Raw genomic sequence first — 129075 nt, 5'->3', positions numbered from 1 at the left:
CTAGTACTTCTTCTCTCAAGGTTGTTCCTCCTGTATTTATTGCCTTGGTAAACAGTGCCTCTATTTATGCAATCACCCTAACCAGAGACTAGAGTGGTATTTGTGTTATCGAACCTCATCCCCCAAATAGAATCAACCACTAAAACATTTTCTTTATCACTCTAAATGACTCTCAAATCCTTCTACCCTTCATCTTTTCCAGACATTTCTCTGGTCTACAAAAACATTTTATCTCTCCTAGATGACAACAATTTCTTTCTAATCTGGTTTCCAGAAATCATCCAGAGAGAAATGTTTAAAATGCAAAGCTCATCATTCATTCCCTTACTGAAATTCTTTAGTAGTTTCTCTCTGTTTTGAAAATAAAGTCTGAATTTCTTGACATGATACAGTAGGCAGAGTAACAACCCCCAAAGACATCTGTGTCTTAATCCCCAGAATCAGTGACTATGTTACTTCACAAAGATACTCTGAGCATGTGATTAAGAGGAGATTATTCTGTATTTAATCTGGATGAGCCCATTCCAATCATGTGAGCTCTTAAAAGCAGAAGAGTGGTTCAGAGGGATATGCAGTCTGAGTGGCAGGAAAAATTCAAAGCATGAAGAAGGACTCCACCCACTGTTGCTGGGTCTGAAGATAGGAGTTTCACCAAGGAATGCAGGCAGCCCCTGGAAGCTGGAAGATGCAGAAATGGATTCTCCCCTAGAGCCTCTAGAGAGGATTCTAGCCCCACCAGAGCCTTGATTTTAGCCCAGTGAGACCCGATTCAGACGTCTGACCTATACAACTGTAAGATAATAAATCTGTGTTGTTTTAGGCCACTAATATGTGTTCACTTACTATAATTGTGATAGGAAACTAAGACATGTAGTTTAGAGCACTCTACATGGCCCATCTTCTTTCTAATTCTTCAACTCCACTTTTCCCTCTAGCTACACTGTACTTGAAAGGCCCAAGATAAGCACATTTTCTCCCATCTTAGGCTTTTAAATCTACTGTTTCCTATTCACCACACTGATCTTATTTTTAACATAGATTTTTTCCTCAGAGAACTTCCCCTAACCCTTCATGTAATTTACTTTTCCATGTACATATTCTTATAGCATCTTATTCTTCCCTATATCATAAGTGCCTCTGCAATGATATATTTCATTTAATCAATTTATCTATTCACTTTTTTATTCATTCATCAACTATTTATTGTCAACTATTTTCTAGGCTTCAAGGATACAATGGTATGCAAAACAACCAAAAATAGAAACCATGATCTTCCGACTAACAGAACTTATGTCCTAGATAAAAACATCAGTGAGCTAAGGAAATTCTCAATCTTGCTCAGCTTGCATATCAAGTGTCTGGAACATAATAGGTACTCAGCAAATGTTTTATGAAGGAATAAATGAATAAGTACATGAAGAAGAAGAAAGTTCTTGATCTTTGGTCTAGGACAGACTCAGGTCTGTGTTTCTCTAGGCTCTGATCTGGTGAACCACTTATATTATATTCTTACAAGACTTGCTTGTCATTCAGCAACCTTCAGGACTGAAGATACCATTTTTGTAAGTCTGACCTTTGTCTATATCATTCAGAAAATCAGGACACTTGATAAACTTCAGTCTTCTAAAAGTACAGGTTAAAAACATTTAAGACAAGCTGCCAAAACTCCTTAAAGAACCTGATTTCATGGAAGTTTGAATATTTACATCTATTTAAGATCACATGGCTGAAAAATTCTCTTCGAGAACTTTTCCATTAACCTAAATCCTCGTCTGGAACTGACCAGCCCTAATCAAGAGGCAATGGTGGATGCACCTTTATGACCTAGAGAAACAGGAAGGTCTCACTACTGATTACATATCATAATCCTCCAATAGTGAAAATAGGAATTGTAAAGTTATAATCCCCCATTCCACACTAATTAAATCAAGCTTTCTAAGGATGGGCTTCAGGCACCAATGTTTTTTAAAGGTATCCCAGATTATTCTCACATTCACATGAAGTTGAGAAAAACAGCTTGGCACTATCTGGAGGATATCTATAAAATCTGGGGTGTAAGGGGGTGTCCATTACATTGCATAACCCAAGCTTGAGATCACCACTGACCTGAGTCACTGCACTGGTTTATCACTGGTTTTAGGAATCACTCTAGGCTTTACCTACTAATGTACTTACGGATCTTTGTAATCTACAAATCTAGCTTTTCTAGTATTAGTTAGGCCTGCTGCATTCAACTGGATTATTTGTTCCTGTCTTTTTTGTATTTATCACTTAGAATATCATGTTAGCATTTTGTTTCAGTGTCTTCCCCAAAGAGATTAATTCCTTGGTTTTAGAAATAACACCCTAAATATACCAGTGGTATGACACATTATGCACCCAATATGTCAGCAAATCTGGAAGACCCAGCAGTGGCCACAGTACTGGAAAAGGCCAATCCTCATCCCAGTTCCCAAGAAGGGTATTACTAAAGAAAGTTCTAACTGCAATTAGACAATTGCACTCATCTTCCATGCTAGTAAGGTCTTGCTTAAAATCTGGCATGCTAGGCTTCAGCATTATGTGAACCAAGAACTTCCAGATGTCCAAACTGGGTTTAGAAAAGGCAGAGGAACCAGAGATCAAGTTGCCAATATTCGCTGGATCATAGAGAAAGCAAGGGAATTCCAGAAAAACATCCACCTCTTTTTCATCCACTATGCTAAAGTTTTTGACTGTGTGGATCATAACAAATGGTGGAAAGCTCTTAAAGAGATGGGAATACCAGACTATCTTACCTGCCTCCTGAGAAACCTGTATGTGGGTCAAGAAGCAACAGTTAGAACCCTGTGTGGAACAACTGATTGGTTCAAGATTGTGAAAGGAGTACAACAGGGCTGTCTGCTGTCACCCTGTTTGTTTAACCTATATGTTGAGCACATCATGAGAAATGCCAGGCTGGATGAGTTACAAGCTGGAAACAAGATAGGCGGGAGAAACATCAACAATCTCAGATACGTGGATGGTACCACTCTAATGGCAGAAAGCGAAGAGGAACTAAAGAGCCTCTTGATGAGGCTGAAGGAGGAGAGTGAAAGTGTCAGCTTAAAACTAAATATCGAAAAAACTAAGATCATGGCATCCAGCCCTATTACTTCATGGCAAATAGAAGGGGAGAAGGTGGAATTTGTGACAAATTTCCTCCTCTTGGGCTCTAAAATCACTGCAGATGGTGACTGGAGCCATAAAATTAAAGGTTTGCTTCTTGACAGGAAAGCTATGACAAACCTAGACAGGGTGTTGAAAAGCTGAGACATTATTCTGCTGACAAAGGTCCATGTAGTCAAGGCTATGGTCTTCCCAGTGGTCACATACAGTGTGAGAGCTGTACTGTAAAGAAGACAGAGCGCCAAAGAATTGATGCCTTCAAACTGTGGTGCTGGAGAAGACTCCTGAAAGTCCCTTGGACAAAAAGGAGACCCAACAAGTCAATCGTCAGGGAAATCAACCCTGAATACTTGTTGGAAGGGCTGATGCTGAAGCTGAAGCTCCAGTATTTTGGTCATCTGATGTGAACAGCTGACTCATTGGAAAAGTCCCTGATGCTGGGAAAGATTGAGGGCAGGAGAAGAGGGCATCAGAGGATGAGATGGCTGGACGGCATCACAGATAAAATGGACACGAACTTGGGCAAACTTCAGGGGATGGTGAGGGACAGGGAGGCCTGGCGTGCTGCAATCCACGGGGCGCAAAGAGTTGGACACAACTGGGAGACCGAACAACATGACACCTTGATCTTTCTCACCTGCCATTGAGACCAGCTTCAGTGAATACCTAGTTCAGAGAGCATGGTACAGACTTGGGGATTATGAAGGGAAGGTAAAACTCCCTGCAAATACTGTCGAGTGACTTACAGTCCTTTGTGTGGCAAGCCTAGAGTGCAGTCAGTACTGGGGACCAACCAGAAAGACTGCTCATGATGTCACACATCAGTGACTAGGACCCTGCTCCCGTGATACTGGCATTGACTATAGAAGTTTCTTTAAAATCCTTCACATTAATAGTAGCCCCACATTAACAATGTGCACACTAATTGACTCACACTTTGGACTTAGAACAGAGCACCGGATCTTTGCCTTTGATCTTTTATTGCCCTCCTAGACCGTGATTTCAATTCATCCTCTGAATGATTCAACCTGGTCCCATGGGTAGGTCTTCACAGATCCCACTCTTGCCTCAGAAGGACTTACACCCCTCTAAATGTCAGGCTCAGCGTATTTTTTCATTTGCTAGGACTGCTGTAACAAAGTATGCAGGCTTAAACCTCAGAAATGTATAGGTGTCTGCAGTGTTGAAATCTTCTTCGGCCTCTCTCCTTGCTTTGTAGGTGAAGGTCTTCTTCCTGTGTCTTCATTTGATCTTTCCTTGGTACCTTTGTGTGATCACAGTCACTCTTCTTATAAGGACACCAATTATAATGGATTAGGGCCTGCCCTAACGACCCCCCAATACAGTCACATTCTGAGGTACTTGGAGTTAGAATTTCAACATATAAATTTTAGAGGGACACAATTCAGTCCATAACACTCAATAAAAGTTTTTTGATTAAGCAGTGTCTTATGTTTTCCACTACTTTTTCTAGACCATTTCCAAAGCTTATTTTCTCAAAAAACCTTTATTTTACCACTGAGGGTAAATTCTACAGGTGTTATCAGTTATATTTTACAGACAGGAACCTAAAAACAGAAAATTATTCTGCTTATTCAAAGTTTGACAGTTAATAGCAAAACTGGGTTAAGAATTTCTGTCTCGCCACTCTTTCTTGCTGCTATTTAATTGCTAAGTCATGTCCAGCTCTCTTGTGACCCCATGGACTATAGCTCCCCAGGCTCCTCTGTCTGTGAAATTCTCCAGGCAAGAATACTGGAGTGGGTTGCCATTTCCTTCTCCAGAGGATTTTTCCCACCCAGGGATCGAACCCTGGTCTCCTGCATTGGCAAGTGTATTCTTTGCCACTGAGCCAAAGCTACACTTTTGCTTCCTCTCTTATGCTATCTTTTCTCCCCACCTCAAATCCTCTTTGAAATAATCTAAAGATTCATAGCTTATTCCACAGTTTATGGATGTAATAGTCTGATGATCGTTAGACATTTAGAGACACATTAAGTTAATAAGGATATATTTATTTTTTAAATATAGCAGCTCCAGGTAAAGGTCAGCAATTAGGCAATCTAGTTCTTGCCTGGATGTATTTTTAAAGCTTATATTCAGGTTAGCCATGAAGTTCACACCCAAATGAACTTTTTGGCCAACCCAATATATAAATGTTGTCAAATTAAACAAAACTGAAAATTACTGAAAAGTGTGTGAACACCTAAATGTTTTGCCTTCACTGCACCAGATACCTGGATATTTAGAGGCAAAATAAAGGTAGGCTTGAGGGAATTATTAGGAGGAAATAACAGATTATGCAAGAGGAATGTGTTATTGAAATGAAAGCACTCCATAAATATTAAGAAAGAAGGTGAATAATCTTGGATAGCTCCTTTTGTGCCCAGTACCCCCTCCCCAGACCCTTTAATTCACTAGACAGACAATCTTTTGTAGCACAGAGACTGTGTCTGTACAAAGTCTACCACCTGCCTTTCACCCTGCTGAGCTATTAGGCTGAGTGGAGAAGTATTTATAATGCATTTTCTGGATTCTTAGATGAAATGTGTTTATCAAGTAAAGCCTACTTCCAAGTGTTTCAGTCTCAGCTTGAAAGTCATTTCCTAGATCAAAGAGATGTACATCAACTTGGCAGGGCGTCTAAATCTGGACCAGAAATGCAGTAAATGAAGAGCCACTGATGTACACCTGGTCTCATCTCCCTGCCATGAAGAGAGGTTTCCAGCTTCAGAAAACGAAAACCTCAGGAGAGTAGTTCACACCCAGGACACTTTGTGGTGGGCCCAGGCAAGAAAACACCTGCTGTAGCAAGGAATCCTTTTGTCAATAAATAAGACAATGTGGCTCCTTTGAGTGAAGAAATATAAACTAACAGGATTGCATTTTTAACCCATGGATCCTCCAGCTTGTTTAGTTCCTGCAGTTCATCAGGATGAAGAAAAAATATAATGGCTGTGGTCACTACTCGAAAATTTCAGATCATCTCCTGGTTCCCCAAGTCTTAGTTAAGAGCTTCTCTCATGTACTCCCAATGAGCCAACATTCAGTAATATTTATGGAGGATCTGCTCTGGGTCAGGAATTGTCCTGGTAACTGGGGCCACAAGATAATATCTTGACCATCATGGAGCCTATGTTCTAGTGGGTGAGATACAATAAAAGAGTATCCTAAAAATGCAATATGCAGTATCAGTTAAGAGATGCGAGCTGTGAAGGAAAATAAACCAGGGTAAGAGGACAAAAAGTGCCATAGGCTGGGGTGAAGGTGGGGTTTTTTGCAGAGGGTGGTGACTGAACCCTCTCAGAGAAGGGGTGTGTGTGTGCTCAGTCACTCAGTCATGTCTGACTCTTTGTGACCCCATGGACTGTAGCCTGCCAGGCTCCTCTGTCCATGGTCGTGCTTTACAAATGCGTTCACAAATTTTTTCATGTTAAGACCATCAAGATGGGATCTATGTGACCCCTTTTGAAGCTGGTGGTGTCTTTGTCAATGCCTTTGATGAGTAGAACACAGGGGAAGTGAGCCTGTATGACTTTTAAGGCTAGGTTAGAGAAGCCCATGCAAGGTCTGCTGGTTTATCTAAAGACACTGGCCTTGGGAGCCTTTTACCAATATGTATGAAGCCAGCTATCCTAAGCCCACCATGTGGAAAGTACACACACACACCCATACACACACACATACACAAGAGATTCCTAAGGAGAATCAATTGCTCCAGTCCCCCAGCTGCTTGTGTCTTCCCAGCTCAAGTGACAAACATGAGTGAAATTGTCATGATGACCCCAGCCCCAACCACATTTGTCTGCACCCATATGAGAGATCCACGACAACCACTCAACTGAGCCACGTCAATGCCGAATTCGAGTCAAAGAAATAATTGGTATTGTTTTAAGCTCCTGTTTTGTAATGATTTGTTACACAGTAAAGGAAAAAAAATGATGAGAACAGGGGCTGCTATTTGTTTCGATACGTGAATGAATTCAGAGAGAAGGTATGTGAGGGCCTGGAATAAGAGTGTTCTATGCTAAAGGAGTAAGTGCAAAGGGCCTGAGATGGCATGTTGGAGGTACAGCAAATGGAGCAGAGTGACCACAAAGGAGAGTGAGATGCATCTGGAGAAACAGGCAGGAGCAGCTCATGGCTTGTTGCCCATGACGAGGAGGTTGCATTTGATCCTAAGCTTGATGGGAATCCTTAGAGGAATATGAGAACAGTAGCAACACTCAGATTTGCGTTTTCAAAAGATTTCCCTGGTTGTTGGATGGGTAATTGACTACTGCAGAGTGGATGAGAGTGGATGCAGGGCAGAAAGGAGAGTGATTTGGGCTAATGTAGTCACAGTAGAGACAGTGAGAATTGGGCAGATTTGAGGCATATTTTAAAGGTAATACCAACCAGACATGCAGTTACATTGCATGTAGCAATAACACTAATAGAGGAATCAAATATGGTTCCCAGGTTTTGACTTAGTAACTCGGTAAGTAGGGCTTCCCTGGTGGCAGAGAGGTAAAGACTCTACTTGCCAATGCAGGAGACACAAGAGATGAAAGTTCGATCCCTGGGTTGGGAAGGTCCCTTAGAGTAGGAAATGGCAGCCCACTTCAATATTCTTGCCTGGAAAATTCCATGGACAGAGGAGCCTGGTGGGCTATATAGTCCGTGAGGTTGCAAAGAGTAGGGCATGATTGAGGGACTGAGCTCACACAACACAGACATCATGACTCCGTGACTAGTGCTGCAGACTGGGCGGGGATGGGTGGAGAAGTCAGTAAGTCTGTTCTGGACATGTTGGGTTTGGGATGCTTGTGATATTTTCAAGAAGAGATGTTGACTAAGTAATTGGAGATTGGGCTCAGGAAATAGATTCGTATCCTAGATATAAACCTGAGAATTGTCAGAATATAGGTTAGGTGACATTTCTCACCGTGAGGCTGGAAGTGAGTGGTGCGTCTGGAGTAAGGCTGAGGACTGAGACAACATTTAAAGGAAATGTTACAACATGTCTGAAAGCTGATGGGAACGATTTGGTACAAAGTGAGATACTGTTGATGTCAAAGAGGGGGCAGAATTAAAGGAGCAGTTTTTGGTGAGGCTGGAGCAGATGAAGCCAGTACCCAAGTGACTGGTTAGGCTCAGGGAACGTGTTGCCTTTAGCATTGTGGGCCTCAGAGAATTTGGCTGAATTGCTCTTGCCATTTACTTGTTGATATTCCTCACTAGACTGTAAGCTCACTGAGGGCAGAGACCTCAGTAACAGGCTCTGTATTACACTATATCTCCCGAAGCAACACCCGGCCCATGTTGCAAAGTCAAAAAATAACTCCTGTATTAAATGAGTGAATAAATAAAAGACCATACTTGGCCAAGAATAGTTCATAAATAAATATTTATTAACTTGTATTAAATGTGGATATTAAAAACACAGATGAATACAGCCAAACAAGGAGATTTTGGATATTATATATATATATGTATATATATATAAATTTTTTTTTTTTTTTTTTGGCTGTGCTGCATGGTCTATGGGATCTTAGTTTCCCAACCAGGGATTAACCCCACAGCCCCTGCAGTGAAAGCACAGAGTCCTACCCACTGGACTACAGGGGAATTCCCTGGATATTTTCAATTTAATAGTCAGGCCTAAATTTTCTATTAATGAGTGTTTGGGTATTTTTCCAGATTGCTGTTTAATTAAAATGAATTGAATGATAATTGCTAACTTTTGTGAGTGCTTAGTTTATGTCAGAATCTCTTCTAAGTTTTATATGCATTATCTCATTTAATTTTTACATCAGCCTTATGAGGTATCTTCTGGTAGTATCATCATACTTGAAAGATAATAAACTAAGCCACAGTAACAATGAGTCATTATTTGCAGGTTACATAGAAGCTTCTTGGTGGCAGAACTGGGATTCAAACCCAGGCAATTCATCTCCAGAACTGCCATATCCAACTACTCTCTAGATTTCTAACTCCAAGTCTAGAATTTCTTAACTGTTAGAAAAATGAAGAATAAAGTAAATATGACAACTAGAAACATGCCACATATACTGCCAAAAGATGAATGACAAAACTGAGAAAGATGTTTATTATTCATACCAGAAATAAAGGACGACTAATATATAAAGTCATCATAGAAATCTCAAAGGGACTCAATTGAAAAATGGGCAAAGAATACAGTTAATGAAAAACAAAACAATCCATACGTATAGCCTTTAAACATATGAAAAGATGTATAGCCTGATGAAGAGAAAGGCAAATTAATTCTATTCAAGATACTATTTTTTACCTATGAGTTCTGCAAATACAAAACTTGGCCTACAGAAGCAAAGCTTCAGAGAAACAAGCACTTTTATACTCGGCTGACAAAAGTGCAAAATAATACCCATCCATGGGACTGTGTGGCAATTTCAGCAAATCTTGAAGCAAAACCTTTTGACCCAGTGATATATTAATATCACTTCTGGGAATTAATCCTCAGGTACAATTATCCATTTTCAAAATGCTCTATGAATAAGGATATTCATTGCAACATGGCTTATATTAATAATACAATGTTGGAAACAACCCAAGTGTTGGTCAATAAAAGACAAGTTCGCTGAACGGTATATACATACAATGGAAAATTAATCATTTGTGAGAGGAGGAAGTTCCTTTCGACTGATGTAGAAAAGTCTCCAGGATATATTGCAAAATGTAAAAGAAGAAAAGCAAAGTACAAGATAGTGTATATGATATGATGCCTTTTATGACAGAAAGGGAGAGAGTAAGATTATAGTCGGCTCTATGCTTTAATCCACATAAAGACATACTGGCAGGACACTCAGGAAACTGAAAAGGTGGTTCCCTGTTGAGAAGGTGTGAGGTGAGGCAGGGTGTGTTCTAAGTACTTAATATGTAACACAAATCTCATGAAAAGTCAACACTTCTCAGTCTTTGTTATTTTTTTGATCTTTGAATCATGTAAATATTTTGTTATTTACAAATGGAAAGGAAGAAACTAACAATAGCTATACCCATAGCACACTCTCTGCTTGCTGGTCACTTTGCTAGGCACATTGGATTTGTTATCTCGGCTTTCTCACAGCAGGTCACGTTGTCATTTCCCTTGTGCAGGTGCTAGGAACAGGTTTAGAGAAGTGAAGGAATTTGCCGAGGGTCACATAGCTAGTAAACTGTAAACCTCAAACTCAAGCTGCCTGGCTCTGGAACCTACATTATGAGCTGTTATTCTACTTGTACAGTGTTTTTTGTTGTTTTGCTTTTTTTTAATATTTCTAGTCTACCTTGGGATTCACAAGAGATGATGTGCCATGAGCTAGTCTCATAGGCACGATTGTGTTTGCAAACAAATGATCATTGAAAATCCCCAATGGTTCACCAGTTGCAATAGCTATTGCTTCAGATAAAGTGTCTGCAGTGTCTCTCCCCTGAAGACTGGCGGTAAGTCCCTCCCTTCCTCTGCTAAACCAGAAAGCATATCAAAGTGAAAGGAATACCAAAGTTATTACTTGAAGGAACACTTCACATTTATTGAGTTCTTACAGCATGCTGGGCACAGATATTGTAAGTCAGTTACAGGTTTAGAGATTTAATGTCTATATCGAACCTTATTAGATAAGAACCATTATTTTCACTGGGGCTTCTCAGGTGGTGCTAGTGGTAAAGAACCTGCCTGCCAATGCAAGACACAAAAGAGATGCGAGTTCAGTCCCTGGGTCAGGAAGATCCCCTGGAGGACGGCATGGCAAGCCACTCCAATAGTCTTGCCTGGGAAATCCCCATGGACAGAGGATCCTGGCAGGCTACAGTCCATGGGGTTGCAAAGAGTCAGACATGACTGGACAACTAAGCACACACACACACCCCATCTTACAGATGAAGGAACCAAGGTACGGAGAGGTTGAGTAACAGTTCAGAAAGGTTGCCCAGAGTTATATTGTTAGTAAGTAAGTAATGGCACCTCAACTTGAGTTTGAAAAGTCTGGCTCCAGAGGACTGCTCTGTTCTTATCAAATTTGTATTTTAAAATTGTTTGCAAACACATTTATTTGGCTGAACTATGTGTCTCACCCCATGACTGGTCTGAACACTCTGTTTGGCTTCAACCCTGTATCAAAGGGCTGAGCATAGTGTTCGGAACAGGGCAACCTCCTGAGGGCATGGCAACCCATGCAGCCCAACCCCCGCCAGTGCAGCTGCTTAGAGCTGGGGGGCAGCCAAGGGACCTTTCTGGTCCTCTCTGAAACTGCAGGGCATGACCAGAACCTACGGGATCCAAACTTCAAAGCCATGGAAGCCTTCCCAACGGCCTCTCATTCTTGATCAGCAGGAGTCATGATCTAAGAATGTGGGTTGTTTAAATTATTTTTTAACTTAAGAAAGGGTCAGGGTAAGTACAAGAGGGCTAAAACAACTTTCAGTAACTGACTTCCTCAAACCCCTTTGTACCTGATGTCTAGTAAATGCAAATAATGTTTCTTAGATAATATGGGAAGAGGTAGTGATGGGATAAAGGAAAGCCTGGTGAAGCACTTCACTCAAGCCCGGGCTGGTCTGTGTAGCATATCTGTGTGTCCCCTCCTGGAAGATGCAGCCGTGTGAGCAAACTCTGCATGTCTGATGGGGCCCAAACAGAACTGTAGCTTCCACGGCAGCTGGGAGACAGGCAGTGATGTGCTTGAGATGGGCACCAGCACCCAGATTGGTGAACCTGAGAGTCAAATGGGCTTCCCAGGTGGCTCAGTGGTAAAGAATCCACTTGCCAATGCAGGGGACCTGAGTTCATTCCCTCCAGGGCCAGGAAGATCCCCTGGAGAAGGAACTGGCAACCCACTCCAGTATCCTTGCCTGGAGACTCCTATGGAGAGAGGAGTCTGGTGGGCTACAGTTCATGGGGTGGCAAAAAGTTGGACATGACTGAGTGACTGAGCACCACCACTGAGCCATATGACTGAAGGGAAATTGAAAACAGGTCACAGTCACATCGGGCAGAGGGACAATGTAGTTGATTTCCCCAGGCTGTATTGTCAAAGGGTGGGATATTTTAATACTGTCACCAGGTGGGATCATGCTGTATCAGATGACACAGGACTGTGTGTTCTCTAACCATTCTGAATTACAACATCGATGGTCAATAAGCACATCTTGTTCGGTTGGTTTATTTTCTGGATTGGCTTGGGATGGGCTTCCTGTTCCCAATTAGGATCAGAGCAAAAGAAGAGAAAGTCTTTGCTGGAAGCCTGGCTTATAGGTCTGCACCATGGTGATTCTTCCTGAATGGAAGAAAACAGTCCCCTAAACCTAAGGACAAAATGTGTGCCTCTGGATACCTCTTGGGATGTTAAGGAAGAGAAGGAAATTGGCCAACCTCTGCCTGGTGTGGAGGCAAAGGCAGGATGTAGCCAATTATTGAGAGTGTTAGACATGGAGGCTGGAGAAGGCAATGGCACCCCTCTCCAGTACTCTTGCCTGGAAAATCCCATGGATGGAGGAGCCTGGTAGGCTGTAGGCCATGGGGTCGCTAAGAGTCGGACACGACTGAGCGACTTCCCTTTCACTTTTCACTTTCATGCATTGGAGAAGGAAACGGCAACCCACTCCAGTATTCTTGCCTGGAGAATCCCAGGGATGGGGGAGCCTGGTGGGCTGCCGTCTATGGGGCCGCACAGAGTCGGACACAACTGAAGTGACTTAGCAGCAGCAGCAGCAGACATGGAGGCAGAGTGAGGGAGAGATTTATTTGCTTAAACTTCTCAGACCCTAGATACTGATGTGTGCATATGTGGTAGTCATTTGCGACCCAGTGGACTAGACCACCAGGCTCCTCTGTCCATGGAATTCTCCAGGCAAGGATACTGGAGTGGGTTGCCATGCCCTCCTCAAGGGGATTTTCCCAACCAAGGGATCAAACCCGAATTTCCTGCTTTGCAGGCGGATTCTTTACCGCTGAGCCACCAGGGAAGCCTCCTAGAAACTGATAAACCCAGGTTTATTATATCCTAGTAAAAACCAGCTTTGTTTCTTAAGTCCAGTATTTGAAGAATATCTCAGCCTTAACATTTAAATACCTTGTTTAAAAGAAATCCCTGGAAATGGCAGCAGGTTTCCTGGAAAAACTCTGAAAGACATACCTGAGCTTTTTCTCTTTCTTTTTCAAAGTTTAGATTCTCTGGTTCCATACCTTAATGTGAGTGAAAATTTTTACCTACTTCGCTGCTATAGAAGCAGACTCTGAAATGGCAAAGCCCGCAGGGAAATTCCAGAGACAGAGAGAAAAGTGACTCACCTGGGAGTGGGCCCTGCTCTCAGGAGACTTATTTCTAGAATGCATATTGCAAAGGCGAACCTCTGGCAGGCAGACATTTGCACTAGCGAGACAGCTCCCGGAGTGGAATGCCCAGACAGTTCCTGGAAGACACTAATTTGCAAAGGACTGGGGAACAATTATTGTTTGCTTTTGCCCAGGATTTCTTTAGAATTGGGCTTCCTGGATGCCAAAGTCCAATCAAAGGAGAGTCATTTCGTAACTTGGGGCCTACCGTTTTGGCCAAGAGTATATTTATCAATTGTATATTCAAGAGAGAAGCCCATGACTGCTAAATGGCTGAGATGTGTTGAAAACAAAAACCCAACAGACAACTCCAGTGGTTCGCATTTTCAGAGACTCTGGGAGGGATCATGGGGGACTGTAATTTGGAGGAAAAAGGTCTGTGGATAATTTTTACAGAGGCAGAAACTCAAAATTAGTAAAAGAATTGCACTGACTAGAAACAGTTACAGATATAGCTGTTGCCCTCTGAGGATGAACTGTATGGTATTTCCACATGGACAGATCGTAAAATGCATTTACAAACCGACATATTTTTATAAGTGAAGTCAGTCATTTTGAAGAATCCAGGTCCGTTCCCTAAGGCCTTTCCAGTGTCTTTCAGAAGGACATGGTGTCTTTATCTAAGAAGCACACCTGTCAGCAAGATAGATTCTAAGATGGAATTACTTGCTCCAACCCATCAGAAAGAATTTTTTCCCCTCATTTTCACATTCTTCAGAACTTGTGAAAAGAGCAGGCTATTTTGGAAGTACTGGAGAAGGGGGATATCACAGTTGCTTTTAAAACACTGGTTGCATAAGAGAATGACTTGGGGGACCTGTGAATAAACACTGATGGCAGCCCACTCCCACCTGATACTAATAATTGATCCAGGATGGGACCTGCATCGGTATTTTTTAAAATTTTATTTATTTTTGGCTGTGCTAGGTCTCTGTTGCTTTGCTTGGGCTTTCTCTAGTTGTGGCGAGAGGGGGCTACTCTTCATTCCGGTGCTCGGGCTTCTCTTGCCAAGAGCACAGGCTCTAGAGCACAGGCTCAGGAGTTGTGGCACGCAGGCTTAGTTGTTCCATGACATGTGGAATCTTCCTGGACCAGGGATTGAACCCATGTCCTCTGCATTGACAGGTGGATTCTTATCCACTGCACCACTGGGGTTGTCTTTCATCAGTATTTTTAAAATTTTGCTGGGTCATTCAAATGTGTGACCAGGGTTGAGATTTTGAATGATCACCTTGAGAAAAAACATAAGAGGTACAATATGTTATTGATGTTTAAAAATTTTGCTGACACTTAAGGGGACTTCATGGGTTTCCCTGGTAGCTCAGCTGATAAAGAATCCGCCTGCAATGCAGGAGACCCCAGTTTGACTCCTGGGTTGGGAAGATCCCCTGGAGGAGGGCATGGCAACCCACTCCAGTATTCTTATCTGGAGAACCTTCATGGACAGAGGAGCCTGGTGGGCTACAGTTCATGGGGTTACAAAGAGTCAGACATGACTGAGCAACTAAGCACAGCACAGAACAAGGGGACTTCATAAGTATTCATTAATTAAAAATAGGCAAATTTCAAACATTAGTACATACCAAGGCCGGCAAAACAGAGAGTAGAGTTGGGGAGCTGGTTTTCCAGTACTGCCTACCTTTTGCATCTTCTCTATTATCTTATCTAGAGTAAGAGTTAACTACTTTCATCACCATTTCCTGCCCCCTCTTTTAAAAATTTTATTTTCTTTTTTATACAGAGCAAGAGCTTTCTAATGGGATTAATTTCATCAGTTCCCGAGTCTGCTGTGTAGATAATTTACACGGTCAATATGTAGATCTTGTAGAATTGCCAAGTAATGAAGCAATTCGAACGTGTGTGATGATACTCGTAACTACATTGATGAATAAATTTTGCCCAAAGGACTCTGCTTGGGAATACTTGCTAATGACAAGTGGGCTGTATCTAGATATAGTGTAAATCTTTCAGATGTAATGGAGGAGTGCTGAGCCCCCCTGTCTTACATGGCCTCTCTGAACCCTCCCAGGATATTTGTGGAAAGGTCTTGGAAGCAGGCATGGTAGAATGATGCTTTATGCTAATTAGACTTAAAGCTAATTGATTAGACTTTGTGATAATTGACTCATCAATTAGATGTAACTGGAGATTGAAAGGGATTCCCAGGTGGTGCTATTGGTAAAGAATCCACCTGCCAATTCTTGAGACCTAAGAGACGCTGGTTCGATCCCTGGGTTGGGAAGATCCCCTGGAGGAGAGCATAGCAACCCACTCCAGTACTCCTGACTAAAGAATCCATGGACAGAGTAGCCTGGCAGGCTACAGTCCATAGGGTTGCACAGAGTCAGACATGACTGAAGTGACTAAGCAGCCGCAGGAGATTGAAAAGTCACCTCTCTCCTTGGAGACTGACTCACTGGAGGTGGAAATGGATAGGGGTATTTCTTAGCTGACTGGTTTAAATATTGAATTGCTCTGTAGAAGTTATTTTTTCCCCCATGGTTCAGGAAAAATGTATTGAAGCAAAGTAATGGGAGTGGCAAAGTATAATAATAATGTACTGTATTAATAATAATTATAAATATATAGTGTGTCTTATATTTCTGTAGCATTTTTAACTCTTCTTTGCCCTTAACAGCTATCATGTATCAGACATTTTTTGAAATGAGATTTGTGTTTCCATGTGTATCTCAAGGAAATGATGCATCGTGATGCATTGGACCAGAGAAATGAAAATGATAACATTTTAAATTTGGTAACACTTAGTGGCTTCCAAAGAACAGGATGAATAAATGTTTATGAAACTTCTCTAATGTGCCAGGTTGTATATGTGTCATCTCATGTAATCCTCAAGATAACCCATTTTACAGTTGAGGAAGCTGAGGTTCACTGAGATAATCTCATTTGTCCACATCACCCACCCTCAGTGCTGAGTAGCTGGAATTTGAACTTGGTGAATCTTAGGCTTTTCCTACCACATCATCAGTTCTGTTGGTACTATTCTAATTTGTCTGGTCTTGTGCTCAGTTGGGTCCAGCTCTTTGCAATTCCCTGGACTGTAGCCTGCCAAGATCTTCTTGGTCCTCAAGGTACATGAGATTTCCCAGGCAAGGATACTGGAGTGGGTTGCCATTTCCTCCTCCAGGAGATCTTTCCGACCCAGGGATTGAACCCGTGTCTTTTTACCACATGGTTTTCCTTTACCTTCAATTTGTTGCAGCCTGCCTTTTACTCCACCGAAGACCTCCATATTGCTGAATGTGAGGTACATATTGTTGGCCCTGTCTTTGTCTCATAGAAGCATTTGACCCTACTGGCTGCTCTTATGCCTGAAAGTTCTCTGTTTCTTTGGCTTTTATGATACAGCATTTCCTGTTCTTCCACTTTTCATTTGTTAACTCCTCTGCCTTGAAGGTCAGGGAAGTCTGGCGAGCTATGGTCCTTGGGGTCACAAAGAGTCAGACACGAATTAGTGACTGAACAGCAACTCCCTCGTCCATCAGACGCTACTATCAGATGCTCCTTGTCCATCCAGCAGATGCTACGATTCTCCTTCTTTCCTCAATCTCTACCTACTTTTCTTATCTACTTTTAAGGTTACACCCATCATTTAGAACCAGCAGTCTCCAGAGGTGGTCTGTTGGAACCAGAAGTCCCAAAAGGTGGTCTGTTGAAGCTCCTTTACCAAAATCTTCTGGGTTCTTGTTTTGAAAGTATAGATATCTGGAAGCGATCATTTTAAAAGATGTAAAATGTATTGTGTTACTTTCCAGCTTAACAATCTTCAAGTACTTCTAAGAAATGGATTTTAATTTGTGTTAAGTTGAACTTGTCATGTCTAAAGTCAAATGCATACTTCTTGCCCTGTCCCTGTCAAGGAAGTTCTTCTTATATTCCCTATTTCATTAATGAGTCACCATTCCCCTGCTTTTCTGTTTCTATATCTCAAAGTCATCTTTGTCTTTTATTGCATTACTATTCTGATAGTGTATGAAATGTTAAGCAGCTACTTCATAGTTATTTTATAGTTACTGAATGATCAGTTGATTTCATTTGTTTCAGGTATTTATATATTTGGCTTTGGAACTTGAGACTTTGACAAAAAGGAACTAGTATTTGAGGACCAAATTATATACAGACTCATTAGTTAACAGTATGTAAACCCAGGTAAATAGAATAAGGGATGATGCTTTGCAAATCTCTTTAATTTTATCTTTTAAAATTATGCTTTCTTGACACTTCACAATTTCAGGGCTGAACACTGAGGCATGCCCAGGGAGGATGGTGAAATACAGAAGCAATTGATTACGTGTGAATATCAAAGCACTGTGGACAGCACAGCTGATAGTACAGAGAATGCTGTTCCTTGGAGATTATAAGAAGGAAAGAACTAGAAGTGAGAGGAGCAGGCTTGGAGATGTGAGCTCTGAGTCACTATTTCAGGCCACAATGAGGCCAATATGTTAAGCAGGTTGAGGTCAAAGACAGATGCTTCAGTCCTTGCCATTTTGAACTCTGGAGAACAACTTCCAGACTTTCTCAGTTTGGGGAAAAAAGCTAACTTGAAATAAAAGTATTTGTGCTGTGTGTTTGAGCAGAGAAGGAGAGACTGATCTGGCTTCCTAAGTTTCTTTGACTGCCATGTGTCACAGTGGATATTTCTTCCCCTTTGTCCTGAGGAGGAGCCCCTGGAGGAGGGCATGGCAATCCACTCCAGTATTCTTGCCTGGAGAATCCCCATGGGCAGAGGAGCCTGGGGGGCTATAGTCAGTCCATAGGGTCACACAGAGTCGGACACGACTAAAGTGACTTCACATGCATGCGTGCATGTCCTGAGGAGGGATGAGGTGGGTAGTGTCAGGCTTGCTGTGTTAAGGACAGAGTGACTCTGGAGCTGAGAGAAGGGTTAGGAAGACATTTACAGTCAGATCTCAAGAGTCAGCATCAGTGAGGGCCAAGGTGAGGGTCCAGGCAGCAGGGTGGTCCACCAGGTCCTGTAGACTCCCCCAATTTCATAAAGAAGAACAGATCCGACATTCTTCAGTCAAAAATTCTAGCTACAGATACCAAGATGTTAGTGCCCAGATAGATGAGATAAATGCTGTAAATACTGGAAGGAGGATTGTTTAAGGACCTACCTGAGGGTCTAAACTTTTTTCTCAACACCTCCCTCCACACCTCCCAGAAAACTTAACAGCATCATGGAGAGGAGCAGGAAAGGGAAGAAATCTAAAACACTGTGTACGTATGAGAAAGAGATAGTGTTACCTAGCACAGAAACCCTAAGGACTGGATTGAGGTTCTAGGACCCGACTCTGCATCCGGGAGAGTGGAGACTTGTAAGGAAGACCAGATTCATAGGAATAAAGGAAGGAGGAAAGGAAGGGAGGGAAGGAGAAGGAAAGGAAGGAAAGAAGAGACAAAAGAATGTGGATACATTTTTCTTTCTGCACTTGAGTGTGAAAGTGTTAGTCCCTCAATCATGTCTGACTTTTTGCGACCCCATGCACTATAGCCCCCCAGGCTTCTCTGTCCATGGAATTTTCCAGGCAAGAATACTGGAGTGGGTTGCCTTTTCCTTCTCCAGGGGATCTTACCAATCCAGGGATCCCACCCAGGTTTCTGAATTGCATGCAGAGTCTTTACCATCTGAGCTACCAGGGAAGCACCTAAATATAGTGTAAGCAAAATTTTGTCTTCTCTAAACATGTTTTACTAATTCTTCTTCTCTAGGGATGGGGTTAGTCTGTAGCTATAGATGATTTAAGTCAGGAACTTCATTTTGTTTCTGGTCCAGCACTGTCTTCATTTTTTCGCTCTCTACTGACTTGAATTTTTCCTTGTCTTGGGGTTTTGTATGACTCGTTGATGGACTGTAAGAAATCTTCCTGCTTTGAGTTCACCTGGTCAGTTTCCATTCTCTATAAGTCTAGAGTTTGTGTTTATCAAATTAGAAGCTGAAGAAAGTCGCCACCACTGAAGAACTGAGGAGGCGAGAATAAGAAAGCACTGTAAAGAAAGAATAATTAAACCATCTGTCATCAACCCATAGCTTTGATCCACTTCACGAAGAACATGATACATTAACTGGACGTTGGGTTGTGAAACAATTGTGCAATTTTATAACGGTAGTCCTATTATAAAATGTGTGAACTTGTGTGAACAGCTTTCTTAACTGACTGTGAACCATGCACCTGGTCTGACTATGAGATGATGCAGGAGAGTTTGCTATTTACAATGTAGAAGAAATTGGAAGAATATTACTCATAACTCATCATTCACTGTGAGCAGTCTGATTAAAAATACTTCAACATGCTGATGGGAAATATCTGAATTAGAATAAACTGAGCATGAGGTTAAGATGGTTGTTGCATTTGTAACAGCCAGAAAATTTACACTTTGAAGTGATAATTTATTTTATCCCAAAAATGAGCTCTGAAAGAGCCAAAGGAAAAAATGGAATGAAAAAAAATTTTTTTTTCATTCAATTTTGTAAGCATCTTGGTTATAGGACATGGAAGAGAAGAGAAATACTGGAGAAAGAATACAGTCTGGGTAAACATAAGACACACCAGTCTAAAGACAATGACACCAGATTTTGGAGGGAGTGGAGTGGTTAACTCGAGGTTCAGTGCAAGGACACTCGGTCCGGGGTTGGGTTTCCACTTCAGCCACTTACCGGCTATGTGACTTTGGGCAATGACTCAAGTTCTTTGTGCCTCAGTATCCTTTTCTAGGAAATGTTCGCAGTCAGTAGCAGCAGCCCACGTCATAGAATTAATATGAAATTAAATTGTTTATTGTTATACTCTCAGAAGAGCTTCTGCCTGTGATAAATGCTGGGTAGGTGTTTGCTGTTATCATTCCATGACTTCTGTGGATCATCCCTGAATCCACTCCTCTTGCTTTTCAAGTCTGGCAGTGTTGTGCTTGCAGTGAAGTAAAATGAAGAATTGTAAAGCCGTTTAGAAAGTAATTACTCAGGAGTTTCACAGTCCTCCCCTCAGGATCCCTTCAACTGAAATGGCACATCCCTTTGAGTTCAAATTAGGTCTGTATTAGCATTAAAGCCTCCCATGCAGAGACTTGTAGTTCCCTGCCCCCTTCTATTTGATTCTGTTTGGTAACCTCCTGGTATGAACTCACAGAAACTAGTCCTCTGCATTCTTTAGCTTCTAGTTGCTAGTTAAAGTGCCTCACCATTAACTTTGCTGAATATGCTCTCCGAAAGTGCTTCTCTTCTGCCCTTAGGGTGTTGTGGAGTCAAAGACTGCCTCCACCTGCCTTGGGAGGTCAGCCAACTTGGGGTTAAACAATGACCCAGGCTTGTGGGAAGCACATTAGCTAATCCATCATCCATTTCTAAGCTCTCTGGCCAGGACTGGCTTCAAGACCATGTGAGCTAGCCCAGGGCTCAGCACTCAGGCAGGCCTCAGGCTTGGTTTAATGCTCCGGCGGCTGCCATCTTGAAATTCTGAATTTTATGTTGGGACTCTTGTTTTGAAAGTTAAGTTTGATGTAAAGTGGAACATGTGCACAAGCAGAAGAAATATGCACTGTGCGTGCCTCCTTCCATGGCACCCCATTTGCACAGTGTTTATGTTGCCCTGTGAGCATAGGATTCAAGGATTCAAGTGGATTTATGATGTGTGGAGTTCAGTGAATCAAAGTAAAAGTGAGTATAAGGTGAGACATAACACACATCATGTTTAAGACTGAGTAAGTGGGGGGTTAAGTGAGGGTGGGGGCTAGGTGACACTGACATCCTGAGAGGTCACACTCTGAACCACTTGCTTCCAACACACACCTGCATGCGTGTTCAGTCATGTCTGACTCTGCAACCCTATGGACTTCTCTGTCCATGGGATTTTCCACACACAAAACTCCACAAATGACCAGGAAACATCAATAAAGGAACACTTTATTACTAGTGTTCCTTCTATGCATTAGCATCCATGTAACGCTGCAAGTGATGGTTGGATGGCATCACTGACTCTATTGACAAGAGTTTGAGTAAGTTCCGGGAGTTGGTGGTGGACAGGGAAGCCTGGCATGCTGCAGACCATGAGGTCGCAAAGAGTCAGACACGACTGCATGACTGAACTGAACACTGAAAGCAACAACATGGAAGGAAAGAAAAAGATAGGGCAACACTTAGTTTCTTTTCTTCTATCTGTTTTACTCATAAGCGAGATATGCTGGTGAGATATACATGTATCAAGAAGTGAATTAAAAACAATCGAGCTAATTTTGTGCAGTGTTTCTAATGGTTCTGGTAGGAATGAAATGCATGCAAAAGAGGGCAGGAGGAGAAGGGGCGACAGAGGATGAGATGATTGGATGGCATCACTGACTCAATGGACATGAGTTTGAGCAAACTCCAGGAGATAGTGAAGGACAGGAAGCTGGGCGTGCTGCAGTCCACGGGGTCACAAAGAGTCGGACGTGACTGAGGGACTGAACAATAGCAACATGTGCATATATGACTTATGAAATACAAATTGTATAGTTTCAGTGATTCCACATATGAATTAAAGATTATAGGTAAAATTCATACTAATATTTTAACATTTTAATTTTTCTTTACTTAGAACAACATTAAATGGCAAACAAAATACATCATATTAAGGGAGAGATTTCATAAGAAAGGAGAGAGCTTTATATTTTACTGCTTTTAATAGCGCTTTTACCCTGCTTTGAACAATGGAGATTCCTTCATCTGTATTTTGCCCTGGGGCTCACGAACGAAACAGCCAGTGCTGCCTCTTCCTTAACTCCCTTTACCATGTTCTGCGCTCAGTTGTTCAGTCATATCTGACTCTTTGCAACCCCATGGACTGTAGCCCCCTCCAGGCTCCTCTGTCCATAAGATTCTCCAGGCAAGAATACTGGAGTGGTTTGCCGTTCTGGTAGAGCTAAAACCTTGGTTTCCCAGCCTCCCTTGCACCTCAGAGTGACCATGTGACCACATTCTGACCAATGAGCCATAGTTGCAGTCCACTAGAAAGCCTTGGGGAAAACCGAAATGCTTGGTATGAGGAGCAGATATTGACTGCACCACCTTTCCACTTCTGCTCTCCTTGAATGGTTAACATCCCACTCAAGAGCTACACAGCCATCTTGTGACCATTAAGAAACAAACTGAAGAACAGAAAGCCAAAGCTATAAAAGTTGGAGTGAAAAGTTAAGAGTCTGTGTCCTTAAGGGTCTTGTTGAGTTGCTGAGGCAGCATCAGCAGCCATCAATCTAGCCTTTTATAGGAAAAAAATAACCCCTATTAATTTTAGCCACTATGAGCCTTTCCATTACTGTTGTCTGTTCGTTATGAGTGGACATATGGGCCATAAACTGCCTGCCTTGCCCAAGGTCTTTCATCAGAAAGAGGCAGTTCCTCCTGTTTTTAGCCCTCTTGTTTCCACCATCAAGACCCAGTGAACCAGGTTCACTGGCCAGTGAGGGAGACAAGAAGGCACATGTCACACTGACCCTTCCTTCTCTTCCTCCTCCTTCTCTGCTAGCTCCTGTGCTCCAACACTCCTCTTAGCTGCCCTCAAACAACAGATTCTGTGATGATCCATCAGCATAAGTAAGTACCTGGTGGAGGCAGTCTCAGACATATTCCAGAAACATCCCAAATCCAGCCTCAGCCCAGTTGGTTGACCCTGTAACTTTTGGAACAGCAATTATTTTCCTTTCTTACGGATAAAGTAAGATAATAGGGACTGAAGTCAAGCATACACAAGAATACACAGAAGAACTATACAAAAAAGTATCCTAATGACTCAGATAACCACGGTGGTGTGATCACTCATCTAAAGCCAGACATCCTGGAATGCAAAGTCAAGTGGGCCTTAGCAAGCATCAGTGAGAACAAAGCTAGTGGAGGTGATGGAATTCCAGTTGAGCTATTTCAAATCCTAAAAGATGATGCTGTGAAAGTGCTGCACTCAATATGCCAGCAAATTTGGAAAACTCAGCAGTGGCCACAGGACTGGAAAAGGTCAGTTTTCATTCCAATCCCAAAGAAAGACAATGCTGAAGAATCCTCAACTGCTGCTGCTGCTGCTGCTGCTGCTATTAAGTTGCTTTAGTTGTGTCCGACTCTGTGTGACCCCAGAGATGGCAACCCACCAGATTCCCCCGTCCCTGGGATTCTCCAGGCAAGATCACTGGAGTGGGTTGCCATTTCCTTCCTTCATGCATTGCATGAAAGTGAAAAGTGAAAAGTGAAAGTGAAGTTGCTCAGTCACGTCCGACTCTTTGTGACCCCATGGACTGCAGTCTACCAGGCTCCTCCGCCCATGGGATTTTCCAGGCAAGAGTACTGGAGTCAGGTGCCATTGCCTTCTCTGAAGAATGCTCAAACTACCGCACAATTGTACTCATCTCACATGCTAGCAAAGTAATGCTCAAAATTCTCCAAGCCAGGCTTCAACAGTATGTAAACCATGAACTTCTAGATGTTCAAGCTGGATTTAGAAAAGGCAGAAGAATCAGAGATGAAATTGCAAACATCCACTGGATCATTGAAAAAGCAAGAGAGTTCCAGAAAAACATCTACTTCTGCTTTATTGACTATGCCAAAGACTTTGACTGTGTGGATCACAACAAACTGTGGAAAATTCTGAAAGAGATGGGAATACCAGACCACCTGACCTGTCTCCTGAGAAATCTGTATGCAGGTCAAGCAACAGTTAGAACTGAACATGGAACAACAGACTGGTTCCAAATCGGGAAAGGAGTACATCAAGGCTGTATATTGTCATCCTGCTTATTTGACTTATATGCAGAGTACATCATGAGAAATGCTGGACTGAATGAAGTGCAAGCTGGAATCAAGATTGCAGGGAGAAATATCAATAACCTCAGATATGCAGATGATACCACCCTTATGGCTGAAAGCAAAGAATAACTAAAGAGCCTCTTGATGAAAGTGAAAGAAGAGAGTGAAAAAGTTGGCTTAAAACTCAACATTCAGAAAACTAAGTTCATAGTATCTGGTTCCATCACTTCATGGCAAATAGATGAGGAAACAATGGAAACAGCGACAGACTTTATTTTTCTGGGCTCCAAAATCACTGCAGATGGTGATTGCAGCCATGAAATCAAAAGACGCTTGCTCCTTGAAAGAAAAGCTATGACCAACCTAGACAGCATATTAAAAAGCAGAGATATTACTTTGCCAACAAAGGTCCATCTAGTCAAAGCTATGGTTTTTGCAGTAGTCATGTATGGATGTGAGAGTTGGGCTATAAAGAAAGCTGAGCATGTAAAAACTGATGCCTTTGAACTGTGGTGTTGGAGAAGACTCTTGAGAATCCCTTGGACTGCAAGGAGATCCAACCAGTCCATCCTAACGGAAATCAGTCCTGAATATTTATTGGAAGGACTAATGCTGAAGCTGAAACTCCAGAACTTTGGCCACCTGATGGGAAGAACTGATTCATTGGAAAAGACCCTGATGCTGGGAAAGATTGAAGGCGGGAGGAGAAAGGGACGACAGAGGATGAGATGGTTGGATGAGATCACCGACTCAATGGACATGAGTTTGAGTAGGCTCTGGGAGTTGATGATGGACAGGGAAGCCTTGCGTGCTGCAGTCCATGGGGTTGCAAAGAGTTGGACATGACTGAGCGACTGCACTGAACTGAAGTCAAGCAAATAAAAATGAATTGACAGAAAACTCCACAACTAATGTTAGGGAAAACTCAGTCATGAAGATGTTCAGAGGTGAGTTTTTTTTTTTTTTTTCTTTTCTTGTATAACCACATCACCTTTGGTCATGACAGAAGCCCAGTTTCTTTGCCACTGAGTAGCCACCACGGTTGTCTCCCTGGAGACTGGCACTTGTATGATCTTCAGCACATGGTAGACGTCTAGTAATTAAGCACATTCAGAGAAGCAAGAGCAAATGAGGGGCCAAGTCCCTCATTGAGTGAGAGGATACAGGCTGAGCCTTGCTCATCAGCACCACTGTAATTAGGACCCATTAAGAGGCTGCTGCCAGCACAGCCTGTGTGTGTCCACATTTGGCATAACAGCTTAGAACACGAGACTTAGTTGTTTTTAACAGAAGGGAGTTTGTTAAAATATAACATTTCCCAGCAATAATCTAACGTTTTATTATTTAGCAATCTCCTGCAAAGGTTACAATAGCTTAAATATTTACCAAGGACTGTTGGGGAGCTCTTTTTTTTCACTAGGAGACTTCATATTGAACCCATTCCAGGAATACAGGTCAGAGTCCTTACTCGTCAGTTTATTGCAGGGTCAACCAAATGCCTGAGTTAGCTACATCCTCTATTCTTTCCCCTCCCTGCTATCAGCACAGGAAAGACACAGAATCACACTCTGGTTCTTGAAACACAGTGCTAATACTTTGCTAGAGGAATTTGAAACCACTGACTGAAAAGATCTCCCTACATAGCTGAATAAGACCTCAATAGCCAAAATATGGTCAGGTGACCACTGCTAGGAACAAGGGAAGCTGGGAGATCAAGCTTTCAGCTTTACCAACTTCTATAGTAAAGGCAGTTAAGACACAGTTTTACAGTAATATACCATGGAAACCACTCACTTAAAGAATTGAAGCAGATTGTAGCCATTTTAAAGCACCGTGCCATTCTCAGATGAGCTGGAACAGTAATAGATCCCATCTTGCTGAATTACAGTGGCAAGAGAATGAAGTCATATTGTGTAAATGGTAAAGTACTTCACACAAATGCAAGATTATTTTGAGAAAATTAATACCTTCTCTCTTTGTATCAGTTATGTGTGAGAGATTGGAAGGCACATTGGCTGTTAAAGTTCAGCTTTTAGCTTAGATTTATGTGATGCTTCAATGAAACCCTCTCCCAAGGATAATAGTTTTACCGTAAAAGCTGAATTCCAGGCTTCCAGGTGTAAACACCACTGCTACTGTGCTTTGCTGTGCTGTGCTTAGTCACTCCATCGTGTCTGACTCTTTGCAACCCCATGGACTGTAGCCCACCAGGCTGCTCTGTCCATGGGGATTCTCCAGACAAGAATACTAGAATGGGTTGCCAGTCCCTCCTCTAGGGCATCTTCCCAACACAGGGATTGAATCCAGGTCTCTGGCATTGCAGGCAGATTTTTTACCAACTGAGCTACCAAGGAAGCTACTGCTGCTACTAAGAGACTCTAAAGAGGTCTGTTTCCACTTCACAGGGACACTTCAGGAGGCACCTCCCTCTGCTTGGTTAACAGTAGTTCCTACTACACTGAAGTGAATGTCATCCCCTTGTACACATGAGCAAGGATTAAACCTCTGGCAAGAGCTTGCTTAAACCACATGAAAATATCACACAGGTTCAATGGGTTAGATAAACTGCAGAGCATTTGGATACGCTGTGTAATTTGTGCAACATATTCTTATCAGCAGCCCTTTCCAGCTCATCTGTGGTTTACTGGAAGCTGCTTACGTGTGGAGTCTGTTTCTCTATATTCTACTCAGAAACAGATCAAATGTTTCAGTTAAAAGGAAAGGTAAGGCCATACTATCAAATATCCCAGAACAGTAAATGCCAATCAATGACACTTATTCCATCAAGTTCATCTGATTACCTGAAGATGTCAAGTTTAACACCAAGACTTCTACACTCAAGCAGTGTCTGCTTTGGGGTCATCTGTTTTGTAGCTCTAGGTCTTGAAATGAATGAGAGCCTTGAATGCATTTTTTTTTTTTTTAATAAGGGAGAGTGTTTAAGAGTGTCCTAGTGCTAAAGACATTTGACCATCAGCTTGTCCACCTCACTTAGAAACTTAGAAGCTCTTCTGAGTAGCTTACAGAAGCTTGAACCAGTCCACAGAGCAGTGTTTTGATGAAGTCAAACATCAATGAATAAAAAACAGGGGAGGAAAGGGTAAAAGGCATGAACCAATAGTTCACTAATGAATGATTTTTATACTAGACATAATTGAGATTGTTCTGGCATAGGTCTTATCCACTGGACTCCCATTAAACTCCCAGGAAAGGAGAATGTATAGGTCTGAGAGAGGAAAATTGAGTCTTGAAAGGCATCAGATATTAATTTACCTGTGATCCTATTTCAGATTTCTACTTTTTCATTTTGGTGACAATCCAGAATGTGTCATAATTAACATTTGCTCACCTTGCACTAGTATATGTTATATCTTGACCCTATCACATCAACCCAGAGCAGGGGTCAAATGAACTGACAGTAACACATGAGATTCTGCCATTCCAGTTTATTGAAATGAGTAAATTTATAGCTTTCTTTGCATACAGAAAAGTGCACAAGAAAATAAGTATGTACAAAACAATTGTGTGGCTGGTCATCAGTTTCAAAAAATTTGTCTACTTTCAAAAATTCAAACTATCTAGAAATAATTGCCTCCAGTTTAGCACATTTAGGTATTCAGACATATAAAATATTATTTCAAGTCTGTTGATAATAACTGAGTAGAAAGTCAGACATTGCCATACATGATCAGCTATTACCATTCAACATAAAACCATAGGACTTTAGCCTGGACTACTTGGGGCTAATCAATGGAGGTTCGTGAGGCCACCATCTTGTTTTGATCCTGAGCAGTCATCCTCTTCTTCCACCTAAAGATAACATTGTATGCGGTTGATTAACACCCACAAGAACCTGAGCACTAGGGGTCAAGAAATAACATTAGAAACCCAACATAAACAAAATAAAACAAAACTCACTATGGCAAGAACAAACCCTTCAGATCCGTGCCAACGACAGGTCTGAAAATGAGCTGGAAGAGTTTCCAAGATTGTGAGGAGAAAAACACTGCATACATTAAATTTTTAATGATAACACCAAATACTTGCTCTTCAGAAACCACCCCCCTCCCCCCATTTATCTTCTGACTGTGAGACTGTGGCATCAAGAAAGCTTTCCAGTTACTTGATAAAGGTCTGGCATGGCCCCAAATAAGCACCTAACATGTTTGGCACAATCACATTTAACTTTGATGTGCTTCTCTTAGGAATGCAGTCCTTCATTGCTGAGTCGAGTGCAATTTTTCCTCAACGTGAACTGTTCTGGAACTTCAGCTCAAGAAGATAGCCTCTTATTCCATAGAAAGGATAAAGGTTGCGTGCATTTGCAACTCTAGTTACTGAGATTAGAGATTACTGAGAAGGTAGAGCATAGAGGCTTCAGACCTGTGAATCATTAGATTTTTTTGCCCCATAAAACTCTATTGTTTATGAAAGAGAGAAGCCCAGGGGCAAAAATGACTGAAAAGAGAATTGGAGGGGAAAGAAGAGGAGAGATAAAAAATGATTCTTCCCTCCTTTGCAATAGCTAGCAAGAGATAAGAGAAAGGACAATCTCACCCTTGAGAGAAAATGAATCTTCAGAAAGAAAAGTTGCATCTTTAAAAACATTCTTAGGTGTGTCAGATTCCAAGGAGATTCTCCTAAGGAGAAATTGAACTTGCTTCTAGTTTACTTTAAAAATGCTCTGTAAGTGACGGTCTGAAGCAAGATTTAAGAAGGTGCCTTGTTCTACAATCTTTAGGTTTAATGCTCTGAAACAGAACCCCCAAACACTATGAACAGTAGGGATTTCAAAATTTATTCAAAACAGTATGATCTGAGGGGTTGTGGTGGCTGCATCGCCCAACCAGAGGGTACATGGGTCACATGGGTTCCAGAAGGTTCTAGGGTTACAATAGACAAGGGTCCAAGTAGGAAAACTACTTCGCTTACATTCGGCTAGTGAGTTTAGGTTCTTAATTTATTTAAAGCCATAGATTCAGTTTAGCAAAACAGAAAGTAGAAGGTATTCTACAAGTGGGAGAGGCAGCAAGAAATAAGGCAACTGATAATATGTCAAAGCTAGAACAAGGGCAAAGGTCAGGACTTGTCTGCCAATTAGCTTTGTCCTTGACTACCAAGGCCAACCTCTTTGTTTCTCTGGACAGTCAGCATGCCAAGTTCCTAGAGAAGTATGGAGAAGAAAAAAACCCATGGTTAGAATTTTGGGGTTGAATATTTAATGTGTTAAACATTAAGTCATTATCTATGTTAATAATAGTATCTCCCAGGACTGATTCAAGAGGATAAAACAACTGATGTAGAATCTGTAATAAAGTGATTAACACAAGTGCTCAATAATGTTAGCTATTTTGTCCCATGGTAGTTCTTCTACTCACTCCCGAACCTACCATTTAGCAGGTTAACTAGAATTACCCTTCCTTCATGACCTAAAGAAGGAAGGGCTTCCACAGAGAACTCTAGTCAATTCAATTAGGTGCAAACAATCCTCCTAGACTTTTAGTGCATGTTATTCCTTGTGCTTGGTTCATGGGTGCCTCCCTGGGAGAGGAGGCAAGAGTGAGTCTCTGTTAAGGTTCAATATATCATACCATTTTATTAACATTGTAACTCATCTGGATGCTTGCTAAAATTAAGCTTTTCCTCAGCACCAAGGGGGATTCCTCAGGGCTAGGGCCCAGGAATTTGCCTTTTCAATAATCTCACTCTGTAGCCTATTTTATGGAAAAGCATTTTCAGAAAGACTGTAATTATAGAAGTGGAGTGAGGGAGATAATCCAAATTGCAAGTAAACTCAAATCTTATTGTTAGTATCAGACTTAAGATATGTATCTATTTAAAATAATTAAGTTCTACCTGGGTTGAGAGAGAGTTTGGGTCGAGAGAGTTTGGTAGTCCCACGTGAATGGGGGCCAGGGGGCAAAACTGGGGAAAAAAATGGGCTTGGGTTCTTTTCATTCTTCCTATTTTTCTCCTCTTCCAGCTATCCCCTACTTCCTCTAAAATGCAGATAAGCCTCTTCTCCTCCACAAACTGCAATCTTTTAAGATCAGATAAAGTTGTTTCCACTAACTGGTGAGAAAGAAACACACTCCCATCTTCACTCCCAGATCTCTATCTCAGGTGGCGGTGGTGGTTCAGTGGCTAAGTCGTGTCCGACTCTTGCGACCCCATGGACTGTAGCCTGCCAGGTTCCTCTGTCCATGAGATTCTCCAGGCAAGAATACTGGAGGGCATTGCCATTTCCTTCTCCAAGTCTAAGGTGGTAACACACAGTAACTGACTGAGGATAAAACCCACCAGTGGACTCATCTGAACTTGCCTTTCAAGGGGTTATAGGAAGCTGTCACCACTTTGAGATGTAATACCACCAGACAATTTCAGACCAATTGTGAGGCCCTCTCACAAAGAAATGCATATTGAATTGGATGGCAAAAGTGTAATCATGATTTGTTTGGCTGACCTCTTTGGTGGTTTCAGAAGGCCTTCAGAATTTGAAGCTTCTATAGAAAACTGAGTAGTTACTAGGAAACTTTGCAATCACTTCAATATGAAGATCAAAAATCTAGAAGGCTGTTATGTGTTATATGGAGTTTTACTTCTGTACAGAAGTGAAATGTTAAAAACACAGGACAGAAACCTATATCCATGAGTATATTACCATTTTTTTTATATGTGTAAGAACTCTATTCATAAACGCTCAGCTTAGTCATTATTGAATTAGTTAAGCATAGTGTTCCATATCTTTTACTTCTCCATTTCAGAAGAATTTTTTCTTTCCAATTCTAAAATTAAAATTTCACCTTTATTCTCTGTGCCACCCTTTCTTACAAAGCCTAAGCTTAGCAGGATCTTCTACTTACAGAAGTTAGGCAAAAGGATTTCCAAATGGATCTCTATATATATCGGATGATGTGGGTTGAAGAGAAGCCATCTATGGAAACAAAACCACCTAGTCAACAACTGTAATTACAAAGATAAGAAAATACCTATAATTAAGACTTCTCAGATTCCTTTAAAAATCACTTAGGTCACAGGCGAATCAGATATTGTATAGGTCTACAATGATTTGTGTTTTCCTGCTTGTGATGGATATATATTTAATATTTACATCAAAAGCAAGATTCAGAATTATGTTTGCTCCCCCAAAATGCAAAATATTATTTTTATGAGCTAAGTAATTTTGCGTTAGGAAATTAAACGTTGGAAAGGTTTTTAAGCATAGTGTTTTGGCTCAGTTTTCTTTCAAAGTGCTTTCCCAAGCTAGATTAAGTGAGAGACAAAGGACTTTTCTATATGATATTTGCTTCTCAAATTCAAGAGAGTAGTTCCTGTAAAAATAATCTTTCCCCAGTTTGAGCTGAGGTTTACACTGCAGTGGTTCTCAGTGATAAATCTTATTCAAATGTCCTTTACCGTCAAAGATACAAGCAAGGTTAATTCAGGAGGTGATAACTCTATGTGGCGTGTACTTTGGAATATCAGCTTCTAATAGTTGGTACTTACAGAGGCTGGTGATGAGCGGAAAGAATCTTTAGAGAAGGGGTTCTCAAATGCATTGTCAGCAGATTTGGTAACTGGCGGGGCACTGTGTCGGGGAGCTGGCTTTGGTAGATCTAGAAGGTGAGAAAGTAGTCAGTAAACAAGCTTTCCTCCAATGCAAGCACAAGTCCTCCAGTCAGGCTTATCTTAGAAATTAAGTTCCATATTTTTGAAACTGATATTGACCAAACAAAAATTATCACACCAAATACCAGGATGATTACAAGCAAATTCATCCCTTCTTGGAAGAGGAAGCCAGGCACATTCACTTGAAGTGGAAGAGATTCAGAATTCCCTCACTTAAAAGCACCTACATGGCAAAACTTCATTAAGCCTTGAGGCCAACACAGAAATAAAGGCTTCTAGAGATTCAATGGCAACCCACTCCAGTGTTCTTGCCTGGAGAATCCCAGGGATGGTGGAGCCTGGTGGGCTGCCGTCCGTCTATGGGGTCGCACAGAGTCAGACACGACTGAAGCGACTTAGCAGCAGCGGCAGCAGCAGAGATTCAATTACCTGATAGATTAACTAATAAAAGTACAGCTAGCATTCACATACTGGTTGCATTTCAAAGCCCTTTCTTTCTACCACGCCTTTTAACTTCCCTCGTTAGATGGGTAGTATGATCCATGCATATCTATTAATGAAAAAAATGAGCCTACAGCCCTACATACCTACCTGCAGTCCTCCGGGTGCCACAACCCATTGAATTTCAATAGCTCTCGGCTGCCCTTTTAAGAATTGTCACAAGAGGGCAGCACTAGGCCAGTCCTTAGAAATAGCTAAGGTACCCTGTTAACTCCATAAGCTAAGTGGTTAAGTTGTTTCCATAACCCCTGATAGATGAAAAAACCAAGAGTACAGCTATTAAGGGTCTGGAGAGGGTTCTGAGAGACTCTCTGGAGTCATACGACTGAAATCCTCGCGGGTGCAGTTGCCAGAGAAGTAGGTAGCTTACCATTGATCTTTCTCAACAGTTGATTAGCGTCCAGGTCATCATGGTCTGCATTCTCCTGAGGAATGCCAACTTTGCTGTTGAAATAATTGGAGAAGGCACTCGAGGTCCCAGAGGAGTTCTGTTCTCCCTTCCTTGCCGGCACAGTAGGTGGCTGCCGCAGTTGGAAGTCCTTAAACATTTCTTTCACTTCCTTGACTTCTCTATCCCCAAGAGGGTCCAAGGCAATGAAGGCATCGCTGGGGACATCCTTTGGAGGGCCAGTTCTGGGAGGTGGTTGAGGAGGAGTGACCAGGAGAGAGGAGAGCATAGAAGGGGGCTGGGTGGACACAGCAGGAGCTGGAAAAACATTGCTCTGAAAAGGATTCCCCAGAGGGCTGTTTGCTGACCATGTATTGGGTGTTATGGATGCTGATGTGCCCCAAGCTACAGGGGGTGGAGAGGAAACTGAGACTGAGAAAGAGGAAGGCTGGTTCCAACCCGGAACACTTGGGCTTGTGGTAAAGACGATTGGCTGACTGAATCCTGAAGGCTGACCAGCCATCATAGCTCCCGGGGCCATTGAAGGGGACTGACTGAAGACTAAAGGTGCTGGGCTCCATGGCGCTGCCTGAGCAGATAGAACTGGCACACCACCTGAAGGAAGGAAGCGGGATAAAGGACTTAAATCAGAAGACCAGCTTGAAGAGGATTCTTGAGTTCCAGAAAGTCAGCTCTCTGGTGAGCATTTATAGAGAGCATCTACATGCTAACCTTTATTAAGCCTTGAGGCTGACATGGTTCTTATTAGATTAAATCACTCTAAAGATGAATTGGGCTTCCCTGGTAGCTCAGATGGTAAAGAACCTGCCTGCAATTCAGGAGACCTAGGTTTGATCCCTGGGTCAGGAAGATGCCCTGGAGAAGGGAATGGCTACCCACTCTAGTATTTTTGCCTGGAGAATTCCAGGGACAGAAGAGCCTGGTGGGCTACAGTCAAGTGTCAGACTCGACTGAGCAACACTTTCACTTTCTTTTCAAAGATGAATTAGCTGTAGCACATATTCAAATGTTTGTTGTACTTCGAAGCCCTTTTTTTCTACCACATGTTTTTAAACTTTCCTCATTAGATAGGTAATACAGTCCACAAGTACCAAGTCATAAAAGAAAATGAGCCCTGTTCATACATACATTGATGTAATTCAAACGGCTAGAACAGAGCCTGTCAGTAGTATGAATCTACAGGTTGAGTAAATACATTGACATAAATAAGCCATGCTTATTATGAAGTAGTTAATTAAGATAATCCATTGGATACTCGAGTCATTGATGTAATCTTTTCATTTGGCAAATGGCTCAGGTCTGGAGTCTTATGGAGACTAGCTATTAGGCATATACATTAGGCTTTAACATGCTGACATCCTGAGGAAACCATTTCAAAGTTTCTTTTCTTTTAAATGTTGCCAAGGTTGACACAGCTATATAAAAGGGTAGTAAAATTTGGTTTATGCCAAGATAGTTTTAGACTTTTACATACAAAAATGGAGGAAAAGCTGGTTATCCCAGGAGAGCTGTTTCCAATAAAAGCGCTTCCTGCCATGTGTCACTCACTAAACTCTGCCAGAAGTTAAGAGGGAGAGGAGATAACGTGAAGGAAAAACAAAGACAAAACAAAACAAAAAAACCCCAAACAAACAAACAGGAAACAAAAACATTTGCAATGTGAGTAACTACACCTGTCCAGGCATCTGCTCTTTGTGGGGAAATGGCTCCGTCACCAGACCCCTGCCATTGTTGATCTATAATTAATTAAATCAGTAAAATCTAGGTCTCTTCAGTGCTCGCCCTCCTCTTCTTGAGAAGCTCATTCCTGACATCTTGTTCTAAGACATAGGACATTTTCTCTTTTGTGTCTTCCCAAGTGTATTAATAATCCAGTTAAACTGTCACCACTAACAGAAAACCTAAATTCAGCCTCATACTGCTTCACAAACGATATTCTGCTCTCAAAAACCTACTTGCTTTGGGCTTTGGAGCAGAGCATTTCTTTAGTTATGAACACTTTCTAACCAAAGAAGGAAAAGGCCTTCAGACTTGGGTTAGGAATGTTTTTGTTTCCAGAGGGAGAGAGATTTTGAAATGCTGTTCAGGGGCTGATGGAGCAGGATATTCTATCTCGAATTTTCTTAGGATTGGAGCTTGGTGTTAATTGATTCAGCTCTGTCGTCACAAACCCCCTCCATCTGACCATCAACACACAAGGTGTACTCATGAAGAGTGAGTGGCTTTCAGTGGTGGCTCATTTTATTAAATTAATATGCTTACTTTTGAGGTGAAGAAATTGGGTAGAAGAATATTAATTATTAAAATTGGGACAGTCTTATGGACTCTGTGGGAGAGGGAGAGGGTGGGAAGATTTGGGAGAATGGCATTGAAACATGTAAAATATCATGTATGAAACGAGTTCCCAGTCCAGGTTTGATGCATGATACTGGATGCTTGGGGCTAGTGCACTGGGAAGACCCAGAGGGATGGTATGGGGAGGGAGGAAGGAGGAGGGTTCAGGATGGGGAACACATGTATACCTGTGGCGGATTCATTTTGATATTTGGCAAAACTAGTACAATTTTGTAAAGTTTAAAAATAAAATAAAATTAAAAAAAAAAAATTGGGAAGGTCACAGTTTGAGATAGAGACCAAAACTCAGGCATACCACTGATTCCAGTCCCTACCCTCCTGTTCTGTCTCCTTGACATCAAGGAACAGAACTATATTTTTTATTGGAATGTTAATTAAAATGCTTATTTATTATTCTTGGCCACACTGTGTGGCATGCAGAATCTTAGTTCTCCAAGCAGGGATCAAACCTGTGCCTTTGCATTGGGAGCACAGAGTCTTAACCATTAGACTGCCAGGGAAGTCCCTCAAATACTTATTTACATGTATACAGAAATTAGACTTCATTTACACCAAAGAATATGCACACAGGCAGACCTTGGAGATATTTCAAGCTTGTTTCCAGACTGTCATAAAAGGGAATATGACAATAAAGTGAGTCAAGCAAGCTTTTAGGTTTTCCAGTACATATAAAAGTTATGCTTGTATTATACCATAGTCTAGTAAATATGCAATAGTATTATGGCTAAAAAAACAAAGTACATACCTTAACTTAAAAATAATTTATTGTTAAAAATGTTAAGCATCATCTGAGCCTTCAGCAAGTCATAATCTCTTGGCAGTAGTAACATCAATGATCATCAATCACAGATCACCATTTGAGAATAAAATGTTTGGAATACTGCAGAAATTACCAAAATCTGACAGAGACAAGAACTGAGCAAATGCTGTTGGAAAAATGGTGCTGATACACTTGCTTCACTCATGGTTGCCATAAACCACCAATTTGTAAAAAAAAAAAAAAATTCACTGTCTCCAAAGTTCAATAAAATGAAGTGTAATAAAACAAGGTATGCCTGCATTCCTTTCACAACCAATCAAGGGAACAGTTCTCTTAGATTCGATAATACAGGTTTCTCAAAGTAGGTTGAGTTTAAACAAAGTTATTGCTATCATTTAAAAAAAATAATTTAAAATTTATTAACTGAAACCAGAGTCACTCACTAATAATTTACTCCAGTTAGATGTACAAATTGGGTAAAACTGTACCATCTTTCAGCTTGGATGACTTGCCTTCCCTTAAGAAAATGTGTAGCTTTGGTCACAGATAGTATTAGTGGGAGTGGTGATAAAGGAGAAAAATATATTGATATTTGCCAGGAATTAAAGACTTTCCCTGGCGGCTCAGACAATAAAGAATCTGCCTGAAATGTAGAAGGTCTGGGTTCAATCCCTGGGTGGGGAAGAACCCCTGGAGAAGGGGATGGCAACCCACTCCAGTATTCTTGCCTAAAGAATTCTATGGACAGAGGAGCCTGGCAAGCTGCAGTCCACGGGTTCGCAAAGAGTTGGACACAACTAAGCAACCAACACTTTCACTTTCTTTCTTTCAAAGACTTTCCTAGTGTATACTTAGGCCAGCTTCATTCCCAACTACCACACATTGTGTTTCCAAGATATTTAAGGCCCTGCTGGAGAAAGTAAGGAAAAAGAAAGTGTGGGTATAAAAAGTTAATTTTATTAACTTCCTGATGCTATATTAAAACACAGGGAAGCTAGTCAAAGCTTTCTACAATACCCTTTCCCCACCACCGTTCTCCAGAGGAGACGGTTCCCTAGCTTGGTCCAGCAGAAGCCAGACCTACAACCTTCCATGGCTTGGCTAAGGATCCCTGCGAGTGGACAGGGGCTATACTGTAGGGTTCAGTTTGAGTCCCAGGTTCAAACTTAGAAGAATCATCAGTATTCGGCAGTTGTATACTCCAAGGCCTCAACAAGGGCACCTAGCGAAAAAGCTTTACTTCATCTGCATAAATTAATAGTTATAGGGTCCAGCTGTGTTTTCAGGCTGATTTGTTAAATATTGGCTGTGAAAATTTTTCAGGGCCTTGATATCAGACTACAAAGCTCTGTGATGTGATCTCGTCACAGGCACTGCAGGCAAGCTCTCTACCCTTCTGCAGGGAAAGCACCAACCAGCTCCCCGTAGGGGTGTAGGAGAAAGGGCTGCAGAAACAGAAAGACCCCAGGAAATCTGAGGTGCCTGGGGAGAGTTTCCTGATGGTGTAAATGCCAAGCAGGGACCTGAAATGAGCTGGCTTTCACACCTGCAGGGCTTGCAGCCACTCAGCAGTTGGGAACCAATTCCCTGTTGCCACCACACTCCAGATATGATTGAACTGATGTAATATGACAGAATCAAAATATTTTCCTTTGCAGGAAAACAGCAGGAAGAAAGAGTCCTGATAACAGACTCTGCAGGAGGCAGAGAAAGCCGAGATCCCTGGTCAACTTTTATAAAATAGGGGAGAAAGGCCCCTTCATTTATAGCCCCTCTTAGTTCTCTCATGAGACAGAGTCTATTTGGGGCTTGTGGAGTAGGAAAGGAGTAGGAAAGAAGTAGGAAAACAAACAGAATCCCCAGTAGGACAGCAAAAACCATTGTCAGAGTTTCTAAAGAACTGTTTCATGGAGGCAGGAAAGAACCGGAGGTGTGGGCAAAAAGTAGCAGGACCAGCTCTCAGCCACGTGGCCTTTCCCAGAGTCCTGCCACAGAGGGGCTCAGTGGTCCACGTGAGCTAATGACATGGTTTTGAATGCTGCTGGTTTTGACAGCAGCAGCATGTCTTAGGTATCTGATAAAATTCCATCTCTTCCATTATTTCTGTGTTCTTTTCACCTTCAGGTTTCTGTACTGTAGACTTATCTTCTAACACTACTAAGGCACACAACTAACCAGAATATCAGCAAGGAGCTACTAAGGCTTAAGAATTCGGAGACTGATCAGGATACATGCCTTTCTCACACCCACCACATGCCGAAGAACAGAGCTGGGTTCAGAACCCTGCACTTTCATTCAGTGACTTACACTTGACTCAGATTTCACTTACATCCTCGTCGAGGTGCGTATCCCTTCCAAGAGGGGCATTAGTTTAACAGGGGATAATAGGGCTTTGATTTAATAATGACAAGATTACATGGAAGACATGCATGTTATTACTTTTTCAAATGGAGACGATCTCAACCCCATTTCTCCAATGAAACTGGTCTGAGCTTCAGAATCCCTTACAACTGTCTCCAGTAAGCCATGACAAGTTAGTTCAGGTAGGTGCAACACTTGGAAATGGATTTCTTCTCACATGCTAACTCAAGGAGCCCATTCCAGTACAAGTCAAGAGTTCCCAATGGAGGTGGATTGTAAGAAGTAAAAGTGGAAGAAATGCTCCCTAGGATGCTCAAATTATATGCCCCAGGTACTCCTATGGATATGAAGTGCTTCCTCCTATGAATTACCATCTGATGAAAGTAACAGAGCCAAACCTAACTCCATCTCTAAACACCTACCTAGACCCGGGAGGGGCCCCAATGGGGCAGGAGCACTTGTTTTGAAGAGATCCAGAGGGTTGGTCTGTAGGGTTGCAGGTTGTCCTGGAGATTGTCCTGGAGGTTCTGAGATGGGAGGAGCAAAGATATCTGCTGCAAGTAAGTCTTTTGCTGGAGACTGATGGGACAGAGAGGGATATGGAGGAGTTACTCAGGAACAGTGAAATAAAGCTCTATTCGGTTTCCTAGTCTGTACCCAACTAGACTTTGGGTACACAAAAAGCAAAGAAAAACTTTTTCCTATTATTGATAAATTACTACAAAAAACCCCCAAAAGACAAAACAAAACAAAAAAGACACAGATCTGGGCAATGGACAGAATATTGGATCTTGGTGACTGATATAATGGAGGAGACTCAAAGTGAAATCTAATTTGCTTGTTCACACATTTGTATCTGTCTGACCTCCTTATCAGCTAAAAGCTGGAAGCTGGCAGTGAAAGGACAACTATAAGTGAGTAGCTTAAATATTTCGGTCATTCTGGATTTAAATCATTCTGCATAAAGATGATACAGTCATTTAATCATTGAGCCAGCTTGCATATTCCAATGAGATTTTTTAAATGAAACTTACATAAACCACATTTTAAATTGCTTTTGAATGAAGTGGTAATAGTAAATATATAAGTTTCTTTTAAGACATTGGATTATTCTGGCATTAGTCAGAGGAGACAGACAAGAATTTTATACCACCACCTGGACAGGAATGCAATATAAGGGGGTGTGTGTGTAGGGGGTGTGGGTTAGTATGGGGAGGGTACAAAGGGAATCACAGGAACCCTTGTCCTCCCCTCCCATAACATGACGATCAAACTTACCAGAGGTACAGAAGCATAGCAGCATTAAAAATGGAAAAACTTGTGTTTAGTTAATAATACGTGACAAGACATGCAAACGGAAAGCAGAGGGTGACAAACACGGCCGAGTGAGAAGCTTAAAAAGGGTGCCGATTAGAGGAAAGTGTTCCTGGAGAACGATGTGCCTTATCCCACCTTCTATTTTACAGCCACACAGGAAACTACAAGAGCAGCAGGAAAGAGAGCTTGCATCAGACCACCCTTTGGTACCGCACATGCATTCTGCCAATGGCTATGTGGAGAAGACAATTCACCTTAGCAGTCCTTCTGCCTCTTCCGGGTTTGGTACTTTGTGGAGGTGGGATAATGGCTATGGAGTCATGTGGTGAGGACTGGACAGAGCTTTCCAAGTCCTGCTTTACGCCATTCGGGACAGGCAGTCCTTTGGGAGGGCTTCCCACAAAAGGGTTCGGGGAAGATTTGATATGGAAGCCGTTCTGTTCTCTTTCAGATACCTCATTGTGAGTTCTCACTGCTGGCTGTGTTTGAGTACTTGATAAGGGCCATGGGCCTGCCTGAGCTTCCTGTTTGCCAGTCCGGTTAGAGATCTGGTCAAATTGCTGACCAAAGTAATCAACATCCCCATTCAGGGGCCCATTACTCAGAGGGGTAGACGAGCTACTCAAATTCTCTTTCTTCTGATCTGGAGATCTGAGAGAATCAGACGAAGAGGGTGTCGATTGGTCTGGCTGTGCAAAAGGATCATCACGGAAAGGATCAGGATTAGGGGTGGGAAAGAAGTTGAGATTGGCAGAAAAGGCATTTTCAGGCAAGAAAGATGCCTGAGGCTTTGGTCGAGGAAGAGAGCAGGAGGTGATGCCATTTGTTAAGAACAGATTTTCTTGTAAAGAATTCTGATTGGTGTCGATTTCAGAGTTTAGATCCACTAACAGGATATCTTTGCTTTCCTATCACATTTGGAAAGAAAAAAAAAAAGAAAGGGTTAGTCCATGTTGTGACTTCATTTGAGAAAGCTACATACTGATGACCAGGATTATAAAAATTTCCATTATATTTCAGTCTTACTGGTTGACCCTTACCTCCTCCCATCACGTCCCTGAGTATATAGAATAGGTCCTCCTTGCACCTCTCAGGCCCTTTTAATTAGGTTTCCACTTCATTCACCCTTCATTCAGTGAAAACTTGGGTTTGTTTTACACGTCTCCCCTCACCCTTTCAGACTGACTGAGCTCATAATCATTGTTTCAATTTATGCCTTTGAAAGTCTTGAAGGGAACTGATTGTAAATCATTCCAAGTGACTAAGTATAATTGAGCTTGAAGGAAATGACCTCAGACACCTAAACCCACTTCATACCTGATGTACACTCCTATTATACCCCTAGAGTCACCTACCATCACCTTTCTCAATAAGTGAATTCACTGGCTAATATATTCATATTTTATAGTTGTGGCTGTGATGAAGTTTAAGGTTAATATATTTCCCTATAATTGGGTTTTCTTCTGGGAGGGGGTCAAAAAAGATGGTCCCCTCCCATCACAGCCTGCTAGGTATGCCTCTTTAAATAGTTGAGGATCTTTTTGAAAGTGCTGCCAAGTTGGATCTCTCATTCTCATCATCTGAGTCTCTCTTTTGGACATAACTTTTTGTCTACATCCTTCTCAGAACATGATACTCAAAACACTGATGTAATCTAATAATTATATCTTTTGTCATAATACAGCTTAGCATTGCTTGTGTTGGGACAGTAATCTCACCTCTTTTTGTTCAGTCGCTAAGTCGTGTCCAACTCTTAGGGACCCCATGGACTGCAGCCCACCAGGCTTCCCTGTCCTTCACTATCTCCTGGAGTTTGCTCAAACTCATGTCCATTGCTGTCAATAATACCATTAAGTAATCTCATCTACTCGATGGATAAATTCAACTAATTTTAAAGTCATCTTTAATTTATGTATAAGGTGGAGACATGGGTTTAAGAGTTAATTTGAAAGACACACCAAATTCTATTCCTTCTCTATCATTTTTCAGATATGTTAATTATTTGAGTTCTCAATTGTCAGATAAGACATTCTTCTCAACATAAAAGCAGCAAATTTGATAAATCTGACATGTCTTTATTCAGGTCAATGACACAACTAATTAAGATTCACCCTAGGATACAGCTGTCATACTGATAGACCTTCCTTCTGATTGATCACTTAAATACTTAACTGTGCTAGCCATAGAAGAAAATAAACAATAAAAGTTGCCCAACTGAAATGGAAGCTAATTTTCTATCATTAGCCTGGGCAGATTATTAAATATTTTGGTCATTGGGACAATGATCAAGACATCCTCAAGGGAATATAAAATTCTCAAACCAGCAAATAAAAAGGGAGATTGAATAGACTTTCTTAGCTTTAAGAGAAAAGAATAAATTTTTAAAAATTTTAGGTCTAATTGGTATTTATCTTTTGGCTTCCTTTACTGTTAGGGATAAAGATACAATTTGTAAAAAGCCATATTTTCTCCTGATAACCAGAAGAACTTGTCAGAAGAGACAGCTTGTGATTTAAAAAAACAAAACAAAACAAAAAAAAAACCTTAAAAAAAATCAAAGAAATTGATGGGAAGATCTCAATGTAGGGATCTTTAACAATCAAAAGGTAGGACAAAATGTATTACAAAAGCTTGTGATTTCAATATTTATTCATTTATTATGAGCCACCTCTGGATTAGAACAGTTGGGTGTTCACAGCTGGTAGAGTTCTCCTTCAAATACTTCAGAAGAAGTTCTGAGGACACGAAACAGGAGCCACAATGTTAGACTTCTGAATAGTCACCCTATAAGTAAAATGTATAAGGCTCTCCTCAGGTTGCGTTTGTTGTTAATTCAAAATTAAAAACCCACTTCATAGACTACAACTGAAAAATGTAAGAGTCCTCATCTACCTCCTCCGTCAGCATTTATTTCCTTCTGCACTGGACTGTAAACTGTAAACACTTCATCCAGTTGGCTGTCATGTGGGCACCTGAGAGACAAGAACTGGTGACATGAACATGAAATACAGCCCCTGCTCTTAAGAGGCTCCAGTAGGCAGGGCAAGCAGGCAACCAAGAAGGTGTCTGCGCAGATTTTAAATATTGAGTTCAGTAGACTAGCTTTTATTCAGGTAACTCATCTTGCCTAACCATTCCAGCCTACCAAACCCTGGGACTCCCTGCTTAAAGCCTGTGGGGACTTCCTGCTGCTCCCCTATATCAAAATAAACTTCATTAACCAGACTTTCAAAATGACCCACAATGGAGGTGGGTCACTTGCTTTTAGCCTAACTACTACTCTCTAGTCTCCTACATACTTCAAAGACCTAACTCGAGTTCAGATTCTTTACAAAGCTTTCCCCCACTGATCCTTCTACTTCAGTTTCACTTGTGCCCACCCACTGCATCTTATATATACATGACAATGTGTTTTGTGCCCTGATCCCATCCCCATATCAGATATGATGGGGGAACCACATCTTATGCCTTTTTTCTTAATAACCAGGCTTTCAAATGGTGAAGTTTTTAAAGTTAAAGGTCATTTTTTGGGGTTTTTTTCTTTTCCTTTCCTTCTTCTTCTTTTGAGACACAGTACAGAAAAATATTGTTCAAGTGATTTTGTGATACAAATTACGATTTAAGGCATGTCACTTAGCTTACAGCATGAGTTTTACTTGAAATGCAAAAAACTATTCTTATAAATGTTGGAGGGAGGCACAGATGGGTTAAGAAACTGCTCATAAAGTCTAGGTAATTTAGATTTCTGCTGCTCTTCATCTCTTTCAGAGCAACTGCTGTGAGATTTCAAAATTTTTAAACAGGTTGGTTTTATCGAGTAGAAATAAATCTATTTCATGACTTATGAATATGGAGTCATATGTAGAAACACACTGGCAAAGTCTAATGAGCACATAATTAGCACCATTAACATTCTTTTACAGATATCATCACTTTGATGTTATTTATCATTTAAATTTACTGTTAGTTTAACTAAAACTTGCATTTTATTTCTACAAGCCCAAAATTCCTAGAATGCACAAAGTCTAATGTAAAGGAGACTTAAGATTACTCCTGTTTTTCTTCATTTCATTTTTTAGAACTTTCTATAAGTCTACAGAAGCTCATTAAACATTCAGTGCTTCCCTGGCTATCTCATCTCACTGGAATTTTACATACATTGAGTGTTTTGACCTCTTCCAGTATACTAGTTGTTTGAATGTTGTTGGAAAGAAGGTTGTTCAGATGTCAATTTACTTTGGGAAGGGAGCTTCTCATGAAGGAGGGGCAAAGTTGCCTAGCAACCAAATACCCTCAGAGCAAGGGCAGACCTTTCAGGATTATCTAATCTGGTATTTCAAAAAGTTTATCTTTACAATAGTAACAAACATTACAAAGAATGAAAGGTTTCACAGACAAATGAGTCAGGACTTCCTACTTGAAAGAATAGTAAATGAGCTTCTCCACTGCAGGTTTTTTAGGGTTGCTAAAATGCTATGTTATGCATTTTGATTCTCATAAAGGTGGGGTAGAGATGAATATCTGCAGCCCCTCCTCCTTCCCATCTCACTGAGCCTAGGTATTTGTGTGAAGTTTCATAAGCATGCCATTCTCTACAGTACTCCACCATGCAAGACATTCACCACTTCCCAATCTGCTGTTGCTCTAGTTCCTATGACCTTTTTGATCACAGAGGTTTGCTTGACAGTTCTACAGGAGGTTCCCAGATAAACATTCTTCCCATCATTCTAGACTGACATCTTTTTTCTTGAGTTATATCTAGGTGGTTTCTCATAATTTATGTTCAAGTCCAGAAACTCACTTACTCAGAGGCATTATCTGAACCTCTAAACTAAATAAAATCCTTGTAAGTAACATCAACTATTAGGCTTTGTGATTATTTTAACATTGATCTCCCTGATAGACATTTAACTCCATGATGTCACTGAATTATGAATCTCATTTCTGTGCCCTGCTAACAGCTGATACTCAAGAAATTGTTAAATAAATAAAAAAGTTTTAAGAAGTCATTCAAAATTACAAGTAATTTCACTTGAAGCCTGTTTTGGAAGGTCTGAGACTTAGGCTTAAGCATTGAAACTGAACCTCTGCTTGGGTAGATGAGAGGTTTTTTGAATCACCATTCCTTGTTTTTAAAGGAAAATATCACTCCATTCTCAGAGTTGTTACAGATCAATAATAAGAAGATTCGATATACTATAATATCCTGTAAAAAATGAGCATTTTTTTAAACAAAGACAAGCTTTGGTTAAACATAACTGAGCCTCTTAACTGTCTGGTCTCACTTTATACCAAGCTTATGCTGCCAAATTACAACAAAAGAATTAGAAAAAAAGAAGAGGCCAGGAGTCTATACAATCAGTCAACTAACAAACATATTTCCTTCAAGTTGGCTTACATCAAGGATTAATATTCAGCTCCTCCTTCTGATCCTAAGTAATACCAAGATGGACTACATTGGCTGACCTATCGCTCAGATTTAACTTCTAAGCAATATTAATGTATCTGTTGTAGTGCTGATAGGCTCCTATGGTGACTTAAGATGCAAATTTGTTCTAGCAGCCATTTACACTTTATGCAGAAAAATCAATAGTCACCTTCCAAGTTTCAGTGAAATCCTCAAGATTTCTGGTTAATTGCCAATTTGAGTTATAGATGCCATTTCTATTACATTGCAAATTTAAAAACAGACACTTACTGTTGGACTACTTAGGTCAGGAGGTGTAGACATGTCCCCAAACAAATCCATCTGGTCAACACCCTTAAAAAAGTATTTTGATTAGATTCAGATGTGTCTATTAAAAATGATTATTTTGTATATTGTTGTAATTGTTTCCTAAGCTAAAGTTTAGGAAAATAGTTGTCACAATTGGATTTTCACTTATCCAATATAGATTTGATATTAGGTTAGTTAGGTCAGGTAGTGTAGACAGGTCCCCAGACAAATCCACCTGATGCATACTTTTAAAAAAGTATTTGGATTAGATTCAGAAGTTTTTACTAAAAAGATTACTTTGTATACTGACAAAAATGTTATACTGATGGCTAAAGAGTTGTCACAATTGGATCTTCATACAGATTCCATACATATTCGGTATTAGCAACATCTTTAGGAAGTAAAACCTGTGTTCAGGTAAGTAAGAATCATAAAAATTCACATACATACCAATTTCAGTTTGCAAGGTGGGTCATCAAGATTCATTAGAGCATCACTCCCATTCTGAAAAGATGGCAAATATTAAAGAGTCAGTTGGCGAGTTTTCTCTATGCAATTTAATTTCCTAGTGTATTAACTTATTAGCAGTTAAGATTTTGGCACTAATCATTCAACTGTACATCTTCTAAGATGAGGGGTCATGAACACACAATAATAAGCCAGGAGGGAAGTCTGCTTGGGTAGATGGCAAACAGGGCTTATATATATGACACATGCAATTCACAAGAACAAAAGATGCTCTTTTACCTCTACTGTTTTGTTGGCTTCTTCCATCTAAAAAGAGAGACACAAATTCAATGATCTTAATAAATTATTGGTAAAGTGAGTTCAAAGTGAAAGTGACAGTTGTTCAGTCATGTCCGACTCTTTGCGACCCCGTGGACTATACAGTCCATGGAATTCTCCAGATCAGAATACTGGAGTGGGTAGTCTGTCCCTTCTCCAGGGGATCTTCCCATCCCAAGGATCGAACCAGGTCTCCCGCATTGCAGGCAGATTCTTTACCAGCTGAGCCAAAAGGGAAGCCCAAGAATACTGCAGTGAGTACCCTATCCTTTCTCCAGCGGATCTTCCAGACTCAGGAATCGAACATGGGTCTCCTGCACTGCAGGTGGAGTCTTTATCAACTGAGCTACCAGGGAAGCCCAAAGGGAGTTCAAAAGGAGAATAAATATACCTATGGGTTCACAGGCATAAGGCATAAGAGAGTCTTGCATTTGATTTCTACCCTACATTCCCCGCCCCTCCTCATATCAATACTGGATTTAAATAGAGCTATTAGACTTGGTACTCATGTACAGTCCTTGGAATCAATGTGAAACTTATAAGGATAAAAGACAAGAGTCAGGGACTGGAAATTAGAAGGGCCTAACTATAACACCCATCCATTGCCCTTTGGAAAGAAGAGAAATACATTTCCTTACATTCTACACGTTGAAGAGCCACATAGAAGCCAACTTTCCAGAGAGGACATATGTTCACATAATGTTAGACACAGTCTTGAATATTGTATTAAGTTTAATAAGGCCTGTATGGGACAGTACTTGCCTTTTTCTTTTCTTCTTCCTTTTTCTTTGTATTATAGATAACTTGGAAAAGGTCTTTCAGATCAATGACTAACGGCTCAGCCTGAAGCGAGACAAAGCATCTTTATCAGCATTTTAATCTATTTTCTTCCCTTTGTTCCCCATCACTTCTGATTAGTATTAGTTTTTTCCTTTCTCTTAAAGCTCCTTCCTACCCTCCTCTGGGCTGTGGGAGATCTCTACCACTCTCACCCCTATCCCCAGAAACATAAAGTATACAGATAAAACAAGAAGTATTAATATAATCTTCCAAGTGCCTTCAAACTTTCTGGGAATAATTCACTATTATTCTAAAATCAGCAATGACCTTATGACAAATTCTATTCTGACAGCCCTTGTGCCACACATTACATGGGTATCAATGACATTTAAAGAAGATCCCTTGGACCAATTAAAAAGAGTCATCCTCTGAAGCATTGTTTAGTCCTCCTATATCCAACTGTTTCCAGCAAGTTCTCTAGTTGAGAGACAGACACCCTTTTGCTTAAGTCCCCCTCCGGCATATCTTGAGGAGCAGAACTTACTTGTTGCCCTGTTTTTATGGCAAAAAACTGGTGTTGGCCTTCTCCTCCACACACGTAACCAAACGCTCGGTTGTCTGTCACATCACGGGCAATGAAAGAAATCTTATTTACTGGATGTTCATGTTCTATAACCTTAAAAAGGAACATCAAAAATGATGTATTGAGAAAACTACAATCTATTTTCAAGCAAGCATAACTAAGTATCAGATACCTAGACATATATGAAAAGGCTAAAACATCTGAATATTTTTCCCTCCTGGTTGAAGGCCATATTTATCCTTGCTAGGAAGGGTTCAAAATGGGAAACAAACAAATAACAAACAAGCAAACAAAAAAAGGAAACTAACAACAAAGAGTAGAAAACAGAAATAGAAAGAATGATCCTTCTTATACTTCTATACTTGAGTCTCTCTGTCCCAAAGACATGATACCAAATCGCAAGGAAGAACTGAGGATTAGAAGACCAAGATTTTCTAAAGCAAAGATGGGGCATATAACCTCTAAAGCATTCCAAGTAGGTCTACTTTCCAAGTTCAGTTCAGTTCAGTCGCTCAGCTGTGTCCGACTCTTTGCGATCCCATGGACTGCAGCACGCAAGGCTTCCCTGTCCATCACCAACTGCCAGAGCCTACTCAAACTCATGTCCATTGAGTCAGTGATACCATCCAACAATCCTCTGTCCTCCCCTTTTCCTCCCACTTTCAATCTTTCCCAGCATCAGGGTCTTTTCCAATGAGTCAGTTCTTCCCATTAGGGGGCCAAAGTATTGGAGTTTCAGCTTCAGCATTAGTCTTTCCAATGAGTATTCAGGACCGATTTCCTTTAGGATGGACTGGTTTGATCTCCTTGCAGTTCAAGGGACTCTCAAGAGTCTTCTCCAACACCACAGTTCAAAAGCATCAATTCTTTGGCACTCAGCTTTCTTTATAGGCCAACTCTCACATCCATACATGATACTGGAAAAACCAAAGCTTTGACTAGACAGACCTTTGTTGTCAAAGTAATGTCTCTGCTTTTGAATATGCTGTCTAGGTTGGTCATAACTTTCCTTCCAAGGAGCAAGCATCTTTTAATTTTATGGCTGCAGTCACCATCTGCAGTGATTTTGGAGCCCCCCAAAATAAAGTCTCTCACTATTTCCACTGTTTCCTCATCTATTTGCCATGAAGTGATGGGGCCAGATGCCATGATCTTAGTTTTCTGAATGTTGAATTTTAAGCCAACTTTTTCACTCTTCTCTTTCACGTTCATCAAGAGGCTCTTTAGTAATTCACTTTCTGCCATAAGGGTGGTGTCATCTGCTTATCTGAGGTTATTGATATTTCTCCCAGAATTCTTGATTCCAGCTTGTTCTTCATCCAGCCCAGCGTTTCTCATGATATACTCTGCATATAAGTTAAATAAGCAGGGTGACAATATACAGCCTTGATGTACTCCTTTCCTGATTTGGAACCAGTCTGTTGTTCCATATGCAGTTCTAACTGTTGTTTCTTGACCTGAATACAGATTTCTCAGGAGGCAGGTCAGGTGGTCTGGTATTCCCATCTCTTGAAGAATTTTCTACAGTTTGTTGTGATCCACACAGTCAGAGGCTTTGGCATAGACAATAAAGCAGAAATAGATGTTTTTCTGGAACTCTCTTGCTTTTTCAATGATCCAGTGGATATTGGCAATTTGATCTCTGGTTCCTCTGCCTTTTCTAAATCCAGCTTGAACATCAGGGAGTTCACAGTTCATGTACTGTTGAAGCCTAGCTTGGAGAATTTTGAGCATTACTTTGCTAGCATGTGAGATGAGTGCAATTGTGCAGTAGTTTGAGCATTCTTTGGCATTGCCTTTCTTTGGGACTGGAATGAAAACTGACCTTCTCCAGTCCCATGGCCACTGCTGAGTTTTCCAAATTTGCTGGCATATTGAGTGCAGCACTTTCACAGCATCATCTTTCAGGATTTGAAATAGCTCAACTGGAATTCCATCACCTCCACTAGCTTTGTTCACAGTGATGCTTCCTAAATCCCACTTGACTTTGCATTCCAGCATGTCTGGCTCTAGGTGAGTGATCACACCATCATGGTTATCTGGGTCATGAAGATCTTTTTTGTATAGTTCTTCTGTGTATTCTTGCCACCTCTTAATAGCTTCTGCTTCTGACTTTCCCAACTCAGACTTAAGTGAACGGCATATCTAAGCTAGAGGAATGTTCACAAGGATCCTTTGACAATGGCTCAGACACGTCAGAGAACCACCATAAGTATTATTGGGGCAATTACCCCTGGGACATTCTGGAAGTCACCAAATTCTGTCACCAAGTACTTACTAACCTCACTTAGATGTTCATGTCATCATCCAGGAGTGTCATACGAAGGAGGCTTATTGATTCAGCAGTGCCTTCCCCTCAGTTCCCTACTCTCCTTTCTCTTGATCCTTTCAAGTAGACAGTAGGCCTCAACTCTTGAGTGATATTTTTAGGTGCCCAGAATGTGTCTTCGCTTTTGTTTCTCAGTAACTAAGGCCACTGAAAGTTTGTATTGGGCATATTAGGAGGTTTGGGAATAAGAGAATGCTTGTGAGGGAAACCTGTCACTATTCTCTGGCAGGCTTATGAAAACAAGAGTCAAAAGATCAGGGACAGTAGAAACAGCAGTGCATGAAGGTAGCAGGGTGGCTAAGCTGTACCAGGATTCCAGGGCCCTAAGTCTGACCAATGGATTTTTGCATATTAAATAATGAGAATCTCTAGGAAGGGTTGAATAGCAATGGGAGATCTCCGCACAGTATCCTGATACAATAAACTATTGTGTAGCAATGAAAACCCGTTTTAAATAGATGAATCTGATGTTATATAGAGTAGAGGGAAGAAAAAAAAAATCCCAGAACACTTGAAGTATGATAGTTTTTGATAAAACTCAAACAAACGAAATTAAGAAAGACTATTCATGTGATAGAATAACAGTAACCACAGAAAATGAGCAAGGTTACACCCATGGGGTGAGAAGGAAGGGGAGAGGGAAAAAGAAAGGAAGATGTTTTGTTCACCAAGTTCACCCATGACCAATATATTAAAATAGACCCATACACGGATCTATGACAGAATCACAAACAAGGGGTAAGGATTAATCTTTTAGTCCACAAAAATACCTGACTGATACTGGTATCTATGGTATACCAGTGTTGAGGTTAGACTTATTGACTTGAGGTTCACATCTATTACAGGAAATAAATTTCAAAGTAAAGTATCATGACTCCTCACCTCCTATCCTGTCTGTTTTTTGCCTGTTACTCCTGGAAAAGTGCAGCAATATGTACTTTTTTTTTTCCTACAGAATTTTGAAAAGGGAAAATGGCAGCTGAAATTTATGCCACAAATTATTTGTCAGACTCAGATGGTCAGAAAGGTGCCAGCAAAAGTGAATTCTTACCCCAGTTTTCTCATCAATGATTTTTATTCCAGAAAGAGAAATATTGACCCAGATCCTCTGCTTGTGTTGTCCCTGAGACCGAGCAGCTGCCGCCATTCCCTGATGAGATTGGGAGAACAAGAAAAACTCTAGTTAAAAGCACCCTATGATGCCTCTGATTCTAAAATTTTAAAAGACAATCAGCTTTGTTTTCAGCTTGGTTTACCATCTATGAAAGGATTAAGCATCCTTTATAAGAGACAGCAGGATTAAATGGAAGACAGCAAGCCAGGAGATCACTAGTTAGCTATGTGAACTTGGGCAAGTCCTTCTAATTCCCTTGGCCACTGAAGAGTCACTGGCAAAGACAAGAAGATTGAACCAGAAGATCTTCAAATGTCTTCAAAGATGTTTCTTCTAGGCCTTGTCTTATTTAATGAGTATTACTTCCTTAATGAGGTACATAGTGTGGCGGTATTAGAATTTAAAAATTTAAATAAACCTAAAGGACTAACACTAAATAGCATTAGTTTCAAAGAAGAGTCCTGAATTTTACCCAAATACCTCCAGGCTCTGAAATTTGGTCTGCTCAAAGGCAAAGGCATCTCGGGTCCTTCTGTACATGACTGCATGCTAAGTTGCTTTAGTCGTGTCCAGCTCTTTGCTACTCCATGGACTGTAGCCCACCAGGCTCCTCTGTCCATGGGGATTCTCTAGGCAAGAATAATGCAGTGGGTTGCCACACCCTCCTCCAGGGAATCTTCCCAATCCAGGGATCAAACCCCAGTCTTCTGCATTGGCAAGCGGGTTCTTTATCACTGAGTTACCAGGAAAGCCATAAGTAAATACAAATTTCTAATATCACTCCCTCTGCTGGACATCTGCTTAACATAGCAACAAATTATGCTTTCCTCTGTTACCTTTAGTTTCATCATAGAATCTTGGCTCATTTTATCCCCTCTTGCATCTGGCACATCATCAATGCCAATTAGCTTGGCCTTGTATTTCACACCATCACCTTTGAATCTTGCCAAAAGATATTCATCTGTCTTTTCAGTGCCTGAGAAAAGAAAAAGTTAGAGGATCAAGTTCATACATGTGCTGAAATATCAGCCCCAGGTATGACCAAAAATGCTGTAGAATCTAAAAATCTGAGTTACATAAATCTTGATTATACTACAATTGATCAATGCAACATTTTACCATTATCCTTATTTCCTCTGAGTTAAAAAAAATCACACTTTGTAAAACTGTGTATGGCACTGGGGTGGAGAGAAAATAAACTCTTAATGATGCAGAATGGGCTGAATTATGGGAAACTTATGGGAATATGTGAGATAGGATTGGGGGATATTCTGGGATATTCTTCATCATAGTTGTAAAAATATTTTTAAAAAAGAATATAAGGAGGATAATATTTTTTCTATAAAAGGAAAATAAGCCACTGCACAATTTACTAACATTTTCGAACTGTCAATAAAGCAGAACAGAACAGTGGGTAAAATCCCTTGAAAACCATCGAGATGATTATTTCATCAATATAACTTCTTTTGCTTCTCTTCTCATTCCCATTTCTAAAGCATGGATGTGAAAGGCAAAGAAATCATGGCATATTCTCAAACTGTGAATGATTAAGGATACTGACACTTTCTAGTGGTCCTTTTGTGTCGAAAGAAGAGGGTCTTATAAAAAAAAGATCTTGATTTTTATAAAACAGCTACTTCGGTAAAGCAAAATCATACATAGGTTACTGAAAGATAACCATGTAATACTTCACGGTTGCATTTTCTAACTGAATAATATCTATGAAAGTTTCCCAGCAGGATCCAAGTTGAGGCAATTACTGGGTTCATATATATATTCGTCTTAGCATAGAGGAATTGAACCAATCTCCTCCGCCAAAGTCTTACTTTCATATTTAGGAGAACTTGAGACTTGGCTGAGATTGAATCAAGGCAAGGGCCAAATCTTACTTTCCCTTGAACGTCATCCTTCTTCACTGGTAACCACCACTAGCTCCCCTCATAGGGCTCAAGAAGATTCCTTCATACCTTTCTTCTTTTCCTTCTTGGATGGTGCCTTTGGTGCAGCCTGTTGGTCAGGCTGACCATTAGTTGCGCTCGTTTCTACTTCGTTAGACATGGCAAGAAGGCAGACGGCCAGCTCCAGCACCAGCAGACTGTTAGTGACAGCAGGCGATCCCTGATGGAGTCGTCTCAAACAAACATAGCCTGCTACAGACGCCTGTGGGCAGAGTTTAGAGGCACAATGAGATCACAACACAGCGAACCCAGACTTTATGTCCTAATAGGCCCACAACCAGTGACTGCTGAGTGTAGTTCTTCAGACTCATTTTGTTCTTCTCTGTTAAACTGAACTCTGACAGCATGGGAGTGGGTAGGACTGTTTCCTTTGTAGTTTCCAAAATGGAAAGAAGGTATTTACTAGATTTTTCTTTAAGTAATTATTATGGCAGAAAGTGAAGAGGAACTCAAAAGCCTCTTGATGAAAGTGAAAGCGGAGAGTGAAAAAATTGGCTTAAAGCTTAACATTCAGAAAACGAAGATCATGGCATCCGGTCCCACCACTTCATGGAAAATAGATGGGAAAACAGTGGAAACAGTGTCAGACTTTATTTTTCTGGGCTCCAAAATCACTGCAGATGGTGACTGCAGCCATGAAATTAAAAGACGCTCACTCCTTGGAAGAAAGTTATGACCAACCTAGACAGCATATTCAAAAGCAGAGACATTACTTTGCCAACAAAGGTCCGTCTCGTCAAAGCTATGGTTTTTCCAGTGTCATGTATGGATGTGAGAGTTGGACTGTGAAGAAGGCTGAGTGCTGAAGAGTTGATGCTTTTGAACTGTGGTGTTGGATAAGACTCTTGAGAGTTCCTTGGATTGCAAGGAGATCCAACCAGTCCATTCTGAAGGAGATCAGCCCTGGGATTTCTTTGGAAGGACTGATGCTAAAGCTGAAACTCCAGTACTTTGGCCACCTCATGTGAAGAGTTGACTCATTGGAAAAGACTCTGATGCTGGGAGGGATAGGGGGCAAGAGGAGAAGGGGACGACAGAGGATGAGATTGCTGGATGGCATCACTGACTCAATGGATGTGAGTCTGAGTGAACTCTGGGAGTTGGTGATGGACAGGGAGGCCTGGCGTGCTGTGATTCATGGGGTCGCAAAGAGTCGGACACGACTGAGCTACTGAACTGAACTGAACTAAACTGAACTAAATTCCATAACAAATGTCATTATAAAAGAAAGGCAAGGGGAGATTAGAAGTACCGAGACACACTGCAGAGGTGATGTGAATACAGAGGTAGATATTGGATTGATGCATCTACAAATCAGGAATGCCAGGATGGCCAATGTCCCCCAGATGCTAAGAGACAGATGTGCAATGAGTACTCTCTCAGCACCTTCAGAAGGAATAAACCCTGATGACGTATTGATTTGGGGCTTCTGGCTTCCAGGACCATGAGAGAATAAATTCCTGTTGTTTCAAGTAACCCAGTTTTTGGTAATTTGTTACGGCAGCCCTTGGAAACTAATACAACACCTCTGTTTTTGTGTGTGTCTTGGTTGATTTCAAGTGGTTCCAAGATTTATTTTCCAGCAATGTGATAAATCTCCTAGTCATATTCCTAGTCTTCTAATTTCAGGAAGCCAATAATAATGCTCTTCTTTCAAATCAAGAGGATATTTCCCCATGTTAACATCAGGCAGTGAGACCAAGCTCTGATCTAAGGAGAAACATCAACATCCATCCTCCTGCATCCTCAGCTTCTCCCCTTGGGCCCTTTCCTTTCTTAGTTGCTCATCGTATCTTAGAAATAAGGAAAACACTTCCATGTGACCCCACAGTCCTCCAGTTACTGCTTCATGATTTAAACATCTAAAATTGGTGCTCTCTTCCTCTTGAAGAACTATTCATCTTAATGCTAATCTCAGAAAGTCAGCTCCAACTACTAATGGCTCTTCTGACCAAATCCAGTTACTTTGCTTTCATTCTTTTGAGCATACCTGACTGCATGCATCACACATCTATACCTTTTTGTGAGCCCCCTTTCCCCCCATTTTTTGCTCCCATGACAATCTTGGAGCTCCAGTCCATGGCTTATGTTCATTGAATTAGGATAATCTGAATTTTTTCTTAATGATGGCATTCTTAACGTAAAGCTTTCCCACTTAACCTTGCACTTAGGACAAAGATGAGACGTTGTCATTTTATACCAAATGTTTTACCCCATTTGTTTCTGTCGTTCAGTCGCTAAGTCGTGTCTGACTCTTTGCAACCCCATGAACTGCAGTACACCAGGTTCCCCTGTTCTTCACTATCTTCCAGAGTTTGTTCCAATTCATATTCCTGCATATCTTTAATATCCTTTTCTTTCATTCTTATATAGAAACCCCAATATTTCTCATCTCTTTCAGAAATTTTTTCCTTTTTGACTCCTTTCCTTTTTGAATTAGCAGAGCTGCCTTCTCTCTCTTTTCCTAACCATTCCTGTTACTTGCTTGTCCCTGAAGACTTTCACTCCTTCCTGCTCAATTCTGGCAGGAAAGAACCTGGCATAAGAATCTGTTGCCCCATCTTTGAAGTCTAATATCATATTTTTCTATAGGATATTATTGCTGACAAGAAAAGTCTTAGCTCATTAAACATGGCAAATTTTATTCAAAAGCGAGTATTTTAAAGGAATTTGAGAAATGCCACAAAGCATTTTGAGGGGGCTTGGGAGAGGGAATGGTGGTGTGTGGTTTAGTCATAAAAATGATACAAGACGTAACAACGTTATAACTCAAGACCAGGCATTAAATCTGGTGTCAGCAGACAGCTTTCAAAATGGAAGAGGTCTACAGTGAGTGGTGCTACCAGGTTTTACAGCAAAAATTTCTTTTGTTAGACACTGAAGTTCAACATTCATAGCATTAGGATTGTTTTAAGGTACTTGGTATTCTTTGACTATATCCTTTCACGGTTTGGGGATGAGCAGTTACAAGGAGCAGGGGAGAAAAAAAAAAAAAAAGGTATAAAACGTTCCTTTAGCATCTTAGCATATTTTTTTTTGAAGAAAAAGGATGTGTCTGTTGGGTTGTAATAGCCAAGGGCAGGTCTCTATTGCAGGCCATACAATTTAAAAGTTATCTGTGCTCCCTGAAATGATTGGAAGGTAGATTTTGCCCACAGGCTCCAAGACTCAAAGATAAATCTCTTTATAAAGAAACATTAAAGGTTTACCGAAAAATTTTTAGCCAAAGCATACAACTAGTTATGTGTATAAGAGAGTGATAAACACTCACCTTTCTCCACAGCTTTAAAGAGAAATTCCCTCATCACAGATCTCCCAAATGCCCAAGTTACCATTTGACCTGGGGGAGACAGAGGAAGTCTTGCTTCCAGACTAAGGTCCCTCTGTACAAATAATCAACTTAAATCCAGGGTTTAAAATTTCAAATGCATACTCCTTCCAACAATGTTACAGAATTGTCAACTGTGCTCATAAAATCTCTAATAGGTTTTATAATGAATTGATTTTTGGGAAGGCTTTGGGCCTGAAAAAGGAAGCTGAGGACGAGAAGAGGCCCTACCATTTCCTGTGACTGCTTTCCCAAATTAGGGTATCGTTTAAAAAAAAAAAAGGCATCTATTTTAAAGCTCTAGTAAGGTAAAAAAGATTTTTAACTTTTATTTTTAAAGGAGAACCACTGGGTGTGTAGGTCAACCAGCAAGGATAGTCCTTCTGACTAAGGACCAAAAGTTAATCAGGAAACACACACAAAAGATGCTATCATAAAACATGGATTACTAATAAAGTCCAAAAACATAATTAGAAAGTCACACGGACTGCCCCACTCCCCCTACTCCATCTAAACCTAGCTGGTTTGTTAGTCTAGTTCTTAAGAATGATCTGTTTACTTCTTTAGATGCCCGAGAAGAGAAATAAGATGATACATCTGAAAACAGACGAGAATCTAAAGTTACTATATATTTTGACCCCCTTTTAAGGTCTAATACAGAATATAAAGTTGTAAATGAAAACTATGTTAAGTCAAAAAAATGAGCTTCATTTGAGTGAAGATCTCTAACTTGGATTTTGGACTTCATGCAAACCATGTGGGGACTTCCCCTTTCCACAGCACAAGAATCAGATGATCAGGAGACATTTTGCAACATTTTTTGGTTTCTGAGAAAGTTCTGAGAAATGTATACCAGAAGATTGTGTGAGTCACCTTAAGATGACTATGTCCTTTGCACTAGAAAACAATCTGTTATAGTTTATTCAGCACTTAAAGTGATTCATGCAAATATTTAGAACCTTGCAATACTGAGCCTAGGGACACACTTGTGCAGGGACAAATTTGCCTGGTGCTTCCTTTTCTTCCTCACCTTTTCCATCAGGAGGAACAGTATTGGCATCAGCAACGATTCTAATGAATGACTACGGGGTTCTAAAGCAACATCATGACACGAGTTTGCCACCTCCCTCCCAGTCTATCTTTTTACCTATTATTCGGAGCAGATAGGAATTTTCCTGGTCAGTCTCAATGCTGGTAAAAGGAATAACTTGAGTTAAAAACTTATTTAAAGGTGGCCCCATTCTACAAATGATAGAGGACCTGTTTTTAATGTTAAGGGGAATAGTACAAACCCCAGACCTACCAAGCCCTTCGAACACTTGTCCTGGCAGCTCTGTGAATAGAATGTGTCTCCATCTTATGAATACTGAAATAGACTGAGTAACACAAGATCAATCACTAATTAGCTGATGGGCTTTAATTGAACATGATCTGTGTTCCCTTTCTTTTTATATATGCTGCTGTTCTTATCTTTTTTTTTAATTCCACTGATGTTAACCTGTATTTTTCCAGCTGCTTTCAGAGTCATAATCCCATGGACTTTCACATATCAGTTAACTTTCCAGAAAGAGCCACATAAAACAGACACAGGAAAGGGAGTTAAGGAGAATCAAGGACGAAGCAACATCGATGTCTTTGCTAGTGTCTAGCACTTTGGAAGGGTCAGAAGTGTGCTTCCCTGTCCTTTGGAACCTTTTGCTGTCTCAGCTGAGATCCTGAACTAGGACATGTGAAATATTAACCTCTAGGGCACATCTCAGGGTCCAAGAGGGCAGCAAACAGCCTTCAGCACTATCTTCAAAGTAGCCTTTTGAGAATAAGGGACCTTGCCAGAAATGATGCAGCCAAGTTTCTGACATTTGGTGCAAAACTAGTCTCCCTTAACTGCCTGAATCCCTATGCTTTTAGGAAAACTGATTCTACTCTGCAAAGACCAAGCTGAGTAGACAGTAAGATTTTTGCAGACTATTTAATTGGGGAAATGAGACTATGTTAACACACATTGAAAAGGAGTCCTTAGGAGATTTTCTTGTAAATGCTGACACTGCTGTAGGGGCCTCAGGAACAAAACGTGCCTGAGTCGAGGAGGTACGCACTGGTTAGGCATTTACAGAGAGCACATATCATTGCCTGTAACCCCTGGGAAGGATGCTGCAGAAAGATAGGACTTAGAAAGCTCTGAACTGGAAAACTTCTCCCAGCCTTTGAAACCAAGTCAGACCAGAGTTAAAAGTTCCCCAGACAGTTAATTTGGGAAAGAGGCCAGATAGTGTAGCAGGTCAGAGTTCAGGCTAAGAAGTCTTTCACATTTTCACTACTTTCTAGCTCTATGGTTTGAGTCAATCTATCTAATATTCATTTCTTCACCTGTAAAATGGGAATATAATTTGTAGTATTGTTATAAGAAATCAATAATAACTGATGTAGAGATCTCAGTGCCTTGAATACAGAAAGCTCTCAACAAGTGGCAACTATGATTAAATCACATGTCGGTTTCATGGACAGTTCAGTTCAGTCACTCAGTCATGTCCAACTCTCTGCAACCCCATGGACTGTAGCAAGCCGTGGACTATGTGTCAGGTATGCAGTCTTGTGTTGTAGTTGACATTGCTTTTCCACACCAAGTGCTTAAATGATTTTAGAACAAGTGGGACCAATAAGTAAATAGCTAGTAAGTAGAAACACTGTTAGAACCACCTCCTGTCCAACTCTGGCTTTGTGACTGTAGAAGGTAGGTTCTGACAGGAATGGGCTTCCCTGGTGGCTTGATGGTAAAGAATTTGCCTGAAATGCAGGAGACCCGGGTTCAATCCCTAGATCGGGAAGATCCCCTGGAGAAGGGAACTGTATCCATTCTGGTATTCTTGCTTGGAGAATCCCATGGGCAGAGGAGCCTGGTGAAATACAGCCCATGGGGTCACAAAAAGTCGGACATGATTGAGTGACTAACACACACACATCTGACAGGAGTAGGACTATGGGAATAAAAGCTACACTAAGTTACCAGAGAGGCCTGTTCTAATGAATTCCGAGTCAAATCTAGGTCTCCATTATCACCACTGGCAGCGTAAAAGGTCTACCTCACATCCTGGGAGACTTTTATGAGGACCTCTTATGATGTCCAAGTCCGTGACACACCCAGATCCATTAAGTTGGAATCTATGTGGAAAGAGATGCAAGCACCAATATATTTTAAAGATTCACAGATGATTCTAAAGCACTGACAAGTTTGAGGGATAAGTCTAACTTCCACAATCCCTTTGTTGCCTTAAAGAAATAAATACCAAGTGGGTTAGACTACTGAACGGCAAGAAACCTAGGGAATAATTTCGTCATACCCTTTCATTATAAGGATTAAGAAACTGAGGGCGAGAAAGAATATATAACTTGTCTAACTGTTAAACAGCTGGTTGTAGATAAGAGTTGGTACCAGGAAAAATCTAGATCCTAAAATGAGACTAGAGTGTCCTATTTTTAGAGTGTATGAGTCTGTTTTTTAAAAAAAAAAAAAAATTATTTTTAAGAAGTCCATACAAGTCCCATTATATTGAGACTGAACCAAGAACTAATTAATAGATATACCAAAGAACAGGAAGATAAATTAGAAGAATAGCTTGAATCGATGTTTTCTGAACCAAAACAGAAAAAAGAGTTTATGGGGTCTAATGATAGGGTATCACTAGATCCTCTTTTGCTGGGTAGCTGGAGTCCTACCTGGTCAAACTAGCTCACAAATGCTAATTTGGTTGCTTGGAAGAAAGTACTTGGCTAGGCTTGAGACGCAACTCACAGATCAAAGAATTCACATTATTTCAGTACATTCTCTGCTACTAAGTACTTGGCCTTTTAGTTATTTTTTCTAAAGCCTGGTAGGAAGTTTGAGTTCTTCAGTTGGCAACTTCCAATATTCTTGACTCATTATGACCTCTCAATTTTGTACCCACCTCCACCCAATTTGTTTTTAAAATAAGTTTTTATTAGGAGTATTTCCTAACTGAGCCTAAAGAACAGTCATCATAATAAAAGTGTTTAGGAGAGTTTAAGACTTTAAAAACAGGCTTGTATGTGTCACTTCAGTCGTGTCTGACTCTTCGTGACCCCGAGGATTGTAGCCCTCCAGGCTCCTCTGTCCATAGGATTCTCCAGGCAAGAATATTGGAGCTGTTGGCTGTGCCCTCCTCCAGGGGATCTTCCCAACCCAGCGGTTGAACCTGAGTCTCTTATGTCTCCAGCATTGGCAGGCTAGTTCTTGACCACTAGTGCCATCTGGGAAGCCCCCCAAATAGGCTTAATGTTATTATCTGAATAATAACAGATATATAATATCTGATATGTTATTGTCTGAATGAAGGCCTATTCCCTAGACTGTGCAATGCAACCAGTTCACTAAAAATGTCTAAAAATTACTCACAAGGTGAACTGAAGTATTGTAGATGATCAATTTTACAAGTGCAATGATTTATTTGAAGACTTTACTAGGATTAGAAAAGGTAGAATGTGTAGATTCACTGAGTAACTTGTGCAAGCTGGGCACAAGTCAATATGCTTGTGCAAACAAAGACACAGCAACCTGACTCTAGACACTCTCCTTACACCTAGTCAAACTCTAGGAAAGAAGGTACTTGGAATATCTCTGTGGTCTATGGACCATGTAGAGTTTTTGTGAATACGGATACATGATGCTTAGGATTGGATTAATTGACCTTAAAGAGTATGACTGTCTCAACATTAACATCTGCTTTCACTCATGCCTCAGGAGCTATGTGGGCAAGAGAGGTGATGATTGCACCCTCGAGTCAAGTTCACAGATGGGTCATTAAGCACCATCTTGAACCACCTTATTAGCTGCTTCTCTATTAGAGAGAGAACGAATCACCTATGGAAGGAGCCATGAGTGATTCTCATTAATTCTAAGGAAAGGGATTCTCCAGGCAAGAACGCTGGAGTGGATTGCCATGCCCTCCTCCAGGGGATCTCCCCGACCCAGGAAGATCTCTTATGTCTCCTACATTGGGAGGTAGGTTCTTTACCACTAGCGCCACTTAGGAATCCACTGTTCTGGAGGAAAGGAAATTATGCCTTTTGAGGGGGTAGGAGGGGCTTGGAAACAAAGGTTACCCTTCTCCATACACCTTGGGCTTTAGGCTCAGAGGTAGCTGGCAACTTAGTAGGTAAATTTGTTTATCAAGGTAAGACATGTCTGGGAAACGGCCAGTGGATTGAAGTGGTCCAACATGGAGTGGGAATGTGGGGGGAGGTATGGGAAGAAGGGGAGGGAAAACTCCTTATGTCTGAGGAACAGATAAAAAATACGAAGGCTAGATTCAAGCCCAGGGCTCAGGACTTTCCTGGTGACACCATGGATGGGGATCCACCTGTCAGTGCAGGGGACCCGGGTTTGATCCCTGCTCTGGGAAGATTCCCCATGCCTCAGGGCAACTAAGTCACTGTGCTGCAGCTACTGATGCCCACGCGTCCTGGGGCCGCACACCATAATCACAGAGCCCACACGCTGCAGCGCTGAGGGCTTCGTGCCTAGAGCCCGTGCTCCACAGCAAGGGAAGCCACCACAATGAGAAGCCTGTGCACCACAATGAAGAGTAGCCCATGCTCGCTACAACCAGAGAAAGCACAGCAATGAAGACCCAGTGCAACGCCCCCTCTCCTCCACCCCACCCTTCAAAAAAAGACTGGGCTCCAATGTCAGGGTCCCCAGCTAACCCAGTCAGGAAGACATGCTGGCACTTTGGGCAAGCTTCAGTACCTTGGTTCAGGTGGTGCTAGTGGTAAAGAACCCACCTCCCAATGCCAGAGACATAAGAGATCTTCCTGGGTCGGAGAGATCCCCTGGAGGAGGGCATGGCAATCCACTCTAGTATTCTTGCCTGGAGAATCCTGTGGACAGAGGAGCCCGGTGGGCTACAGTCCATAGGGTTATGACTGAATAGACTTTTGAACACACAATACCCTGGCTGGTGGGTGGTACGTATGAGCGCACTGAAAGAGCTGTGTGACTTGAGGGCCTGTGGGGACACGATAGGGCCCTGCAGAGCACTTCTCCCCTGACCCTGGACAGTCTGGCGGGACCAGAGACAGCAGCCCCTGCCTCGGTCACCAGCGCCCTTGCTTCAGGGACAAAAGTCATCACGGTGTCACGGTAAGGCTGGGGACACCGAGCTGTAGTTTTAAAATCTGAATTCAGAAGAACTTTACTTCATATTATTAGATAGTAAAAGATACTATATTTCATTCTGCTTCCCTCCCATCCTAAGGGCAAAGGAAGAGAGTAGAATACTCTCTTTAGAATAGAGAATAAGCAATCTATGAAATATTTTTAAGGTTTTTTTTTTTTTTTTTTTCTTTAAGGACCAAACTACTAACATGGAAGCATCTGAAATTCTTCTATTGCAGGGCCTCTGGGGAAGTAATTTGAGAAGCATTATGGAGCTGGTACAAAATCACAGAAACATATGATTTTTACTTTGAATTTGGCACCTAAATGCACAGTGGATATTATGTTTGTCCCTTTCAAGAAAATGTAGTCAAAATACTAATAAATCAGAACAAGGGAAAAGGAGTGTCGTACATTTGATTTCTAAGTGTATGTTCTTTGGAAGGAATGATGTTAAAGCTGAAACTCCAGTACTTTGGCCACCTCATGTGAAGACTTGACTCATTGGAAAAGACTCTGATGCTGGGAGGGATTGGGGGCAGGAGGAGAAGGGGATGACAGAGGATGAGATGGCTGGATGGCATCACCGACTCAATGGACATGAGTTTGAGTGAACTCTGGGAGATGGTGATGGACAGGGAGGCCTGGCATGCTGCAATTCATGGGTTCACAAAGAGTTGGACACGACTGAGTGACTGAACTGAACTGAACACTATTCACACCTTCTTCAATAATCTTCCCTCATATCTAGGTATACTTTCCCCAATTGACCAGTAAATACTTGATTGCTCTCATATCTATCCTTCCCAAGTTCATTTAACAAAACTCATCCCTCTTCCTAATTTCAAGCTAGCTTTTAAATAAATCATACAGATGAAACTTAGCAGTTTGTTTCCTAGAACACACAGCATCAATTTGTGCTTTCTCGTTCCCAAATGAAGTAATCCTGAATGAAGTCAGCCCAGCCATGTAGTACACGCAGCACATGGACTTCAGGATACATGGTTTACACATTTGCGCCCCTCTGTGATTTTGCCTATGGTTCTTGTACACATAAATCTTAACTGGTAAACAGGTCCCACTTTCTACTTGATTGCCGTTACAACAGTCACCTTGAAAGGTAGACGAGTCATTTTGAATGTTAGAAGAATTCAAGAAAAAAAAATACATTATTTAGAAGCACCTGTATTTTATTTATTTATTTAATTTTTTTCTTGCTTCTGCATCTGCTTTATTTTACTCAACACAACATTTATGAAGTTCCAGCTATGTTGTATCTTGTTCACTATCATTACCACATATCTCATTATATGAATATACCACAAATTTTATCCAATTTGGAGCTGTTATGAATTGGGCTTCTATGAACATTCTACCGCATATCATTTGATGCATATATGTATGCACTACTTTTACATTATTTTATTTATTGTAGTATAGTTGATTTTCAATGTGGTGTTAGTATCAAGTGTATAGCACAGTGATTCAGTAAGTTAACTTATTGTTAACTATTACCTGTGTACTTGATATATCAGTTATCACTCTAAGAGTGATGCTTCATGATTTAGCTGATTTCCTTTAGGAAGATCTGGTTGCTTTTAAATAAGATAAAGGAAAAATGAGTCATTTAAAAATAAAAAAGAATTTTCTATCTATTAATATTTGTTGAATTTCAGGTTGACAGAGAAACAGCAACCTGATAACCAGCCCTCTCCTCTCCCAACATCAGCAATCTACCTTGCTGAAGGTTAGGAAGTCACCAGAATGAAATCTAAAAGGTCAGGGGAACTCATCTGGAAGAAATATGCATTTACACTCATTTGCTTACTTCTTGGTTACTGGCAAAATTAGATAAGTTAACCGATAAGAAATCCCTAGGTAATTGCAAGTTCTGTTAGATAAGCAGAAAGGTGAACCTACCAACTTGCTTTCTTGCTTCTTGCAATGATATATTAATATTACCCAAGTGTTGAAAATTTAGGTGACAGGTTCTAAAAATGGACTGAAATAGCTAGACCACCTGCTCTGAACTTGTGAGCGCACAGATAGTCTAAGAAGTTGCTGCAGAGTGAGATGGAGGAAGTAGTGGAAATGCACAAGCATCCTTGAACTAAGGTTCACACTCCATCATTATTCCCTCATCTTTTGGGAAATGGTATTGGACCAAATAAGTATATAGGGATAAATCAATGCATTTTTAAACCAAGGGGTGGAAAAATTCTAAACAGCAGCACACTAATTCATGCTAAACAAAACAGTTTTGGGATTTTAATTGCTGGGCAGTTGAAGCAACTACATTGAACAATGTCTGTAGTAAAGTGTTCCAAGTATCAAAATATGTATATATGGTTCATTCACTGCAGAGATAGATGAGCACAGGAAGTTCCAATTACAAGAAAAAAAATCTACCACTTAATATCAGACTTTCATTTCTAAAGTCTACGTAGGTGAGACACTTAGTTTCATGAATTCTATACATAAATCCACATGAAAGCAGCCAAATTAAACCTGTTACTATTAGGTAAGTCGTCATTATTAACTGGTCCTCCCTTCCACAAACACTTCTAGGCATCTACCTTAGCAATCCTGATATATAATTCACAAGTTGGGAAGAGTAATTCATGGATACTAAGGCAATGGCACCCCACTCCAATACTCTTGCCTGGAAAATCCCATGGACAGAGGAGCCTGATGGGCTCCTCCATGGGGTCCATGGGGTCGCTAAGAGTCAGACACGACTGAGTGACTTCACTTTCAGTTTTCACTTTCATTCATTGGAGAAGGAAATGGCAACCCACTCCAGTGTTCTTGCCTAGAGGATCCCAGGGATGGGGGAGCCTCTAGGCAAGACGGACTGCAGTCTATGGGGTCACACAGAGTTGGACACGACTGAAGCGACTTAGCAGCAGCATACCTACTAAAGCCTTTAGGTAAAAGCCACTCCTATATATTCCAAACATTAAATGTTAATAATCTAAATAAGTTTTCAGGAAGTCAATTTCTATTAGACGTTTGGCAATCATTTAAGTGATGTCTGCAAATTAAGTTAAAATGGAGGTGGTGTTTCAGTGAATGAAGTTAAGAGTTGTTAGAAAATGAAGATACAGGTTACTGGTTTTCTTTCTTGGTTGTAGTAATCAAGAAATACAAGGAAAGATCTCAAGTATCATCTTAATCTGTACAGATGTCGAAAAGTTTACTCTGGGATTTAAAGAGTGACTTTGAAGATTTTCTAACACATATAGTCCACTGGATTGTTTTCTTAAGTCATCTCTGCTAATATTAAAATCATCCCAGAGCTCTGTGGGTGGGGAGGGAATGACAAATTTGTGCCAGCTGCATAAAAAAAAAAAGGTACTTAAGAAAATTGTCCTGGTTATGTCATTATACACATTTTCAAAGGCCCAAGTCTTGAATGTTTCATTTATTATTTTCTCTTTTTCAAAAGATAAGTTCCTGAGGTGGCATTAACCAATGACTTTGTGAGGAGCCTAGAAAAATGATACTTTTCTTGTCCAGTTCCAACATGATTGTTTTTTAATGTTGATCTAGATATTTTTTCTACAAGATTGAAGAAGTAATCAGTGTCTTAACTTTATATTTACATGAAGTAATATTTAATGCAGTATGTTGTTTCCTATGCTGCTGCTGCGGCTAAGTCGCTTCTGTCGTGTCCGACTCTGTGCGACCCCAGAGACGGCAGCCCACCAGGCTCTCCCGTCCATGGGATTTTCCAGGCAAGAATACTGGAGTGGGTTGCCATTTCCTTCTCCAACGCATGAAAGTGAAAAGTGAAAGTGAAGTCGCTCAGTCGTGTCCGACCCTCAGCGACCCCATGGACTGCAGCCCACCAGGCTCCCCGGTCCATGGGATTTTCCAGGCAAGAGTACTGGAGTGGGGTGCCATTGCCTTCTCCGGTTGTTTCCTATAAACCTATACTATTAGCCTGATTAAACAGCATAGTTTGGGTATCTAATGGGCCTTTCCTGGTGGCTCAGTGGTAAAGAATCTGCCTGCCAATGCAGGAGACACAGGTTAGATCCCTGATCCAGGAAGATCCACATGCTGTGGCGCAAGCACTGAGCCACTGTGGCACCATGTGCCATGACTCCTGAGCCTGTGCTCTAGAGCCAGAGACCTGCAACTTCTGAGTCCTAGTGCTGCACCTTCGGAAGCCCACGAACCTGAGAGCCTGTGCTCGGCAACAAGGCAAGCCTGTACACCACAACTAGAGAGTAGCCCTCACTTGCCACAACTGGGGAAAAGCCCTTGCAGCAATGAAGACACAGGACAGGAAAAAATAAATACATTACTTTAAAAATTTTATAAAGGCAACAAATGCATTAACTAAATAAACCATCAATTAATATAGAAGCAAAGGAATCGCTACTTCCCAAAGAGCTTAACATATTTGAAATGATAAATTTATATAGTAGGACAATCTATATAATTTTTCTGGCTTTCTGGACTATAAAGACATTTATTAGATCTGTCTCTGTGTCTGTTAAAATGTGTTATTCATCTGCAGCTTAAGATAGTGTGAATCTAATACTGGGTAACCCTCTATCCTTTCCAATTAAATGAATTTAACTTAATAGTGGGAGTACTATATTGTCTAACAGTTGTGCTAAAAGCCTGTGAACTGTATCTGTTTTCTAGTTCTCAGAGCTTTGACTACAAATTGTAAGAAATTAACACAACATTGTAAATTAAGTATATTTCAATAAAATTTTTTAAAAAATAAATTGTGTTGAATATTTGTCTTTTGCATTAAGTTACCATTTATAACCTGCTTAGCACTCATAGTTACCAAGTATCACCTCATGGTCAAGCCTTGACTTTAAGGCAAATAATTGCTCAAAAATTTAATTTGCTATGGGAAGACTTTCTCAGAATAAGCTGATGAGATGGGAATCCTCCCTGCTCCCAGGCCTGTTGCATGTACACCATCCCTGTTGGTTTTCATTGCCTTCTTAAGATGACAAATCGTGGGTGTGCCACACAGCTCTACAGATTGAGCATGAGATGAGCTAGTAGACTAGGGCTAGTAGAGCTTCCCAGGTGGTGCTAGTGGTAAAGAACCCACCTGCCAATGCAGGAGACGTAAGAGATGTGGCTTCGATCCCTGGGTCAGGAAGATTCCCTGGAGGAGGGCATAGTAACCCACTCCAATATTCTTGCCTGGAGAATCCTATGGACAGAAGAGTGGGCTACAGTCCACAGGGCCAGAAAGAGTTGGACATGACTAAAGCGACATAATATGCACGCACGAACTAGTGGACATGGTTCCTTATCACTAGCCACTTTGCTGGGCTTCCACTGAAACCTTCTGACCCATTATGAGATATCATATTTATATTCAACTACAAAAAGGTTTCTGATTAGTCTTCACAGTCAACATCGATGATTCACTGAGCAAGTGGTTTCATTAGCATTTAGAGCAATCTCATCTGAACAATTAATGACCTGTTGCAAAATTGTGTCCGCTAGGCAATTGACATTTAAATACTTAAGGAAATGGAGAAGGAAATGGCAACCCACTCCAGTATTCTTGCCTGGAGAATTCCATGGACAGAGGAGCCTGGCAGGCTAGAGTCTGTGGGATCGCAAGAGTCGGACATGACTTAGCTACTAAACCACCACCACCACTTAAGGAAAACATGAATGGATTTAAGTGATTGGAAAGGGACTCCATTTGTAGCTTCTCTTTATGATCCTTATTATATATGGTCATTAAATAAAAGGAACTTTAGTTGGTCCTTAGAGTTGGTCTTTAGAGTCACTCCACAGTGGCATCTGCTATTTTCTAGTCTCATTATGTAGGCATTTTTAGCATGAGAGAATGCAATTAGATCATTTGTTTCCTTAGCCGAACTCTATAGCCCTGTGCAAAGACAAGTCTTTGAAAGCCGCTATTAAGTTCCTAATCCAATCTTTATTAAAAAGACTCAATATTGTACACAAGGAGGTTAAGACAAGTTCTTTAAAAAAAGCAATGATCAAGCTTTTCTATAATCCAATGATGTCTTCTACTGCAGTAAAACTTGAAATTAGAAATATATTTATAATTTTAATTTTTTCTTTTCCATTATGGATAATTACAGGATATTGAATATAGTTCCCTGTGCTCTATAGTAGGACCTTGTTGTTTATCTATTTTATATATATTAGTTTGTAATATAGTTGTAATCGCTTTAAAAACCAGAATGTATAGAAGCATGTAGACAATGAGTTTCACCAAAGAAAACAGTGAGAAGAACAACAATAACATGCTTTCTTAGTCTCTCTAAGATAAGCAAAGTTTTACTTTTAAGATTAATTGTCAGCTCAGTTGGTAAGAATCCACCTGCAATGTGGGAGACCCCGGTTCAATCCCTGGGTTGGGAAGATTCCCCTGGAGAAGGGAAAGGCTACCCACTCCAGTATTCTGGCCTGGAGAATTCCATGGACTGTATAGTTCCTGTGGTCGCAAAGTATTGGACACGACTGAGCGACTTTCACTTTCATTTTCATCACAAGTAGGATGTGAATAAAATATCTGGCCATTCTCTCCAGAGTTGAGGTTCTCTAACTGAAATTGCATTCTACATTTTCATCGTCACCTAAGAGATTCTCTTAAGAGTCAAAGGCCACCCCTGTTGACTCTTAAGAGCGTTGTGCTTAGTCCGTGTGACCCCACAGATGGTGAATCACTGGCTACCCTAGATTTTGCTCCGAAGCCGCTACTAGAAAATTCAAAAGGCCCTCAAATACAAGCAGCTTTTTTTTTTTTTGCTATTGTTGAAAGCATAAGGGTTTAGTGATTGATACCTGCTCAAAGCCATTATACTTTAGAGCCTGGAAACAAAGTTAACCCCTGAATGCCAGTGATTAGTGCCAACTAGGTAATAAATCTACATCCATACTATGTGCCAGGCACTCTTCTAGCACTTGAGATACATCAGTGAGTGAAATAAAGATCTATTCCCTTATAGAGTTTATTTATTTATTAAATTTATTTATTTTTAATTGGAGGATAATTGCTTTACTCTATTATGTTGGTTTCTGCCATACATCTACATGAATCAGCCATAGGTATACATCTGTCCCCTCCCTCTTGAACCTCCCTCTCATCTCCCATCCCATCCCACCCTTCTAGATTGTCAGAGTACTGTGCTGAGCTCCCTGAGTCATACAGCAAAGTCCCACTGGCAATCTATCTTAGATGTGGTAATGTATGTTTCAGAGCTACTCTGTCAATTCTTCCCACCCTCTCCTTCCCACTGCTGTGTACACAAGTCTGTTCTCTGTGTCTGAGTCTCCATTGCTGACCTGCAGATGGGTTCATCAGTACCATCTTTCTAGATTCTATGTATATGCATTAATAATCCAATATTTGTTTTTTTTTTTTTTTACTTACTTCACTCTGTATAATAGGTTCTAAGATCATCTACTTCATTAGAACTGACTCAAATTCATTCCTTTTTACCTTATGGGGTTTACACTCTAGCATGGGAAACCCATAAATGGACTATGGGTTTCAGAAGCTGACAGGTGGTCTGGAAAAAGACAGCAGAGTAAAGTAGGTTGGGAGTTCAGGGTTGGGGATGGCTTTAATAGGTTTTTTAGAAACACAGAAGGAATACCATATTTTTCAGCATTAAATTTATTGAATATTTATTACTTGCCCGGTGTGAGGCTATGTATCTCTTACTTAGTCCTAGAAGAAAGTATTGTCATCTCTATTTGACAAGCGTGGATGCTGAAGTACAGAAGTCAATCAGCTCCCTGAAAGTCACACGCATCTAATATCTATGCTCTGAATTTCTTTGTTTTAGAACAATACAGGCAAAAAGAGAGAATTTTTGTAGCTCTTCTGATAGGTGGAATGAACGTTAGCCAGATAAGACATTTGGGAAAGAGGAAGTGATAGCAATGAGAAAAGGATATTTATGTCATCTTGGCTAGAATACTGGACCCGTGCTGGGTTATATTATGAAAAAAAGGTTGAAAAGTGGGTCAGACTGGATTAGAGTGGATTTACAGAACTCTCTTTTGTCTAGACAGTACTGAGAAGACTTGTAGATTTTGAGCAATGGTGTGGAGGTCGAGGTGGTGACAAGTCTGTGTATGGAGCCATGGCATCAAAGAGCCAGATAGCTTTGTAGTAGGAGAGTTGCATGAACTTGCCATTTTGAGTGATTCAACACTGCCGGTTTCTTTCATTTACTTACGTGGCTAATTTTTTGGAAACAAAGCCTTTTAATTGAAAGGTTAAGGTCTGACAATGTTAAATGTCAGATTCAAGGTTATCCCATCTTACCAAGCTAAGATGCTTGGTGACCCTCAAACTTCAAATAAACAGTGTGTCCTAAAGATGGCTTAAAAAAAAAAAGAGGGGGGCAGTGCATCTTATAACTTTCATTCTAAAACCTAAAAGAAGAATTCTCACGTCAGTTTTATTATGTAAGTAAAGTGATATTTGCAATTTGAGCACCTAAAGGGACAACTTTTGTAAAAGGCAACTGCGGACTAAAGTAGTCATGTCATTAGAGCTCCTTGTTTAAAGCAGAATATATAGCATTTTCCCATCGTGTATATGTTTCTCTATAAAACCACTGAGAGACTAGAAGGATCAATACCAAGGAAATGCTGGCAAAGAAGAGTGGCAGTAGGGTGAAAGCCAGATTTATGCTTCTAATAGATTTAGAATAGTGATATTAGGGTGACATGTGCCTTTCTGCATTTCTAAAATGAAATTCCTTAGAGAAGTGCTAATTTGTCATATAGAAATATTTAAAATGTAGGTAAATCTATAGTCTAACTTGGGCTAAAGACAGAATCATGAAGCTACTCTAGGATCAGTCACCTGAAATTAAACTCAAAAGCTAAAAGAACCTACAAATTGAACTTGAACATCTCTGGAAGCATGTGGAATGCTGCCCACAGCAAGCCTTCCATACTGTCATCTTAGACTTCATTAACTGATGTTTACTTATCCAAAGGTGTTGAGGAAAGCTCCTGATACATTAAAACAAATGAACAGTAAGTTTTGAATCAAATGCTCACTATGGCTTGACAAAAACTCCTATGCTAGGATTTTTAAAGTTGGTCAGAGTATGGCCTAATGCCAATTTCCAGATTGGTTTCCTTAGATCCAGTGAGGTCTCTGTAGAGACCAAAGTCAGCATTTAAAAAACCTAACGGATATAAAATATTTACCTGTAATATAGTTGCACGCACAAATTAAAACCCAGCTTCCCTGATTTGAGCAGAAATTGTGCTGTGAAAGGGATAACCTTAATTATCCAGTACTGAGCCAAAGGTTTCATTTATTTTTCTCAATTTCTATTAGTTCTTTAGTAAATAGTTTGGTGGATGCTTTTAAAAGGAGAAACAGGAGAAGAATAAGAAGCTGTCCTTGGAGGAAATACCAGGTTGAGAACTATTCACCACTATGATTATTATCAGCCAGTGATTGCGTTCATGGGGTCAGATAGATTTGAGGGCCATGATGAACATTCCAGTGGTAGAGGTTAAACCAAGGACTTGAAAAGACTACGCTATCTGTTAAATTTCAGTAACAGCTTGTTGGCCTTTCTCAGGCCCTGTGCTGATATAACTTAGAGGAACCTAGGGATATTGCTCATTATAAATAACCTTAAAATAAAAAAAAAAGACTCAAAACTATTTTGCTTATACCAAAGATAAGGCAAGCTGAAGCTCCCCATCTGCTCAATTTACAATAAATTCCAAATAATGTTGCAGATGAGTAGCTTGAGTCAGTCATTCACCTGGTGAATGTTTATTGAACACCTGCTGTGTACTAACACTGTATTATGCTATATATACAGTGACGAAAATAGATACAGCTCTCAAGGGGCTTACGGTGTAGGCAGAGGGGAGAAAATAAGCATGTAAAATAAGCTGAGTATTTTAGATGAAATATTTCCAATTAGGCTATAATGTTTCACTGCCATTAATAACGTTTAGTAAAAGAAGGTAAAATTAGACTACTTCAAGGAATTCTATAAATTGCTCGCTTTTAAATATTGACCATGGAAAGATGAAAATTTTGTCTAAGAGCATAATTTTCCTTTTCAAGACAGTTTAAAATGATGACATTTACTTAAAACATTAATTAGACGGGGGATATTTACATTGAATATTTGGGAGTATTCTATAACAATATTGGGCTTTCTTGGTGGCTTGGATAGCAATGCAGGAGACCCAAGTTCAATCCCTGGGACAAGAAGATCAGCTGAAAGAAAAGAATGGCTACCCACTCCAGTATTCTAGCCTAGAGAATTCCAAGGACAGAGGAGCAGAGTCGGGACACAACTGAACAACTAACACTTTTCACTATAATAATATTGCAATCTGGAAGACAATATTGCATCTCTGTGACAGAGCCAGTGGGAGGAAAGAAATCTTGTGATATGTTAGATCATTAAGGACTGTCAACAATGTTTCCTGCAAAGTATCTTAAAACTAGAGCCCTGAATCAATGCTGTTTTCATAAACATGGGAAAGAAACACCATGCTCCTTTGACAGCAGTTTTGTCACTTCAGAAGCACAAGCAATTCAGAGATGACACAAACCACTATATTCTAGAACCAAAAATAGTCTGTGGCACTCTTAATTACAAGATTTTTCTAAGAGTACAACAGTGTCACTTTCAGATCAGGCCAAACAACTGAACTGTGGATGTAAATGAATCAATATTTTGAAAATATAACCATGAGTCCCTACTAGTATCTTTGGTTCTTTAAAGAGCACTACTTCGTTTACAAAAGCATTACCAAGAGAATATTAGGTAACATTTGGTTAAGGTCAGCCTTCATCAAGAAAATGGCTTTAGTATGACTCAGGGAATTCAAACCAGGGCTTCGTAACAACCTAGAGAAGTGAAAAGGGGAGGGAAGCGAGAGGGCTGTTCAAGTGGGAGGGGACATGGATAAACCTACAGCGGATTCATGTTGATGTTTGGTAGAAACGAACACAATACTGTAAAGCAATTATTCTTCAATTAGAAGTAAATAATTTTTTTTTTTAAAAGGAAAATGGCTTCCCATCACCCTGAATAGCAAGGCCCTCAACAAGTGCTGGCTGCATGAAATACAAGAATCTGGATCCTAAAGCAGTGCACAGCTGCATCCACTGTTTCTATTATAGTATTACAGAGTTCTCGTACGGAAAGCTGAACATTTGTGTCTCTGCACACTATCAGAAGTACAGATTTTCTTTTCTTCATGGATATACCTAAAAGATCCACAATGAAGCTAAGATTGAATCTGAGACTGTTCACATGTCTGCTGAATGTGGCACACTTCTGGCCCTCTGTTTTCCATAATGGCTCTTCATTTCCATCTCTCCTCCCTCTCCACCAAAAATGAATTTGTTTCTACTTACTTCTGGCATTCCTTCCCAATCCTCCCTCATCACCATCCTGAATTCCTGCTTCCAAAAAAGCTGTACTACTTTGTGGCACATACCTTGCTCCTCAAAATTAGCCAACTCTTAACACAGTGCTATTTTGATAATTTTTAATAAACAAAAATGGACTGTTTTTCCAGTAGTCATGTATGGATGTGAGAGCTGGACCATAAAGAAAGCTGAGCATCAAAGGATTGATGCTTTTGAACTGTGGTGTTAGAGAAGACTCTTGAGAGTCCCTCGGACTGCAAGGAGATCAAACCACTCAATCCTAAAGGAAATCAGTCCTGAATATTCGTTGAAAGGACTGATGCTGAAACTGAAACTCCAATACTTTGGCCACCTGATGTGAAGAACTGACTCATTGGAAAAGACCCTGATGCTGGAAAAGATTGAAGGTGGGAGGAGAAGGGGAAAACAGAGGATGAGATGGTTGGATGGTATCACCGACTCAATGGACATGAGTTTGAGCAGGTTCCAGAAGTTGATGATGGACAGGAAAGCCTGGCATGCTGCATTCCATGGGGTTGCAAAGAGTCAGACATGATTGAGCGACTGAACTGAACTGAACTGATACACACAGTACAGGTATTTCAGAATAGTAGAATATTTGAAGTAAAGAAGCTCTTCGTGGGGTGAATTCTACCTTTCATCTTCTCAAAAGGATGCAATGAGAATCTAAATTGTAAGAGACTTTAGTTGTCCCTGACCTATCTTCATGGTTGAATTCTTATAGTGGTGCCCTATCAGACCTCAGGGTTTTCTGATTTTATATTAATCAGGCATCACTGTTCAGTTCCTCCATTCAAAGTCAACCTGAGATTCAAAGCCTTGCAAAATTAGAATGCACACTAAATATATACATAGACACCTGTTCCCTGGAGAGGCTGATTGCTTCCATTTACCATGGACACACACACAATACCTTCTCTTATTATCTCCCTAGGCTATAGCATTGGCTGCCTTACCTACTTGTATTCCTACCCATCATTCAAAGTCCATCCAAGATGTGTCTACTATGTACAAAATAGATAACTAGTGGGAAGCTGCTATATAATACAAGGAGCCCAGCTTGGCACTGTGATGACTTAGAGGGATGGGATGGCGGTGGGGTTGGAGGGAGGCTCAGAGGAAGGGGCTGTTTGTTGTTCAGTTGAAAAGTCCTATTTGACTCTTTGCAACCCCATGAACTGCAGCACAACAGGCTTCCCCATCCTTCACTATCTCCCAGAGTTTGCTCAAATTCATGTCCATTGAATCGGTAATTCTATCTAACCATCTCACCCTCTGCTACTCCCAAAAAGCAGAGACATCACTTTGCTGATAAAGGTCAGTATAGTCAAAGCTATGGTTTTTCCAGTAATCATGTACAGATGTGAGAGTTAGACCATAATGAAGGTTAAGCACTGAAGAATTGATGCTTTTGAACTATGGAACTGGAGAAGACTCTTGAGAGTTCCTTAGACTGCAAGGAGATCAAATCAGTCAATCCTAAAGGAAATCAACCCTGAATAATCATTGGGAAGACTGATGCTGAAGCTGAAGATTCAATACTTTGACCACCTGACGCAAACAACCACCTCACTAGAAAAGAAGAAGGTGTAAGTATATGTGTATATATATATAAATATATAATTATGATTGATTCATGTAGTGTAGCAGAAACCAATACAACATTGTAAAACAATTATCCTCCAATTAAAAAATAACAACAACAAAAAAGAAATATTGTCTGAGGTCTTCACTGACCTCTCATTAGCCCTACCATTTCTCTACACTTGACCTATTGTTGCCCTCTGATCCATGTAGAAATCTTCCCCTAATTCAATGAAATGTTGAGGTCAGGGAATTATTTATCCTACTTTTCTAGCCCCACCCCCATCCCACTCAATATGCCAGCAAATTTGGAAAACACAGCAGTGGCCACAGGACTGGAAAAGGTCAGTTTTCATTCCAATCCCAAAGAAAGGCAATGCCAAAGAATGCCCAAACTACCACACAATTGCACTCATCTCACATGCTAGTAAAGTAATGCTCAAAATTCTCCAAGCCAGGCTTCAGCAATATGTGAACCGTGAACTTCCTGATGTTCAGGCTGGTTTTAGAAAAGGCAGAGGAACCAGAGATCAAATTGCCAACATCCGCTGGATCATCAAAAAAGCAAGACAGTTCCAGAAAAACATCTATTTCTGCTTTATTGACTATACTAAAGCCTTTGACTGTGTGGATCACAATAAACTATGGAAAATTCTGAAAAAGATGGGAATACCAAACCACCTGATCTGCCTCTTGAGAAATCTGCATGCAAGTCAGGAAGCAACAGTTAGAACTGGACATGGAACAACAGACTAATTCCAAATAGGAAAAGTAATATGTCAAGGCTGTATATTGTCATCCTGCTTATTTAACTTATATGCAGAGAACATCATGAGAAATGCTGCGCTGGAAGAATCACAAGCTGGAATCAAGATTGCCGGGAGAAATATCAATAACCTCAGATATGCAGATGACACCACCCTTATGGCAGAAAGTGAAGAGAAAGTAGAAAGCCTCTTGATGAAAGTGAAAGAGGAGAGTGAAAAAGTTAGCTTAAAGCTCAACATTCAGAAAACTAAGGTCATGGCATCTGGCCCCATCACTTCATGGCAAGCAGATGGGGAAACAGTTGGAAACAGTGGCTGAGTTTATTTTTCTGGGCTCCAAAATCACTGCAGGTGGCAATTGCAGCCATGAAATTAAAAGACGATTACTCCTTGGAAAGAAAGTTATGACCAACCTAGATAGCATATTCAAAAGCAGAGACATTACTTTGCCAACAAAGGTCCGTCTAGTCAAGGCTATGGTTTTTCCAGTGGTCATGTATGGATGTGAGAGTTGGACTATAAAGAAAGCTGAGTGCCAAAGAATTGATGCTTTTGAACTGTGGTGTTGGAGAAGACTCTTGAGAGTCCTTTGGACTGCAAGGAGATCCAATCAGTCTGTCCTAAAGGAGATCAGTCCTGGGTTTTCACTGGTAGGACTGATTTTGAAGCTGAAACTCCAGTACTTTGGCCACCTGATGTGAAGAGCTGACTCAGTGGAAAAGACCCTGATGCTGGGAAAGACTGAGGGTAGGAGGAGAAGGGGATGACAGAGGATGAGATGGTTGGATGGCATCATCGACTCGATGGACATGGGTTTGGGTGGACTCTGGGAGTTGGTGATGGGCAGGGAGGCCTGGCGTGCTGCGGCTCATGGGGTCGCAAAGAGTCGGACACGACTGAGCGACTGAACTGAACTGACCCCCACGCTTGCCCCTCCACCCCCAGTCTGGTAAACAGTAGTGCCCTTAAAATATTAGGGGTAATACAAGGTTGCCATTTGTTCCTTAATATTAAAATCTTTACTTTTCTGATTTTTCATGAAATACAGGTTTTTCTTCAACTGCTGAGCAATCACCACTCAAACTCTTACTGCGAAGATAGCTAGGTTAATTGATCTGAGTCAGCATTATGTTCTCCTGATTTAATAAAGGGATCTACTGCTTAGCAGATAAAGATCTAAGTTCTTGCCCTGACATCCAAAGCTCAGTGCAATACAGCTCTTGTGTTCAAATCTATCACCTCTGACCTCTCTACCATTTTGTACTTTCTCTTGTTCAGACTGGCCAGTCAGTATTCTTTGGGCATACATCTGCATGATATATTTATGAGCTTCTGCCTAGAACACATTTTTCTTCCTCGCTTTGCTGATCTGACTTCCACCATTAATTTAAAGACCAAGTCCATCATCACATGAGTCCTTTTCTTTCTCTGGACTCTACTGTATACCATTTAATTATAATAAAACAATATATTACTTGAGCGGTTGTCATTTTCTCTAAATTTCTTGTAGGAAGCAATTGTTGACAGTTATATGTTCCCTAGTGGGTGTTACCATTTAGATGCTAACTTTAAAGTTACCATTTAAAGTTACCACTAGAAAGTAGATGTAAATACTTTTATCCAAGTTTCAATTACAATCAACAAAAATTTCAGACCAGCTGACAAATCAAAAACCCCAAGAACAAGTTATTAGGCAGCCAAGCAAATATCTATGCATCAATATATCCTTCAGAAGACAGGTTGGACATTAAATAAAACTATCATTTCAATTCAAGTACATGAACACTTCTGAAAAGTTTCAGCTAACAGCCAAACCTTGGTCCAGGGAGCAATCAATATTAAATCTCCATACTGTCAACCACCTATGGCCAAAAGAGCCTGTTCGATCAGTTACATATTTGTTTTCTACTTTGAAGCTGGGGTTTTATTTAAGATGTCTGACTTCAGAGGCAAAGGTTTAAAAAAGAAATCCCAAAATGAAACTCCAAAATCACACCACCACCACTCAGTGCTGATGTAGTAAAGCAGAGCTGATATTTTCTTTGAAGGGAGATTTGAGCACCTACTATTTGTACCATTCCAATTTCTGATCCTTTGGTCTACAAGTTAAGTTCTATGTTTCCCATCAGGATTAATGTTGTGTCCCAAAGACAGACTGGTTCAGCAGTCTTCACAGGACTATGTGAACCCTCTGACAAATATTCACACACATGTGGCTTATTTCTGCTGCACTAAATGGTGACAAAAAGCATGTTAGAATCTGCACTACATATTATGGAAGATTAGAACAGGTCTTATTCCCTTAATAGGACACTTAAAATATGAAGAATAAGTGAGGTCACTGGGTGAAATGTTTATCAATAGAACAAGGAGGGCAGTTGCACCCAGCACAGATCCATTAAGGAAGTTATTCTTCACTTTCCAGTTCTTTGGGCATAGATTAATGCTAACCTCAGGAGGACGCAACTGCCCTGCCCAGAGTACATTTGAAAGGTGCCTTAAGAGCTAACATCTGTGTGCCTGTACCGGTCTATGAAGAGTTGCCACATTTTCTTGCTTGACCCTCACGTTTAATAGTTTCACGGTCTGTAAGAAAGATGGGCTTCTCGTTTGCAGCCCGAATCCATTCATCTCTAGATTTCAGTTTGCTTAACGACCACAAACAATGAAAACAGGACCATTTGTATCAGCTTAGTTACTATGGACACAGTCATTTGTGGTTCAGAGCCCAGGTTCTTAACCACTAACCTCTGCTGCCTCTTCAGAGTTCTAATTCTCTCCTACATCACACCCTTGTATCTTTCAATCTAAGAAGCGACCTCTGCTAAACACCAATCTCTCTGATTAACACCGGTGACTCTTAGGACAGTTGTGCAAGGTAAGTGAAGCGACTCAGGATCAGAGACATTGAGTATCATGCCTAAGAAGCAGCCATGCTGTCATTCCACTGCAGGACTAGAGTCTACTCTCTTTCCTTCATGTAACTCAAATGTTCTTCTAGATTCCTACTCACTGGGAGGTCTTCCATTGCTAGCCTAGCCACATACTTCACATAAAGGTATTTACTAAGGATTTTGATAAACATCAAGATTTTAATCATAAAGATTCATGCTTTCATCCTGACTCTACCACTTTCCTGGAATGATCTTGGGCAGGCTGATATCTATTGATCACACTGGAGCAAAGAAATGGAGATATTGTTTCTACCTTAAGTTATTTAACGTGAAAGTCAGATGGGAGAAGAACAGTACTGCATTAACCATAAAGCACTATAAAAACCAAATGCAACAGATTCATTTACCATGATGGAGCGGCCTTCATCTGTACTCTGGGCATGGCATGAAAAAACAAAATAAAACGTTTTATAGGTTAGAGAAAACCATCTGGCTCAAGAAGAATGATCTAGTTTACTGAAGTCTTTTTTAAAAAGAAGTAACGGGGACAGTTTTCTAATAAATGGAGATTAATTATGTTCCTTTAAAACCCCAGAAGAGGGAAAAGAATTTGGAAGCGAGGTGGTAATATAGAACTAAGGAGTAGATCGGTTTTCCTAGAATCAAAAAAGCAGTACTTGAGATAGCGGGAAAAAAATCAGGATCTGTGCTTTTTCATCTTTTTAAGATTCAGTTAAACTGAGCTCCGCTTAAATGCTTTGCTTTATTATTTCCATGATTGTAGGAATTCAGTTACTTTGTTATGCTTTCCATTGAACAACTGAGTTATGAAAGTTTCTCTTAGATCATGTGAAGGGTTTGTTGGAATACAGCTGGATGGACCCTACTGCTCATATTTGGTTTCGTGGGTCTGGGATAGGAACCAAGAATTTGCATTTCCAACAAGTTGCCAAGTGATGCTGATGTAGCTGATCTGGGGACTACACTCTGAGAGTTAGTCTGAGATGAGTTCTTTCTATCTGTGAACTACACACTCTAGCTAAGTGTCCAACACTGAAAGAATGAATGAATTTAACTGTTAAATGAGAACTTCCAGCAGTTTATCTGTCACACAAAGATCTAAGTCTGTTTCAGAGTAACACATTGCTAGAGAGAAATGGGGTCACTTTTTAGCCAGAGGAAACATTCAATCATAAATTCCTTGCCCAAATCTCTTCCAGGTTGGAGAAAGTTTCAAACCCAGCTTTTCCAGTATTTTTACTTTCAAACCCAGCAGCTCCTTCTCCTTTGTGGTTACCTAAATATCTAAGTGACAGCCTTATGCATTCTGCCTCCTGGTAACTTCCCTGCAGCTGAACATTCACTGGGGCTGCTCTGTTGACACAAAGTTCTTACCAGTTTGAAGAAGTTAAAGGTCACTTGCCCCTAGCTATCCCAGAGGCTAAGTTATAACTTATAGCAGCAGAGAGACACTGCTGGGCTGCTTCTACATTGAGGCAGCAGCTTTTATGTTCCTGAAATTTTATAAGTCTTAATGTTTTTTCTTTACTGTGATGATGTAAGTATGAGCTGGAGTTGGACAATTAGGAGTAAAGTTTTGGATTAAAATAAGTTTAGAAGGGAAAGATGAGGTAGGTCGAGAGGACATTCCATCTCACTAAAGAAAAAAAAGTAACTTCCATTTTTAGACCAGGAAGCAATTTGTTCAGATTTTGCTTACCCTAAGGTAGCAGGCTTCCTTCCAAGGTAGGAAAAAGATTTGGGAAGGGGAGTAACCATGGCAACCTGCCCAGCTCTATGGGCAAGGACAGTATGTGGCTCTAGGTACTTAGAAGGCTTTTTATTTCTAGTCTAGTTCCTCAGTTTAGTACAGGGGTCCCTCCCTTCCCCCTTCCTTTTACTCCAATGCTGACTTCTTAGGGAAGGACTGCTCCCCCTCTGTAGGGAGTCTGGGGGTGGGGGGAAAGACTGAAATGAGACCAGAGATCAGCTTGACCAAACCAAACTGCAAGCTCCAGGCAGAGAACAGAGAGTAACTCCCAGTTGGTTTAGAGTAAGCACAGCAAATTCCCTGGCTTTGTTCATATGAAGAGCTTAAGGGATTAACATTTTTCAGGTAGATGGGCAGTGTCCAACTTTGACAAAGATATTCCGCATTCTGCCTATAATTTTCACTAAAGATATGTAATTCAGCAGTTCAGGAGGCAAAATGAAAACAAAACAAACGGAGTATAGGAGTCTAAGCATATTAGATTAACAGTCTTCCCAGCAAAACTGTGGGTAGGTATTATTCTCTTTGGATAAGAAAGCTTAAGTACAGAGAAGTGATGCAATTTGCTCAAGGTCACACAGGCAGCAGTGCAGTCCCTGGGATTTGAACTGAGGCCATAGGACTGCAGAACCCACTTGCTCACCACCACTCCCTGGCTTAGCTAGGTGGGAGGCAGAAACGGCCTGTGGGCCAGCGCTTTGTGTTCACTCTCAGCATATTTGTTCCCCTCACAGGAAATCAGTGTGTTCTTTGTAGAAGAAGGGGACTCCAAGGCCTGCTTTCCTTCTGAGTCACAGGATTAATCCAGTCAGGATACATAACCATGAGTTAGGTTTCCCTTAAATACAGAGATCTGGGGTTACAGCTATTTCAGCTAAATGTGATTTTGGCCAACCTCTGTGCAATTCAGTGGCACGGCTTCAACTTTAGAATTACACAGCAGCACCAGAGAATTTTTAGATATCACATCCTGTTCCTCAGGTGTTTCATACTGCCAGTCCTCATCCTGGTTCTGCTTGGAGGGCATGTGCATGCTCAGTCATGTCCAACTCTTGAGACCCCATGGACTGTAGCCTGCCAGGCTCCTCTTGTCCATGGAATTCTCCAGGCAAGAATACTGGAGTGGGTTGCCATTTCCTACTGCAAGGATCTTCCCAACCCAGGGATCAAAACTGTGTCTCCTGCATTGGCATGTAGATTCTTTAGCACTGAGCCACCAGGGAAGCCCCTGGAGAGTAGAGAGCCCTAGAAAGTGAAAGAAAGAAAGTGAAGTCGCTTAGTCGTGTCCGACTCTTTGCAACCCTGTGGAGTGTAGCCTACCAGGCTGCTCCATCCATGGGATTCTCCAGGCAAGAATACTGGAGGGGGTTGCCATTTCCTTCTCCAGGGGATCTTCCCGACCCAGGGATCAAACCCCAGTCTCCCGCATTTCAGGCAGACGCTTTACCCTCTGAGCCACCTTCCTGGGCCCTAAAGAGCCCTAGGCGTTTGGTCAAATACCAAAACTTCCTCAACCGGTCCACTTTCAAGTCTTTTCTCCTTAGGGCAACTTAGCACCCTGGAGCTCTGTCTTTGGTAGCCTTTTTAAGTATTTAAGTATCTTAGATTTGTCTTTAAGAAAAACACTGATTAAATCCTCAAGTTAGGAAAGACTGAGGAAGGGAAACATATGGAACCTTCAAAACTACGGCTTCCCTGGTGGGCTTCCCTGGTGATCCAGTGGTTAAGAATCCGCCTACCAATGCAGGGGACACAGGTTCGATCCTTGGTCTGGGAAGATCCCACATGCCACAGAGCAATTAACCCCACGTGTTACAACTAACTGAGCCCACACTCTAGTCCCTGTTCCACAACAAGAGAAGCCACTGCAATGAGAAGCCAACACACCACAAACAGTAAGTAGCCCTCATTCTTCGAAACTAGAGAAAGCCCGCACACAGCAACAAACATAATGCAGCCAGAAAAAAACAACTACCTAGGTAAAAAATATCTGCGGTAGCTAGTGTAGGTTTACAGACATATGAGGGTAGGATGGGAAATAAAACAGCACTTACTGGCTCTACCACCAAGAGTCCATGTCTCCACAAAGCCTCCTACTGACCAGGAGCCATGACCGAGGCTTCGCTCTTCCTCTCTGTAAATCCTCAGGTAACAGAGGCATGGCTGAGCAGGAAAATAAAGGTCACCCCAACCACCTGGACAGCCGCTTCCTGGGGTCCCTTCATGCCAACAAGCGTCTCAAAAGCAATTCTGTTCAACCCAAACAAGGTGGTTGAAAGTCATTTGACCTTTCAGGCAAAGCAAGGAGCAAGCCTAAGGCACAGGAATTTGGACGTTTAGTTGAATCCACAACTATAAAAAGTCTTGAGTGGAAATGCAGATCCTAATTTCTGCCCTTAACAATGAGGCAAGGCCTTGAATAAGCAATGGGACTCCCTTCCATCTCTCACATCCTCAGGAGAAAATCAGCTTGTGTCTAAGACCACCAGAATGGCAGCTACCTATGTGTCAGAGCTGAAAGCTGGGAGACAGTCCTCTACCTTCTATTTTAAAATGGAGGAGGGTAGAGCTTGAGAAGGACTTATTTCTAGGGCGTCCATTTGGATAAGAAGGAAGAGAGCTGGGAGTGGGAAGGGAAGGGAAAATGAAGTTATTCATCATCAACAGGAGAAAGAATCCAGTCTGCCTTAGGAGGAGACTGACGAGGGATTTAGAAGTAATCTGTCCCAGAAATACACACTGGAAAGTAATCCACCAGGCCTCCTTTGTGCTTTTCCGACAAGATTGCACATTGTATTAGGTGTAGCCACATACCTAGCACTTCAACCAAAAGGGGTGAATTCTCATGGCAACAAACTTTCTTACAGTGTCATGGAGGCCCATCTCCCCTCAAAAAAGAGACAGAACCTGGTGAGAGGTAGAGTGGGCACCTGCCCTGGAGAAGAGTAGCCTAATCAAGGTCTGGCTGCTGGTTTAAGAAGCCAGGTGCAGGTGACCCAGAGCAAGGGAGACAAGCCTTTTGGTAGCCGTCAAGCTCCCCTATTCCCAGTAGTTTTTTCCCTCACCAATAGCCAGGAGATGCTCCTGTGTGGGGAGCCAACCTCAAGCCTGCAGGAAGATCAATTAAAATCCCATCAAAGCCATTTCGAGAGCCTTATTGGACATCTCGAAGGCATTTTTTTTGCAGCTGCTTTCTTTTCCTCAGCCATTCCTTCTATTTGAGTTACTTCTGTCTCACCTCCTTCTACCTCACTCCCCTGCTTTGTCTGATTAGAGCCAGAAATTTTTTCATTAAGTCACTTTATAGTGCAATAACAACATTTACTATTCATGAAGTCGCCCCTCCAGAATTTTTAAGTCTTTCCATGTGTCTGGAAGCTGATTTCTGCTCTTCTCGTTTTACAGAGCGCCTCTCTTCCTTCCAAACACAAACTAAAAAAAAAAAAAAAAAGAGGATAAGGTGGGGGTGGAGATAACATCCAGATTCTTTAAGCATTTTTATTTAATCTAGTTAGATTTCCCTTTGGACTCAAAGGGCTCCCTGCTAAAACTGACTGCGGACCTGAATTCCTTGCTAAGAATTAAGTCAAGAGGGAAGGACGGCAGGAACAAATAACACAGTCAGCTCCATGCTATGAAACCCGGCTCCACGGTGTTAACCCATTCATTCTTTTCCCCCCTTCCTAAAATTCATCCTTAATCTTTCTAGATTACAGCAAGCAGGCAAACACCTTTTAAATCCCCGGAGGATTTCAAACAAGTTTGTTCAGTCTCTTGGGCAGATACTTTCTTAAGAATGCGGGTGTAAGACAAAGTTCACATTTTAACGCCACACATTGTCAGTCACTGGGAAAAAGCTTCTCGTGGGTACAAACCAGGTCCCCAGCCTTTGTCACACGGCAAAAATAAACACTCTTGGAGGAGTTAATTAGGCGGTCAGCAGCCACACCAGAAGGGCTTTTGAACAAGCAGACAGACAGACAGACACACACACACAAGGGAGGCGCTTGTTACATGTCACTAGCTGGACATCTGGAGTCCGACCCCAAAAGTAAAGGCTTTCCGTGGAAGCATTCCTCGGATGTCAGGCCACAAAAGCGCCCGTCTGGCCAAGTACGCCGCCGTCTTCTTAATAAGACGCCCCAACAGTCCCAGTTTTGCATCCCAAAAGGGGAAAAGAGCAAAGGAGGGAGGGAGGTCGCCAAAAATGGGGCCAAAGGGAAGAAGGAACCAGAGCTACTCACAGTCTAGTTAGCGCCTCTGCGATGCGAGCATGACTCCTCGGTGCCCGAGCCTCCTGGCTGCCGCGCTGCCCACACGGCTGCCGCGCTTAAATAGCCGCCGGCCCGGGAGCCTCGGAGCCGCGGGCCACTCCCGGCGAGATATGGTTCTAATCAGATGCTGGCAGCTTTGGACTCCCCAGGAATGCGCCGGGATGTTTTTGCTGCCTGGGTTGGGTAACTCCCCCTCAACGTGTCTGCTGAGTCTTCCAAACTTAACTGTTTATTAACTCGAGCTGGGGCCGCGCAAAGTAGCCGGCTCCGGGGAGCCGGGAGCCCCACCAGCGGGGGGCGATCGCCCCGAGCCCAGTTAAGGGGAGGAGTAGGGAGTCGGGGCGCCGTCCGCAGCCCAGGCTCGCGGGGATGAGGCAAGGGACCGGGGAGAGTGCGCTTAAGGACAGGAAAGGGAAACCCCGCAGGAAAGGGGTGGGACCCAGCGACCTTCATCTCAAAAATTCCTTCTCTGGACTGCCGCTTCCAGTGATGTGGCGTCCCAAGTCATCCGAACCCCATGGGGCCCTTGGAACAAAGGGCTGCCTTTACTCCTGACTTTCCTGGCTAGAGGCTGTGGATGCTAGCTCAGAATCTGCTGTCTCTACAGTTGCATGTGTGAGCGCACTCCCACCCCGGTTAAAGGAATTCATGTCTCTTTCAGGGCAGATGTAGGTAATCTGTGTGTATATGTAAATTGGTGGGTAATCTGTGTGTATATGTAAAATACACTGCATTTATGTGTGAAATATAATCCTGTATATACACATAGAACAATACTCTATGAAATTGATACAAACAAAAATGTGCAGGTCTATATAACTTAGATCTAAGTAAGCTATATATTTGATGTAAACAGATTATTTACTGGCTTCCCCCACAGAATGGGCATCCCTGTGTAGACATTTAATATGACTTTATCTGATTTCCATAGTGTTTCCTATATCTCTAAGAAAAATCTGAAATATGAGAAATAAAATATTTGAAAATGGACTTCCCTGGCGGTCCAATAGTTAAGACTCCACTTTGAATGCAGGGTTCACAGGTTAGATTCCTGGTGGGGGAACTAAGATCTCACAAGCCTCCTGGCTTGGCCAAAAGAAAGAAAGAAAAAAAAAAGAATAAAAAAACTGAAAATATTAATATGCAATACTCAGCAGTAGAAGGCATTCCATGGTTGTAACTTAGTGGACCTTAACAAGCTGGGGATTCATCTTTTCCATATTTTAAAATCACAAACAATTGTAAAACATCCCCAGAAGCTTTGCTGCTTTTTAAGAATTATGAAATTATTCTTGTGAAAATGTGTCTGTTTCCTTCCTTTTTTTAAGTCTGAGACAGTGTTTGGCATGCGTGCTCAGTTGTGTACAATTCTTTGCAACCGCATGGACTGTAGCCCACCATGCTTCTCTGTCCATGGGATCCTCCAGGCAAGAATACTGGAGTTGGTTGACATTTCCTTCTCCAGGGGATCGTCCCCACCCAGGGACCCAACCGATGTCTCTTGCATCTCCTGCATTGGCAGGAAGACTCTTTACCACTGGCGCCTCCAGTGTGTAGTAAATGTGAAAATACTAAACTGTGACTTGGATGGGAGGGGGTAATTGATTTTATTGAGTAAGCAACACACACTGGATTTGCATTTTATCTCTGGAAACCGGGGGCTCAAATTGGGCTCATGGGACACCAAGGATGTGTTTTGTGGTTCCAGCTTAGCCCCGACTGCAAAGCCACTGTGTAATTTGGGACAAATCAGTATGAGTGACAGTCCCTGCTCTCAAGTAGGTCAGATTTGGAACAGCCCAGGAGCTAGGGTTGCAGAGCAGCAAAACCCGGTAACAATGAGAACACTACCTCTTTGGACCTTCATTGTTTCTGCCACCTGTCTCACCCCCTCACATCTGGGGAGATAGGGGAAGGGAGGGTGGTGCTGACAGCTTTCAATATTCCTCTGAGGTAACTTACTATTATTAAGAAAATGATTTTGTGTGAATGACAAGAGGTATATAAAATTCAGTCTTGGGACTATTATAACTTTTATGCAGAGAACTTTAATTCTTATATATCTTAGGACCTGGTGCTTTATTTCTAAGATCCAGGAGTACAGAAGGTTGGTTTCATTTCCCAAAGCTAAGTAGTTAGAAAAATGACAGCTGATTTCAGGCACATACAGGCTTTGATAATTTGAGGCGGAAAAAAAATTTCTCTCTTTTAACCTCACTATGTAACACTTTCTCAGAAGTGACCACCCACATCTATTTTTTCTTTTTAATTGAAAGACTCTTATCAAGAAATGTTGACTTATGTTTGCTCTATTCCACCAAATGGAAGGGATTTGTCTAAGAGGCCAGAGAAAATTATTTCATCTGCCATGAGTTGCAGTTTCAAGAGAAGATTTTGATGAAAACACTTCATTTTTGAGCAGTGGGCTCATACATACAGCTTCAAGTGGACAGCTCTATCATTTCATACAGAAATCTTGAGTTGACAGTAGAGAGCTCTGATTTGATTTGAAGTGTGTTTTTATGTTTCTAGGACTCTGATATTGCTTCTGGCAGTAATTCACTGTCCTCACATTAAGAAAGAAAGAAAAAAAGAGAGAAGAATGAAAATAAACATAACCCTTTTTATCCCTGGTAGGACAGGGTACCTTGTCCCATGGAAGCTGTTGGCTTTTCAGTGGATCTAAAATGAACACGCTCGCAGCTGGAGAATCACACCCAAGCCCACCCAGATGGTAACCCTGCCTAAACCGTGGTCTTTTCTTATCACTCCTGAAATGAATGTTTGGAAAATTAAGGTGAGGAAACTTGAGTGCAGTGCTTGAAAAGCTATGGTCCTTGCATGACTCTCCTTGCACAAAAGCTGCTTGGGAGGGAGAAGGAAGAAAAAAAAAAAACAAAACCCTAAACTGACGACTGTTCCCAGCTGAGGAAAGGGGTAGTTAATCTCGTGATGGCTTGCTGAAGAATGCATGGTTTATTATTAAAGTAATCTCTTAAGATTTTCCTGGAATGTGCTTCCACAGCAACTCTGCCTGTGTGAGCTCTCCTATGTGTATGTCTTTTCTTCCATAATTAAGCTGGCTTTTTCCCCCTTCAGCTCGCAGACCTAAGGCTTTCTTTCTTCTTGCTCCTGGCCTTCTTCTATCTCCTTCCTTACTGTTCTCATCTTCCTTAACCATTCCATTTTGAATCCTGCCATTTCCCATGAATTGTAAATGGTTCTTTAGACTTGGCCATGGGTAAGCCATCTGTGCACCTTGGTGCCTTGCTGGATGCTTCCAGATATTCTAATCAAACAAGGACTGGTTGAAGTCTGTGGCTCTAACAAGGTCACTTTTTTTCCCCTTCCCTCCTCAGTGTTGTTAAAAAAAAAGAAAAGAATGGTTATTGTTCCCAGAAAATGTTCTTTGACCTTCATTTGTTCTGCACCTTCATAGATGCAGATAAACTGGCGCTATCAGATTTGGCTGTTGGCAAGGCAGGGCAAATATTGGAGAGTTTTCCGTATCATCTATCTCTTTATCTAAAATCCAAAATATGTGGAGGATAGTCTCACTGAAGGCAGGCTATTTCTGTTTTGCTTTGTTGGTTGCTTTTCTTTGTTTTCTTGGTTACACCTGTATGTGTGTGGCGTGCATGCTCAGTTGTGTCCAACTCTGTGTGACCCCATGGACTGTAGCCCACCAGGCTCCTCTGTCCATGTAATTTTGCAGGCAAGAATACTGGAGTGGGTTGCTGTTTCCTGCTCTAGCACCTGTAGAGCACCTCAGAACTCAGTATTTGTTATTTGCTTGTGATGCGAAACACTAGTGAAATGCAATTGTTCCTGGAAAAGCTAGAATGATGTAATGTGAAGAACATTTAAAAATTCCATGATAGATTTACATAGCTTGCTACATTTTGCTAATAATGTAAATTTTTATAATGAGAAGTTGTAAAGGGAAAAAGAGTTCTCATGTGAATTATGCATTAAAATACTACCTTATTTGGAAAATAAGTTAGAAAGTTGTTAAAAATATGTGTAATCCTGAAAAATGCTAATATCAATTATTATTGTAGCAAATGCTTATACAACTCTCTATCCTGTGAACAAGAATGCAACCCCTAGAAGTAAAACATACCTAAAAAATACAAAGATGTTAATTGCTGCAGTGTCCGTAGCAGTTGGAACCTAAGAAAAAATGACGTCTGTCAATAGGGAATGAATGAATAATTTATGATTCATCTGCACTCTGAAATCATATGCAACCACTTAAAAGAATACATTGGAGCTGAACCTTGTAATATGGGAGGATTTCTATTAGGCAGTATTGAGTAAGAAAAGCAAATATAGAAAAAATGTAAAATATGTTTCTACTTTAGTAATACAAAAAGCAACATTCATCTATGTAGGTTTGAGTGTGTGTGTGTGAGTCTGTATACATGGTTATCAGGGAGACCAGATACTGGACTGCAGTACAGATTACTGGGGACCCAGTGGAGATGAGGATAAACAAGGAGAGGAGAAAGGGAGAGCACTGCTAAAAGGGAAAAATAAAAATAAAAAGAGTCTTTATGCAGATATAGTTATAGATCACATTTGTGCATATAAGTGAAATGATATATGCATGGGCTTCCCTGGTAGCTCAGATGGTAAAGAGTCTGCCTGCAATGCAGGAGACCCGGGTTCGATCCCTGGCTCAGGAAAATCCCCTGGAGAAGGTAATGGCAACCCACTCCAGTATTCTTGCCTAGAAAATACCACGGACAGAGGAGCCTGGCAGGTTACACCTCATGGAGTCGAAGAGTCCAACGTGGCTGAGCGACTAACACACACAGTGGATATATACTTAGATTTGCACATTTAAAAAACATGTACTCCAGGTGGACTTCCCTGTTGGTGCAGTGGATAAGAATCTGCCTGTCAATGTAGGGGACACAAGTTTGATCCTTGGTCCCGGAAGATCCCACAAACAGGGGAGCAACTAAGCCCGCTCTGCCACAGCTATTGAGCCTGTGCTCTACAGCCTGCGAGTCACCACTACTGAGGGCTTAGCCCAGGCGCCTGGAGCCTGGGCACCATAATGAGAAACTCTTGCACCACAACAAAGAGGCTGTAGCCCTCGCTCACTGCAACTAGAGAAAGCCTGCACAAAGCAGGAAGACCCATCAAGGTTAAAAAAAAAAAAAAGGTGAAAAAAATACACCAAGAATTTTTCAGGTCAGGAAAGAAGAGAGTTGTAATAGAAACCCTATCAAATAGCATTTCTCTGAGGCGTTTTCCTCAGGGTCTTTCAGAAGTGGGTTCTCATCTGTGTTTTCTTCTTCTTCTTTGGCCTCTAGAACAACAGTTCTCAAACTTTACTGTTTACCACATGCCTCCTGGGGACTTGCTCCAGGGAAAATTCCTGGGCCCAGCCCCAGAGCCTGGAAAGGTGTGTGGGTGGGTTGGTGGGGGAGGCGAGGCATGCAGTACATGCGAATCTGCATGTTTAACCAGCTCTTCCTGGTCATTCGGAGGCTGTGGTCTTGGGGACCCTCTTTGAGAAACACCGTTTTTCTCCTGTGGTCAAGAAGACACTCTGTTCCTCTCTGAGCCCTGAGGACTGTGTGTCGAGGGAAAACAGTGAGGGTGAGAGGAAGCCAGTGTTATTGGTCTTTTCATTTTAGTTCAGTCGCTCAGTCATGTCCGACTCTGCGACCCCATGGATTGCAGCACGCCAGGCTTCCCTCTCCATCACCAACTCCTGGAGTTTACTCAAACTCATGTCCACTGAGTCGGTGATGCCATCCAACAAATCTCATTCTCAGTCGTCCCCTTCTCCTCCCACCTTCAGTCTTTCCCAGCATCAGAGTCTTTTCAAATGAGTCAGTTCTTTGCATCAGGTGGCCAAAGTACTGGAGTTTCAGCTTCAGCATCAGTCCTTCTAATGAACATTCAGGACTGATTTCCTTTAGGATGGACTGGTTGGATAAGATATGCCCTTTCTCCTTCCCCTTGACTCTCTGAATCCTGAGGTGGTATCCTGGTTCTGGTGGTGACTTCTCTCCCTGCTGCCTCCTATGAAGACTTGTTTTCAGAGGAAGACCTGATATTAGCCATTCCCATGCACCTATACCCAGGTGTTTGCATTTCCAACCCTGGCACTGTGAAAGTGAAAGGCACTGGCCAGTGTTAAATAGATCTTAGGCATCCAATAGTGAAGGACAGAATTTTTTCCCATTTTTGAGCAAGTGGAGGTGATTGTCAACTCTGCCCTGCACCCAGTTTAAGGTTACCCATAAAGAGAGAAGACTGTAGGACCTCTGACTCCTCCTCTACTACCCCTGAAGTCATTTTACATCTTGCCTTCAAAGAGGCCATTTGAAAATTAAAACTGTATTTTATGTATACAATTGTTTTTCTGATATAGCAAAGAAACATGGGATTTAAGATCAGATCTGAACTAAAGTCCAGGCTCCATCTCCTACTAAACTGCAAATGTCTGCAAGTCTTTTAATTTCTAAAGGGCTCAATTTTAGTACGTATAAAATGGGAATGTCATAAAATGGGAATGTCCTGTCTTCCCTTCCCATTTTGGCTTTTGGTGGGAAGACAAAGAAGTTATGTACATTCCTGAGAGAAGAAGTTATATATAATCCTTTGGGTAGTTTGAGATTATATAAATACTATGCATGCAAGTTCAGTCACTAAGTTGTGTCTGACTCTTTTGTGACCCCATGGACTGTAGCCCACCAGGTTCCTCCATCCATGGAATTTTTCAGGCAAAAATACTGAAGTAGTTTGCCTTTCTGGGGGACATAAAATTATGTTAAAATTGTGTAAAAAATACATTATTTGAGGGGACAAGAAATTTTTCCCCAAATTTTTTCCACCACCAATATCAGAAATCCTATTACTAGTAAATCACGTGTTTAGATACTGATGCTCCTCTGACTGCAGTGAATTTTCCTAAGACTGACCCCTTGGCTAATCCTAGACCCTAATTTTCTAGCAAATTAGTGAGGATTACTTTAATGGATCAGTTTCATCCTCTCAGAGAGAGATGAGTGAATTTCTGCTGAAATGGAGATATTAAAGGGGAGAGGGGGAGGCAGAAAATATGAAAACGGGCACCAAACTCTTTCACTTTGGAGATCTGTAGACAATTCAATAAAAAAAATTTCCACTCTGCTCCAACTCTGACCACATGTTGTGCTGGGGTTCCTGGTTGGCTTAGTAACCTCAGTTCTAAACTGGAGCAACCACTTGTGAACCAAAGGGGAATACTATTTGTTATACTCATCTAATGCTCAGGTTCAATATCACCTCTTAATTAAAGAATGAAGAGAAACTGTGTCTGGACTCCAGGGTAATTTTTTCCCTAATTATTCTGAAACTTAGGTATATGTATGTGCCCATGCTTATGTGCATTTTCTGAAGAGGTGAACCATAGATTTCACTGGATAATCCAAGGACCCCATGGCATAAGAGAAAATTAAATTCCATTGCACTGTGGTTGTTTAGTCACATTCTTCCTGTTCATTTTTATCTGAGTGTTTTGTACCAATCTGATGTGTGTTCTCACAACACCATTGTCAAACAAGTTAGGGCAAGCATTTCTTTTTCTAAAGGTTAAGAAATTTAAGCACAGAAACCTTGATTTACTTCTGTTTACAAAGTTGGAGACAGAGCTAGAACTATTACTCAACTTTCTTGAATGATCTAGAATGTATGGCTTATGTAGTCATGACCCAGTCATAACAATAGTGGTTAGGACAACTCTTAGGGTTTAATTGGAGAAGGAAATGGCAACCCACTCCAGTATTCTTGCCTGGAAAATCCCTTGGACGGAGGAACCTGGTAGGCTACAGTCCATAGGGTTGCAAAGAGTCAGACACGACTGAACGACTTCACTTTCCTTGTTCTTTCCTTTAGGGTTTACTGGATCCGGTACTGCTCTGTCCAATATCTGTTGTAGATACTCCTTCATGTGAAAGATATTGGCAAATGGAAGGGTGTCCAGAGTAGGGCTGCTTGGATAGCGAGGGAATTTTCTTGGTGACATAGAACTACTGGGTGCTCAGCGAGCATGGCCTGACTGAGTTGGGCACATGTGGCCAGGGTCAGAAGTGGAGATCTATGTATAGTAGAGCTCTTTCTGAGTATCAGAAGGCTCACTCTGTGGAAAGTAGGTTAGATTCTTCTCTTTGGCCGCAGATGATAGAGGGGAATCCTTTGCTGGGTTGTATAGTGTTCCCCCACGTAAGATTCATGTCTACCCTGGAACTTCAGACTGGGTCTTATTCAGAAAGAGGGTCTATGTAAATGTGATTAGTTAAGATGAGGTCATACTGGATTATATGAAGTCTCATCTTCTGCAATTAAACCTTTTTATCTGCTTTGTGATACTTTTCGGTCAGAATTTCTTGGCTTTTTGTTTACCTCATTTTCATTTAGCACAATTCTGGAACTGGGGGCTTCCATAATAGCTCAGCTGGTAAAGAATCTGCCTATGATGCAGGAGATCCCAGTTCAATTCCTGGGTTGGGAAGATCCACTGGAGAAGGGATAGGCTACCCACTCCAGTATTCTTTGGCTTCCCTGGTAGCTCAGATGGTAAAGAATCTGCCTGCAATGTGGGAGACCTGGGTTCAATCCCTGGGTTGGGAAGACCCCCTGGAGAAGGGATAGGCTACCCACTCTAGTATTATAGCCTGGAGAATTCCATGGATTGAATAGCCCATGGGGTTGAAAAGAGTCAGACATGACTGACTGACTTTCACTTACTTATTTACGTACTGAAAGTGGTGTATCTAGGTGTGAATCCAATTGTGAGATCTGAGAATTGCTGAACTTACCCTCAGTAAAGTTAGGGAAATAATATCCCACACAGTGTTGTTATAAGGATTAAACAGGTGAATCTGGCAAAGGACTTGCAGTAATAGTTAGCACAGTATAGTGTTGATGATGACATGATTTTTGTCTAAATATCTTAAAAGAACAGTTTTTTGTTTTGTTTTGTTTTTTGACCTCAATGTGTGGTATGTGGGATCTTAGCTCCCCTACTGGGGCTCAAACCCTCCAGTGAAATCATGAAGTCCTAACCACTGAGTGCCAATAACCTTAAAATAATAATGAAAAAATATCAAGTAAATATGAAATAAGCTTACCTTAAACCTCAGAAATTTCACTTCTAAATCAGCTTAGAACTCTAACTCATTTGCTAAGAAATATGTCCAAGAATGCTTAGAATAGCAAATAGTAGAACAACTTAAGTGACTACCGACAGGAGAGCAGATAAATAAATCATGGTGCAGGCATCCATTGGGAATACTAGAACAATAATAGGAATGACTTGGATATATGACCCAGAACTGCTTATATCAACACAGATGAATTAAGTAAGCAGAACAAGGAACAGATATATACATAAAGCATAAAGCCTTTACATATGATTTAAAATATAAAAAATAAAATTATGCATTACTTAAGAGATACAACTATTCATATAAAGGAATATAAAAATGCTTCAGTTCAGTTGCTCAGTTATGTCTGACTCTGTGATCCCATGAACTGCAACATGCCAGGCTTCCCTGTTCGTCACCAACTCCAGGAGTTTACTCAAACTCATGTCCATCGAGTCAGTGATGCCATCCAACCATATCATCCTCTGTCAACCCCTTCTCCTCCAGCCTTCAATCTTCCCAGCATCAGGGTCTCTTCTAATGAGTCAGTTCTTTACATCAGGTGGCCAAAGTATTGGAGTTCAAGATTCAGCATCAGTCCTTCTAATGAATATTCAGGACTGATTTCCTTTAGGATGGACTGGTTGGATCTCCTTGCAGTCCAAGGGACTCTCAAGAGTCTTCTCCAACACCACAGTTCAAAAGCATCAATTCTTCGGCGCTCAGCATTCTTTATAGTCCAATTCTCACATCCATACATGACTACTGGAAAAACCATTATCTTTGACCAGATGGACCTTTGTTGGCAAAGTAATGTCTCTGCTTTTAAATATGCTGTCTAGGTTGGTCATTGCTTTTCTTCCAAGGAGCAAGCGTCTTTTAATTTCATAGCTGCAGTCACCATTTGGAGTGATTTTGGAGCCCAAGAAAATAAAGTCTCTCACTGTTTCCATAGTTTCCCCATCTATTTGCCATGAAGTGATGGGACCAGATGCCATGATCTTAGTTTTCTGAATGTTGAGTTTTAAGCCAACTTTTTCACTCTCCTCTTTCACATTCATCAAGAGCTTCTTTAGTTTTTCTTTGCATTCTGCCATAAGGGTGGTGTCATCTGCATATCTGAGGTTATTAATATTTCTCCCGGCAATCTTGATTCCAGCTTGTGCTTCATCCAGCTCAACATTTTCCATGATGTACTCTGCATATAAGTTAAATAATCAGGGTGACAATATACAGCCTTGACATACTCCTTTCCTGATTTGGAACCAGTATGTTGTTCCATATACAGTTTTAACAGTTGCTTCTTGCATACAGATTTCTCAGGAGGCAGGGGCTTAGGGATGATGAATCTCAATTTCAAGATTGAGGTGTCTTTTGAGAGAAATAAGAGGAATAAATAAAAAAGAGAGCTCCAATCATGATAGTAATTTTTATTCCCTGAGACTTAATGCAGGGTACATGGGTATCTATAATTTTAATTTTATGGCTTTTTTAAATAGACTATTTTCTAAAAACTTTATAGACATTAATTTACTTAATCCTTGCAATAATTATGTGGGTTAGAACTTGCATTATTATCTCTTTTTTGCAGTTTAAGAAGTTGAGGCAACTGATTAACATCACAGAGCTAATAAATGGCAAAGCCAGGCTTCAAAGCCAGGTAGTGTGGGTCCAGGGTCTGTGACTTAACTCCTATGCAGTCTTGACTTCCCATAGAATTTATGAAGAAATGAAAAAGCTACTCTCCAGTAGGGCTCTGGAAGGTGTGCCCGTTTCTTCCACCTCCTCATTCCTGGGTCTGCTCTGAGTCCTCTGCTTTCCAGACTTCCAGTCCTTCTGTGCTCCAGTTTGGGTTCATACCTCAGTTCACCTTGTTCTCTCCTTCTTGGATCTATGGTTTCATGTGGGTTCAATTTCTGTCTTTGATCATGACCTTAGCATCCTTTCCAGGCCATCTCTGGTGTTTGGGCGTTGACTATAAATGGAAAGTTCTGTCTTGACTTTAAGCCTGGGTCTGGCCCCTTTGGACAAGGGTTATGAGAGGGAGAAGAGAAAAGAAAAGGGGAGGTTTTGCTCTCCAGCTGAGGACTGCAGTGTCAAGGCTGTGCAAGGAGTGTATCTGAGAAAGGTTTTAAGAGAGACTGGGTAGAAGTAGAGGTAGTAGCAGATGTGTGTGTGTGTGTGTGTGTGTGCACATGTGTATGTTGGTTCAAAATGTAAGCTGCTGATATCTACAAGAAATACTGGTAGAAGATACAAGATATGGGGATGATTCAAAAGAACCAGTAACCCTCAAACAATTTGTACCTGGCTTTCAGAAGTCATCACCCCATCTGATTAGAGGTAATCTGATTTTTTTCCATGGCAAGGAAAGCATACTTATCTTAGTTAACACTCAGGCTGATTGCTCTCCTCAATCTCTCCTTGGTGAAAGACATTCTTCCAGGCCATCCAGGCAGTAGGCCAGCCTCTGCTATGGCTTTGATTTTCCATGGAGGAAATGAGCCCACCAAGGTGAGCTTGCTGGAGAAATCCCACCAGCCAAGGCTAGGCTAGGTGTGTCTGGGTGGAGGAGGAAAGCTGGTCTAGAACTCTGCAGCTGCAGCTGACTATGTCTAAATCCTAAAGTCATTTTGTTGAGGTGAACTGGGAAACAAGTAATCATAAACTTTAAATGTATTTATCTGTCAAACGGACACTTTGTTATTTCATTTTATATTAGGCAGTCTTTAAATTACTGTTAGACATTAACTCTACCTAACAATTTGATAACACTCCCTCTCTCTCTCTGTCTCCCCCTCCACACTTTTATAGTAAGTTGTGATTGGAATCTGAGTTATAGGTAATAGTATATTGGTAAACCAGTTCTCTGAAAAAGAAAGCTTTGTTTTTATTTTGGATAGTAGATTTTCTTTTGTGACTTAACGTTTTTCCTTTTTTCCTTTGTATTTTGTGTAGTTTATTAACATCAGGATATAGCTGATTAACAAACAATGTTGTGACAGTTTCAGGTGAACAGTGAGGGGATTCAGGCATACATACATCTGTTTCCATTCTCCCCCAAAGTCCTCTCCCATCCAGGTTGCCACGTAACCATTGAGCAGAGTTCCATGTGCTAGACAGCAGGTCCTTTTCAGCTATCCATTTTAAACATAGTAGTGTGTAAATGTCCGTCCCAAACTCCCAACCATCCCTTCCCTCAATCCTTCCGCTGGCAACAATAAGTTCATTCTCTAAGTCTGTGAGTCTGTTTCTATTTTGTATTACTTTTTATATTTTATTTCGTACTGAAGCATAGTTAATTTACAATGTGGTGTGAGTATCAGATGCATAGCACAGTGATTCAGGAGGAAGGAGTAGCTGGGAAGAAAGCTCTGCTTTATTATGTTAGCTGATTTGCATGGGCTAACTACCTCTTTGCTACCCCTTGGATTGTACAGGCCATGGGATTCTCCAGGTGTGTAGTTACTGCACCAGTACAGATCCAATAAAACAAACAAGACCAAAAAGAGAGTGTGTATATTGTTTAATTTAAGGATTGAATTTCTAGTAAGTATAGAATATGGGTGTGCATACTTGGCATGTTGGAGAAGGAAATGGCAACCCACTCCAGTATTCTTGCCTGGAGAATCCCATGGACAAAGGAGCCTGGTAGGCTACAGTCCATGGGGTCACAAAGAGTCAGAAACAACTGAGTGACTTCACTCATACTTGGCATGTAGTCAGGCCAAATTGATTTCTGCCATTTGGTGCTTTTTCAAAGATTCCATGAGATGCTCTAGGAAGCGTTCAGCTAACTATGAAGTACATTTGAAGTAGACTGCTTCTAAACAATCCTCTAGCTACATCTACCAGTTTAGGGAAGACATACATATAGGGGATCGAGTTAAATGACACCACTTGATGCAAAGAGCTGACTCATTGGAAAAGACCCTGATGCTGAGAAAGATTGAAGGTAGGAGGAGAAGGGGACGACAGAGGATGAGCTGGTTGGATGGCATCACCAACTCAATGGACATGAGTTTGAGCAAACTCCGGGAGATGGTGAAGGACAGGGAAGCCTGGAGTGCTGCAGCCCATGGGGTCACAAAGAGTCGGACATGACTGAGCTACTGAACAACAACAACAACAACCAGTCATGTACGCCAAATCCAGAGTGTGGCACATTTTATGAAAAAGCCTGCTTTTTCCAACCAGTCAGCAGTATTAATAAAATGGAGGGGGATGGTGGAAAGGCCACAATAGATTTATGAAGGCAAGAAAAATACTGTGCTATTTTGTGAGTCTTGTATAGATTCTGATTCTAGCAAACAAACATTAAAAAATATTTTTGAGACAGAAAAATTGGGATTTTAGAAGATGTTAAGGTGTTACTAATTTTGTCAAGTTGTGTGCATGTATTGTCCTTATGAGCTAGAGATGTTAAGTGTTTATGGTAAAATGATGTGGCATTTTGGATTTTCTTTAAAATATTAATAATCTACTTCATTCCCCAAACTGAGGGAGAATAGACAAAACAAAATTCTTGAAGAAGAGTGATGGGTATATAGGGGGGTCCGTCTACAATACTCTCTGTTCCAGTTTATACTTTAAAATTTCCATAATACAAAAATTAAAAATGACTGCTCCCATTAGGTATTCCATGGAGTTTATTCATTCAGCTTTTCCATGTACTAGTTACTGTGGGGTTACAAATGGGAGCTGTAGATAAATAAGGCTTAACTTACTCTTAAGATTTCCATGATTTAGCTCAGAGAGCTTTTCACATGGAACAATTTCATAGGAAAATGAATATTCTGTCAGTGTTGAGCTCAGAAATCAGACTCTGCATATAATAGTACCCCTTGTCTGGAAGGGTGACTGTTTTACCCTAATTCCTCTCCGGAGGGGACCCAGACATCTGTGTGATGGGAGAGTGCCTTCTGGGATCAAGGATCAAGTGAATCATATGCATCACTCTCCACTCAATATTAGGCTTTATCAGCAGGCCCAGGCCTGGCCCCTCTTTGATGCCCCTATGCTCCCAAGATTTTTTTCCTTTTGGTTACTGATTTCAAGCTGGAGTCAGATGATTTGAGAAATGACCTCGTCTGTCCTGTGGGCTTCACACCACAGGGGTGAAAACAAATAGGTACAAAGTCTGTTTGGCTTCTGAGCCCTAGAAAGAGGCCCATATTGCTGTCATGTGCTTGTCTGATAAGATGTTCCAGAGTTTGTTTTTTTCTTTTTTCTGACTTCATTAAGTCAGGAAATTACTCTACAGTGCTTCAAGTAGATCTGCTTTCAGGGGTGTCTTTGGTAGTCAGGATGCAGCTACCAAAGCATTTCTACATCATGAAGTTACTGCTGATATTTGGGGCGGGGAGAGGGGAGACTTCACTTCTCTTCCTTATTATTCTGTTGCTCAAGAGTTGTGGCACCTCTACCAAGGGCAGAAAAGGAATGAGATAGAACTTGGAAATTAGTTTGAATTTGATGAAGATAATGCTGGTTATGCATTTTTATGCATGTAACTTTCTAATTTAGTAAACTTTCAAATATATTCTTATTTGATCCTAATAGCCATCTTGCAAATTAAACCAGTATAATTGCCTCCATTTTAAAGATGATACAATTATATCTCAGAAAACTCAGGGAATGCCTTCAAGTGCAATTAGATTGCTTGTGAAGGTGCCAAGATTCAAATCAATCCTTCTAAGTCTTATTACCCCATCCAGTGACCTTTCAAATACTCTGTATGACCTCTTAAACATTTGATGAAAAACAAGGAAGAGGAATATAGATATTAGAGTTTTAAAATTATAATGTCTCCATAGCACAGATGCTATGAACTTAGGTATATTTTATCACTATTTTTTTTTTTTTTTGCTAGATACATACTCATTTTAATTTCCAAGAATCTATGGGTGTTTTAATGTAAAATCAGTTTTCTATTTCACCTAAAATATTTTCATTGGATCAGAACACTATTTTGGTACTGTATATATGGCACAGTTCAGGGCTGTCTTCAAAAAAGTTGATTTCTTGCTGCCCAAAGGTAGGATCCTTGTGGCTTATGCCTGCTAACAATATAGGAAAATTGTCCTTAGTTATTTGGATTAATGTTAAATCTCAGAGTAAGTGATAAGTCAGCACACTTGTCCTTTATGAAGGAAGATTGCCCAGAGGACATGTGAGGGGAGAATTAACTTCTCTTCATGGCCATCTGGTTCTTCTTAGGTGAGGAATGCTCGCTGATCATGGCAGTCCTAAGCAAAGCCCATAGGAAGAGACAGAGTCTTCCATCCGAGCAAGGAAAACAGCATGAGGTCGGCAGAGAAGTGTTAGTCACACAGAAAATAAAGCCTGAGATGAATCAGGTGGAAAACTTACTGTTTGGACTGGGAAAACTTTGGGGTTGAAATCATGTTTTTGAAGAATTTGTACTCTTTATTATTATTGAATAGTCTCCAAGATGAACTATTAATAAGCCCAGACACAACAAAAATTCAAGGATTTTTTAAAAAAAGAAACAATAAAAGTACGATGTTAAGTAAAGAAGTGAGTTAAAATACTTGTTATTTATCTGAATAGGTCTTCTTAAAATACATTAGTAGACACTCTAGAGAACACAAATGGTAACAAGGACACAAAATCATAGGATAGTTTACTTGTAACAAGGAAGGATGAAGTTTGAGATTTCTCAGTAGAAGAGATATCCTTTTCAGATCAATAGAAGATACACTAGGCTGAGGTAGAGCTGATGTGGGGATTAATATCGACCCAATTGCCACTGTGTGACTTTACTTTTACTTTTCACTTTCATGCATTGGAGAAGGAAATGGCAACCCACTCCAGTGTTCTTGCCTGGAGAATCCCAGGGACGGGAAGCCTGGTGGGCTGCCTTCTATGGGGTCGCACAGAGTCGGACACGACTGAAGTGACTTAGCATCAATTGCTACTTTGTGTCCTATAGCAAATGACCCATCTCTACATGTGACATTCTTCAATTTGAAAAATACCTGTCCTGCATATCACGATAATATAGATAAAGTCAATCATGACAGAAATGTTATACAAAATTATTCTATTGTTATGCATTTTTGATGTGAAAGGAGAATTAAACATATCAAGTTTGCTTTTGCTTTCAACTGATATATATAAATCATCAAAATTTTAAATTGCAGATAATTTGACAAAACTCCAAGTCTTGTAAGAGATCATCTTACTTTTTAGGGCAAGATTTTTGTTTATTAACCTTTCTCCAAATTACAAATGAAAGACCAGACAGAGAAAGATACTGGTATTGCATTGAATATGCAATATGTCTACAGAGTCTAAATAAATACGTGTCCCAAAGCAACCAGCACAGTGAAATTGAAAGTGGATTGCATGCATGCTAAGCCTCTTTAGTTGTGTCCAACTCTTTGCAATCCCATGGCCTGTAGCCTGCCAGGCTCCTCTGTCCATGGGACTCTCCAGGCAAGAATACTAGAGTGGGTTGCCATGCCCTCCTCCAGGGGATCTGCCTGACGCAGGGATCAAACTCGAGTTTCCTGTGGCTCCTGGATTGCAGACAGATTCTTTACCACTGAGTCACGGGAAAGCCCTGAAAGTGGATTATGGCTCTTTTAATAATGACATGAGATAATTCATATTGTCTCCTAGCAACTAAATACTATGGATAGGTAAAGAGAAATTCTGAATACAACTTTAATCAGCATGATTATTATTATAACAGACGTAAATAGAGTATTTAAAAATGTATCCAAAATACCATCTCTTTTCAGTTATAAGCATTAGGGCCTCCCTGGTGGCTCAGATGGTAAAGAATTTGCCTGCAGAAGACCCACCCCTGTTCTATTTCTGAATTGGGAAGATCTACTAGAGGAGGGAATGGCTCAGTTCAGTTTAGTTCAGTCACTCAGTCGTGTCTGTCTCTTTGCGATCCCATGGACTGCAGCATGCTAGGCCTCCCTGTTAATCACCAACTCCCAGAGTTTACTCAAACTCATGTCCATTGAGTTGGTGATGCCATCCAACTATCTCATCCTCTGTCGTCCCCTTCTCCTCCCACCTACAATCTTTCCCACCATCAGGGTCTTTTCCAATGAGTCAGTTCTTTGCATCAGGTGGCCAAAGTACTGGAGTTTCAGCTTCAACATCAGTTCTTCCAATGAATATTCAAGACTGATTTCCTTTAGGATGGACTGGTTGGATCTCCTTGCTGTCCAAGGAACTCTTAAGAGTCTTCTCCAACACCACAGTTCAAAAGCATCAATTCTTCAGCTCTCTTCTTTCTTTATAGTCCAATTCTCACATCCATACATGACTACTGAAAAAACCATAGCCTTGACTAGATGGATCTTTGGTGGCAAAATAATGTCTCTGTTTTTTAATATGCCAGGAATCAATATGAGGGAATGGCTACCTTCTCCAATATTCTTGCCTGGAGAAGTCTATGGATGGAGAGCCTGGCAGACTATAGTTCATGAAGTTGCAAAGAGTCAGACATGACCGATGCAGACCCAGATACTGGACTATATAGCAATGAAGTCAAGTATTCCAATTCATCCTTCTAGGAAGTAATCAAATTAAATAGATTCTTTTTATCTTAATAAGTCTACAGGCAGATATGCAATATTGAATAGACTTTTTAACTCTTCTCACAGCTGTAGGATTCTTCACAAAAATATTTTATTCTGCCTCAATTCCCAACTTTACTCTTTCATGCTTTCCTCTTAGTGTCAATAGAAATGAAAGTTTGTAATAACCAAAACCAGAGATTCTCTTAAAATTGTTAGATTTTTATCATAAAACATGTATGATGTAATCACACAACATGATGTAATAGAATAAGAAACATTTTGCTTCTTGTGGATACTTTTTGGAAGTTACCAAATACCAATCAGTGTGTCAGAAATTTTTGATTTAAATTTCAGGATTTACTTACTTTTCAGCTTAAAGCTATTTGGGTGGTGGGATGGAGTGGAGTGGGTTGGGGAAAGAATATTCCTTTAAGAGTTTCTATAGCAATAGGATTTATCTTTGAAATTGCAAACATTAATGAAAGCTTGGAAGGTGACACCTCACAGAAATATTTCAGTTATTTTGAATAAGACTGGAAACATTTCTACATTTAACTCTAGATGAAAGCAGGAGGCTTGGGCATACAAACAATGCTGCTTCTATTAGAAAGCAGCCCGAAAATGAGCTAAAAATCATACTTTCATTGTCCTCCCCCGTTCTTTCTTACTCTATCACTCAAAAGACAAAAAAAGAAGAAGAAAAAAAAAAAAAGCAAAGAAAGAAAACCAAGCTGAATCAAACAAAAGCTATCTGGACATTTTTGAGGAATGTTGCACGCATATGTGAGTGTGTTTATGATTGTGTGGGTAAGTGTATGTTGGATTTCAGCTAGAGAGTATTTTCTACATCTCTGCAATTTCTACACCAGCTTGAAACCAAATAATATTTAATCACTTCCATAAAAATGCCAAAATAAGAAAAACATGCATGAAAAAGGCAGGATTAAGAAGAAGGCATGCTATATATGTTATAGCTGACCACAAACGTCATTCACAAAACAAGCAAGTGGCCTAACTAGGAATTTTCCAAATGCTTTTTTTGGGTGAAGTTAACTCCCATACAGAGAGCTTCAAAATAGAAGAGGAAAATGACAGGTTAGCGCAGACCCTTTTTACTGATTTACCCCTAAAATAAAGACCACATCTTGAATTAAAATGCCAGTCACCAGAGGGTGCTTATGAGAAAGCTTCATAAATACAAATAATAATTTAGCACGCCAGCCCTTTTCAAAGAAATAAACCCTACTTCCGACCTCTGTGTAAGAGGCTGGGCCTGCTATTCCAACCTGGCTCAGCCCTCCTGGTTTGGGAAGATTTTTACTTCTGTCTCTGTTCACGTCTCCTTTCGGTGTTTTAGAGAATGATAGAGTTTATCCAACAGGAAATATTGGAATAGTTTTTGCAATACCTTTATTTCTCCACCACTGGCTTGAACAAGACTATCATATGGTGGTGTTGAACTTTGCTAAGAGAACTATGAGGCATTAAATATAACATCAGTTTAACTTTAGCTACGTTTGGGGAAAATTGAAATAGTCCGCATAGTACCCAGAACCACAGATTTTCAGGATCTTAAAGAACCCCACCCAGTCCCATCTCCTATCTAAGTCTTATATTTCTTCTACCATCCCCTCTCACCCCAAGAACTCACCCTAGAACACTTTCAGCAAAAGGGATTTCCTGAGGACTCTGTTGTGTGTATTCAGTTCAGTTTAGTCGCTCAGTCATGTCCAACTCTTTACGATCCCATGGACTGCAGCATGCCAGGCCTCCTTGTCCATCACCAACTCCTGGAGTTTACTCAAACTCATGTCCATTGAGTCGGTAATGCCATCCAACCATCTCATCCTCTGTCGCCCCTTTCTCCTCCTGCCCTCAATCTTTCTCAGCATCAGGGTCTTTTCCAAGGAGTCAGTTCTTCACATAAGGTGGCCAAAGTATTAGAATTTCAGCTTCGGCATCATTCCTTTCAATGAATATTCAGGACTGATTTCCTTTAGGATGGACTGGTTGGATCTCCTTGCAGTCCCAGGGACTCTCAAGAGTCTTCTCCAACACCACCATTCATACTTAGCTTAAATACCTTTTTTGCTTGATCCTCATCAAAAGCAGATACAATAAAAGATTCAGTCTCCTTTTGCAAGTTTGTTTGTTTTTTTTAAAGACTCAGAGACATTGCATAAAACTAACTCAGATGTCAGCTGATGTATTATGAACTTAGAGTGGGAACCTTCTTTCCTATCTCTCTGTGGATTCTGGAGGGGATTTTATTTACAGTTTTCTTGGCTGACTTGGAGCTTGTGTTTCTGCTACTTTTTTTTTTTTTTTCAGTTCATGGTTCACCCTGCTGTTCCTTCTCTGACATCTCTGTTTTGTACCACATCAAACTCGACATCCTTCCTTGATCAACTCACACTATAGCATATGAAATACATTTAAATAAAGATCTTTGTGAGTACAGTGGTCTTTTCTGAAGGTGTATGGAAATAAAACGGGATTTTTTTTTTTTTAAGGTTTTCTTTACTTTTTGTTCTCCTAGTTGTATTGAGATCTAATTGACATACAGGACTGTATAAGTTTAAATTGTACAGCAGAATGATTTTACTTGCACCATAAAATAATCATCACATACATTTGGTGAACATGCATTGTTTCATACAGATACAAAATTAAATAATTAAAAAAATTTTTTTCCTTGTGATGAGAACTCTTAAGATTTACTCTGAACAACTTTCATACATAACATACATACGACTTTCATACATAACAGATAGCAGTGTTAATTATATTTATCATGTTGTACTGCTGCTGCTGCTGCTGCTAAGTCGCTTCAGTCATGTCCAACTCTGTGCGACCCCGTAGATGGCAGCGCACCAGGCTCCCCCGTCCCTGGGATTCTCCAGGCAAGAACGCTGGAGTGGGTTGTCATTTCCTTTTCCAATGCATGAAAGTGAAAAGTGAAAGGGAAGTCGCTCAGTCATGTCCGACCCTTAGTGACCCCATGGACTGCAGCCCACCAGGCTCCTCCGTCCATGGGATTCTCCAGGCAAGAGTACTGGAGTGGGGGGGCCATCATGTTGTACATTACATCCCTAATGTAACTCATAATTGGAAATGCCTTCCTTTTGACCACCTTCATCCAATTCTCCCTCCCCCTCCTCCCTGCCTCTGGGAACCACAAATTTGATCTCTTTTCTATGAGTTCTTTTGTTTGTTTTCAAAGTATAGTTTATCTACAACACTATTTTAGTTCTTGTCATACAACAGAGTGATTTGATATTTCTGTACATTTCAAAATGATCACCACAATAAGTCTAATTATGATATGTCACCATACAAAAACATTGCATACTTACTGACTATATTCTTCACACTGTACATTTCATGGCTGTGATTCATTTACTTTGCAGCTGGAAATTTGTACCTTTTAATCTCCCTCACTTATTTCCTTCCTCCCACCCCTCTCCCCTCTAGCAACCACTTGTTTATTCTAGGTATCTATAACTCTGTTTCTGTTTTATTATGTTTGTTCAGTTGTTTTATTTTTTTAGATTCTACATATAAGTGAAATCATACAAAATTTAACTTTCTCTGTTTGACTTATGTTGAAATATATATTTTATCTAACACACAAATAGTAATTAAATATGTATTATATACCTTGCATGCGTGCTAAGTCCCTTCAATCATGTCCAGCTCTTCCAATCCTATGGACTGTAGCCCGCCAAACTCCTCTGTCCATGGGATACTCGAGGCAAGAATCTTGGAGTGGGTTGCTGCTTCCTTCTCCAGATCTTTCCCACCCGGGAATTGAACCTGGGTCTCTCACATCTCCTGCATTAGCTGTGGGGTTCTTTACCACTAGTGCCACGTGGGAAGCCCCGTTATATACCTTAATAGATATTAAAATGTATATATATATTTTGACATATATACAATACAATGTATATTTGAATATTAGAATCCTTATTGTTGAAAGTCTTATTCTTTGCTCCTTTGTAGAGTCATACTCTTTTTCCTAAGCCCAAATTCCTATTCTTTTCACATGCAGAGTATTCAGAAATCTTTTCCGTTTTCTCCCTAGAGTCTCTGCAACCATAAAACTAGAAGACAGCAGAGGCAGAACAATCTTTGACATAAATTGTGGCAGTATTTTTTGGATCTCTTCTAAGGCAAAGGAAACAAAAGCAAAAATTAACCATTGGAATCAAATCAAACTGAAAATCTTTTGCACAGCAAAGGAAACCATACACAAAACAAAAAGAGAAGGTATTTACAGGTGATATGACCAATAAGGAGGTAATATCCAAAGTATATAAATAGCTTATACACAAAATATTAAAAAAAAAAAACCCAAACAATCCAATTAAAAAATGGGCAGAAGACCTGAATAGAATTTTTTCCAAAGAAGACATACAGATGGCCAAAATGTACAGGAAAAGATGCTCAACATATTTAATCATCAGAAAAAGGTGAATCAATACCACAATGAGGGATCACCTCATACCTGTCAGAATGGCTATCACCAAAAAGACCACACATAACAAATGCTGGTGAGGATGCGGAGAAAAGGGAACACTTGTACACTATGGGAGGGGATGTAAATCGGTACAGCCCTGTGGAAAACAGTGTGGAGATTTCTTACAAAACGAAAACAGAACTACCATATGATCCAGCAATTCTGTTCTTGGGTATATATCTGAAGAAAATGAAAACACGAATTCCAAAATATACATACAACCTAATGGTCATAGCAGCATTATTTACAATAGCCAAGATTTAGAAGCAACCTAAGTGTGTCTCAACAGATGAATGGATAAAGAGAATGCAATATCACTTAGCCATAATAAAAAATAAAATTTTGCTATCTGCAAAACATGGAAAGATTTGGAAGGTATTATGCAAACTTCTAAATTCTTGTTAGTGACATGCTGATATAGCTTTCTCTTTTACTTCAAACCTCTCCATGCCCTTAGGTTCTTTTCATCCATCCCAAAGGTTTATCAAGATATTTTAAACTATCCCCTAACTTCAGAGAATACATATATTTATTTGAATTTTTTTGGTGTATGAGGCTCTTTCCAGGTTTTGCTCCATTTAGAGTGCATTTATTGAGAAAGTTACAAGGAAGATGGAAAACTCAAACAACTGAGCAAGCAAATAGTGAGTTCTGGATAAATTTGCTAAACGTACTACAAAATGCAGATTTTTAAGCCTTAGATGTTGGTTCAGTTGTGCTGTGCCATATATGAAAAAGTAAAAAGGCATATCCTTCTGAGCTAAGAGTAGAAAAGTTGGCCCTTATCTAGATTAAAAATACATCTAAGTCTGAAATTGGATGTATTAATTCCTTGGAGTATTGATAAAACTACTCTGGAGGAAGAGAGTGAGAAAGTTGAGATTGGGAGTGAGAGTTTCCTGGGTTCAAATTTTTCTGATGAATTACTGTTCTATTTTGGCTTATGACTTTAGAAAATTTAATTAAGGCCATAAAAGGTATGAAAATGAAGCATTTTTAATTGAAAATGTTAATTAGGAACTATGATTGTACACCTCTAATTTTTCAGAGTAGCTCTGATTTCAAATGTTCTACCATTCTGTCTCTCATAATGTTCTTATCATGCTTATTAATTTATGGTTCAGAAAATATGTTTATTCCATATGTAAGCTTAAGAAATTGAGTTAAATATTGCAAATCTAAATCACAAATATAGCATTCAGTTAAGGAAGACAAATTGAACTCACATGTTACCCTCCCAAACCCCCACTAAACTATTATTAAATGAGTAAAAGGCTATACATTAAAGAATCTGCCTGCCAATGTCGGAGATGCAAGTTCAGTCCCTGGGTCAGGAAGATCCCCTGGAGAAGGAAATGACAACCTACTGCAGTATTCTTGCCTGGGAAATCCCATGGACAGAGGAGCCTGGCGGGCTACAGTCCATGGGGTCGCAAAAGGATGGGACACGACTTAGGGACTAAACAGCAGCACCACCACCAAAAGGTGTAAACCCAAAAGGACAAAAAGAACAGGAGAAGGCTTCAGCAGGCAAGGTATTTGAACAAACCACTGATTGATACATAGTGGGATGAAGGTGTAGATATTGATTTCTTAAGGAAGAAGAATCTAGACCTCATGTATTGCAGGTAGCACGGTAATCACAAAGCTGCAGTTGACACTGCAGAACCCTGGAGAGACTTACCTCATGGCAGTTGCTGGTAAGATATCTGGAGGGTTGAGGCATGGGACTGGATCAGGGAAATAGACAAGATAATATAAGTTGATCCTTTCTCCAGGGAATAGAACACTAACAATCAGGTCCTTCCAACTCTCTAATGCCCACCATGGACAGAAAATTCATAACTACCACATCCCCGATTTTGTCCATCATTATCATAAGACACCAGGAACAGTGGAGGATGAATGAAGGGGAAAAAGTCATAGTTCAGCACAAGGAAACTAATAAAATCGACTCTCATAGGAAACCAATAGAATAGTTTTATCCCACGAGTCCCCTTTTCCTGTCTATGCACACAACATCACAATCAGGAAGCTTTCCCCAAGACAAGAGATTAGATGGTCTCTAGAAAAACTGAAAACCCCCCTACAGGCTAGTGCTTAGGAAGCTCTAATGGAATGGTCAGCTGCCTATAAGATCCACCTGGAGGGAAATCAGCTAACTCTGGCCATGTGCACTGAACTTCCATTCAGGTCTTGAAGCTCCACTCTTAAATATGAATGAACAACCTTGGATCATCAGAACATAAAGAACTGCTATTATGTTTAAGGATGGAGAGAGAAACCAAAGTAAACAAGGTGAAAACAGAGAAAGAGAAGGAAATGGAGATAATGGAGGGTAATACATATGCTAAAACTCTTTAATTGTATTCTTCGGGAAATGTGAAAAGCTATTAAATTTATAAATAATAACAGATTGCTGTAAAAGGAAAACCAAAAGCGTTCTTAGAAATTAAAACTAGGATCATTCTATCCCTTCCATAAACAATGAGTGTTAGGACTGGAGGATAAATTCTAGGAAATGTTTCCTGAAGTAGAACCATAAGATGAAGAGAAGAAAAATTTGAATAAAATAAGAATCACAGAAAATCAATTTAGGGAATCAACAATCTAAGTTGTAGAAATTACAGAAAGAAATATTAGAGGAAGAAAATGATAAAGAAAGAAAGGAAATTTATCAAAATGGATAGATAGGCATCTCCAGAAGGAAAAAACAAAAACTGAGTATTCAAAACAATCTCAGTGAAACTTCAGAAGCCAAGGATAGAAAGATTACCCACTTATTCACGATTAATTTGATTCTTATCAAACACAAAGTGAAAGACAAAGTAAAATAGAAGGTTAAATTGATCTGTCACTTTATGCTTAAGACCTTCATTGGCTAGCCAATGTCCTCTGAACCAATTTTCATCTCCTCTGCACAATAGGCGAGGCCATTCACCAGCTGGTCCTAGATCACCTCAGTTCTTCCTGTTCTGTAGTTTTACAGACACCTTTGCATTTGCCAGAACACAATGTTAAATTTCTCTTGCTGCCTTGTCCGTTTAAATGGCTAACTCTTCTCATTCATCTTTGAGAGTGTGGCCCAGAAGCTGCCTTGCTCCATTGCTCTCCATAACTTCTGAAAGGCTGAATAAGGTCACCTGTCACTGTGTTCCCATAGAGTTCTATGCTTTTGGCTAGTATAGTGATAGTCACTCGATTATAATTTTCTAGCTGCTTTCTGTATCCATTCCCCAAACCAAAACATCTTAAGCACAAAGACTATCTCTTATTTATTGCATATCCTCAGTATGTAGGTACTGAGGACATGCAATATATGGTAGGCACTTTTTTGTTTGTTTGTTTGAGTAATGTAAAAATAAAATGAACAAAGAGATAGGTAGGGCTGAAGACAATCAGTAAATCAAAATGAAAGACAGTAGTTCTGCCTTTATAAGGTCATTTAAAGTTATTTCCTTTTTATCTTGCCTTAAATTACTATATATAGTTCATTGATCCCAAGACAATTTTTTTCATGTTTTAATATTTCTGAAGTTGGAATATGTCATACATTTGATAGCTTGGATAGATTTTTAAATTGGTAGCATTATTGATCTTTTTAGTGGTAGATAAAATGGTGCATATTCCAATCAAGGAGTCATAGAGTTCATGAATCATGGCACATATAAGTTAAGTATATGTATGTATGACATGTTATGGGGCTTCCCTGGTGGCTCAGACAGTAAAGAATCTGCCTGTCAAAGCAGGAGATAAGAGGTCTATCCCTGGGTTGGGAAGATCCCCTAGAGAAGGAAATGGCAACCCACTCCAGTATTCTTGCCTGGGAAATTCAATGGACAGAGAAGCTAGGTGAGCTACAGTCCATGGGGTTGCAAAGAGTCGGACACGACTAAGAGACCGAGCACGCACACGTGGCATGTAAATGAAGTCTGCGAAGGAACAGAATAGGAGTCCTGGGGTGGACTAATGGAGTGTGAGGAATGAGGACTGTAAGAACTTAGAGCTATCAACATTTCCTGGCTCAGAGAAAAAAGAGGAAATAGAGTCACAGATGAAGAATGGGAGCAGTGTAGAGAAGTTGTGCGGGTTTCCTAAATAAAAAAGATATGTTACAGGTTGATAAAGCTCCTTACCTCAATACAGTCACCTAGATCTATGATAGAGTAAGTTGTAAAGCTTAGGTTGACTTATTGTTTAGTAGTGTTAAAATAACAAGTTTTAACTACATTTCACAGGCCACCCTCCCAGAAAGGAGAACAAGTTATTGAAAAGAAAAATAGGATTCTTGTTTCAGGATGCGTCATCAGTCAGTTAAGAAAACTTGGAAAGTGGAAACCCTCCATGTTCTTATAGGCCACAGTGCCAAACCAAAACCCAAATTAGCCACTGTTGGGCAAAACCCCTGATTTTGCAAAACCTAGTCCCAAACCAATTCTGGCTGAGTACAATCAAGTGACAGACAATATTTAGAAGGTATTTTTTAGAAGAATAGCAAAATGTTCAGTCCATGAGGAAAATACCCTACCATTGAGCCACTACTGAAATTTAGTTACGGCAGGTTGCGATAATATTAGATACTTGATTAAGCTAAAAAATATATATTTTGGCAATTTGTGAGCAAATTAATAGTATGTATTTCCAGATAAGCAGCACTTCCATCAACAACCTTTGTCAGTGAACGATGTAGGACATACAGTAATCTACACTACTTAACTTGGGACAGAATTTAATTGCTATTCTGACTGCTTTCACCATCACTTTATTAAGGTTTCTGATCTTTTACATTTTGTCTAGATTTTGTTTGGTTCTTGAGGTACACCTATGAATAGTTCTAAAAAAATAAATCATTGTTAAGTGGAAAACAAAGAAGTAACCAACAAACACTTTGTAATCCATGAATTCTAAGACTTCCCTGGTAGCACAGTGGATACCAATCTGGTTGCCAATGTAGGGGATACAGTTCAATTCCTGATCCAGAAAGATACCACATGCCACAGAGCAGCTAAGCCCGTGTGTCACAACTACTAAGCCTGCACTCTAGAGCCCCAGCTCCCCAATTACTGAGCCTGTGTGTTGCAACTATTGAAGCCCATTCGCCCTAAAGCCAGTGCTCCACCAACAAGAGAGGCCATCCAGTAAGAAGCCTCCGCACAGCAACCAAGAGTAGCTTCCACTCGCCGTAACTAGAGAGAGCCTGTGCAATGCAGCAAAGATCCAGGGCAGTAAAAAAGAAATAAATAAAATAATTCAGTGTTAATGAGTGTTTTAAAAAATTGTGAATTCTAAAAGGGCTAAATAATATCTCTTTTTAATGTTGAGTACGCTGATCTTTGGCAATAAACAGCTCACCCCTAGGAACTGAATCAACTGTTCACTGGTAACAAAATTCTGTTAAAGTATAGCAGGAGAGGCCCATGATTGAGTGTTCCTTATCCAGTGGGATATATCATTAACATGCTCACAGATCGTACAACCATTAGCTTTTATCACAAGTCAGTCATAGATATCAAAAAGGTAGAATGTTTATCTTTTACTTGATGCTTTTTTTTCTTCCCCCCTACTGTGAAGTTATGATTCCAGACCTTAATTATCAGGGAATATTTTCTTGAAATCACAGAGATAATGAAGAAATGGTATCCTTTACAACTGATTAAAGAAAAAGAGTAAATTTAAACCCTCAATTTTCTGAGCTACCTCACTATACAACTGGGTGGCAAAAGTCCTTTGATACAGAACTTCATTCTTGCAGTGCATTAAGTTTGATTTTCTGACAGTTTCTGAAAAGTCCAATTGACTCATGATTGCACTTTCCTATATGATTTCTGAGCGTTCTGGAGATATTTTATATTTCCAAAGAAGCATCATTGTTGTTTCTGCCCAGGTATAAAGAGATTTGTGTGAATTGGTGCTGCAAGCCAACAACATGTATCTACAAATTGTCAGTGTTTCTTAGACAAAGATGGCTATTGTAGCCTCAAACGAGTCCATTTATTTGAGTGAAGGGATATCCTGTGAAGGGATGACAAGCTGACATATATTTATTAATGTCTCTCATACTGTGTGACAAAATCTGGCAGAGTAACCGAATGGGACAATTTGTCATGATTTTATGGAATCCTTTCACACACAGAATTCATGCCTTTGTTCAAGCTGCCTAAAGTATTTAAGTTTTCTAAAAGATTTCTTGGGCAAAATTCCCACAAAACTTCCCCTTTGATTTTCAAGGCTTTCAGCTCTTCCTTATATACATGAGATAACTTTCCTGTTTTTAACATTCTCCCCAGGAGAATATGTGTCTTTAGGAATATCTTGGAAATAAGACTTGAGTCTTCAAGGAAAAGCTGTAGAACTTTTAAATTGGATGTTTTCTTAATCATGTTAATCAAATTACATGATGAGTCTTTTCTATGCACAAATGTGTTTGAAAGGATCAATGGCAATAAGAATGTGATCACCTACTGTTTTTTAGGTAGCTGATTGCTTGTGTAATCAAATGCTTTCATTTTGGCATTTTTCCTTTATATGGTTACTGCTTTTGTTATTTTAATATTTAACTCTAAGAAGTGGTTGCAACTGCCACTCAAATAAGACATGGGATGGAGCCCAAAGAGTCCCTTGATATATTGATAGTTGCAATATAAATGTATTTTTAATATATTTTAATACATTGTATAAAATATATATTCACACACATACATATACACATATATGTACACACATGTACTTTAAAATATTAAATCTGCATGCAATTATGCAAAGCTTAGATGTCTGATCACAGACAGATTGGTGAACATTTTAGGAAGGCAAAATCTGACTCAGTTCCTGCTTTCTAACCATCAGGACTGCCATGGCACAGAAACGGCAGCTTAAGAGAGCAGTAGCGTTTTCATTCCTAGAGGTGTTCACATAGAGACTGGCCCTTTTGCTGAAGATACTGTCAAGCCCTGCAGGCATACATAAAAGGATTTCTAAAGTCCCTTTCATTTCTGAAATTCCATGAAATAAAAATATTTTTTGATGGAAATTGAGTTTTAACTTCCTGTTCTTTTCAACCAAAACAAAGCCTTCCAAATAGAGGAGAGAAGCATTGTTAGAATTAATTGAAAGCCGAATGTTGAGGTTTGGACAATCAGTTTATATAGCATGGTATTTGTCGTCCAAATGTTTATCTCAGAAGGGACAAGGACCACAAATTACACTTCATCATCCTTGCATCACTGAACTAGTAGTCTTTCCTTATTAACAAATCTTTAGGTTTCACTCCAAGCACGGATGGCTATATCCTTCAGTTATGGGTTGAATTATGTCTCCCCAGAAAGATAGGAGAAGGCAATGGCACCCCACTCCAGTACTCTTGCCTGGAAAGTCCCATGGACAGAGGAGCCTGGTGGGCTGCAGTCTATGGGGTCTCATAGAGTCGGACATGACTGAGCGACTTCCCTTTCACTTTTCACTTCCATGCATTGGAGAAGGAAATGGCAACCCACTCCAGTGTTCTTGCTTGGAGAATCCCAGGGACAGCAGAGCTTGCTGGGCTGCCGTCTATGGGATCACACAGAGTCGGACATGACTGAAGCCACTTAGCAGCAGCAGCAGCAGAAAGATATGAAGAAGTCCTAACCTCCAATACCTCAGAATGTGATCTTATTTGGAAATAGGATTGCTGAAGATATTAAGTAAAATGAAGCCATTCTGGATAACATGGATAACTCTAATACAATTATTATTCTTATAAAAGAAGACCACGTGAAGACATGAAGGCATGGGGAGAAAGTCATGTGATGACAGAGGTAGAAATTGGATTGACACATTTAGAGACCAAGGAACACCAAGGATTGTCAGCCTTCAGCAGAAGCTAGGAGCAGGGAATGGAGCAGATCCTCCTTTACAGAAGGAATCCTCAGAAGGAATGAACTTGGCCAGCACCTTGACTTCTGACTTCTGGACTCCAGAACAGAGAGAATAGATTTCTGTCATTTTTTAAGCCTCCTAGTTTGTTAAAGCAAATTTTATTATGGTACTTTGTTATAGCAGCCCTAGGAAGCTAATACATTTTCCTTATAGTCAACCACCTATAAAAGGCATGTATTTATGTTCTTCCAGAAAATTCCTATGCATAAGCACACATAAATATCATTTTTTTCTTTCCAGTATACGTTGGAAGCATATCATAACAGCTCTATACTTGGCCTTAGTTTTAAATTAACATAATCGAAGATTTTTCAAAATCAATACGTGCAATGTTACTCTGGTCTCTTGAGTGGCTGTGTACTAAGCCACTGCATGGATCTAATAATATATTTGACTTGTCCTTTACTGATGGTCATTCCAACTCTTTAATTACAAACAATGCTGCAGTGGACATTCTTGGATAAATGCCTTTGTGAACTCATTCAAATACGTGTATATGATAAAATCCTGGAAGTGGAAATGTCAAGTCGGTATTTTAAAACATGACAGTTTTTGGCAAATTGTCTTCCAAAAAAGTAACAGCTAACATTATTAGTTAACATTTTAGCTACATATGACAGTGACTGTGTCTCATTGAATCCACACTTTTGATTTTTTTCCCTGTCTTTAATGATGAGTGAGATTAAGAACGTTTTCGTATGTTTTGGCTGTTTGCAGTTTTTTCCTTTAAAATTGGCTATTTTTTTTTTCTAATGGGCTATTCTTATTTATAAGACTAGTGGTTGGATTAGGAGTCCCTTCAAAAAATTTATTTCTTAGCCCTCTTACATTGGTATAAAGGATATAATGCAGGTGGCAACTATTTAAGTGTGAATATTTTTGCCTTGAAAATAGTTTTTGTATGTGAAGTGAAGTGAAAGTCGGTCAGTTGTGTCTAACACTTTGTGAACCCATGGACTGTAGTCTGCCTGGCCCCTCTGTCCATGGAATTCTCCAGGCCAGAATACTGGAGTGGGTTGCCATTCCCTTCTCCAAGGGATCTTCCCAACCCAGGGATCAAACTCAGGTCTCCCGCATTGCAGGAGGATTTTTTACCATTTGAGTCACCAGGGAAACCCAAGAGTATGGAAGTGGGTAGCCTATGCCTTCGCCAGTGGATCTTCCTGACCCAGGAATTGGACCAGGATCTGCTGCATTGCAGGTGGATTCTTTACCAGCTGAGGTATCAGGGAAGCCCTATTCAGAGATTCACTTTTGCTTAAAAATGTAGCATTTAATCTATTAAAGTTAAAAATCTGAAACCATACTTAACCTTTTATTTTTCAAATAGGGTTTTCTTTTTATATAATTTTATTTGTTTATTTATTTTTGGCTGTGCTGGATCCTCTTTGTTCCTATTTGGGCTTTTCTCTATTGCAAGTGATCAGGGGCTACTCTCTAGTTGGGCTTCTCATTGCAATGGCTTCTCTTGTTGCAGAACATGGGCTGTAAGCATATGGGCTCAGTAGTTGGGGCTCTGGGGCTCTAGAGCACAGGCTCAATTATTATGGCACACAGACTTAGTCGGGCTTCCCTGGTAGCTCAGCTGGTAAAGAATCCTCCTGCAATGTGGGAAATCTGGGATCAATTCCTGGATTGGGAAGATCTCCTGGAGGAGGGCATGGCAACCCACTCCAGTATTCTTGCCTAGAGAATTCTATGGACAGAAAAGCCTGGTGGGCTACAGTCCATGGGATGGCAAAGAGTCAGACACAATTGAGCAACTAAACCCAGCACAGCACAGGCTTAGTTGCTCCATGGCATATGGGATCTTACTTAGCCAGGGGTTGAACCTGTGTCTTCTACATTGGCAGGCAGATTCTTTACCACTGAGCCACCACCCCTTACTTAAACTTTTAAATTCAGTTTACAGATTTATTATTCTATCTGTAAATCTGGATAATTTTAGTAACGATTTTTAGGGTAATTTTAAATGTGTGTAATCACATTTATGCACTTAGTTAACCAAATTCCTTCATATATTTTAAAGTTAATATTGTAAAGTTCATCTGCTTGACTTCCTTTTCAAGTATCTCAATTGTCTATCTGAAAAAACTTCCCAAATACTTAATATTTAAAAAAAATGTTTTAAAGAATTCAAGAACATAAACATAGTGAAATTTAATTTTTTTCATACTCCAAAGTTTTTATATATAGTATATGAGTTAAAATTGCAAGTCTAGATCAACTATTTCATTACACATTTTAAATTGCAACTACCCACCTCATTTCTCATTTTAATATGCCACATTCCTTCCAAACATGGATATATCAATCAAAAACATTAGTAAGATTGTTTTGATCCTTTTAAATACTTCTATACTTAATCCAGAGTTTTTCGAGAGTTGAAAGATGCTTAGCTACTAAAGGAATTATGTCATCTAATATCACGTTTGGAGCTGATTTCTCAGCTTGACTGAGGTTGCTTAACAACCAGAAATTTAGGTCAGGACATTCACTGAATTCTGACAGAACATACTGAGTCCTGTTTAAGAGTTCATAACAGGGACTTCATAATTTGAAGGCTGATATTTTAATCCTACCTTGTGTAGCAGAGATTTATGGTCTGTTGAAAGGATTCCTTATCTCTCATCCACTTGATTACTTGAGAAATTTAGCCATTTTTTTGGATTTTAAGATAGAAACTAATGGAAATAGTAAAAGACTTTATTTTTGGGGCTCCAAAATCACTGCAGATGCTGACTGCAGCCATGAAATTAAAAGAAGATTGCTCCTTGGAAAAAAAGCTATGACAAACCTAGACAGCATATTAAAAAGCAGAGACATTACTTTGCCAACAAAGGTCCATCTTGTCAAAGCTATGGTTTTTCCACTAGTCATGTATGGATGTGAGAATTGGACTATAAAGAATGCTGAGTGCCGAAGAATTGATGCTTTTGAACTGTGGTGCTGGAGAAGACTCTTGAGAGTCCCTTGGACTGCAAGGAGATCCAACGAGTCTATCCTAAAGGAAATCAGTCCTGAATATTCATTGGAAGGACTGATGCTGAAGCTGAAGCTCCAATATTTGGCCACCTGATGTGAAGAACTGGCTCCCTGGAAAAGACCCTGATGCTGGGAAAGATTGAAGGCAGGAGGAGAAGGGGACATCAGAGGATGAGATAGTTGGATGACATCACGGACTCGATGGACATAAGTTTGAGTAAGCTCCAGGAGTTGGTGATGGACAGGGATGCCTGGCGTGCTGCAGTCCATGGGGTCACAAAGAGTCAGACGTGACTGAACAACTGAACTGAACTGATTTTTCCTACCTAACTCTATTAGAGTTGTTTTATAACTCTATAGGTTATAAAACTTGGTGGGAGCCTGCATTCTTTATATATACTTCCAAGCATAACTCTTTTATATATTAAAGTAATATCAACTGAACCTGTATATTATCTCACAGCTTTCCTTCTCAACCTCAAAGGACAATCTGCTGACAAGAAGGCTGAGTGTTGGTTTCAACCCATCTGAATCTCAGCTACCTTTGTTTAATTACTTATGATTTGACTGAAAAACCTCATACATCTTGATAATATGGTCACCAAATGAAGGTCATATATGTGTCATATATACATATTCAAATGTATCCACAAAAACACACATCTAAACATGTCAATGGCAGTATTGTTTATCTGAAAAGGATTGGCATCAATCCAAAGGGCCACTGATGGAGGATAGGTTCTGTTGCTGCTAAGTCGCTTCAGTCGTGTCCGACTCTGTGCGACCCCAGAGACGGCAGCCCACCAGGCTCCCCAGTCCCTGGGATTCTCCAGGCAAGAACACTGGAGTGGGTTGCCATTTCCTTCTCCAGTGCAGGAAAGTGAAAAGTGAAAGTGAAGTCGCTCAGTCGTGTCCGACTCTTCGAGACCCCATGGACTGCAGCCTACCAGGCTCCTCTGCCCATGGAATTTTCCAGGCAAGAGTACTGGAGTGGGTTGCCATTGCCTTCTCCAGGATAGGTTCTACCACTTATTAAAAGGCACTTAGAATTCTGCTGCACATTTCAGGACTAAAGATGATGTATTATTTGGCTTTAATGCTTTAATTTCTGGCAAGCTCAGCACCAAACCCTCTTGACTTCAAGATTCTTGGCTTGCAGGAAAACAGTCTGAACTGCTGATATCATAGTACAGAGAAGTATGGAATGTATTTGGATGGAAAGAGTGATCCTGATAATTATGGCACCACTACCAGTATATTCATCTGATTTACTTTTCTGCAATGTGGTGTTTGTGATGAAAGAATACATAGTATTTGGGAAGCAGTAGACCTGAATATCTTTTACCCCCAATGGGCAATGTTCTGGGCCTATAAACGGGAAAGTCTCTTTTTCTTAGTATATACTTCAAGTTTTTTTTTTTTTTTTTAAATTTTGTTCCTTTCCCCTAGGATTTGTGTTTTTATTTTTTAATATTTTAAAAATATTTATTTATTTATTATTTTTGGCTGTGTTGGGTCTTCATTGCAGTGCATAGGCTTTATCTAGTTGAGGCAAGCAGGGGCTACTCTCCAGATGCGGTGCATGGGCTTCTCATCTCAATGGTTTCCCTTGTTGCAGAGCACAGGTTCTAGGTGTGTGGGTTCAGTTGTTATGGCCCATGGGCTTAGTTGCTCTGAGGCATGTAGGATCTTCCCAGACCAGGGATTTAACCCATGTCCCCAGCACTGGCAGGCAGACTCTTAACACTGGACCTCTAGGGAAGTCCTTCTGCATATATACTTTAAAAATAGGGACTATTGAGGCACTAGGCACAACTTTGACTTCAGAAATTTCTGATCAGAAGGAAGAATGTTTATCTATTCTGATACAATTTTATATTATGAGAAATAAAAGGTTAAAGCCAGAAGAAATAATAAACTTCCTTTTTGCACGAATAAGATAGAACCCAGAGAGCCTAAATGATGTTCTCCAGGTTCTATCAGTGGAGGTAGTACTCTGAGTGCACTCAAGAAAGAGAAAGTCCAATTTTTTCTGAACCATAGGTCTGAATCCAACCAATCCAACCAATAGTGACTGAATCCAAACAGAGATAGCTGGGGGAAAAAAAAGAAATCTAGAACCTATAGCAAAAAGATAAAGAAAAGCAACGGCTTCCCCACCCTCCCGCCCCCACCGCTTTTTTTTTTTTTCTTTTAAGTTTGTGAGGTTGGGTGGATGAGGTAGGATTTCAGGAGTCAACTGATGAGAATGACAGGATTAGTAGCATGGTTTGGGGTTGGGCAGACCAGGGAGCCACATTTCCCCAGTTTTTTTTAAAAGTGAACACAATACAGATGGGTTTCTTAAATATAGGGCAGTAAATAAAATCTTGAAATGTTATGCAAACTTTTGCATTCATGTGAGTGTTTTTCATCTGGATGGAAGATCCACAGTTTAAAAAAGATGCTGAAAGGTCAGTGGAACTGGAAACAGTTAGGCATCCATAATGATTTCCTCCTAGATACTTTGACTAAAATTCTCTGCTTGGCGAGAAATACAGCAGCAAGAGGTTATCCTTTCTAAGACGCAGACCACTGTCTCTCAAGGTTTAGTCCACAAGTCAGTCAATGTTCTTTTTTTTTTCTGTAGAGATTGCAACTTTTTCATAAAAAAATTAAGATTTCAACAAGGATGATTGTAAATTACTGTTTCTACAAGCTAAAAACATGCCGGCATGACATAATATGAGACATGAGACAGTAGGAGAAATTATTTAATTTCCAATAGCTACATTGGAAATAAATAATTTCCCTCAATGAATTTTACCATCATTAGTGTTTACATAACCCAAGGTCAAGGGGGTCATCTCTCTTTGTACTTAAGATTTAAATGCAAACTGATTCTTCTCTTCAGTCCATATTCTTACTGTTCCTCTAAATACATCCAGGAAGTGGTGGTGTGGTGGAGGAAAGCTTAGGTTTCCCTTCCTGTCTCATTCAGTGAAGCTCCTCTTTTCTCTCTGTTCCAGGCCATTCTAAGCTTGAATCAAGCCTGTTACTTGGTAATTTTCTAAAGCCTTGGTGCACACGTGTGGAGCAGATTTTTTTGATGGTTTAGCGCAATGTGGGGGATTTCCATCGCGGCACTACAGACGGTTTTAAATGGAGCATTAATGCTGCTGTTCACAAATGACCTCCAGTCCCCCACCCCTGGGCTTTCTCATGGAGCCCTGCTTCTACAGGATCTGCTGCCTGTTGTATTTCTGAGTCCCTTTTTCCTTCTCTTAATTTTCATCCCTCTTTTCTCTTTGTCCTTATTCCAATCACTAAATAATGGTTAGCTGTTTATGAAGAACAATTTATCTAACTCTTTAAAAGTACTCTCGTTTCATATACCATGTTTTGGAAGAGGTCTTATTTTCTCTACCCAAAGCAAACTTTCAAGATATTTTCTTAGACAAGGCTAGTTGATCTCTTTAAGTGACCTACTGTTAAAATTACATTTGTAGGAGTTCCCTGGTGGTCTACTGGTTAAGACTTCACCTCCAATGCATGGAGGTGTAGGTTTGATCCTGGGTTGGGGAGTTAAGATCCCACATGCCTTGGGGCCAAAAAACAAAAACATAAAACAGGAAAAATATTGTAACAAAATTCAATAAAGACTTTTCTTAAAAACTTTTTATTTGTATTGGAGTATAGCTGATTAACAAACAATGGTGTGATGGTTTCAAATGATTCAGTAAAAACTTAAAAAATGGTTCATATTAAAAAAAACTTTAAAAAATAAAATTACAATTGTACATATAATTTTAATAAGAAAAATAAATAATAATTTTAATTTTTTTTCATCATGTTACCCTTAACTTTCCTCTTTACAACCACAAATTTCTTATTTCTTCTCACCTTTTGTATATCCAGCTGTACTATTTGTTGTGTTAATATTTCCTTGCTTTCATCTAATGCTTGGTTTTGAGACCTCTTGAAGGTCCTTTGACACCTCCTACTGTTTCTCAGTTCTCAAAATTTATATTTCTCTGTCAGAAATAGAGTTGTCTTATGATCTTTGGGAAGCCTTGTATTTATCTTAGAGTACCTTGAGTTTTTTTCTTTTTTCTTAGCGTGATCAGAAAAGTATGGGGGAAAAGTCTTACTCTCTACATTGCTAAATCCAACCTCCAAACCTTAGGTGCTTTTCAATTAGGAGAAAGCAGCCAATAAACAACAGGGTTTCCCAGGTAGTGAAGTGCTAAAGAATCTGCCTGCTAATGCAGGAGACCCAAGAGATGGGAGTTTGATCCCTGGGTCAGGAAGAGCCCCTGGAGGAGGGCATGGCAATCCACCCCAGTACTCTTGCCTGGAGAATCCCCTGGACAGAGGAGCCTGGCAGGCTACAGTCCATGGGGTCAGAAAGAGTGGGACACGACTGAGCACACACACACAGCCAATAAACACACGCCTGACTCATCCCTTTTACTTTTCCTCTCCCCACAGTATCAATACTTGATTTGCATTGCAGCGTCTTTTATAATTCTATATCTTTAAAATAAACATTGATCTTTACTTTGAGACTACATCTTTTATTCTCTGAATGTTTTAAAACACATACTAAACAAAGTATAGCAAACATTTTACACTGAATCACCTGATATCCCATGGATATAAGCAGCTTGTGATGTTCTGGTTATGTCCGAGAGGTTGAGATTTCAGGTAAAGCAGTGTGGCTGCTCTGGAGGACTAGAGACCCAGAAGATGTAATCGGGAATGAATTAGCAAGCCCTTCTAGGATTTTCAGATAACAGGATGAGATGTGGCTCTGGGAATGGCAGTGAGAGCACTTGTGAAGGGAATGGTGTTGAGAAGGGGTTTCCCCAAAGGAGGAAGGTGATCCTGATGAGATACGGTGAGAACCACAGGGTTAGAAGTGTAGCATCTGGACTAAAGAAGAGGTATGAGCTACAGAAAGCCCATGTTGTGTTTGGTTAACTAACTGAAAATGGAATGCCCAAAACAGTAAGAAGCTGAACATTTCTCATTACTTGAAAGATAATCCATGACTTGCTTTGGTAGGGTACAGGAAATGGAGGATGAATTGTTAAAGCTTTGTAATTTTCAGGGTCAGTTGATATTTGTACACTCATTTCAGACAGTGCATCAAACATGACTGGTTTTCTGGGAAATTTATGTATCTGAGAGAAAAGAGTTTCTAATTAGGGTCTGTTTCACTTAGACCATATACATGGCAAAGACCATTCAGGCAATCTGTCATGTGTCCTAAACTATTTGAAAAGCTGTCGACATTAATCAAATTAATTATATAGGGCTAACCTTTAGATTCTTAGACTATTTTTAAACACACACACACAAAATGTTTCTCTTTGTTCTTTAAAAAGTCTATTTTTTAAAACATGGTCATGTCTACTGACTTTTTTTCTCTTCAAAATCCTATGTTTAGAACAATCACTGATGGCTTGCAATAAATCATTTCCAACTTCACTCTCTTCTTAGGCAACATTATCCAAACCTGTGGTTTAAAAAACCAATTATATACCAACAGCTCTCAAAGTTATTTCTCCATCTCTAATCTCTCTCCTGAACTCCAGACTCAAATACCTGCTTCCTCTTATACATCTCTACTGGGAGGTCTAAGAGGCATCACAAACTAACAGGACCAAAGCAGAATTCTTAATTCTATCTGTTTCTCCTTCTTCAACTTGCTTCTTCCTCATTTTTCTCAATTGATAATGCCAGGATCCACTTGGTTGCTCAAAAATTTACAGTCATTTTTGGTTCTTTTTTTTTTTTCTCTCATTCTTAATATTGACACTACTAATGCATTGAGTTTACTCTATCTAAACATTCTTTGTGACTCTTCCCACTTTTGTTCATCTCCTTAGCTGTTTTCTGGACAATCTTCCCTTCCAGTACTGAATCCAGAGTAACTGTAGCCAGGGTAATCTTTGAATCATATTTGTTCAAATCAAATCAAATTATATCTGTTTTATCTCTCTCACACTTAGGATAAAAGCCTATGTGATCCTGCATCCATTTGTCTCTCTGGCTTTAACTGATCATTGTCCATGCTCACCTGATGCTACACTGGATTGTGTTATGCTTCTCACAAAGTCCAAGGTTATTCATTCTTTATAGACTTGCATGTTTATCAGCCTGGACTGTCCTCTTTCTAGAGCATCATATGTCTGGATCCTTTTAGCTTTCCAGTTCTTATCTTAAATCTTGTTTCTTCAGTTTAGTCTTACCTGATCCTCTGTCACAGTCAGAGTCTACCCAGGAAAATGAAACTGCTCTTAAATATTTTAAAACAGGACATTTACACATAGTATTGTTTACATATGTGGTGGAAGAGCTGAGAAAACAAATAAAAGATGGAAGAACAACCCAGAGCTTGGCAACAACAGAAAGCTACTACTGACCCTGGGTTGGAGGGACAAAAAGAGGAGGTCATTTTACTGAAGTCCAGGAGCACAGGAGAGGCTGGAGCCACATGACTGACAAGAGCCAGGGAGGAGATGTAGTCTCCGATGAAGACATAACCTGAGGCAGGGAGAACAAGTGATTCTATTGATTAAACCTAGCCATATGTCAGCTGACATAGGGGCCTATAGAATGTAACCTGCAAGGTCAGTTCTACCCGGGTACTGAGCAAAGTAGACCAGAGGGGAGAAATTAATCTGAATGGAATCAGATGAGAGATGGTTATATCACCCATCTTAAAGTAGTCACCCTTCCCCAGACACATCCTAACCCATCATTCTTTTTTCATCAGAGCATATACTCATTCTCAAAAGTTTCTTATTTGTTCATTTTCTGTCATTTATCTTTCTTTAGTTCACATCCAACCCAGCATCTGGCATATTTTATGTGCTCAAAAATAAATACAGGGAGGAGGAATTTTTCTCTATAAGTTTGCAAAAGGAAAGTTACATAAGGAAGTCCTCTAATAACTTTCCAAATTTGTGCACAGTGTAACTAGATATCAAAGCTGGGTTTTTCATTAAATCAGTAGTAGATACACATTCCTTATAGATTTTCTATCTTAATAGTGAAGGATGGTGCTATACATTTCGGGGGACATAATTATAATGCTTTAAAAAATAAATACTTGTTGATTCATTCTTAGAGTTTTGTTTTTATCAGCTTTCTTCTTTAAGGAAAACTATATGGTATAATAATATGCTTTTAAGATACTGTAGAATGTTTTTCAGTTCAGTGCAGTTCAGTTCAGTTGCTCAGTCGTGTCCAACTCTTTGCCACCCCATGAATCACAGCACACCAGGCCTCCCTGTCCATCACCAACTCCCGGAGCTCACCCAAACTCATGTCCATCGAGTTGGTGACGCCATCCAGCCATCTCATCCTCTGTCATCCTCTTCTCCTCCTGCCCCCAATCCCTCCCAGCATCAGAGTCTTTTCCAATGAGTCAACTCTTCGCATGAGGTGGCCAAAGTACGGGAGTTTAAGCTTTAGTCCTGATATCACTCAGGACTGATCTCCTTCAGAATGGACTGGTTGGACCTCCTTGCAGTCCAAGGGACTCTCAAGAGTCTTCTCCAACACCACAGTTCAAAAGCATCAATTCTTTGGCACTCAGCTTTCTTCACAGTCCAACTCTCACATCCATACATGACCACAGGAAAAACCATAGCCTTGACTAGATGGACCTTTGTTGGCAAAGTAATGTCTCTGCTTTTGAATACGCTATCTAGGTTGGTCATAACTTTCCTTCCAAGGAGTAAGCGTCTTTTCATTTTATGGCTGCAATAACCATCTGCAGTGATTTTGGAGCTCCAAAAAAGTAAAGTTTGACACTGTTTCCACTGTTTCCCCATCTATTTCCCATGAAGTGACGGGACCAGATGCCATGATCTTTGTTTTCTGAATGTTGAGCTTTAAGCCAACTTTTTCACTCTCCTCTTTCACTTTCATCAAGAGGCTTTTTAGTTCCTCCTCACTTTCTGTTATAAGGGTGGTGTCATCTGCATATCTGAGGTTATTGACATTCCTCCCGGCAATCTTGATTCCAGCTTGTGTTTCTTCCAGCCCAGTGTTTCTCATGATATTCCCTGCATAGAAGTTAAATAAACAGGGTGACAATATACAGCCTTGACGTACTCCTTTTCCTATTTGGAACCAGTCTGTTGTTCCAAAGTCCAGTTCTAACTGTTGGTTCCTGACCTGCATACAGGTTTCTTAAGAGGCAGGTCAGGTGGTCTGGTATTCCCATCTCTTTCAGAATTTTCCACAGTTTATTGTGATCCACACAGTCAAAGGCTTTGGCATAGTCAATAAAGCAGAAATAGATGTTTTTCTGAAACTCTCTTGCTTTTTCCATGATCCAGCAGATGTTGGCAATTTGATCTCTGGTTCCTCTGCCTTTTCTAAAACCAGCTTGAGAATGTTTTTGGTTACAGGTAAATATTTCTAAAATCAAGAAACTGTAAGACTTAAAAATATAAAAATTTCTGAGTTCCTCCTTTTTCTTCAAATTATCAATTCCTCCAGTCAGTTCAATCACTCAGTCATGTCTGACTCTTTGTGACCGCATGGACTGCAGCACACCAGGCTTTCCTGTGCATCACTAACTCCCGGAGTCTGCTCAAACTCATGTCCATTAAGTCGATGATGCCATCCAGCCATCTCATTCTCTGTCATCCCCTTCTCCTCCTACCTCCAATCTTTCCCAGCATCAGGATCTTTTTCAATGAGTCAGTTCTTCGCATGAGGTGGCCAAAATATTGGAGTTCCAGCTTCAGCATAAGTCCTTCCAATGAATATTCAGGACTGATTTCCTTTAGGATAGACTTGTTGGGTCTCCTTGCAGTCCAAAGGCCTCTCAAGAGTCTTCTCCAACACCACAGTTCAAAATCATCAATCTTCAGCACTCAGCTTTCTTTATAGTTCAACTCTCACATCCATAGATTACTACTGCAAAAGCCATAGCTTTGACTAGATGGACCTTTGTTGGCAAAGTAATGTCTCTGCTTTTGAATATGCTGTCTAGGTTTGTCATAGCTTTTCTTCAAAGGAAAAGCGTCTTTTGATTTCATGCCTGCGGTCACCATCTGCACTGATTTTGGAGCCCCCCAAAATAAAGTCTCTCATTGTTTCCGTAGTTTCCCCATCTATTTGCCATGAAGTGATAGGACTAGATGGTATGAACTTAGTTTTCTGAATGTTGAGTTTTAAGTCAACTTTTTCACTCTCCTCTATCACGTTCATCAAGAAGCTCTTTAGTTCTTCTTCACTTTCTGCCATAAGGGTGGTGTTATCTGCATATCTGTGGTTATTGATATTTCTCCCAGCAATCTTGATTCCAGCTTGTGCTTCATCCAGCCTGGCATTTCTCCTGGTGTACTCTGCATATAAGTCTATTTCTTCAGTTAATAATAAATACGTACATCCATGCTGCTTATAACACCTTCAGCTCAAAGATTGCAGAGCGACTGCAGACACAAAGTTACCGCTCTCCCATTTTTCTTGAGAAACGTGAGATTTAGGGATACCAAGCCATTTTTCTCAGAATTACAGCATCAGAGGACCAAAGGACCCTTACCAAGATAATCAAATCCACTCTCTTTGCTTCTAAAGTATGCATTGAATTATTGAGCTAAAATAGGATTATATCTAAATCCTCATTTGTTAGCAAGGGCTCTTGGGGAAGGAGATTGTAAATGACCCCATTTTAATAACATTTACTGTGCATAAATGTTTCCTGATATTTATTCTATATCCCTCACACTATAATTTAAGCCTATGTGGTCTCACTCCTTCCTGACCTCCCATAATACTCTCAATTTTGAATGGCTTTTTAAGTTTTTCATACACAAAAACCTCATCTCTATAACAAGATCATCAAAAGAATTAGTGTGCTTGACATTGGTTCAGTTTGCCCCAGATGCAGGTTCAAGGATGTGTCAGCTAGCTGATGGACTGTAGTGTTAGAATCAACTTCGAGTAGAGAAAGTGAGTGATTGAGTGATGTTCACATGATATTGGGGCATAAGAAGATATAATAATAACAATAATAACAACATGAAGAAGAAGCAGAAGAAGAAAAGTTAACCTCTACTGAGTTCTTGTTATGTGTCAAACAATCTTCTAAGCCCTTTTACATATTTTAACTTGGTTAATTTTCACAATGACTCTGTGGCTTGGCACTATTATTAGCCTATCCTAAAAAAAGAAAGCTGACGTACAGAAATGTTAAATGTCCAGGAACATGTGGTCGATAAGCTGCAGTGCTGATGTTCAAATCCTAGAACCCATGTTCCTAACCTCTAAACTATAGCTTCTGTGGGGGAGGGGACGGGGACTTTAATAGGAAGTGTCCAGGAAACGGCATATGGAGGTTCTGGTTTCAGTTCTCACTACAAGAAGAAGTGACTGTTGCTTGCGACAGCAGACAGAAGACCACTGCTCTCCCAAAGGAAACACAGCTGCTGGGGAGAAGACACATACAGACAGAGAATATAGTGCAGCAAAGCCATGGTCAGCATTTGAGGGCGAGCAGAACTTTATGAAGAATTTCATCAATAAAGAGTCGCTGTGGCATAAATAGTGACCTTGACTAAGAAATAAGGACCCGGCAGAAGAAAGGAATGGACGTTCCAGCCCAAACCAGACATCACATTGTGCAAATAAATGCATAGACACAGAAAAGCATCAGACAAGATCAGATCTGTTTCCATAGCCCTTAGCCATGTAGACAAGTCTTATGACTAGTTGCTTAGTAGAACACATTGACTGCCTTCTATACATCATCATTTATAATAAAAAAACTAAAGTCCATAAGATTCTTATTTTAGACTGTGTATGCTATCATTTTAGGTAAATTTTTTTCATCATCTATCTAACAAAAGCTC

At 40.4% G+C, this 129075-nt stretch overlaps 1 protein-coding gene across 3 annotated transcripts; it reads right to left on the bottom strand.

Moving 5' to 3' along the window:
* Window positions 1-29043: 29043 nt before the first annotated feature.
* DAB2 (DAB adaptor protein 2) lies at window positions 29044-85511 on the bottom strand. Of its 3 annotated transcripts, XM_055555333.1 has the most exons (16): window positions 85053-85511; window positions 84134-84240; window positions 52874-53066; window positions 51743-51882; window positions 50844-50942; window positions 47425-47556; window positions 46863-46943; window positions 46062-46088; window positions 45765-45818; window positions 45297-45359; window positions 39853-40506; window positions 38704-38860; window positions 32767-33399; window positions 31773-31882; window positions 31130-31200; window positions 29044-29429 (listed from the first exon to the last, which is right to left on the bottom strand). In XM_055555333.1, the coding sequence occupies exons 3-15, from the start codon at window positions 52962-52964 to the stop codon at window positions 31135-31137; spliced, it is 2307 nt and encodes a 768-aa protein (XP_055411308.1). In that variant the 5' UTR covers window positions 52965-53066; window positions 84134-84240; window positions 85053-85511; the 3' UTR covers window positions 29044-29429; window positions 31130-31134. The 3 variants fall into 3 exon arrangements, with proteins under 3 accessions (XP_055411308.1, XP_055411309.1, XP_055411306.1); XM_055555334.1 differs by lacking the exon at window positions 84134-84240 and having other exon boundaries at window positions 45297-45347; window positions 85053-85510; XM_055555331.1 differs by lacking the exon at window positions 84134-84240 and having other exon boundaries at window positions 85053-85509.
* Window positions 85512-129075: the final 43564 nt, after the last annotated feature.

The sequence above is a fragment of the Bubalus kerabau genome, chromosome 18, assembly GCF_029407905.1.
Source record: "Bubalus kerabau isolate K-KA32 ecotype Philippines breed swamp buffalo chromosome 18, PCC_UOA_SB_1v2, whole genome shotgun sequence".
NCBI lineage: Eukaryota > Metazoa > Chordata > Mammalia > Artiodactyla > Bovidae > Bubalus > Bubalus kerabau.
This window is presented reverse-complemented; position numbering and strand designations above follow the sequence as displayed.

What these genes read in the sequence shown, in the direction of transcription:
- DAB2 (XM_055555333.1), bottom strand. Translation starts at nt 52,964, where the DNA reads ATGTCTAACGAAGTAGAAACGAGCGCAACTAATGGTCAGCCTGACCAA. An exon ending in TCATTGATGAGAAAACTGGG is followed by an intron (nt 47,557 to 50,843) that starts GTAAGAATTCAC and finishes TTCCTTTTTAAG; the next exon opens with GTTATAGAACATGAACATCC. An exon ending in TCCGCTCATCACCAGCCTCT is followed by an intron (nt 31,201 to 31,772) that starts GTAAGTACCAAC and finishes TTGTTTCCATAG; the next exon opens with ATGGCTTCTCTTCAACCCAC.